We start from the raw sequence: 144,179 nt of genomic DNA, 5'->3' as shown, positions 1-144,179 counted from the left end.
CTTTAGTTCTTGTATGGTCAATTACCAAGGGGAAGATACAAGTCAGAAGGACAGATGTAATAGTAATGACAACGACATCAAGGGAGTCATTATCTGGTCAGCTCTTCTTCAGACTGTAACTTCTCTGCACAGAGAGTAGTTCTGAGGTTTCTAAACACATGGGCACAATTGCATCATGAAATAGGAACATAATTATATTATTTAAAGCAGAGTAATATTTAAAAAAAGTAATTCTAATTTATTTTTTAACCAGTTCGTGCATCTGTTTGCTTTCCTGTCTAATACCCCTGGAAATCCCCCTGCCTGCACAGGGCCTATGAATACACCTCACAGGACAGGATCACTCTCCTTGCAAATCCAAAAAATAAAAATAAAAAATAAAATAAAATAATAAAAAAAAAAAGTTTAACAGGTTTTTCCTACTTTCATTCTCTGAATCTTTTGGAGTGAGTCTGTTTCATCTTCTCTAGCTTTCAGTTTGTGTGCTCTTTTGGCAGGAACTGTTGGCCTGATTCTGATCTTATTTGAAGTGTGTAAATCAGAATGAAGCCCTGTGCCTTTGAGTGAGATATGGGAGCAAACAGCCTAGCACAGCGTGTGACGTCTTGTACTGCTAAGAATTCCATTTGGATTTGCAGCAAAAGGGAATTCTTAACCAGGCTCAGTTTCCACAAAGGGCAGTTTGCTACTACAAAGGGAGTAAAACAAATAAAATGACTTGATACTGAACAAAAGTGGAGGTAAGGATCACAATAGTGAGTTTTAAAGGTGTTTATTAGAAAGACTATAAAAAGAGGAGAAATCAAAAAAGAGGGTAAGAGTCAGTTCAGTACACAGATATGAACAGTCAGTATTGACTCATTTTTCTGGAACACAGAAGAAAAAATTGTGAATTTGGTAAGAGACATGATATTATGACTGAAATCTGATGTTTTTTCTTTCTCTGGCTATTATGACAATGCTTCAACTCTCAGAAAGGGATGGAGGGATGGTGGCATCAGACAGAATGGTGAGCAGCCATGGTAGTTAAAGTCAGCATGAGTAAAAGCATAATTTTAACAAATAGAGATTTCTATTCGAAGGTTCAGTGTTCTGGTCAGCAGTGATTTGGACAGGAATATAGAAGAAAACATACAGCATTTTAAATTGACTAGTGGTAACACCACAGTATTTAATTTTTAGTTTTAGACTGGCGCAGCTATGTTTCTCTTGATAACAGCTTTGCAATTTACCTTTGATCTTTACAGTGGGAGTTGTCTTTTAGGGGAAAAAAAATATCTCTACTTCCAAACTTCTTTCTTTGTCTTTTTGCAGTCAATGCTCATGTGCATGTATAGATTTACCAGCCAATCTGTAATATATTATGATAGCTAAATTGCTGTAAATCCTGGGTGACCTGGCCTGTTTTAGAATGTCTTCACATGGGGAATTACACCACTAAAAGTCTACTGGAAAAAACTTCACTGGGATAGTTCTGATGGTAAATTTGATTATGCAGAGAAATTCTCAGAGGATGCTAACATTTGCTATCTCAATATTTTCCCTGCTCTGGGAAGTTTAAAAACATCTTCAAGATCTGTTGCCACTGCAGTAATATAAATCAGCTAGCAGATTCATGCATCTTAGTCTCACTCACTTCCATGACAGTATTTAAGCAATATTACTAAAACTGGGAGAGCTTGGTTTGTTTTACTTCAAGTCAGTGAAGCACTTTTTCATAATTTATAATTCAACTACAGCACTCATCACAATAGAATTTTGTGGATACCAAAATAAATTCAAGGAAGTATTAAATCTGTGGCTGATTAAACACCACTGCGAGGTTGTAGACTCTAACTCAAGTCCCTAAACATCCACATGTTGGAAGCAAGGATGGTGGAGATAGATCGTGCATGCCTTGTTCTTCCTAGTGCTTAGAAACTTGCTACTGAATCACCAGCTTGACAAAGGGTTGCAGATCCTACACTCTTAATCCTTATCAGGTGCTTTCCAGAGGTGCACACTGAAAGGTTGAGAGGCAGTGGTCATAGGGTGCACCAAGGGAAATTCCAAACAGATATAAGGGGGAAAAATTATGGTAAGGGTGGTTAATCACTGGAACGGGTTACCAGACATGCTGTGAAATGTCTGTCCTTGGAGATGTTCAAAACTTAACTGGACAAGGCCCACAGCAACCTGATCTGACTTTGAAGTTAGTCCTTCTGTGAGAAGGGGTTTGAACTAGATGACCTCCAGAGTCCCTCCCAGTGTAAATTATTAAATAATTCTGTGATGATCAAATTGGTTGGAACTAAGTTCAAATCACTGCTATTGTAGGAAGTACCTCCCTTTCTGTCTCTTCAATCTCATTCACAATTTTATCTTCAAAATAGTTGTTCGGGCCAGGAGAAAAAAAAAAAAAAAAAAAAAAAAAAATGGGGAGCTTTCTACCTTCCGTTTCTGTGCACAGTTGATTTTCTCTTCTGGTTTAGGTCTAGTCTTTTGTTGTTGTTGTTCTAGTCTAGCAATTTAAATGGCAGTTACATCCTTGTGTTCATGTAGAACTAGGGACCAGATACTCTCAGTCTTGTGTTTTGATGTGCACAGCTGGGGATTCCCTGACTGAGGAGACCACTCTGTTCCCTCCAGTAACTTAAGAGTAATAACTGTTTATGACAGCATGTCTGCTAAGAGATTTTTAACTGATTTTTGTTTGTTTGTTTGTTTTTTGCCAAAATTAGACTTTAGTAAGCCTACCAGGAAGACATTAGGACCTTTTCCTTTGTTTCCTTGCTCCATCTCTTCGTAATATTGAAATTAAATTCCTTTTCCTTTCATTAGGCCTTCTCTTTCCAGACTACCAAGGTGAGGCTCCTGTCCTGCCTGCAAATCCCCTATCACGGCACTCATTCTTACCTCATTAGACAGCTGCTTGAACTCTGCTCTGCTTCAGTGATAGAGATGCCCTAAACTAGTCAAGATTCTGCAAAAGTGTAAACACAAAACCATGTATTTTTCCATGGGAAAAAAAAAAAAAAAAAAAAAAAGTCAAGAAAAGTGTTTTATTCTTAGTATTAAACCTATATGGTGGTTTATACCAGTTAGATTGTTATACTAGTGTTGTGTATATTTCATGCACTTTCAGTATTTCTCCATATGTTTCAAAACTAATTTATGCTTATTAGTTTCCTAAATATTGTTCACCCCTCAAATATTGTACTTTAAAAAAAATCACCATTATTCCAGCATGTGCAGTGTAGGCATATTATATAGGTATTCACCTGAAAGGAACATCTAATTTAAATACAATCTATATGTTAGAGATATTTTTCTTTTACCTGGCTCACCACCTTATTGTAGTTCACAAACTATAGAAATTAATTAGTAGTATCATAAAGATTTTAGTTCATAAAGCTTATGTTTTGAAAGTTTGTAGATATTGCAATCTGTGCTTCCTCGAGTCACAAGAACTATACTACCAGTCTTAGCTTTTTACATCTGCCTGATCCCCTTCTTGCTGATTTTCTTCCAGATGAACATGTGATCCTTTTTTCCTAGCCTCTCATTTCCCAGATGAACTTGTGATCCTTTTTTCCTAGTCTCTCATTTCCCAAATGAAATGAAGTGACCCTATTAACTTCCACCCTCCTTGCAGCCCAGCCTTGACAGCCATGGCTGCAGCACACAGCACCTCTCTGCTACAGCAATTTCCCAAAACCAGAATTTGTTTAATAACCAAGTTTGGCTGCAGGAGAGTACACAATAGGGCTCCCCTGCAGGTATGGAGCCACAATTTTTGTTGGGATTTTTGTTGTGTGTTTTTCTGTTGTTATTGTTTGTTTGTTTGTTTGTTTTTGTCAGTGTTCTACATATTTGGCTGTGTCAGCTATGTTTGCTCTACAGTACGGAAAGAGAAGCTGGTCAGAAAATAACATGGAGTTGAGCAGTTGCTGAACTGCAGCTTGTATCATTCTTTAACTGGGTTATCAGTTCACATTCAGAGAGCTGAAACATTGGTATTCTTGCATTAGAGGCACAAGAAGAGCTTTTGATTTGAAGTGTATGTTCTCCATATCGAATAATTTTTGTAATATTCATCTTGAGGTTTCAAGAGGAAGGTTAAATTGTTGGCTTATTTTATAGATGCTTTTATACTTGCTCTACTCACTCACCGTGTGGTGGGCCTTTCTTGTATCACTAGTTCTGAGCTTGTCCCCAGCCCAAAGTGTGGACTCCAGTTTTCACTGTTCTGATCTCATTGTCAGAGAGTACTGGAGATTCTTCCTTTGCCTCTTTCATGCGTAAAACTAGAAACGCCAAAGTAGAATCACAGAATCACAGAATTTTCTAGGTTGGAAGAGACCTCAAGATCATCAAGTCCAACCTCTGACCTAACACTAACAGTCCCCACTAAACCATATCCCTAAGCTCTACATCTAAACGTCTTTTAAAGACCTCCAGGGATGGTGACTCCACCACTTCCCTGGGCAGCCCGTTCCAGTGTCTAACAACCCTTTCGGTAAAGAAGTTCTTCCTAACATCCAACCTAAACCTCCCCTGGCGCAACTTTAGCCCATTCCCCCTCGTCCTGTCACCAGGCACGTGGGAGAACAGACCAACCCCCACCTCGCTACAGCCTCCCTTCAGGTACCTGTAGAGAGCAATAAGGTCACCCCTGAGCCTCCTTTTCTCCAGGCTGAACAGGCCCAGCTCCCTCAGCCGCTCCTCGTAAGACTTGTTCTCCAGGTCCCTCACCAGCTTCGTAGCCCTTCTCTGGACTCGCTCGAGCACCTCCATAGGTTGCTAGAGAAACTTGGGGACAACAGCATGAGCAAATACTGCTCTGAAAAATACCATCTTAAGGTTGTGTTCCCAGTGCTAAAGTTCATGTAAGTAGCTGTCAAGTGTATACAGAGCAGGAGATAAAGCTGCTTGTATGCAGTGTAAAATAGCAGGGGAGCCTTTTGATTTGCTGAGCGGCTTTGTCTAGATCCGTAGCTGCTTCTTTGCATGCTTAATATTATCTTTACAGTCCTAAGAACTGATAAGCTGTTCTGACCCTCAACAGGATCATCAGATAGACTTTCCTAAGAGCTATTACACAGATTATTTTTTAATAGAAAATGCACTCATAATTCTGCATTAATATTGGAATTATTTTCAACATACAAACACCCTCCAAACTCAGAAAAGCCATCAGAGTGGACAGAGATATTTTCCTTCTTTGTTAATCTTTATATAATCAGATATAATCTGCCAGTGAGTGTATCTGCTCTGACCGTCCTCTCAATATGAGTTATTATTCTCCCACAGTCACAGGCTGCCACTGGCTGGGTACACTGAAGGATCACTCATCTGAAGTTTTAAGGTTTTGTGGGTATCAAAGTTTTGCTGGATTGCTTTCAAGCTTGGTAAGTGTCCAGCAACAATAACTGGATGCTTTGTGGTTTTATGAAATCTTCTGTATGGTTAATACTTCAGTTAAGTGTGGATAATATATTTCCAAGTATGAATTTAGTAAGCTACTTGAGGAATCAAGCCACTTATAAATTACAGATCTAATTCTGGTCTGAGAAGTAACCACTATCTGATCACTAGCTAATATTTTCCATTTGTTACATGCAATTCTGGTGAATACCTGGATTCTGACCAATGTTACTGCTGTGATGCTGCTCACTGTTTCATCTTATGCATGTTATACCCAATTGAATCCACTATAGTATCTTCACCCTAATGCATTTCAGGCTCTTAACTGGCTCAGGCAACATTAATGATCTTTTCCATATAACTTTGGCACTTGTATAGACCTTCCTCCTGAATAAGATAGTAACAGCGTCAATTGAGATTATCTCATAGCACAGTTCTTCAATGCAGGCAATTGTTCCTTACCATTTAGCTCCATAACTGGCTTGCCTTTACTCTCCATCATGCTGTGTGGCATGATGAGCTCCTGCTCAATGTTTTCCTATCTGAAGCTGTTTGGAATAATATCTGGGCTTTGTTGGGACTCACAGATGTTATTGCAGTTGAGGAATAATATAGTAAATGTAGGTAGGACAAGATATCATTGTGGCAGGATGATCAATTTTGTATGGAGCTGTGCTAAAAGGGTGTATTAGGCCCTATTTATGCACAGAATGTTTTGTTTGTTTGTTTGTTTTCCCTGTGGTGAAAACAAGGCAGAATCAGAACTCTGTGAAACACTGCTGTCATTTCATATGGCTAAGACGTGGGAAAGCTTTGAAAATGAGAAGGGAATGAGGGTGACTTGACTGGAAGCAGATACTGGGAGGAATTAGCCCATGGGTCCCTTGATAAAGGGCCAAATTTGTAGCGTTCTATGATTTTTATTTTATTTTATTTTATTTTATTTTATTTTGAGTTCTGGGCTGTGTGCATGCGTGTGTTAAAGACAGAAAATTGTGAAGTGTCCTAGGAGGTGTCCTTGGAGTATTTGTTCACAATCTGGGACTAGCAAATCAGGGCACTTCCACTCCACTTTGTTTTGGAAGTTGGAAATTCTGAACTGAAATCTGGTTTTCCCTCTTCTTTGTGAAAGGAGACTGTAACTTATTTTTGCTGCAGGTCTATCTTCATTTAGCGATCACATTATAGTAAGAGCAAACATCTTCAAAAGAGATTCCAGCTTTAATGCCTGGTTTTTGCCTTTAGATATATCTGTACCATTTGAAAGGTATGGAAACTTTTGCTAAAGTGAATATTTTTCACAGTGCTTTTTCTGGCTCATTTTTCTTGGTATTTCTTAGGAATTTACACTGTCCTTAACTTTCATAGTGATATACACTGCTTACGCTGAAGTTTATATTGTAAACTTCCTATTGAGCAACTTTTCATCTAGTCGTATTCCCTAGTTTCAAAGGTGCAACTTCATAATTTAAAAATGCTAAATAGGGATCTGACTTTGACTCAAGCTTTTTCAAGAATTCTTAGAACAATTGTAAAAGCACTTTCTACGAGACCATTTAGGATACTCTGGACTCAATATAAAATCATCATCTTGTAAAACATTCATAAAAATCAAACTGTGGCACATTACCATATTCTTATAGCATATACAGATAATCAATGCAGACTTCAGATGTACGGTATATATATGTTGAGTACATTCATGTGTCAAACTTCAGATATTGATTCTTATTCTCCTCCTTTTAAATGTTTTTGTTCTTTTCCCCATTTTTAGTTTTTCATCTTTGGGGGTGTGCTCTGTGCGTTAGTTTCTATTTCTGTGGTTGTTTTTTATTTATTTATTTATTTATTTTTCTTCCCTAACTGGTTTTATTTCTTCATAGACTCTGGTCTTTCTGTGGTTTAACCTCTTTCAATGAGAGAGTTACTGAAATGACTGCAGCTCTATTATAGTCAGGAATGCTCCCCCTGAAAGAATTATGGTTATTATTTTCTTTGTGACATGTAAAAACAGAGTTAAAATCATTTCAATAGTATATAATCTGCTTCTAGTCACCATAGAGTTTTGTCTTCAGATTTTTATGGTAGTTTGAGGTGTCACGTTAGCCTTTTTCATACGGTCAACCCTATGTAGACTGTAATTGTCTCCTTTTGTAATATTGTGCGTAGTGCCTTCTGCAAACTTTTATTGCATTTTAAGTATTCTTCATAGGAATTTTCATTTTTGTCCTGTCCCAGCATGTTCTGATAAAATTGTGATAAATGTAGCATTCATTGTCTCATTTTCTTTCCACAACTGATAATCTGGTTTGGTTCCACTTTCAGTTTTGACAAATTCTCATCACTTTCTCCACGTTTAAATCAGGACTTCCTAAGAGTCTTTTCCTCAGTTTTATGGTCATACCTTCAACAAAATCTGGTCTCAAATTAAGGATTCTGAACATGTACCAAAATAACATACATAGTTATAACCTTTCACATTACTGGAAAAACGTTTTTTGGATTTTGATTGTTTGTGTATTTGTTTTTCCTTGTCAAGACTGTAATATTCTTGTATTTCTTTAGATTGCTTTGGCAATTGGTTTACTCACATGAGCTTACACTATTAATTCTAGTACCTCTGACCAGTAATGCTCAGAAAAATACAAGGAAAATACTTATATATATATATATATATATATATATTTTTCCCCTTCGTGGTGTCATTCACCTTCATTATGAAGCAAAGTTCTTACTTAACTGAAGAGGTTCATCTCTAACATACCTGTGCAATTCAGGCTGCTTTGGGATTTGTTGTTTCACTCTCTTCTTACCTCATTCTACCTCTATTTCCAATATTGTGAAATATTCATTGTTGGTCATTTAGAAGAGTCTTTAGTAATGTACCATGTAAACTAATATGCAAAGTAGGTATTTTTCACATTTCCAACTTCAGCTGACCCTAACAGTGACAGTTTTAACCAGAATGTTTCAGTCTCTTAAAAGTCCAGTAGTAACCAGTAATAATATAGTTCTGTATCCTTATTTCCTTTTGAAATACCGGGATTTCCTTGTGTGGTGGAAAAAGCATTAACCATAATTATCTGAAGATGAACTGTGTATTGGAGTGCAGTGCTTCATTTCCGAGACACTTTACTGTGGCATATTATTTGGATGTGACATTGCCTTTTAGGTTTGAGCACTCCATAGGCTGTTCTTGAAAGAACAAATCCAAGGAATGAATTAGGAACATTTGCAGTTGCACAAATTCTGGGTGTACTCATGGTTTTCGATGAGCCAGTTCTTTCATGTATATTTACCCTAAATATTAGCAGGAGTTAACAGATGCACAAGGAGCCATCTGTTTTTTGTCTTAGGGAATTTTGTTTGGATGACTTAACCTGACAATTGTTTTGGCTGGGATAGCATTTGCTGTTAATTTCTCAACCTAGTGATAACGGACAAAGCATTATTGCAATCCTTATATGTAAGCCAGTTTGTGTTTTAGATCTGTAATGCTATGGCAGCAATGCATGGTTTGTCCAGTTCAAAAATTTGCTCTCATGAAAATACAAACAGAAATGCCCCGATGATCTAAAATCTATCACCAGCAGGTACAGGAATATGGAATGTGAACATTGACTCTAGGTAAGCACCACTCTGAATTCTGTTGCCTGCTCGCCCTCCATCACTGGGCTCTGCTCTCGATCTGTGGAAACTTTGAACATGGGTAGGCTGGAAAAGGAGCTGTCTGTGTGTGTGTGCGCGTTGTATGTATATTTGTATGGAAGGGATGGATGAACGCTAAAATTGCCAAATTACAATTTGCTGGCTGCTGAAAGGATTTCTCTTTCTCACCCAACCTATGATGACATTTTCTGGCAAACTCACAAATTAAGCTCCTAAAGCTGTCAAAGCTCTGTGTATCTATGATTACCTGAAGACTTGACTGGTTCTTTGCACAAAAATATCTCAAAAGCCTCAGAACTTCCCTTTTCCCAAAATAGAGGTCAGGCTCTGAGCTGTGCTGCCTCAGCTCTCAGCAATCAGCTGGCATCACTTTCAGCTCCAATAGCCTTCCTGTTTGGTGGGCTACAGAAAGGGAAGGGGAAACATTCAAGTTCCGTGGCCAAATCCACAGCCTTTTGGAATGACTTTTGCTTCTTTTTTTCCCCTGATCTTGATCTGCAAGTCCAGATGCATCTGAGTGCGTATAAACTGGTTCATTGTCTGTTTATCCTGGAAGACCTTATAAGAATTTGAATATGCCAAAAATACAAGTTTCCTCAAGTCCTTTGCCAGTTCAAGTGAGGTCTCCTCCTTCCCTCCTGACTCCTACCTCTCAGCTGTGCTGTGGCCAGCTATGCCCTGTGCTGGCTGGTTCAAGCATATCGAGGGCTGGTCCTGAATCAGAATGATTCAGGTTTTGGAGGAGAAAAAAAATTGCAACATCGTTGGTGCTAGATCAGACTAGCTGACTTCTAAAAAATCTCCTGCCCTTTCTGACCATCTTCTGAGCCATTCATTTGAGCTTGACATTGAGCTGAACAACTGCCAGAGCTTGCACTTCAGTTTAGCAGGAATAGCAACTCGAAATTTCTGTGCTTATACTTCACATCTCTTTGCTAACACCACTAATCCCTTTTTGACCTAAGGGGCTCGCCAATTTTAGCTTGTTTCTGTTGGGAGGAGAACTTGACTATGGACTGAAGTATTTCTCTGGGACAAGTCTGTTTAGTTACAAAGAATACGCACAGGGGCCTGTTTGCCTGAGCACAGCTGGGATTAACAACAGGACTGAGATCCAGGCCCTCTTCCAGCCAGCCCTCCACTCTAAAACTCTTGCTCTTAGATCATGTCACAAACACCTCACTGTTCGCTTTGGGCTTCTTTTTACTGCCTTTATTTGGTCTTTAACTGCTTCTTTCACATGCTCAAAGATGCAATGCTAAAATTCAATGTAAAAACCTGTAATTGCGTTTCTTTCATTAAGCCCAGTTCAATTTCTGCCTGCAAGGATCAGCCCATTCCCAACTTTTTCCAGGTCTTTGCTTTCAGCTGTCACTAAATGAGAGGAAAACTAATGGAAATTTGCTCAGATTCAGTAGAATGATTTTTTTTTTGGCGCCAAGCAGAGTGTTTTGAAGCACAAATTCTCCACTGACGTTCACTAGAGTAAACAGCTAATGAAGGGAGTCACATTTCTCAGGATATATCCTGAATGTTGGCATGTGTCTGCAGAAACTTACCCATGTAGGAATTAACTGGGATTTTGGTCTTGTTGTGATGAAAGTTATAGGTGATTTTATAGAGGTGGAAATAGAATGAATGCGTCGCTTTAGTTCATCTGCCCAAAAAAAGACTTAGCTCTGAAATGCTCAGCTATGAAATGGAGTTGGAGTTGCTTATTCTTGACTGCATCTTCCTTGGATGTCTTTTCGCATTTGGAGAAGAAGGGAGAAGAGGATGTTCTTAACAGAAGATTTTGCATCAAAGATTATGTCCTGCTTTTTTCATCAGATGAATTGTGAGTACAAAGTGAGGGCGGGCATTTTATTTTCTACTGTAGTGTGTATTCTTTAAAAAAGAAAGGAGAATAAAGTCCTGTGATTGTTCAGCCTACAAAGTCTGATCATCCCCAGCAAAATTACAGGCTAATCAAGGTGCTTTAATAATCTGTCAGAAATTGCAGCATCAACAACACATTGTAGTATATTTTAACAGGTTATGCTTGGAAGGAAAGAATCTGTAGAGATACTATCAGGAAAGTCTCTGTACCACAATACAACTGATCTTTTAGGGGGTACGATTCCATTTCATTTGACTTCTCAATGAATAGTGCTTGCCTCTCCCTCAGTGTAGGGCACTTGATTATTTCTGTGGTCCAGAGCTGGGGCTGATAACTGACAGGTAACATCCTTGTGACTGACCAAGCATAGACTTTCCAATATTAAGTTTTTATTTCGGCAATTGTAACTTTGTCCATTATAAATGTCCCTAACAGGATGTTGTATCAAAGATTATATACTTATTTACAAACTGATAAGGATGCTAGAGCCCTACTCACTGCAGTTTGGAAGTGTTGAGGCACTTAGAATTAATTAATTTTGGAAAAAAAAAAAAATAGAATGTGTTTAGTGAGCAAAAGAGACAATTAAGCGCTTAGTTGGAGAGACAATTGGGAAATATATTTTGGTTCCTCAAATAAAATCACTGGAAGCTGGAAGGAGAAAGAATTCTCAGGCAAAATTCCATCTTTTCCAGTTTTGTGCAGACATTATTTTCTAGATTATTAACTTTTTGTATTGTAAAAAAAAATGTCCATAGCAAAGTTTGAGGTTTTTTGCTCCCTAAAAGAGGAAATTTGCACTAAAAAAGGTTGAATAACAAATTTCAGCCAGTCTCATTTAGTATTTTACATACATACCTCTGAACTAGGGTGGTCGTATGTTCAGAATACATGACACTTCTGATGCAGCCTGAGAGTTTTCAAGGATGCTAAGTTACTCATTAAATATATATATATATATATATATATATATATATATATGTATATATCTTTTTGTTCCCAGGTGTTTTTTTGCTACTGAAAAATCAAACTGATGAGCAGCACACACATTACTTGGGAAGGAGGAAATCATTCAAGCAGTTTAGGATTTGCAGCATGTTAGCTTGACATACCAAAGAGGTGCTATCTCTGAAGTGTTGTGAGTGAAGGAACAATTTTGATGGTGCCTGTGATTATTTATTTTTCCCCTGAACTCTTAGTACCATTTGTCATTCTGCACTACTTACCCTGGGCTCTTTACTCTGGGCAAATGTAAAGCCAGTTCTATTTTGGAGAGCAGTATGCTTCTTGCAATCATTTTGTACTAAAAAAATGTGTCACATTGATTGGAGAAAACCTTTATTTAAAATTAAAATCTGTGGGAGACCTACCAAAAACTTGGTCTGTTGTCCAGTAAGACCAGGACCCAGAACTTTAATCAAATGCTGCTTTGGAAGGACTTTGAATTAGAATACTCCAAATCATACTGGGGCTCATTGTTTTCCACCTTGTCAGTAAAGTGATCTGAATCTACATGGGTAAATACAAAACCACAAGGCAAATATGTTCAAGAACACAATCCTGTCATCTAGAATTCGCGTGACAACCAGACATCAGAGGTACCCGTCCCCCCTGCTCCTCCTGAGAGACAATTCTGACTTTATCACTATTTCAGACCTTTGTGAAAACAACCATAAATACATGCATTTGGGTGACGATCATAAATATGTGAAATGGATTGCATACTTTGAAGTCTGTAGAGTTCAGTCCCTGTGAAAAAAAAAAAAAAAGTAACACATAAAGAGCTTATAGAAATGTAGGAGGAAGGGAAGGAATTTGTGCTAAAAGAGAAATCCCCAACTCCGTAAATGTCTGACCATCTAAAACTAGGGGAATCACTGTAAGTGCTTCCTACTCCCTAACACGTCCATTCTCATTTTAGATGAACTCTGTAGCCCTTTGTACCCATTGTGGCAAATTGCCAGAAAAAAAAAAAAAAAGGGCGTACTTTAGCTGCTCCTCATTAAGAAAAACATCTGAGGAAAATTTCTGAGAACTAGACTTTCAGCTGTATTTCCTCTCCATTTTCATGTTCTTAAAAAGGAATTTTTACTGCCACCAAAGAATCTTCAGCACAAATATCTCCAGGCTTGAAAGTGAGAATGTAAACCATTGTTTACCAATAATTTGTAAAGTTTTGTGTGAATTTTAGAGCACGTTTTATGTATAAAGAATGTGCACATCTGCCAGCAGAATAAGGGCTCATGTCTGAACTGCCAACAGCAATAGACTGCGCATGTATCAGGAAGGGTTTGTCAACTGCTCCCTTCTTTTAATTTGCACGGTTAGTGCTGTGAGGTTTATGCAAGGCAGCTCTCAGGGGAGGGGACTGAAAGTTCTTTGAAGTCCTTTGTGGTGGCTGTCTAATCTGGAGAAGAGGATTACTTTCTTTCTGCCAGAAGCACATGACAGTTTGGTAATTAATGAGCATCATAAAGTTCTCTTTTTCTATTAGATACCCATTAGTAAACCTGGGATGGTTGTCATTTTGGACAAAACCATGCATATCCTCATTTTATCCCAACATCAAAGGGGATCTCCTACTGTCTGATGCTGAATGCTCTAATTGTGTTTGCGTTCGGTGGAGTTGGTGCAGAATGCATCTGAAACAAGTCTTGGCATAAACTGTAGGTCCTGTGATTGGACACACAGCCTGAGCCTTCCCAGAGCTAACAGCTTAAATGAGTGGTGGGTTTCTCTATTATTTTAAACATACTGCTCTCTTCCTCTCCTGTCTGTCTGTTTATGCTATTTGTTTTCCTTTGAGAATACAAGAATTAACATACTTTCCACATCCATATCGTGTTGAAAAAAAAGGAAAGCACTGTGTTGGGCTATTTCCCTTTCCCCTTTTGATATAGTATTACAAAAAGTCTTTCTTTAGGATTTAAGAGCATTTCAGGTATTAAAGCTCTCTTGGGTTGTCTTTTTCACATTATTCTGAAAGTACAGAATGGTTTCCTGCTCTTTATATTTGGCTCCTTTATACTGAAACAGTTGAAAAGTCCCAGTCTGTGGACTTTTTCTTTTTGAGAAAATGTCACCCTTTCTTCCAAAGGGTCCAGTTTCTGAATGCAGTGTAGTTTCTTCAACTGCATTTAATCTCCTTTAGAAATACGAAGAATGGCTAAGCAGCCTGTTTTATATATTCTGAATTTAAGATTTTTTTTTTGAAGGTCAGATGCTCATCCTAGACTTGAAATCTATGCTGAATATAGGGAAAGAACTCAAGGATATGCAGGCTCCTTTTCTCTAAGTCATGTTGGACCAGAAAGCTCCACTGTAATGAAATGTAATGGCTTCAGAGGGACTGTACAGTTTTAAAGCCAAAGGAGGAATAGACATACTTAAGATTCCTTTTGTTTTGCTTTTTCTTGTATTTTATATTTTTATAGGATTATGTCTATTATTTATAGTATCGGATTGGGACAGGGTTCTTGTTTGAGATTAGTCTGGATGCTGTGCATTGTGACTGTTATCTCAGTATTAGCAAACAAAGTATTATTGACTTTTGCATCTCATGTGGGGAAGAAGTCCTGGTATTCTAACAAAGTAACTGTAAACATCTTTAGTATAAAAATACATAAAACAAAGCCAACTGTTTTAGCTCGCCAAAATGTATAGCATAATCAGAGGCATACTGGAGTATTTAACATCATGGAAAGGAAACTGGCAAAAATAAGATGTCTTTCTTTATACTAAAACTGGAATATAGAGACTGAAATACTTCCAAAATCCTCATTTCCTCACTGAAATCACTGGGAAGGTGAACTTAATGAGGTAAATAAAGAGACAGATGAATCAGAATTAGAAAGTATTTCTTTTTTCAGATGATATCTTAAACCTTTAAAATGTGATAAAGTAATTGATATAATATTTGTTATATCTAGGGCCTGGATTTTCAATCATGATTTTCTGAGTCATCTTTGCCCTTAGGAGATGAAAGGGATGAGTAATGTCATTGAAGACACAAAACCCACTTGTAAATATAATCCCTGTATTCTCTCATGTTTCAAATTGGAGCTGGTCAGAAAATTTATGGTGGAACAGCTTTTCAGTGCCAAATGGCAATCCCTATAAATGTTTTGCTTTTGACAATTTTCTATCTATTAAAAATATTGGAGCAGGATATTTGAGTAGACTTGAAACAGAACTACTTTGTATTTTTGGAATGGAACATTTTGACATTATGAAGTTGCTTTTTTTTATCCCTTTATTTAAGAAATAAGATAAGCTGTGCTTTGTGATAGAAAAAGCTTAACAGTCAGAATGATCAGCTCCAATTCAAAAACAGCATTGAAAAAATATGAAAATCTCAAGTTTTTTTTTTGTTTGTTTGTTTTTTAATCTTTCAGAATAATTTTAAATATTTGTGGATTTTCCTACAAAGCAGAAAATTTATTTTCTGTATTGCTCTGATCCCCAACTGTAAGCTTAACAAAGCTTGGACCACCGCAGTAGTTTTAAGCTCTTGTACCTACCTGAAATATTTACTTGAAATGAAAGCTGAGGATCCTACCTGGATAATTTTTATTGCTAAAATGAAGGCTAGGATGGCTGTGATATTTTGTGGTTGCAAGTCAGTCTTTCCTGCCAGACCATACAGGAAAGACCCTTCCGCGTTCTGCTGAGACCAGTGAGAAAGTCTGAAGCAATGAAGTCTTACACTCAGTTTAGGGGGATCAGTTTAGGTAACATTTAAAAAACCTGGATGTACGCAAGTCCATGGGAGCCGGTGGGATGTGCTCACAGGGGAGCTGGCTGATGGCACTGCAAGGCCACTCTCAATTATGTTTGAAACATCATCGCTACTGGGGGAGGTTCCTGAGAACTGGAACAAAGCAAATATCACCTCTCTCTCTAAGGAAGGCAGAAAGGAGGATCTGAGAAATTACAGGCCAGTCAGCTCCACCTTGGTAACAAGGAGGGCGATAAGGCAAATAATCCTGGAAAACATTTCTGAACATACTAGGGACGGAAGGTGACTGGGAGTAGTCAGCGCGGATTTCTAAGGGGGGAAGACATCCCTGACCAACAGGGTAGTCTTCTACAGTGACAGGTGGATGCTGCAGGGGATATTGTTTGTCTTGCCGTTAGTAAGACTTTTGACACTGTGTCACATAATATCCTCACTGACAAACTGATCGAGTTCAGGCTAGATGACAGGACTGAGAACTGGTGGAACTGCTGGGCTCAAAGTGTTGTGAACAGCAGCATGAAGTCCTGCTGGAGGCCAGTCCCAGTGGTGAGCCCCGGAGACCAATGCAGGAGCCAAACACTGTTTAACATCTTCATTAAGGAGAAGGATGATCCTGTGTTATCTTTTAGGTAGTTAATCCTGTTTGACCTAGGGTTTAAAAATGAAATATTTGAACTCCTTATCATTTTGCTAGGGTGCCAAAATTTTGGGTGTACATTGCAACTGTCTAAAAGATAATCTCTAAATAATAAGAAAGTTTGTAGTGAAGAGAATATATAACTTGTAAACAAACAAACAAAAATCATTATCTATCTCATTGGTTTGTGCTACAGAAAATAATTTGTGCAGGACCATAGGGTATTCAACAGTAATCCAACAGGATGAGGAAGAGCTGAAGCACATTCTTTTTCTACAGAGATTTATGCTTATTTGTAACATTTTAAGTCCAGTTTCATTAATGACTTCCCACTCTCAGTAGGAATGCTCAAAACATATGAGGAAACCATCTTATGAAACAAGATTTTCTTTTAATAATTTGGATTTTATTGTACAGCTGCTAAAGAGAGTAATGTACCTCATGGGGGTCTCTTCAAATCAGTATGGAGTCCCAGACCAGTTCAGGGGCTTTGCTGAACTTGATGCAGGAATTTTCTTCTTCTCCAGTATGGTGACTATATGACTTGAGCTTCTTTAATTGGTCTCAAGTTCTAAAGGTCCACTTTATTTGTTTTGGTAGCTAGTTTACGAATGGCTATACAGGATACTGGTCTCTAGCAGTGACCAAAAGCAGATGCCTGGGGAAGAATATAATAAGGGTTAACATATTGTGATACTTCCAATCAATCATCTCAGTCTCTAACAAATAGTTATTCAGGGAATTCTTGAGTTTGAGATGGCTTCTATGCATTTAGAAACGATCAGTGAATTTCTCTTACTTCAGTTTGCCCAATCTTTCCTGAAGCCTATGTAAATGCCTATGGTGTTCCCAAGTTTAGTTGCTTAGGAATATCAGAGGAATAGAGGTAATGTAGCTCTTCTTTCTTGTATTTTGTCAGCTGGACATGGATGGGAATGGTTGACCTAGTCACTGGATGGTGCCATTCCTGTCTGTTTAAGAGGACTGCCTAAAGCAATATCAGACCCTAAGATCAGAGCAGTTAGAAAAGCTTTTATTGATATAGTGTTTTTTTATGCTGTTAAAATTTTCCATGGTGACATTGTTGCTCCTTCAAGAAAGAGAAAATACACCTTAAAAAGTTCAACAGCCACAAATGCACACATAAGAGTTGGCTTAACACATACGTAACTTAAATATTGACTGGCTTCTGTGTGATGACAAAGCTCTGATCTCTCAAGCTTATGCCCACCTTCTTCAGCTTAGCAGCAGTTTGTTCCCTTGGATCTCCTAGATATTTTGCAATGCATAGCATGCAGGAGTATTATTTTGGAGTAAAAAAAATAATAATAATAATAAAAAAAAAAAATGAGAGATCTCTCCCCTCAAGATCAGAAAGGACAGGAGCCTGGAGCCTTAAGTCTTGCACCACATACAGGGAGTGGAACTTATCCAGCTTTGACTGCCAGTAACATCTTCATTTCATCTAGTCACCCATTCTCCCTTAATAGTTGAGGAAGGGGAATAGCCATTTCATCCCATCTATTTTAAATGTCTATATTAAGATGAGACAAATCATGTCCTAATAGGTACTTTTAGAAAATGATTCATCTCAACGTAATACAGAGTTATGAAATAGGTCACGTGAACCATGTATTTCTCTCCATTGACTGTAGAGGGAGATGAATTCTACCTAGCTTGTTTTCCTACCTAGGAATTTATTTAGACTTTATTGAATCTAAATTTGGTTGCATAAATAAGAGTCTGGGCTATTATTACATGAAGGCAGTATTAACCTCACTGATACAGCCCATAGTCCTATAAATGCCTCAAAACACTGGAGGAGTCCCATAGGGAAAGATTCCCTCATAACATCGCAAGAAGCTCCCACAAGCCCAGGCAGCAAGCAAAGCTGTGAAGGTGTGCAGGGTGTGTGGTTAACACGCCAGAGGTCTTTCCCCTATCTGACCTTCTGCTGAGACAGAGCAGAGACAGCGAAAGCCCGCTACGATGCATCCTGCCCTTGCAGGATGCTGGCAGAAAGGCTGCCTTGTTTAGATGTGGTCTGGCACTAGTTCAAAACCACCATGGCAAAATTACTGAATGCCAGGAGAAGAAGCGGGGGCTTGTTAGTTTGATGCAAATCCCAGAATTCCCGTAGCTTCTGTCATGTATTTCATAATGCACAATGCAAAAGGACACGGAGTGTGGAGTAGAGCAGCAAAGTGGATCTCCATGGGTTATCTTCACTTCATTCAAACCAGTGCAGCCTGTCTGAATGCAATGATTATGTCATTAACACCATAAGAAAGTGCTGAAGAGGTAGAAGAGGCCAATACCCCACACCGATTAGATCAACGTGCAGTGTGCTGGATAGATGCACGGTCTTGCAGCACTAGGAGCTAGCGGTAAACAAAAAAATCAGAGAAGTAAAAATCAAATGTTCAAAGGCCTCTCTTGGTCGTCTCCTATCTATCCATCTGTCAGGACTTCAGAAGTTTCCTTTCAGGAGTGGTTTTTTCTTTTCAGCTCATTTAAGACAGAATCACAGAATCACAGAATTTCTAGGTTGGAAGAGACCTCAAGATCATCGAGTCCAACCTCTAACCTAACACTAACAGTCCCCACTAAACCATATCCCTAAGCTCTACATCTAAACGTCTTTTGAAGACTTCCAGGGATGGTGACTTCACCACCTCCCTGGGCAGCCTGTTCCAATGCCTCACAACCCTTTCAGTAAAGAAGCTCTTCCTAACATCTGACCTAAAACTCCCCTGGCGCAACTTTAGCCCATTCCCCCTCGTCCTGTCACCAGGCACGTGGGAGAACAGGCCAACCCCCACCTCTCTAAGCCTCCTTTAAGGTACCTGTAGAGAGCGATAAGGTCGCCCCTGAGCCTCCTCTTCTCCAGGCTGAACAAGCCCAGCTCCCTCAGCCGCTCCTCGTAGGACTTGTTCTCCAGGCCCCTCACCAGCTTCGTCGCCCTTCTTTGGACCCGCTCAAGCACCTCCATGTCCTTCTTGTAGCGAGGGGCCCAAAACTGAACACAGTACTCGAGGTACGGCCTCACCAGAGCCGAGTACAGGGGGACGATCACCTCCCTAGCCCTGCTGGTCACACTATTTCTGATACAAGCCAGGATGCCGTTGGCCTTCTTGGCCACCTGAGCACACTGCTGGCTCATATTCAGCCGACTGTCCACTATCACTCCCAGGTCCTTCTCCGCCTGGCAGCTCTCCAACCACTCATCTCCCAGCCTGTAGCTCTGCTTGGGATTATTACGCCCCAGGTGCAGGACCCGGCACTTGGCCTTGTTAAACTTCATGCAGTTGACCCCAGCCCATCGGTGCAGCCTATCCAGATCCTCCTGCAGAGCCTTCCTATCCTCGAGCAGATCGACACTCGCACCTAACTTGGTGTCATCTGCAAACTTACTGAGGGTGCACTCAGTGCCCTCGTCCAGATCATTGATGAAGATGTTAAAGAGGACCGGCCCCAGCACCGAGCCCTGGGGGACGCCACTAGTGACTGGCCTCCAACTGGATTTGACTCCATTTACCACAACTCTCTGGGCCCGGCTATCCAGCCAGTTTCTAACCCAACGAAGCGTGCGCCAGTCCAAGCCAAGAGCAGCCAGTTTCTTGAGGAGAATGCTGTGGGAGACGGTGTCAAAAGCCTTGCTGAAGTCAAGGTAGACCACATCCACAGCCTTTCCCTCGTCCACCCAGCGCGACACTTTGTCATAGAAGGAGATCAGGTTCGTCAAGCAGGACCTGCCTTCCATAAACCCATGCTGACTGGGCCTGATCGCCTGCTTGCCCTTCAAGTGCCGCATGATGACTCCCAAGAGGATCTGCTCCATGAGCTTCCCTGGTACTGAGGTCAAACTGACAGGCCTGTAGTTCCCCGGGTCAGCCCTCCGGCCCTTCTTGTAGATGGGCGTCACATTCGCTAGCCGCCAGTCAGCTGGGACCTCCCCCGATAGCCAGGAAAAGTGTCTTATCTGTATGCGCCTGTCTTACCATTCCATTTTTTGTTAGAAAAGACTAAGTGAATTTTGAAAACAAAAATTGATTTACACAGAAAAAAGTCTAGAGAACAGACTTCTCTCTCCTGCATGCCTCCACCTCTGTAGGTCCACGTCTGACATGAGACCACTGCCGAGTCAACCGCTGTGGCTGCTGCACCAGTGCTGAGCACTGAGCACAGACTGTGCTTTCTGTGCCCCTTGTACAAAGTTGCAGAGAACCCTGTAGTTGACAATTAGTCTCTTCTGTTTCCATCATGTGCAATTTACCACCCAGGATGTCCAAAAGCTACAGACAGCTAGAGTCTGCTCTGCGTTGGGCAAAGCAGAAGCTCACGTGCCCAGCTGGAGAAGGGCTGCTGTCCTCACCTCCGTCGGGCACTGGGGCTTGCTGCCTCGCAAGATTTGCATCAACACCATTCCTTCGTGTAAACAGAGTATCAGCGTGGAAAATCACTAGTAACCAAGGATTCAACATATAAGCAACTTTAAAATAGACCTCAAGGTTTATTTTGTTGTATTTTAATGTTCAGAAGGGGGTTTTCTTTCATATTTTAGAGTGACAAAATACTCGCATGTTACTGTTACCAGATTTGTATGGTGATGTGGAGGCCCAGGCATATTTTGCAGAGTAAATTATTCTTCCCCAGTATAATATGGCTATGAGTGAATTTGCCAAAACACTTTAGAGTTGTTATAATTCACACAGAGCTTAAAAGACAGCTTTACTAACATTTATCTGCTTTTCAGAAATTTATTTCTCTTAATACTTGTTACACTGATCTATTTATAAACACAGCACCAATCCTACTCAGTATAGCAACAGAACTTGAACAAACTTTATGCTTATTTAAAAAACAAGCAAAGCTATCACAGAAGTGGTGTGCTGAACCAATACACATTAAACCTAAACATTTCATGTTTCATGAAAGAGTTTTCCAAAGGCTATCATGTTGAAACTCAGGCCTGGGTGTCTGTGAAAACCTGCAGTGATAAATATGCTGGTTCCAGAGACGGAGCCTAAATATAAAGTATAGGTGCAGATCTTGATTCTTACATTCCCTTTCCAAAGTTCACAGCTGTGTCCACGTGTGACAGTATAAGGAAGCATATAAGACTTTACCAGGCCACGGCTGTAAATAACAGGACTCTGATCAAGCAACTTTTTCTTTCCTCCAGTCCTCTGTCACTGTAGCTTTGGGTTGTCACTTCCTCAGAAGTGACTATACACAAGCAGTGTCCACTGTCTGTGCGTAAGGTCTGACTAGCCCTATTTTGTTCCCGTGCCAGTTATTTTTCCAGACCCCTTTCTTGGAAAAGCAGCAGCAAGTTACAAGATGAAAACATGAAAGCAAAAATCCAGCTTCTTGGAGCTTAAAAAATCCCCAAGAACACTCAGCAAGCAGCAGTGGAGCGGAGGAGCTCAGCTGGCTTGTCTGACAGTAGCCATTTTCTCTAATGCAAGACATATTTCTTTTGTCCATGGGCAGAGTATCCTCCAGAATGGAGATGGAAAGTAATAGGGAATTGTATGATTTAATGGTGACCTTCCGTGCCATGCTTTGAACAGATCTATGTTGTCTGTGTTGTCAGCTGTCAGGAGTGGGGCTCTCTTCAGTCATCAAAGCATTTAGCAGAGTTTACAGTCTGCTGTTTACATTACTGGCCAGTACTTTCCTCCTGAATGCAGTTTAACTATTCCGCCACCCTGTGATGAGTATTCTTTTCATTTGGCGGCAGCAGCAGTCCTCACGAGAAAAGCCTTGGAACATTGTTTTTGGACACAAACATACACAAGTTATTAGAACACAAGATCAAAGGAGGTGTCCCACTGTCTTCCTTTCAATGCTCCCATTGTGTTTGTATGCTGAAGCCTGCTAGAGAGTTAGAACCAGAGAAGGGGGAGGAGGGGGGAAACCTTTGTACAAAGGTACTTGTCACTGAGAGAAGCCCATAAAAGATGATGTGAGAAAAGACACCAGGTGGAGTATAAACCACCCTTATTGTTAAGAAATGCAAATAAAAATCCTCTCCTATATTAAAACTTTCTCACTTGTCATTTCTTAGATGCTAGAGGAAAGGTTCTGATTATTGGAGTCATGGCACTACTTTTTACTTTGTTTCTTTTCTTTTTATGTGCAGCACACTGTACATGATGTCGGCTAAAGTTATTTTTCCACTTTCTCTGCATATTGTTATAGTTGTTAGCAAATTTCATTTCAGCAAAAATATCTACTGGAAAAAAATCCTCAGAAAAATCACACTTTAAAATAGCTCATCGATTGCTTTTTTTTTAAGGACACCCACAGGTTTTCAGATTTTGTTCATAAACTGCGAGTCCATTTTATTTGGGAAGGAACTGTGTTTTCCTTGGGGAAACTTGACAGAAAAATTCCTGGTAATTCCATACAATCCTTGAATACTTTCTGGTGACTCTGCAGTCAAATTCCAGGCAAAAGGGGTTTCTAGATCCAACATCCATTAAAATCTACTGAAAGAGCTTCCAAATTGTTGGGAAAGCCCCAGTCCAGCTTCATCAACATTAGAAAGAGACCTGATAACAAAAGAGCCTCACTTCTGTTCAGATCTCATCAATTTTTGTTTGTTGTTTTGTTTTGTTTTTTTTTTCCATCTTCCATTCTTCAAATGAGGTAAAGCCTGGATTATCGAATTAGCTGTGCAATGTCCTTTGAGAGAAGAGTTGCAGGTCAGAGCAGGTGATGATCAACAACAACAGGGCACTCCTAGCAGAAAGGTCTTCTATCTCCATCAGCACTCGGTAGCTGATGTGGTCTTTCAGAGTAACAGAGAGCGAGAAGAAAGATGGGCATGGCATGAGTCTATATCCCAGCGTCATGGTGGATCCTTCCATTTGAAGATTCAGTTCCATGACTACAATGCAAGGAGAAGTTATGGTATCTGAAAGGAGTATCTTCATGGAGGTAGTACAAAGGACATCTAGCTGTCTCATGGTTGTTGTGGTAAGCACCTCATCAGCTGAATCAGCACTCGGCACCCTGACCCATCATTCCCTAAACCCAACAGCTCTCACTAACTGGTGGGTTTTCTCAGCTTTGAAGAGAAGTGAAATTAAAAAAAAAAAAAAAAAAAAGTTGATGATGGAAACTATATACACTGGAGTACAGAGACATAGTGTTTTAACAGTTGGAGACTATGAAGTTTGCCAGGGATTTCTCCATCCCATCATCACAGGCTCTCAGAAGAAGCATAGAGACAATCTTGAAGAAAGCCTGGAAAATTTTCTCATGGTACCTGAGCATGTGCAATGATATCTGGCACTCTTACACACAATCCCTCCCTCTTTGGCAGGTGATGTAGTGAATGTGCTCATTTGTGATAGACATCTTTCTGCTGCATAGACACTGTTTGAACTTGCTGATCAGTCTTTCTTCCTCCCTAGGGTCAGGGCAGTTGCTGACATCCGGAAAAAAAAAAAAAAAAAAAAAAAAAAGAGAGAGAGAGAGAAAGAAAACCTGCGAAGCGAGTAGGTTTGGAGTTGAAAGGACGCCACAGTGCAGACTCATGCCAAAGCTTTGAGGCAATAAGCCAAGGCTGCAAAGTTGCTAAAGCTAGTAGGTGCTGACATGCCAGATTGCAAAAAAGCCTTAGGCAAAAGTGCTGAAAAAACTGCCAAGACCATAGGTACCAAAGACAAAGACCCCAGATCTGAAACTGTCTTCTGACAGGCCTCCCATTTGTGTGTCTTGGGAATGAGCAAACAAAGCACTCATATGGTCACCAAAACAAAACGTAGATGTTATTAAAAGGATCGGTTGTATCTGCAAGTCCAGGATTGTGACCCTAAGTGCATCAGCAGGTTAGTAAGTGAAGCAATTACTAAAGAGGTATCATTGCTGTGAGCAATGGAGGCTGTGTGGTTTGTGCCTCTCTTTGTTATTTTGAGAGCAACGGGTCAAAATTCTGTATCAGCTGGATCCCCAAATCTTCCAAACTTAGTTATACTTCATATTGCTGCAGACAATGGCACTGAAAGCACCAACAACACCTTTAGAAGCAAAATTTATGTTTCCTTTCACAACTAAGCAACCCTTTCTTAAAACATTTCTGCAAGATATAAAGGTAGATGAGTTAATGAAGAGGAGGAGCAGCACCATTTGAACATTACTGCCTCTGTGGGCAATTTTTTTTGGAGAATTACATACCTTTTTTCCACTTTAAAAAGCACAGTTCAACCCTTATTTCTGCTGGATGTCATGACCTGCATGCCACTTCTAGGTGGAAGAGAACAGCACACACCTCAGACCTGGGGAGGCTTCAGCTGGATGGGAACATGGCCGGAGAGGGGAAGAAATGGAAGGACACAAATGAAGAACTGGAAAGCACTATCCCAACTACTTACCCCATTACTCAGGCAAAGCAGCATGGTTCTATCATCTGCCTTGGGTATTTGCCCTCCTTCCTCTGCTCCTCCTTGTCAGCAGCAGCATGGTGGTGGAGGAGTGCATCACTGCCCTCCCACCCCAGGCACCATGCAGAGCCCCACTTGAGGCTGTTGGTGTGAGAGTCCTGTGTGATCTCTGACTGAATTTACCAGTCTAAGGCCAGGTATGTGGTTAGTGCATAGTGTAGTATCTCTACCCTGGCCTCTGAACAACTCTTGTTAGGACGCTTGCTTTCATGTAGCCTTATACCATGTTTAGTTGTCTTTAGGTGCATGTTCAGTCTGAACCTTTTCAATGCTGGCTTACTCTAATTACCATACATTAGGTCACGGTTTATTTTTGCCCTCTGTTCTGTAGCTAATACACGAATATAGAATCCAACTAGACGTGGTTTTGTCTGATATCGCCGTGTAGATGAGTACTCTAGATGAGTCCCCATTCTTTGTTGGGACATCAAAGCAAAATTCAGTGGTACACAGCTCCTCTTAATCTAACAAATTATAAAACTCTCACTATTGCAAGTATTGTCGTTAATTTCACTACACCCCTGATATCAAAAATTAATTCCCAGAGTGCTCTTATTCACTTGTTTCTTGGTAAGATACATTTGTTTCCTATCATCAACTAGATTGTATTATAACAAGGTTCAAAAAGGTTTTCCATCCTCTGAAAAAGTAGAGCATAGTCAGCACTAATGAAAGGGCAATGAATAATACTCTACATCATGGCTTTCAAACTTTAAAAATTCCACTGGGGTCACTGGGTTGAATTAGAGACCCTTTAATCATCAGTACAGTTTTATGAATGGTGTACTTTACTCTGATATTTTACTAGACGTCACTACTTAACACACTTCTGGCTCCATGGAAGGAAAAACAAAAGGCTTTGTGTGCCTCGAAGTCCCTGTAGTTTTGAGGATCATTATAATTATACTGAGCCAAATCCTGAGGTCTCTTTTTAGTTGTTATACCATGCTAACGCCTCCTGAAATCTACTGGCATTTGTCTGAGCAAAAACATGCTCAGAATCTCAAGATTTGGCCCTTTAAGTGTACCTGAAACTTTCCCATGGGGAGGAAAACTAGCCGCAGTTGTGATTTCTACTCAGTCTAATGTCTTTGTCTGTGTTACGCCTGTGCCCAAGCACCAGCACACTGGATGCCTGGACTGCTACCGAAATTTGGGATTTTTGGGTCGGATTTGCTCTCCCTTGAAAACCTCGTTTTTTCAGGATACATTACTGGTTGTAATTGAAAAGGGCTTGCTTTAAGTTCTAACAATGTTGCATATATGAAAGCAAGATGGCACAATAGTGACTGTGTTATAAACGCAAGTCCCTTAGTCTCCACGATGGTGACACAAGCGGACCTCTGTGCTCCTTTGTGAAGGCGACAGCTTCTTCCCCCAGTTGCTGGTTCAGACCTGAACTTGTGACATTTCTAAGGCCAACTTGCGTTTCCAACAGCTGGGTGATGGGGGCACCGTTTCACAAAAGACGTTAATAAATCATTACTGTTTGGGGGGCACTTCCACAAAGGTGTGCTCTGTTTCTTGTAAACACTGAAGATAAATGATATCGCAAATAAAACATTTGCTGATGAAGTTAAAAAAGGGTATTTAAAACTCTAGGCTGAGGGTATTACAATTCAAAAATGGATATTACAATTTCAAATGTCTTGTAATATCCATCAGAGAGTTTTTACAACTTTTCATAGTCTAGGTGAGGCTTATGCCCCAAGGAGTCTGCTTCATCTAAATCTCTTTCCCTCTTTCTCCTCCCCAAAATCTTCAAAGGAACAAATATGTCACTTTAAATACACAACATAAAAAAATGGGCCAAATAAATTATTAAAATAGATAAAAAAGAGATTCAAAAAGATGCATGTTATTAGCTATTTGACAAGCAATTGATGCTGTTGCAATGGCTGCATTTCACAACACAAGTGTTTTCTTTGCTAGACAGATAAATAGTTGAAATAATGTGAGAAATGACTTTGCAGTCATCCAAAGAACAATTTGGCATTGAATGGTTCATTTAATGGCTTTCCACTGGCTGCGCTGTGCAGTCATTTCATACCAGACCTTCACCACATCCATGTGCTTTGGAATTTCTTCTAAAAATGCGCTCCAAGCCTGACCCTCCTCTCCCCGTCCCAATTCCCTGCAGAAGTGTTACTACATATGCTTTGAATCTTTATTTCAGATGAGCTCCCAAGTCTAACTCCCTCTTCCTTGTGCTTGAAACGTATGGGTTTGAAAGCACAGATGTGGCCTTGAAGTTTTTGGACCAGGCCCATCTGGGTCAATCCCTACGCAGTTGGACTAGTAGTTTCTTGAGTAGAATTCTCAGAAGCCTGCATTTTTTTCTCCTTCTGAATCTACTACACACTCTCCTTGTTCCCTTTTATCTCTCCTAGTTCAACTACAAGGATCTCAAGAGAGATGTGATTTTCATAAAGAGAAAAATAATGACCAGCCAGAGGAAGGAAACAAATTTTTAATGACTGTGAGAATTCTCTTTATAAAACAGCAAGTTTCCTTTTAGTTTATTCTACATGTAAGAAATATATCATTCATAAACTGGAGAAGAAGGGGAGACTCTTTTTAAGTCTCATTTACTTGACTGAAAAAAAAAAAAAAAAAAAGAAAGAAAGAAAGAAAACCCAGTCTTTGTCATCGTGCTGCAAATATTTTGCACCACTGAGAAGGGGTTCCAGGTTGGCCCCTAAAACCTGTGTTCTGGCATTATCGGTGAATGGGTAGGATCCCTTCCGTGACCAAAGACGCCGGTGGAAGGCAGCACGCAGGACCAAGTCAGTAGAAGCCCCGTTCCTGCAGACACGCTGGCTTTCTTCGGAACCGAGGTGTTGCTAAGCTGGGTCGCGAAGGCTTCGGGGGTGCACCCGAGCACGGGGGGTGCCGCCCGGCGGCCGGAGCCCTTCGCACCCCGGGGGCCCGGAGCCGGGGCGCTGCGCGGGGAGCGGAGCGCCCCGTTCCTGGCTGCAAGTGAAACGCGCCCCGGCTGCTGCTGCTGCTGCTGCTGCTGCTCCTTTTTCTCTCTCTCTTTTTTTTTTTCTTTTTTTTTTCTTTTTTTTTTTGGAGCCTCCAAAAGGCTCGCTCACCCCTTTCATGTGCCGCCGCGGCCCAATGGGAAGGCGGAGGCTGCCTGCAAGTGGTCTAATCTCAATGAGGTGTCAATCATGTTCCCCGGTGGGTGAAGTAAGGTCTTTTGTAACCGCCTCTGTCTTTGGGAAAGAGAGGAGAGAGGAGGAAGAGCGGAACGGAGAGGGGACGTCGGACCGGGCTGCAGGAGGGGAGCTGAGATTCGCTCTTGCTTTAGCAGGGAGAAGTGGAGCGCATGGATTTTTAAGCACGCTGGGATTTTATACATCTACAAAAATAACAACAACAACAGAACCTGACCCTACTGAAAGCAGTCAAATGAATCGTAACTGCAGATCAATGCAGAGAAATGGGGAAACTTCACTCGAAACATGGTTAGTTCCTTTCACTTGCTACTTCCTCAGCCCTTTCCCCTTATTCGGATTTTACTTGTGTGTTGTTGCTATGATTTTATACTGGTGTCTAACGATCTTCCTTTATTATTTCCCCCACACACTTTCCTCTGGATCTGCCTAGCTGCCGTTTGTAAACCCAGAGAAAGTCCGGAAGGTAGGGACGGCTCCTTCCAGCCAGTAACTTTGAACGCCTTTGAATCCGCCGGGCCGAGCGGCTGCCCCCGGCCCCCTGCCCTCTCCCCTCAACTTTCCCCCGCTCCGGTCCCGCTCCGGTCCCCGCTGGCCGCGGGGCTGGCCGGGGGCCGGGCGGGCTGTGCGGGCGGCTCAGCGGCGGCATTGTCTCCTCTTTTCTAGGTGATAGTTTTGCGGTGAACGCCTCTCTGGCTCGCAAAGGGCTGGAGGACTGGATGGTGAAGCAGAAATACTCCGGGGGCAGCGGCAGCAGCAGCGGAGGCAGCAGCTCGGGACTCCAAGGCTGCCAGCACCGGGCTGTTTGCAGGCTCTCCGGCGGCAGGGTATGTCAGCTCCCTAGCTGCGCCCCCTCCTTTCTTCTTTCTGAAACAGGGGAAACCAAAAGCTCTTTCTCCATCCCTCTCTCCCTCCCTCCCCAGGGCCGGTTGTGCAAAGGAAGGGTTTTCTTTGCCCTAATGCTGCTCCAAGGGGCTGCCCGTGGGTGGTTTCCATCTGCCCTTTGGTGAAGTTGGGAGCTGCAGAGCAACTTGGTGCTGGCACAAAAGCAGAGTGAAGGAGGACCTGTCCTCTGGTGTCTGGGCAGCACAATTAGAACAAAACCTGGAAAGAGCCCAGCACCCTGCCAGTGTGTGCGGGCTTGTGAACCCTGATTGGTGCACAAGTTTGTCTCTGACATTTTGGTGGAGGAATTCAGGAAAGGAGAAGTCCCCAAAGAGCATGTTGTTATTTATTTGCTCTTTGCTGTTTTACTGTTAATGTGGGGCTGTCTTTCTCCATAAGAGTTACTGCACATGTCACTTGTTCTGGCTGTTACCACACACTGGTCATTTTCCACCCTTTCTCTTTCCTCCACTTCTTCCATGTAAAGCTGGGCTGGAAGAAATGTTTAAGTTGAGTTGTTGTTTTTCTTTTAAATGTTGTGTGTGTTTAAGCAAAATGGCATGGTGAGAGATAAACAAAGGCGTTTTTTCTCAGATACGTTCATCAAAGTGTTTTAGGGTATGATCCGGAGCTTATTGATCTTTACTGAAAGGCTCCCCTTGACTTTCATAAGCTTTCACGATCAAGCACTGAAAGCTGCATCAGTGGAAAAGTAACCTGAGAGATGGGGAGATTGGAATCTGTGCTTCTCATCATGGAATGTGTCTCTGAGAGCACAAGCAGAGCAGGGTCACCAAACCTCCACCAGGTTCTTCACTTTGTTAGCCACCAGCTTTATTGACAGAAGCATGAATTCCTTGCCTCTCAGGAAAAAAAAAAATTAACTTGCTAAGTGGAGAAGAGATGAGACATACTACATTTTAGGTGGGGTCTTGAATTGCATGGAAGATTGTGTAGAATGGAAAAAAGCTGATGGCGACTCTTTAGGTTCCATGAGTACTCTATGTAGAGGAGGTAAAATTATTTGTGAGTCACTGGAAAATAAGGTGAAGGGGCTAGGATGTTGACATAAGTGGTGGTAAATGATGAGCATAATCACTTTGCTACATGTTCACCGTACAGGTATCTTTGGTTTTAGTGATGTTATTGCATTTTACTTGGAGACAATGTGTCAAAGGACAGATGTTCACATTAATAATGGTATCTGTATGTGTATGGTACAGATGCAAAGAGTAAAAATGTGCTTTTAATTAGCTTTCATTATATTCATTTTTATAAGTTAAGCTTTTCAGTTGCGTGTTCTACTGTTTGTGTATATATTTTCCAGGAAAGAAAGTTCAACTCACCAAACTAAATGTAGAAGGTCAAAATCACTGACTTCAGCTTTATGAGATGTATTTTCTTCTACAAACTATGTTTACGGAAGAAAATACTTTACAAAACAAACAGAACTGTTATCAAGAATACTTTGCTATTCACAAAACTTAAGTTCCATGAGGTCTGCTCAGCTGGAATGTACAACAGAGTATTTCTCACCTTAATCAAGGTGTCCTCATGATAAGTCAGCAATTAGCAAGCCACTAACTAAAAATTAACTGATGCTTTTTACTACATTATAAAACTGTAAATAGGTTCAAGTATGTTTAAAAGTTCTGTTCCCATAAGGCTTTTTACTGTCATCCTGATAGAGCTGTTTCAGAAGGTTCGAAAATATGAGCAATTTATTGCTTAATATATTTGGTTGCATCTGCACACATATATGGCCTGCTAATTGATTTAGTTGAATTGTCATCCTGTCACAGGCACACTATGGCAGCTACATTAAAGTTCCTTTAAAATACAAACTTTTGGTAATATGGAAGGATGCATTTCTAATCCTACATTGGAAACAGATGTGCCATATGTACAGTCTTTGACAAGGATTATGGAGTCACAGCTATTGACTCCATAAATGAGACTACACAACTGTTTCTCTTCTAAGATCTCTTTGATCTCTTATATAATTATACCAAGGTTCAAAGTGGATTGTAGCCTAACCTCTTGGTTCTTCATTCACCTCAAGATGTAGAAAGGCTAGTCGCTTCTCTTAATGGCCAATGACATGGGATTGTGTGGGACAGTTGTGTGTTCCCCCAATAACCAACCAAGGGCTCTTCTTACTGCTTCAAAACTCTTAAAATGTTCAATTAGCTTACAAGGCATTGTGAAATGGTGCAGTTCTATTGTCACAATTGGGAAGTTTGGTTTCTCATATTTTATTTTTTTTCCGAAATAGGTCTCAATTGTTCCTTTTTGTGATTCACGGCAGAAAGAATTAAATCAGACATTGATAAAAATATTTGCATCCAGAGAAACATCAAGTTTAAACAAACAAAAGAAAAACTAGAAGTACTTTTCCTCTTAATCCTTAACCAGACTGCTGTTGATGGTACTTTCATTGGTATGTTTCACTTATTTGGTGAAATTCAGTGTGATGTCAAAGTACTTTTGATGGGAGAAGAAAACGCTCAGTTGCTTCAGTTGTCTGAAACTTTTCGATCATTCCGATCATTTGGATTGGAAGTTGAATGTGAGAGTGAAACTTGACATATGTTACTCTGTATAAGCTAAAAATTCTGTGTCGATTGGAGTTGAAAGGCTGTTTCTCTCAGGAAGAGACAATGAACTGTTTTGCTTAAATTAGATATCCGGGGGAGATGACACTGGAGTACAGGGGCATTAATGTAGCCTTCTACAAGAGGATTAAAGACAAACGTAGGAAAGCAATAAAATTTAATTTGTGTTCCTCTCTAGACTGACTAAATTTACATAGATGACTCCCATTAACAGCTGTGGAGGGCAAGTCTCTCTGTCAAGGAGCATGTGACACTAGCAGGGTTCCATCATACAGCACCCCTATTATCTTCTTGAACTGAAGTGTTGAGATTTCTTGGTTGAAGCAAACTTCTCTCAGCTGATGCATTTCTCCCCACCCCAATTAATTGGTAGAAAACGGATTAGTGTCCGGCTATTGCCAAATGCATCAGTCATCTGAGGAGGATCTCGTGGTAGTAAATCATTGGGTGAAGGCATCAAGCAAGGGAAGGGGCGTGTTTTTGAAATACACACTTCTGGTGTGTAAACAGCTTTCTGTTCTGGGCTAAGAGCTCCGATCTCATTAAACTATTGCCACCCGCCCAGCAGGGGCTGCTCTGCTCTAAATGTTTTAATTACTGAGGAGGCTGAGGGCTAGGCCGTACCCTTCCCCTTCTCCATCATGTAGAATTAAAGAAAAAAGGAATTCTGTTGCATCTATGAAAAGTATGAGGTCCAGAGTCATATTCTATTTTCAAAGCTAATTGAAACCACTGGGGTTGTAAATCTGTTAGAGCAAGTGAACACACTTCTGCTGCTGCTTTATGAATGAGTTAACTTGTACCCTGAGAACAGGGGAGGTTTCCTGACACTGTGGATTATTCTGTATAGTTCTGGAGTTGAAATTTATTCAGCATGTTTACTTTCGGAAACCATTTGTAGAGATCAACATTGTTTGGAAATATACATGTATTTATTTATTTAACTGAGAAGTAGTTCTGTGCTAAAGGGGGAATATTAAATATGACATTGCTTAGTTTAATTTACTTTTATCTTCAAAGACATAAGAAATTTTGCTAGTTTCTTGGTTGTGCGTCTTATTGAGATCAGTGTTTGGGACTGGAAAAAATCTAATTTTTAATTAAATTTCAATCCAGCTGATATTGAGCCAAGTTGGAAGTAATCATTTAGGGTGAGATAGGAAAACCTTTAGTTTACAACTTCAGTGGGAAGGGCTAGTGCTAGTGATCCTCATGTTCTAACCTAATTGATATTAGAGTTGAGTATCTGGTCTGGGATTAATACAGTAGGATACTCTGAGGGACATTGCTGCTTCTGATGTGGGGTTTGTTCTCCATTTGTTCTGTGCCTGTAACTGCCAGTGACATTAATGGACATTCCTTGCATGTCTGAGAGGGGACTACACCAGTGTCAACTTCACCGCTCCTCTTGCATGGTCTTTCATGAATTTAAAAAAAAAAAAAAAAAAAAAAAAAGCCCTTCCCAATTCCCCACTGCTAAATAGCATGTGTCTGTGTATGTAAAAATACATAGCCTTATGAGAGACACAGCTGGATAGGGTATTCATCCAAAGTGAAAATAATAAAGAGACTTCTTTAGTGGCCTGTGTGTGTGATTCCTTAAAGGCTATTGAAGTGGAAGGTTTAATTGTAGCACTACTTCGGGGTCATTTCATGGGTAGAATGACATTTGAAGGACTCTCTTCTTGCTGACAGAGTAACAAGATCAATTAAAAATTTTCTTGGGTGCTATCTTGTGTGACGGCTCGAAGTGGTCTTTTAAACTGAATTGATTTAAAGTACATTAATGTTTGTATTATAGGGATAACTATTTGTGTTGACTTGGAGGATTGAAAGAAACAAAAGACTCGGCTGTGTTGTGTATTCATCTTACTGAAAAAATATTTTGGTATATAAAATATTATATGTATGGTGTTTAAAATAAAATTGCCAAACTTGATGCTGGGAGGGAGAGAGGAAAAATCTTATTTTGTGTTGAAATTTGGTGCCAACAAAACCAGATAATTTAATTAGTAGTGCACGTAGTCTATCTTGACAGCTTTGGTTTGGAAAAATTATAATATGAATATTAACAATCAAAGAGTCTCTGAACGTATTAGTGCCATGGTGATGAGATTAGTGAATTGGCCAATACTGCAGCAGAAAGCTGGATTCCAAGGGAATTATCCTTGAATGATACCAGTTGGTGCAATTAAAAGCCACAATTCAGTTGCCATATGGAAAGTGTTAGGCATCCTTACATGGTTTCAAAGCTATGTGCCGGAGGTTAAATTGACATATGAAGAAAAGCATAAATTAAATATTTTGTGTTATGAAATTAAAAGTTGACTTTGCTTGAGCCATATGGAGGAGGTGGATGGAAGGCAGTCTGTATTTCATCAGGGCTTGCTTTATAGGTATTTCAAATTTAATGTGGCACACTTTAAATTTAGGATGTTGATTGGAAAGCTGAATGGCCCATGAAGTTTCTGCAGTCTCATTAAAACAACTTTTTTGATCTCTAACAACTCTTTCTCCCACCCTCTCTAAAATGTGTTACGTAGATTAGTGCTTGTAAGAAGGAAGCTTGTAAGAAGGAAGCTTCTGCCTAATAGCTGGGTGAAGTCCTCATTCAAGTGATAAGAAAAAGCTATGTCTATTGGGCTACTGAAAGTCCCTCCTGGCTTAGCAAAACCTTAAATCTTCTGGATGAGAAGGCCTTGGTTATGGAGGATGTTTTCTTCTGTAAATTAGGATGAAAAGTAACAACGGTATATTTTTAATGACTTAAATGTAAGTAATTTAGTCCAGACTTTACACTAAAACTTTGCTTATAACAAGAATGGGAAATTTGTAGCACGATTGTTGACATATGGGAATGTTCTTTATAGCAGCATTCATTAACAGAAGGTTTTTCTGTCAGTTTTGTGAGCTCTGTAATAAGACCCAGGAGGAGCTCAGTAAGTGGATATTGGTAGGCACCCTTCAGAAGGAGATCTTAGTTGACTTCTATGGTTTCTTTTGAATTTGGTTAGGAACAGAGGAAAGAGAAGTCTCTTGAGAGTTTTTTTTCTGAAGTTGGGGAACTAATTGTTTGGTGGTGATATTTAAATCAAAATGGAACACTGCTTCCTCTGATGCAGATGTTGGCCTTTATAGAAATTCTTGTGGATGGATTTTGCCTCATGAATGCCAGCATCAAAACAAGGTTGAAGCGTAAATGGTAGATGTTGACATGTACAAAATATTTGGAGTATTTCTTGGTAACTGAACCCCTTTTCTAGTTTGTTAAATATACTAGTTACTTTGAGTAGTCAGACAGGAGTTTTCAGACTGTGATACCTATAAATATCTTTTATGGAAAATGAGGTATAGTTTTAGTTCAAAAAAATTAATGTGAAGAAATGGTCAAATAGACTTTCCCTGTGAATTTATTTAGTCATATCTGCCAACGTTGGCAGCAAAACTAAGCTTGTATTTACTCCTGCAGAGTAAGTACAGCTATGGGAGATTGAGTTGGACTGTATTCCATTCAAGAATTATTAACCAAATGCAAAATCTTCATTGTGTCTGATTTCTGAGCCAGGAAAACATGTTTGTATTGGAATATCTCATGACATTTGTCTTGCAGTGGTGGAATGCCAGTGGTGTTAGCTGTGGTGAAAGGGCTGTGCTGGCATGGACACTTCTACTATGGCACAACTTAAGAGAGAGGGGAAATGACTTGTGAAGGTTCAACTCTAGCTGACTTGGTCTCTCTGCAAGGCGTATGGCCATACGATGTGTTTGCTGTTTGTAAACTTCTTGTTTTGTTTTTATCACAGCTGTATGGCATATACTTTGTCCCATAATTCACAGAATAGAAATTACGTTTCTGAATGTGTGAGATCCTCTTTCACATTCCTTCCTGTGTGATCCTTCACACAGTCCTGTATAGTTAGCATCCCTCAAGTAGACTGTCATGTAAGCACAAGTCCACTGATTAATAAGGACAGGTCCGTTGGCTTTTAAAAGGGCTTCACATTCAGATAGGCCTATATCTGCAGCTAAGTGTTTAGCCCTGATACCTACATGTGTGCTTCTTACGTGACCTGATGTGCCTGTCATATGTAAGAAATAACTGTTTTAGTCATACAGAATCTAATTGGGGAAGGGAATGATGCAGTGTCATCTTGGGAGGTCCTGTGACAGCTGTGAAGTTGAGTACCACTGATCTTGTTCATGTGGTGTGGCCTACTGTGTATTATAGGGCAATAAACCTATTGTTTTAGGCTATTAAATCCTTTTGCTCCTCTGAAGACCATGCTGTGGCTAGGGGTGACCGAAATGCTATCTGTGCCCAAGAGCTCCCCAGTGCTCAGTAAGAGGCTAGTAGAAATGCACCTAAAAGATCCTACCAGACTAGCCACTGGGCAGGGATAAGGGAACACCTCCTCTTCCCTGATTCAAAGGTCCCTTCCAAGTGAACATATAAAAAGAGTTGTTTCTGAAATCTGAAGCTCCTGATTAATAAAACATCTTAATTAAGACTCATCAGACAAGTAGCTTTTCTGCTTTTTCTCAGAGCTCTGATAGTTTGATATCCATCAATCTCTCTTCTCAGTCTGAAAATTCAGTGGAACTCTGAAACTCATCTGTCTGATAGCGAAAGGGTGTTCTGTTAATTCCTTCAAAAGTGCCATCTACCAGTCTCATTTTTGTTTGTAATGGAATTTGGATTTAATGTAGGCTCAGTGTCACTGGTCCCTTATATAATTTCCAGTGAGAATCCCCTGAGAATGTGAGATCCTCCCTTAAAATGTGGGAGGAGTTCAGTTATGTTTTAAGAAAAATTTGTAGTGGAAAGATCTAAATGTGCACAGATTTTTATTTTTTTTTTTTCAGCCATGTATCCATGGGCCTCAGACTAACAAAATCCAGTGATGTATGTTAACTTCAGCTCAGAGTTGGATTGGCATGTGGTCAGAACAGTCTGTGCACTGTCCATCCAAATAAATACTTTGTGTTTTGTGATTAGGGTGGAATTTAATGCATTTGGGGGCATTATTGTGGCAGCTTTAAAGGGATTAAGCATATTGAGGTTCATATTAAAGTATAACATTGTGATTCAAGATCTGTGAAAGAAAATCATGCGTGGGTGTTTGATCTTGGGGTGCAGCCACACATGCTGTGAGGCATAAAATAAGGGGATAGACTCAGTAGGGAAGTGACAGAACAAAGTACTGTCTTGCAGGAGAAATGGGATTTGGGAGCAGCCTCGAATCTTTTGATCCATACTCTGTTGCAAATGATGAGTGGTACAGAGGTGATAGATTTGTCTTGGGGGAGGAAGGAGAATGGTGGGTAGTGTGTCACATTGCCCTCAGAGATAGTTTTCTGTCTGATTCCCCAAAGATTTGATAGCGATAGATAAGGACTAAGCTGCTTCCTGTTGTCCTATCTTAAAAAAAATTATAATTCCAGGAAGGTTAGTTTCAAGAGAGGTAAAAAAAAAAAAAAAAAAAAAAGGTAGTAGCTGTAAAGCTAAGTCATATGTATTAAGTGGATATACAGAACAAATGCCTGTTTTGGGGAGCAGGAATTTTCTCTGAGCATAGAGTGCCCCAGCCTTGAGCTTGCAGAATAACAAGCAGTCTCTGTATTGCATAAGATGCTGTGGTTAAGCCTGTATCAGTGTTTCAGTAATAAACCACTCTCTTTTTGAAACAATAAATAATAATTTTGCTTGTGAACTTTCCAAGACTGTCTCTGTTCACATAGTGTACATGTGTATAAACTACAGACACTCATTCCCCTATAAAGAGAGAACATCATAGTCTAGCAAACAGAATATCTGTCATTCCAGCTGAGCAAGGTCTAAGGCAATAACCCAAAATATCCTGGAAGAAATTCTAAAAAGCATTGAAGAAATCAATCGTCTGATCCTAGAGGAAGGTCTTTGATGTAATCCTGGTAAGTTTATACTGGGAGCCTGCCTATTTCTTTATGGTCAGCCCTAGACTTTCTATATGAAAAGTGGATCAAATAATTTTATATGCTTCTGCTTTAAAGAAAGATGGTTGATAGTTTTCTAAAGCATACACACTGTTTAAATGTAGATTGTGGCTTTTAGCCGAAGCCCAGGTGGGGAGGAAAGGCTTTTCAAAACAAGTACTTACAGAAAAAATAAATAATACTTTGATATTTTCCCATGGAAAAACTGTGCCTCATTTATCCATCCTGAATATTTAATTTTATTTTGAGGATAAACTTCACAGGTTATCTCAGTTAAAGCAATTTTTATTTAGGCAAAGCTTGTGTGCAAGGTCTTGTTCCTGATGTGGATACATATGTAAAAGGAGTTTTTCAGAATACCATAAATAAATTACTTTTAAAGGTATATTTTAACTAACTCAGTGCAGTTGGGTAAGCCTGTTTAGATCATCTTGAAAACTTCTGCAATATTTCTTTAGGCACTTATTTTGATATGAAAACCCTGCTGTAACAGAGGGGAAATTTCTTATTGCTTTCAGTGGTTTCATATCGTGTTCTTTGCCACATCAATAGAAGAGCAGGGAAGGTTCAAGTGGTGAGACTGACAGTGTCTTTCTGTCGAAACTACATTGCTAGTGGAATGGCAGTGTGTTTTCCCCTGCAGATGCAGTTTAGCTGGTCATTTTATGATAGGTTCGCAAGTGGTTTTCACAATTGTATTGCCACTTACATTCTTATTTGTAATTAGCAATATAATTTTGCAGATAAGTTTAGAAAGCATGTCTTGAGAAAAGCAGTGCTGTGTAAATAGCCTAATACCCATTAAAATAGTACATTTTTATTGTATGATGGCATTCTTTATCTAATTAGGTTGGTTTGTTACAGTATTGCACCACAGTTTCATTCTTTTTTTTTTTTAAAAAAAAAAATGGAGGCTGTTTTTAACAATTTGTGACTGGTAGGAAGCACGTCAAATCCTTAATTCAGGACTAATGTATAGCAACGAGAGCTACCATACAGGGCTTTTCTTTGAAAGACAGTTGTTCTTGGATTAAAGCATGGTGACATGTAACAAGAGGGGAAGTGTGAAGAAAAAAAAAAAAAAAAAAAAAAACCACCGCAGTATTTGGGAAGGATATACTGTACTTGTTTATACTACATAGATTTCAGCTTAGTAATTGGCCTTAACGTGGCACTCTTTTCCAGATGTGCTGCTTTAACTGGTTGTTGTTGGTTGGGTTGTTGTTGTTTTGTTGTTGTAATTAGAAGAAAAAAAAAAAGCAATGAAATTGTTTTTTGAGAACTGTGTGAGGAAAGTCAAAAGTAAGGCAAGCTGAAGTTGCTCTGTGTCCTTGAATGTGTGCAAGAGGGGAGGACTAGAGGGACTAATCCAGGAGATACTGGAGATATTGCTGTTTGAAGGCAAAACATACCTCTGCTGAAACAACTTCTCCATAATCTGTGGCCACCTCTGATTTTCCTTGTTCTGGAAAAACAGGAATTGAAGGCCTTCACTGAGAAGCCCCGTAGATTTGCCAATAAATCGGTAACAGACAACAGGTAATGTCTTGTGGAAGTACCAAAAACACTGAGGTATTAGCCCTGCAGAGTAATCTACCTGTCCTCATGTGTGTTTCAGATGGCAATGCCAACCATCCTGGTCAGCAAGAAAAGAAATAAAATAAACACACAAAAAAGAGGAGAATTGTAGCACCACTGGGGAAAAAACAGGACAGCTCATCGTTAGACAAGAAAAATGCAAGTGTTGTGCATCTAGAGGTATGTTTTAAGTCAGGAAAGAGTCCTGCCCTGCTGGATGGTCAGAGCCTCTCCTAGTATCAGCAGGAGCCATATCCAAAGACAGGGCGAGGCTTCCTCCTTCCACGCTCCAAACAGATGTGATTTGGTCCTTTTGGTCCTTCAAAATGTGCTGTTATTGTGTATCGGCTTCAGTATCAAGTGGTGTTAGGAATGGTACAGAGGCCCTTTTGTGAGAGGCCTGCTGGTCCGAGAGGCGGGCTGGGCCTAGGATGCAGCCTTATGGTGCTTTGGCACCACTAGCTGAGGCCAGCGGGCTGACAGCACTGGGTGGGGGGAAGTGACTCCACTGAAAAAGCCATCTGCTGGTGTGTAGTCCCATTCCCCTGTAAATGAGGGGGAAATGAGGTGTGTGTTGCCAGGATTAGCCACCAGCAGCCAAGAACCTTTCTTCTCACAACAACCGTGGTGTGTTCTGTGCCATACCCTGCTGTGCGCTGAGCTGTCATGTAGGTTTGCATGGCATGAGTTTGGAGTGTCCTTTCTTGTGGGGTGATGCCTTCCTTCTCGACTAGTGCCTCTTTGTCCACATAAAGTACTGTTTCTTCTCTCCTTTCAATGGACCAAGTTCTGTTTACAGAGGGGTCACACAAACTTCACATGCCTTTAGGAACCGCCTGGCAGCGAGTCTGACAGCGGGTGAGTGGTACAGGTTTCGCCACGCAGCCGTTTGGCTCTGTGCAGTTGACAGGACTGATTTTTGGAGCGAGTGATCTTTGTGGAATATAAAGGGTTACGTTGTTGAAGTTACACAGGCGCCAATCCACTGGCACACCGCAGGTGATCTCGGAGCGAATGTTGTTTAAAGCGCCTGTCCCACGGTTTCACAAATGTGCTCTGACCAGAGGATGTTTTTCTAACTTCAAAGGGCTTCTCAGGCTGGCTCGGTGCCTCACAGGCTGAGTCCACAATTCCTCTCTGCTCGTGATGTGTTCTAACCATGTGTGATTTTTTGGGTATGTGATGTTTTCTTAAAGTGGCATTGACCTGTGTTCAAATGAAACTTGCTCTTAAGCTTGTAAACACAAACTTGTCGTGTGGGCAGTTTTCATCTTAACCTGACGTGTGGGTTTTTTTGTGTGTGTTTTTTAAAGAACAAGAATAGACATCAAAAGGGGAGTCATTTATAGGAAAAGAAAAAGCAAGAAATAAACTTGCAGCAGTCTTTTGAGTTGCACCATCCAGAGGCTTTTCTCTGAAGACTGTGTTGTGGGCCCTTTGCTGGCTGTAAGGAGAAGTGCTTGTTGCCACCTCGGCAGCGCCAGTGCTGGAGCAGGGTACGTGCTCTGAAACGTGCTTCTGAAGAAGGGGCATGCAAAGGGGGGGAAAACAAGGCATAATGGAGTAGAAGGTGGAAAGTACTAGTGACCTCTTGCGTGTTTTTTTTTTTTTTTTTTTTTTTTTTTTAGCAATGTTATATTAAAATAAATGTTTAGGAAAGTGTCTATGCTTTTAAATATTAAAGGTTTCTTTTTCTTCTGTAGTACTTTGTAGATGGTTTTCAAGGGGATTATTTTCAGGTTAATGAAAAAATATGCTTTTTTAATGTTGAGAAGTAGAAGTGACTGAGTTTTAACTGGCCAAATTATTTTACCAATGAAGTCCATTAACCCTGAGAGCAGGATTAGGCCCCAAAATATTTCCTGAGTTGAATTGTGCTGTGTTAGCTATGGTTGTGAAGTTCTTGTGTTCCACTAAGATCCATTGATGGACACTTCTTTTTTTTTTTTTGCAACGTTTTTGCATTCATTAAGGCAAGAAAAGTGGGCTAGTTGGAGGTTTTAAAGTCACCAATTTTTAAGTTTACTATTATTACCACTGTGAATGTTTGTGAGTTTAAAAAAATGAGCAAAAAATAAAAGAAAATACCTTACAAGTAAGACCATGATAATTCCTGCATGCTGAGTGATAGAAAAGGATCATCTGCCATGGGAATAAAACCTCATACTGTGAGTGGCATTCTGTGAGCAATATATCTCAGCTGTGCAATGAAGTTTCCTCCTGAGTAATGGTACCACAGCCTAGCACTTATTATTAATCCAGACTTCTGATGCAGCTTGATCCTAAAGTTGTCATCTAAACAAGATTCTGGAGAAGTCAGTGATCTCAAGGACCTAAAGCCACAACCTGTGCTGCCCTACCAATCCATGGCTATCAACAGGAACCATCCCACCACATTTATTTTGGCTAGTTTTAAAGCAGGTGGCCAGGATGAATTCCTAGTTTCAAAGTCACAGCTGCTGCTTTGAAATTGTGTAAGAAGGGCTTTGGTTTCTTAACACAAAATAACTGAGCTGCTGTTTGGTATTAGAGCATCATTATTCTGGGAAATGCACTCCTCATATTAAAAATATCTTCTGCATGGAAGTTGAAGGTTTATACCTCATGATTATAAGTGTAAAGAGCTGAAAAGGTTCCTTGTTTGACTGATGATTGTAAATATTTAATAGTTCCTCAGTGATTTGAGTCAACGGAATCTGACGGTAGTATTAAAAATTAATAGCAATATTAGAAACAGAGTTAATACAAGAATGACTTGTTGGTATTAAATCATTTCAGGGGGGATTTTTGGGGTAATTGTAACTTCAGATTTTTTCCCTTTTAAGTGGTTTTCTTTGTGGCAGTCAGCCTAAAAATATTGTCTTTATCATTAAATCAATTAAAATGACCAAATGGACTTTATGCAATCGTGCTAATAACACTGCGATTAAGTAGAAGGAAATGTTCCATTACAAATCTCTATTTCCTGTCCTTATAAAATTTCATTTTAAAGTGAGCTTTCTTGGGTGACTTTTTCAGTAGCATCAGCAACAGTGTCAGCAGAATGGTGAATTCTTGTTGCTGGAAGTATAAAGAGAATTCATGAAGGAGTTTGTGTTGAGCATAGTTCTTTTTTCTTTTTTTTTCCTTCTTTTAAAAATGATTTTATTCACTGTTTTTTTTTCTTTTGTATTCTTTCCCACCTTATGATATTATAATGCTTTTACCTACTTTCAAAATTCCATAGATATATATTTATAAAAAATGTCATGTAAGCCTTTTTCTAGTGTAAGAGAAAGTACCTTTTATGCAAGGCACACAGCATGGGGTTTTCTGTGCCTTCAATCTCATATGATCCTGTGTCACAATAAATATAACAAACAGGGATGAGCAAAGAGCAATCCTCTTGGGCTGGGTGAAAATATGCTCTTAAAAAAAGACAAGGGAGGGTTGAGTAGAGGAGATGTAAGACCTGTGTACCTGAAGAAAGCAAGCAGGCAGAGAATGGAATGTTTCTTCAGCTTTTGTATGCAGGTTTGTTAAAGGACACAAAGGGAAAAATTATGGTTCATTTGGTAATGGGATGTGGTCAAATAAATGAATCTAGAATTTGTATGCAGAAGATGTAACAGAATCTTTGACCTAGTTAGGGGAAGGGGTGAGAATGGGTATAAAGGGGTATCTGGGAATTTCTATCTGAAAAGGCCCTTAATCCTTTCTGCTTCCATCATAAAAAAACTATTAAAATACTATTTGTTTGTATAATGTGATAATAATTACTAGCAAGTCCCTTGTCCGTTAGAGGCTACGTGTTCTACTAGAGGATTTCTTTGATTTATCCATTAACAAGTGGTGTTGCCCCGTGTTGTGTATATGTAAGTATATATGGCAGAAATATCCCTACCAAGTTAAAGTTTTCAGCAGTCCAGACACAAGCTTACCGTGCAGTCCTTGTGTCTCTGATAACAGGGTGTGCTTTTGTTAACCAGGCTGACGAGTGTAGCCACTTGGGTCTCTTACTTGGTGGTTGGGATTTTCATGGATAGGATGTTGGCCCTGTTGTGTTTAAAGAGATGGGATAACAGGGTAAGTACAGCTTTCTTAAGCACTCTGAATCACAAAGCAGGTAGGCTTTGAAGTCATCTGAGATTAGAAGACTGGTCTGTGGGCCTGGATGTGAAGCTGGGAGGTGTTTGTGATGTGGGTGGTCAGAGATGGATAACCATTGCTCTGGTGCTACCTGGTGTCTCAAGTTCTGAATTATGGCTTTATAATGGGATACAGGAGCTGTGTATTCCCGTCTAGACCCTAACATTAGCTGTATATCCTTTCCCAAATCACTCAGATGTAAATCTTCTCAGAGACACAAGATAGCTAAGTGTGTACTGCTCATTTAGTCATTCGTCTTCTCTTTGAAACTACCCGTTCTACCCCCTTTCTCCCACCTCCCCACCAGGGAATTTGGGGTAGTTTTTATCCTTTTACCTAACTAGGTTGTTGAGGTAGGCAAAGAAACATTTCAAGCTCATGAAGAGCTTCAATGCCAGCTGTAATTGATCTTTTATGCTGTTCATCGCTATGCTGTTATGAATAAGCCAGGCATTTGCTGCATACTCTCCTGAGCAAAGTGTTCTTTGTATTTGAAAAAAAATATTAAATTTTCCTTTGGAGTTTATACAATTCCTCATTGTTGGGGGGGCGGGGCACTCAATTTTTCTTCTTTTGTTCTATGGTAATTTCCCTGACCTTATTCTGGCAAGGGGCCTTTCTGAACTGTCCAACTCTCAACAGAACCCAGTGGCCCAAGATACCGCATTTTACAAAGGCTGAATTAACCAAAGCAGTTTTAAAATATGGAGGAAAAAGATGGTCCTCTTCTCACTCATGTGAGTGAGGGCTTGGATAGGGTTAGAAGGTGGCGGAAGGGATGTGCCTTTAATGTATGAGCTGAATCTCCACTGCTTGTGGAGGCCCCCTGTCCAAGGACATCTGCATCCAAGAGGTGATGGCTGTAGACTATCTGCTTATTGCTGTACCTCACTTTTAGTAACGCATATAGATTCTGTGCGAGATCAGTTGGAATGTCAGGGTAGAGCATATGGCTAGCATGTGTATAAACCGTAACAGGTAAAAGTCTTGCTTTCCATATTATTTACTAATGTTACCAGATGAAACGGACTACATAGACATAACTGAAGGGAGAAGGAAAACGCATGTTAAAGATTTGACTGAAGGTCAGCTCAGATCGATCGTCAGTCCAGCTAGACTTGAGGCTTTGCAGGGAGATGAATTTTTTTCTTCTCTTGGTGTTCACTTGAATAATGAAATTACCCTCTCTTGAAAGTTATTCTTCGGAGCAGCAGAGTTTGTACTTGAGTGAAATGCATGTCAAAATGTTTACAATGAACTGAAGTGGAGTGGTGAGTCAAAGCAGTAGCCTTTTGTTTGCACTGGCTTTGTCATGGAGAGCCTTATAATGAGGGTGAACTATGCCTCCGATTCTGCTGGGCCTCTGTACTGTTTGGAGCGCGAAGTGGAGCAGGTTTACAGGTTAATTAACACCTCTTCCCTCCTCCTTGTGGTGCTGGCAGTGATCTATCACCCATGGTTATGTTTGGAAACAGTGGCCGGTGGTTTGTGCTGAATACTCCCAAGCCTTTTAGTTGCTGCCGCTGAAGAATCTGCTGAGAATGCCATTTGCTCTTGTGGACAAGGAAGCGCATGAGATGTAGGGTGTTGGTGTCCCATTGGCAGTGAGCACACCCCGCAGCCAGCTGGTGGCACGTCCATGCCCGCAGCTCCCCCTCCTTATCAACATGAAGAAGATCCAGATGAATTCTGCCCATCTAAAGGGGACTTAATGGCATCTTAGAACCCATTATTTTCTATCTAATGATGACTTTTTTTGACAATTGAGTTGTAAGATTTTTTCTTAATCTAGTGGTTCTGTGGTTTGGAGAGTTTGGCCAATCTGGATGGAGTCACTGTACGTTTGTTGGTGCATTAGATTTGAGCATTTGTTTTTTTCCTCATCCCTCTGGAGTCTTAGAGTTCTTTGCCACCTAATGCTGACAGATCACACGATCTCAGCAGTTTCCCTGTGGGTCTCTTTCCCTCCCAGTTCCTCAGGTCTCAACGCTGTGTGTGTTAGAGACTTTTCTTCTAACAGCTACTGCCATTGCCTTAGCTTGATTTAAATACTGTGTTGTTCAGAAACCAAACCCTTAGAGGAGAAACAAAGCCACTTGCTGGTCTGACTACCAGGGTGCACGTTTGGGACGTTGCTGGGACATCAGCAATCCTTTTGCCATCTTGCACTGGCTAGCACACCACGCCACAGCATTGGAGGGAAGTGTGCAGCATGCATACTGCCCAAACGTGCCGTACCTGTTCTCTGCCTTGATACCAAAAAATTTGCATAGCATATTTGTGTTGTTTTTTTTTTTTTTTTTTTTTTTTTGAGTTTAAGGAATTTCTCCTCAGATCTCCTACTTCCTTACTCCTTACTTGCCTATTTGTGATTAGAGATCCAATGGAGCATGGCCCATCTCCTTATGAAGGAGCAGAACCATTTTAAGGAGAGGACAGTACAGCAACAGTATTTGTTGCCTTCCTTGCAGCAGCAGGGAAATTGAAGGGAGCTGTGATTCAGTGAATCAAAGTCATCTCACCGGCAGCTCCGGGGCAGCGCAGCTCTCAGCTGCTGCCTCACTCACAGTGGAGAGTGGGGTCATAATACGGTGCAATATGCCCAGGCAGAAAAGCAGTAAATTCATCCTCAGGAGCTGCTTTATGTTGTCTAGAAATGGAGAATTCCCCTGTAAGGAGAATGTACTGCTTTATATCCAACTTCCCCATTCCAATGCTTCAGCAGCATATTTATCTTCAGCAGTTTCATGCTGTGAATAGAGGAAGGCCAAGAAACATGGATAAAGGACTTCCTTTGCAGCCAATGATACGTGCAGTATGGTATCCCATAAAGTTAACAGGGATTAAGGTGAATGGCCATCTGAGCAAAGGAGGCATCCCGCTAGGAAATATGTCGGTTCCTCTGTAACAACTAAAGCAATACTATCTGCAGACTTTGAATCAAAGGCTTGCGCAGCTAAACAAAGCTAATCCCAAAAGATGTACTATTAAACTCATTTCCTGTGCATGGAGCAAATATTGTAGGAGTTTTGAAATGCATTTTCTAGCCATTGCTAAGAGAAGAGTTGGGGTGTGAGCTATAGACTCTGATCTAGATGCAGACTTTCTCCATATTTGTGGTTTTGTTTTGAGTCTGTCTGTAGTTAGCAGGGATATAAATGTTAAAATTCACCCATGTGGCTTTAGGGCTGTGCTGTGTTCATAAGTCTTGCTTTTTCAATGCATCTCTATTTTAGAAAATATTTCTTTCTACTGGGGTCAGATCCTTTATTACTGGTCAAACCATGAGTACCCTGGCAGAGAAGGACAGCTTAACTAGCCTAGTACAGCTGCAAATGTCAAGTGCTAATTGTTTATGAAAAAGTAATGTTTGTCATAAATTATCTCAAAGTGAAAATGCAAAGCATTACGCTCTTAACGGGGAAGAAAGGAAGTAAATGCCCCATCATGTTCTCTCCTTAGGGAAGCATTTATTTGTTAGCTGATGCTTCAGTTTCAATTGCTTGATACATTTCATTGCTTGTGCAATTGAAGTTAATTCATGGGAAAAGGTTTAAACAGCGAATAGCCTTGGTTTTAGGAAGCTGAACTTTCTCACCTAAAGATGAACACTAAGAATTAAGTGTTGGACTGAGCTGAAGGGTGTGTTTTGTTTTTAACTTTGAGCCTAAATGCAATTGGAAAAACAACTCTCCTTTTGGGTAAGGGCTACCCTGTTCAGGTAGGTCTGACTGGGCTGTATGCGGGAGGCTAGGGCTCTAAATTTGAATTCTTGTCTCAAGGCATGATAACTTATGAATGGCAGTGAGAAATGATTGCCCAAATGTGAACAGAAGAAGTAAGCTAGGCAGTGAACAGGCTTTCTCCTGGGCCGTGACCCCTTGTATCTGCAGCATGGTGTGTAGCACTTAATGTACGTGCAGACTGGCTTCAGTCTGAGCAAAGGCTGATAACGTGAACGAACGTGTGTGATGGGCCTGAGATGCTGGCGAGCGAGCCCATCAGACTCTGCCTGGTGTCTGTTTTCAGACGGGATTTTAGTTCTGACTTCTTTAGAGTTAGACTCTGGCAGTCATAATTGTGTGGCAAAGAATATACTGAAATGGGTGTACAGGCGTGCTCACATGCTTGGCACTTTGTCATAAATTTAATCTATTTACATATTTCCTGTACCACTGTACAAACAAACCAGTGGGCAGAGTCCTGAAACCATTTTCTCAGGCAAAGTTCCAGTTGATACCAAAGAGGTCAGAATTTAAAATAATCGCTTATTTAGAAGAATTTGAATGTGACCTTTAGAGAAACACTTTCCATTTGCTGACTTTCTGAACCCCTTGTTAGGGCATTATTGAAACATCAGTAGGAAATTTCAGTAAGTTCAGGCTGTGACCCCAGCTGAGTTGTCACTTGCTGCTCCTTTTGCAGCATTGCAGGGGAAATCACTTCTCTAGAAACTTGGAGAAAGCTACAGTATTGTTCATCTTCCCTGTTTCTCATTCCTTGTTGACTTTGAAAGTGTTCCTTTGTTCAACCTGTTAAATCTGTGGGTAAAACCATGTGTGGTGAATGTGTGTGTTTCAGTGTAGATGCTGAGGCCAAACCAAGTGCGATTTTGTTTTCAGTGAACATAGAGATCTCATCATACAAGTGCTATGCAATGTACAGTTCTCTGCCACCAGAATATTCTTTTGTTCTCAGAGAAAGATACTGAAAAGATACTGGGCAAACTTGACAAAATTGATTGAGGAGCAAAGGACAATTGCATTAAGAAGGCTGAAAGAGCAAATTGTTTCCTTCTTGTGTACATACAGAAAATGAAAAGAAGAGCTCATGTTATAGAATCAAAGACTAGAAGTGCTTTTATTTATCAGCAGTTTGTACTTACTGACACCGGCATATATTGTGATGCAGAGCGTTTGTGCAGCAGCTGTTCTGGAATACCCATTCCAGTCCATTTCCATATGTAAGCATGCCAGCAGATAGTAATGAAGCAATGATCAAATGAGAATTTAGTCTGTATCATTTGAGGCTTAAAAAATATTATCTGGAATAAAGGAGTAGGATTAGGAATAGCAACAGGAAGAACATGATAAATAAATAAAGCTTGGATGTAAAGACCTGGCAAAGAAGGTCTGTTTGAGCATGGAATAATTCTTCTTGGAAATTGGTACAGATTTCATTTTCTCTAAGAATTGTCAAAACTGCACCATTTATATGTAACTTCTCAAGTATGTGATAGAAAATGGTCTTCAAGATTGCGTCCATTGAACTGTCATTCTTCTAATGAAAACAGAATAGTCAAGTGCATCTACATCAGCAAAAATAAGATTTGAGATTTTTTTTCTCCCCTTTGGCGAACGTCTTGTATGTGATACCAGTCAACATAGAAGTGCTGTTATATTAAGCATGGCTTTGGCAGATTTTGCTGACAGCAGTAACTCAGAGCTCTGCCCTTTATAAAGATTAATGATCTTTGAAATAATAAATACATTGGAAATGCCAAGCCCAGAAGTAATTTTCAATTAATAAATAGAATAGTTTGTGTAACAGCAGACATTTTCCCCCACTATTTCCTGTAACAGAGCAGAAATAAAATACCAGAGCAGAGGTGCTATTGGAGAGAAAAGATCACTTCATGAGGAATATGTGTTGGGAAGGGCAGGAAGAGGGTGATGACAAGACATTTTGCAATATCACATTTGGTTATGGGTTATAGGGGGTGTTGCAAAGAGCTTGTGGCTGTTAACACATCTGAGCATTGTTGACTTTTATTCTGGTTACCATCATTCGGTAGGCAGGAAAAACGTTCAGCAGACACAGGGGCCAGAAGCTAGCCTTTTGTGGGTGGACATTGTTTTGGGGCAGAACCAGTAACTTATTTTAAAATTTGTTACAGTATAGGCTTAGCAGTAAATTAATCATGACATTAAGAGGGAATGTATGTATAGACGTTACTTCAGAGTTGTCATAAATTCTGCACTTGCCATATTTTAATTTCCAAGACTTTTGACTCTCAGACAAGGTGCTATAGATGTAGTTATTAAATTCTGCAGCAATATTTTTATTGGGTAGGACATTGCTTGATGATGTAGCTGTGAAAGCCAAATTCAGAGACTAGCAAAAGGTTCTTTATCCATGCATTTAGGAGGAAAAATATTATTTTGTAACACTCACTTGTTACTGAAATACTTTTTTTTAAATTACCTTCTCTTTCCTGAATGAATGTACATATACCCACATATATATGCATATGTATATGTATATACAGACAAAAATAAGAATGAGATACATAGGCTTACTAGTTTGGTAAACTATATGACAGCTTTCTTGTAGTGTATTGCTGAACTTCATAGGACTGCTCGTTACAGGGCAAGAGGAATTGCCCCAATGACACAACTCTCTTTTGAGAGAGGCTGCATCGATAACGAGCAGGTGGAAACACTGCTTGGGGAATAGTGGAGTCTGATTGTCACTCCTGTGGCTCAGCAGACATGTTTTTGTAGAGCAACCTGAGGACATGCTGCCCTTTCTCAGCTTTGAGTACTTTTGAGAAAAGACACTGGATAAGACGTACACAAAACCCTCTTCACAAGTTTGCATAGCGTACTTCTTCCAGTGCATAAATTAACTCAGTCTAGTCTTAGCCTTTAATCTCACATAAATTAGATTAAATGTTGCTGAAAAAAAGTGTCTGGTTCCCTACTTTTCTAAGATGTTTCCTTTATATGCACTGCAAGGGGAAACCATGTGCTGTACCAAAATACGTGTTGCTAATTATTCGGTTTCTCTTGGGGACTGTTTTATTTGGGTGGGGGCTGCCTTTCCCTTTAAACATACAGGACAGTCAGATGCCAGAGGAACCTTAAAATAGGTTGTCTGCACTGAGAGTGTGGGAATATCAGGCAAAACATGTAATGGCAAAGTGCTGGCAGAGTTAAAAACCCACCTTGACTTCCCTCATCTGGGTAGCAAATCTGTGCCTGCTGAGAGTGGAGACGGCCAAGCATCAGGTACCTCGAAGGCTGGTTTGGGAGTTTGGTTACAGATCTTGGGTGTTTTCTGGGTAAGCGAAGGCTGCGACCACATCAACAAGTGGCTGCTCCATGGAGAACTGTATGCATTCCCTTATACCCCGTGGTAAATTCAAGGTAATGCGAAGCAGCTTATGCCTTTATTTACCCCAAGGGAGTGTTGACATGAGCTGTTACCATGGAATGCCTGCCAGGTAGCCACACTCTCAGATCTTGTAATGCTTAGAAACTAGCCCAAAGCACTTTGCTCAGGTTCATCCAGTAAAATTTCCTAGCTCTTAGTTGTTTGCTATATAAGCCATGATAGCAGAGCTATATCGGATGGCAGAGTCTTGCAGCTCCTTGCTCATAGCTTGGAACAAAGTCTGAGTTTTGTATCAAGTTTAATTTGACGTAATAATAACTTATATAGTATAAACATGCCAGATCTATATTCCATTGCTGGAATTAATCAGGAAAAAGTAATTTATGTAGAATTCTGCTCTTCATCTTTATTTTAAAAGCACACACCAAATCCTGGTTTGTGTTTAACAGCACTGGTAAGTGAAGTTCTTTGCCACAGAACAGGTGCAAGGCACCGTCCTGCCCTGCCAGCATGCCTTGGTCATGGCTCGCAGAGCCAGAGCTTGGCCTGTCTGATGGAACTGCCAGTTGTGTTGCAGACACCTACTTAACAGAAACTGGAAGTGAAATCACTATTTCATTTAACGTTGGCCACCTATTGGATAATAACTTTCAGTCACTGTAAGACTGGGCTGGATTTGAAACAGCAGCCCGGTGCATTGAAAGGCTCTGTTTCCCTCTCTGATCTGCTGAGCCAGCTGGTTCTCCAGAAGCATTTGGAAAAATGTGAGTGGAGGGTAAGAACATGAAATTTCCCTGTTTTTTTTAAACGTGTTTGTCTGCGTCTCATTCTCACATGCACCGTTTAAGTCAAGACATTTCAGTCCTCAGTTCTTTGATGCCATTTGGCTTCAATTTCCACATGAAGTGCTTGGAAACTAGAGATGACTCAGAAGGGGTTGAAACCCTTGTCCTGCAAGGCTCTTTGTGAAGCAGGCAAACAGTTTTCTTTGTATGAAGTAAATGCTTGCTCTGAGCCCCTGATCCAGCTTGGTTCCTCTCCCCTCTCTCGACACACAAGGCTTGGGACATTTCTGCCAAGAGCTGTACTTGCACTTAAGGTGCAAGTCCCTGAATTGTCCCTGATAAGAAGTAGCCATTATTGAAGTCTTGTGGCTTCGACTGTGAAGGCTTACAAGTTCTTGTGTGTGTGAAGACTGCCAATCCATTTATAGTTGTTGTTATATAAAAATGCGAGTGAGGGTTTATCTTTTCCTTTTAGATGTACGGCACTAGCTCTGGAATTGCTTCCAAGTTTACAAAATGAGTCTGTGGTTTAGACCTCTCTGATAAACATTTTTTTTGTTGCTGTTGCAAAGTTGGATCAGACTTTTGTTGTCATAATGGTTGGTGCACTTGGCAGCTTGCATTTTAAATAATTAGGAGATAAAATTGGGCTGTGTTTGAAATTCAGTATGTCTGGTATTTTCTTGCTTTACTTGGTTATGTTTTTAATCCCCTTTTAACTTTGAAGACTAATGTAAGACAGTTAAGAACTGAGGGCTGGTAAATTTTTTTTGTCATTTTTGAAACCTAGATCCAAGCCAGCTTCTCTTCAATATTTCAGCCTCACCCTCTCAGGACGCTTAGAGATAGATCAATGTCTTTATCAAAAGAAGTACGCCTTTTGTGATGGTAACACTGTAACATTAAATATTCATTCTAATCTGCAGCTGAGGCAATTATATTGTTCCTGATAAATTTTACTTTGGATTATGAAGTTTTAAAAATATGCCACTTGTTAAATTTCAATCTACTATAGCCAGTAAGGGAGCTTACGGCTCTGATGCATCAGAATTGAGATAGTTTTACACTTGAGGAAAATCTTCAGTATTCTTCACGTGGAGCAAAGTGATCATCTTAAAGGCAGGCATTAGTGGGTGTTTTTTCTTTTTTTCTTCTTGTTGCTGAACAGAATGCTGTAGGTATGGTGGGAGAGGAAGTGCAGCAAAACAACAGGCTCAACTGAGAAACATTCATCCCATTTAAGGAGCCTTTGCTGTGAGAAATGTATATGTTAAAAATACTATTTTTGAATTCAGTTACACTGAGGAAAAGTTCCTGATACATGGTATTGTTCTGCACCTATTGAGAGCAATTGGTTCCAGTCCTGGTCTAGAAGTGGATGAATTATAACAACAGAAGTAATTTCTGTATTATTAGAATCAAAGTCTAGAGAAAAAAAAAAAAAAGCAAACTGGCCTCGTTAACTATAATTTGGCAATATACTCTGAATTCACAGGATGGAAGCATGGGAACACAGAACCTTGCTCTCACGTGAGCTGAGTTTGGAGGATAAATTGACTACTCCATTTGCTTTCTTTTGAAGGGTCTACATTCACCTTATCATTACAGTTGATTCTACGTAGAGACTAGGCCTCCCAGTTTTTTCCTCTGGGCAGCTTGTGGTGGGAGACCAAGATGCACAGGCAACTGCGAAGGCAGATTTGTTCTGCTGGTGGCCCTAGTTGATGTGGGGGGAAGTAACTGGGAGTGTTGTGAGCCAACAGTTAGGGCTCTTGCCCAAATACGAGTAAGAAAACACACACTAACTGATCTTCTCAGAGCAAGTGTGCTCCCTCTTTTAGAAAAACTAGACTGTGGGAATTCATTGAGCTATGCACACAGACAGATAATTTTAAACTGTGAAAACAGAAGTTTAAATAAAACACAGAAATTTGAATGGTAAAAGTATATACATAAAATTCCACAAGCTGTTTCCTTGTGGAATGTGACTTAAGGGGTTGAACACCCAAGTTTTAAACTTCCTCCCTTCAGAATTTATGGAAGCCTCAAACTTTTTTCCTTTTTTTAATGTCAGGACCTGTTTCAGTATTTAACTTTTTTTAAAAAACAACACACATATAACCCCTGTACTTCTCACAACTTGATTTAATGCAGCTTCCATGTGTCTTGAATACAATGGTAACTTCTGAAACCAGTATTTCTTTAGAGAGCAGTTAAGTTGTTTCTTCGTGACACCAGTAAGTACTTTTCTTGCCAAGAAGTATATTGTAAGATTTATTGGACTCTCCATTGCCCTCCCCCAAGTAACCCAGATTTTAGCTTCAAGTAAAGCAAACATGTTCAAAAAATACTCTTTAACTTTAGGCTAGGCGGATACAAAATAAAATCCTCCAGGGGTACATTACAACTAAAAGATTCACAAGCCCTCCAGGGGGTTTAACTTTTTAAGTAGGCATTTCACAAGTATTTGTTGCATAAACCATTATATGCTCCAGGCTGGGGTTCTTGGAGATTTTTCTTTATATAAGACATGCAGCAGTAAATGTATTTTTGTGGAAAATAATATCTTGTCTTTGCTTAGACATGATGTTCTGTGCTTTAACATGTATTTTCTTGGTTTGATATTAACTATCACATTTATTGGACTGTCATTTTAGCCTGTTTGGTACCTCAGGGTGCTACTGCATGGAAATGGGATCATACACCCTAATTAGCTTTGTTCACTCATTTTTCTAAATGGAGTACTTGTGATATACTGTAACTCCATCACTGGCATTTGGAAAAACAGGTTTTGGAGACTGCAAAAGCAATGACAGTCATTTATACGTTGTTCTTATGTAATTAAATAGACCAGATAGGCACAAAGGCCCTAGAAAACAGCACATCAGAAAGAGGATCTAGATAACCCTTCAGATTTGGGAGACCTGGCCCGATTTTCTAGGTCTTCAGGAGACTACCTTGTAAGCTTGGATGACTTTTGTTTCCATGTTTTGTGTGTTCATCTTTCCCACAAAAGACAATTATATATATATATTTTTTTCCTTTTGCCTGTTTCTTTTAATTTTTAACTGCTGGGGCAGAGTCCCAGTATTCCAGTGTGCAAACTGTCTCCAGTTTCACTGGGACCTCCAAGTGCTACTGAAATGCAAATGATAAATAAGAATGAGACATGGAAAACAAGTAACGTAAGTCAGAAAAGGGTCCTTTTAAGACTGTAACAGGAGGCAATACAAGGAGCTTAATCCAACTGTAAGCCTTCCAGAAGTGACTGATGAGCTGTAATTCAAAGAGATCTTGGAAGAGAAGCCCTTGAGTATTACAGGCCACCAAGCGACAAGGAAACATAAGGAAAAGAGTTTTGATTGTCTTTCTAGATGACTTGTTAGTTGAAATGTTGCATTTAAATAAGAAAGATAATCAGTTTGAAATAGAAGGAGTAATAGAAAGCCTTACAAGTGCGGGAAATGATGGAACAGAACAGTGATATTTAAATAATCAGACAGGAAGGATACTGGTGAAATACTGAAAGCTTCAGAAAAACAGGAAGGGAATGTAAATTCCAGCAAATTCTTTCTTTCCAGGTCTGAATCACTTGCATAAAAAGAAGAGAGTCCTGATATCTGTAAGAATGTTGCCTTAAAAAAGAGCTGAAGCCAAAATACTGCCTGCATTAGAGCAGAGAGGCATGTAGTAGCAAGGCCTTTCTGTTCAACAGATGAACAGTTACTGATGGACAGTCATTCTGTGTCCACAGCTACTAGGATGCCTAAAATAAGGAGAACTGCTAGACCTTACTAAACTGAAATAGTATTTAACTTGATGCTTTAGTGTTGGAAAGGCTCTTGGTAACATGAGATCTAGAAGGGGCCACTCCCTGTGCCTCCATTTCCCAGAAGAGACTAGTTCTGCCTGTTTTTTTTTTTTTTTTTTTTCTTTTTTTATTTCCAGAAATGTCCTTATCTCCAACAGGAGCTCATCAAGCAAGACAACTATAAGCTTGTTTCTACCAACCCCTGTTTCAGAACTGTAATTCAGGGGCAAGCCTTGCTTTAAAGCCCTGATTTGGAGGAGAAAAGATGAAGCTCTACCTGCATTACGATGTAAATACTTCTACCCTGACTACATGAAGTTTAGCTGTGTATTGTTCTGACTGCCAAAGGACTCTGCTTACTTTTGCCTCACACAGAAATTTGAAAACTATTCATGAGAGAGCAGATTTTCTCAATTATTGACTCATTCCACACGCTGCATGCTTTGTAAGTCATATTTTGCATAAAAGCATGTGGTGTTAGGCTGGTGCAATCAAGGAGGCATCACTAGTTAATCTAGCTGGCATGGTAATCTGCTGGATTTGTGCACATCGTAAATATGATTGGCTTAGTGCCTGGAGAAGTATGAAATTGTTCCTGGTGTGGGCATGTGCTGGTGGGAGAAGAAAGAGGTGGCAGGCACTGGTTATCATTAATGAGAAAGTGGATTCCTTAAGCAGAAACATACTACTTGCGATAAATCTTTTTTTTTTTTTTTTTTTTAAAATCCCAGCTTCTGTATTCAATTTTACCTCTCCTGTACTGGAAGAGTTAATTATGTTAAAAGGCTTATACTCAAGTTATTTATCTTCAAGGATTTTTCTCTGTAACTTCTGAAAAGGTTTTGATGTCTATCACAGATCCTCTTTGAGGTTGGAGTGTTCTGGCTCTGTCACTTCCATTTGCACTCTTGCGTTCGGACCTGACAAATTGTACCCGTTTGTGCTGTGGTTACAGCTGATGCTGGTTTTCCATTTTATGGGCCAAATGCAGTCCTTGGATGCATGTGTGCAGTTCCCATTGCCTTCAATCATCTGTCTATTTTATTTATAGTCTTTTTCTTCCTGACACTCATCATTTCAGCGTAACAGTATTGCCCAAACAATGCCCTCTCCTCATCTCCTGGGCTCTAAATAAACTGAAAACGAGCCAAATCCTTTTCATGTTTACACCATCACAGTACCTGTCTTTGGCAGTGAATGTGTGAAAATTAGCTACTTGTTTCAGTATGCCTGAAGTTTTTACGTCTCATCCCTGTTCATACAACTTGTTCAACTTGTGCAAAGTCTAACTACGCTAATGGAAAAGCAAATCTGATTCTTCAGGAGCAGTGCTGTTAGTCACATAATCTGCAGGAGTGAGATGGTTGACGGTAATAACCGTATTGTTTCAACTCTTCCTCACTAAAAATTAGTAAACTGAAATGTAAATTACGTAAATAAAATTGCTAGAGGGGCTTTGAGGGCACTGTTGTTACATGGCAGTTCATTCATTGTTCATCTGGGACAGAAAGATGTACTTGAATTAGAGGGGCAACGTTACTCTGTAATTCAAGCTGCCATGCTTCACAGGAGGACGCGCAGTGTAGCCAACTTCCACTCAGCTATCACTAATACAGTTTTTCTGGCAGGTTTTGCAAGCTCTTCAAATGCACGTGGAGGTGCAAGAGGAAGGAGTGACTTGCTTCGGGGAGGGGTATGGGAGAGCCAGGCCAACCCTAAAGACGCCTGCAACCTCCTGGTCACAGCCGGAGGTCGGCACAGTAAGGCGCTCGGCTAGAAGAAGCCGTGCTTTCACTGCTTGTAATGAGCTATTCACCATCCTGGTTTAGTATTGCAGTTTTGTAATTTCCCTTGGCAGCTTTACAGTGCTTGAGAATAAGTGGGAAAGGAATCAGGGAGGAGAGGGAAGTGAGTTAGTTGCCCATCTAACTTTTCAGTGTAGTTGAAAGTGATGGGACCGAACCTCTCCATAGCAGCAAGCTCATCCACAGGGACTCGATACTAATGTTTGCAGTGTCTCTAGACGCTGCTAAATAAGCCTGTTACCTGCGGATTACCATTTCAGCTGGGATCCCTATTAATTGATAGGTACTTGGTAGCTTCTTAATGAAACAAGTTGTAATTTCTGTTCCAGTTTCTGCAAGAAAGTGCACTGGCATCTTTTGCCCCATGTCTGTGGCTTTCTACCCATTCTGAGTTGTTTAGATTTTTTTTCTGCTTGGAGTTGAAATCAGATATAGTGAATTGAAGGCTCAGATGTGCAGGCACAGACCCTCCAGAAGTAGTCCATAAAGCCCCAGCAGGCTGCAGACCACAGCTAGGACCCAACAGGATGATCAGGGCAGTTCCCACTATCCAGGGTGGCTGCAGTGAGAGCTCACACGCAGAAGACTGAAATCAACACTGTGGCAGTGAGATTTGTTATTATTCAGGTAGAGGAGGCGATCAGGAGGATTCAAAAACTGCCCCTAAAACCTTCACATTTCCTACAATCATTTTTAAAGAGTAACGTTCCAGTGAATTCTCAAGATTTCACAGTATCTAATTTTTAAAGCATTTTTGGAGTAAGATCTTGCTTGTATGACAACTGCTGTTTGACCTTCAATCACTGCGCTTGCTCTGGACTGACGCTAACCATGATGTAAGTGCATGAAATAGTTCCTGAGGTGTTAGGACAGCCCTCTGTGGGGAAACCCCTACTTGTTTAGAGGGTCATTAAGACACTAGAAATGAGAATCTCATAGTTCTTTAGCTTTTCTACTAGATGTTTACGAGAAATAAAATACAGTAATAAATTAACTTTGCATTTAGCCCGGAGAGTGTTGTTCATGACAGTCTGCAGAACAATTGTTTCTACAAACGAACTGGAGGTTCAGAGCACAAAACCAGATTTTTCCATCTGTGTGAAATCCATTGGAAATGGAATATGGAAAGAAGAAAAAAACTGTAAATACCTTTCTGGTAAACTTCTTCATTCTGTTTTAGAAAATACTTCACATAAACCAAGCTAGGATCAGTTTGTAGCCATAGGGGTGCTGGATGCTGCCCCAGCTTTGGCTGCTGATGGCTCATCAGCTCCTCTGTGGCAGTGTCCCCTTGGCTGGGACCAGTCCTATTACAGCATGGATGGAAAATCTGAACCAAGTTTAGATTGCATTCTCTCTTTTTTGGGGGCTAAAGCAGATTTGTGAGGGAGCAGGGGTGATGAATCTCGTGGGTTTTCTTTGATCTCTGCCTGCCTGTGTGATATGAAGCATTTCCTTAGGACTGCAGAGCAGCAGTCAGTCCTGTGGATGCAACTGAAACTCATTTCTGTGTAGCAGATCCTGCTAGGCAGATCTTCCCCCTTTCTACACTTACTTACAGGAGAAAGGGGGGAGATTAGCCTCATTTTGCTGCCCACATATTACCTCGAACATGATGGATTGAAATCTGAATAGTGTGCTGTTGAATTCTTGCTGGATGATTTCTGTGGAGAGCCTGCATGTCTCATTTTAATTTTTCTTCATTTTTGATATTTCTTTTCCCTCAATTCTTCCTTTTTTCAGTCATTTGAAATAGGGGATGTAACTTGAAACTGGAGGCAAAAAATTTGCTTTGAGAGATCAAGAGTCCTTTAAGCAGCTTACTGGATCAGCACTCGCAAAGTTATCAGGAGGCCTGAACTCTTTCTATGGGTTTAACAGGAGCAGCACAGTGCTGGAGCAAACATCACAACTCTGCATCCTCAAGGGAAGACTTAGTGCTTTACACATACAAGCAGAACTAAATACTGTACTTTGATGTACTCCTTTTTTTTCCCCTTTATTGTTATTACTTTCAACCTGTTGGGAGTAAATTTTTCTGTGCTCCTGGTTCAGATTTCCCTTGATGTTGTGTGGATCTCGTGTGCACTATATAAAACTGGAAAGAAGGGCGCTTCTTGGTGGTGGTAGCTACCCTACCAGCTATGAGCTACGGATTTGTGTCAGTGTGAGTTTTATGCATTTCCACGTGTAGAACAGTGCTCTTAATGGCACAGGATTATTGCACCAATATCTGCTGTTTGGCTGGTACTCTTTACTGCGGGAGGTAGAAGCAGAAGGAACGCCCAGCGGCCGTATAGCAGGGGCTGGCGCTGTGCGTGGTGTGTCGCAGTCAGTGCGCTCTGACCAGGTACAGTACCGGGGCTGCGATTTTCAGCCTGCGTGCAGCGGGCAGCTGCTACAGCACACTGTACTCTGCTGCGGGTCTGTGCGTTACCTGCGTGTGAGCAGGTAGGATACAGGGGGCTTCACTCCTGCTAATGTTTGTGTTTAAAATTCCGAGTGCTAAGTTGCATGGCTTTCTTAAGGTAAGAGCACAGCGAAGACAGGGTGCTCAAGCTTTACCAAAGGGTTGGCTATGGAAGGTCAGTAACAGCCGGGGGTAACTATCTGTCTTGCCACGTGTTTAAAAATAAAAGCCTTGTATTTTTACCTAGGATGTCTCATGTGCTTTGGAAAACATGAGGCAAAGGAGTGTAATGATCAACTGGGTTGTCCCCTGTGGTTACAAATAGCTATGCCATATAAGCATGTTTATAAACTGACGAAGATCCGTTAAAATAAAATAACCCAGTAAATCTCCAGTTTTTTTGAGTACTTGTTTGTTTTGGAGGTCAAGGGGAAGAGGAGATTACGCTCTTTTTCCTGTTGAAAAGGTGTTTCATAGCCTAACCTTTTGAAAGGTGTTTCATAGCCTAACCTTTGACGTCTAATTTCATACTAACTCATAGAAGCACACCTTTTTAGCAGTAAAAGCAAAGAAGGAAAACTAACGGCTAGTGCATGGAAGCAGCAGACTTCAGTCACTGAAGCACCATGGCTCTACAGGTCCAAATCCTGGCAGTGGTTGTGTTTGTTCCTCAGAGACAGATAAATTAGGCACCATGGATTTCACTGTCATGGAAGGTTAACTCTTCCTTTTGTGTTCTTTAAGATCATTGGACGTACTCTGTATTTAATACAATTTGTCCCGATGTCCCTGATCTTAATTCTTCTCTCTTCTGTTCCCTGATGTACAGTGCCCTAAACTGGTTTCAATTCATGAAACACCATGTTAGATACAGACATGCTAAAAACTTCCCTGCTACCATGCAGGTATGCTGTGGGAATTCAAATACAAACCCCGCCTCTACAAGCTGAAGGTACATGCATGTATGTGTGTTGACATAACAAAAAGCTATTTTGAACTGTTCCCAGGGTTTGTTGGAAGGCAAAAATATCCTGTAAAAATCCATATGGAACATTCGTGAGGTACTGCAGTAGCAGGAGTAGAGATTAATTTCCTGAAGTCCAGATTTAACTGAATTTCCTGCTGAAACTAGGAATCATGCTGAAATGCTAGCAGTAAAGAAAGTGGGGCAACACAAAGCTGATCTGGAATCCCACTGAGAATTTTACTTCCCGGACAATATGATTTGTCAAAATAGAAACACTGATAAAGTTTGATTTCAAAAACTGCCACATTTTACTTTTTTTTTTTCCTGCTCTACTAAAGTTGCTGGAATGTTTGTTTTTTACATTTTTGAAATGAATATTTCTTAGGTTTAAGCAACTTTTTGTTCAGGTATTTCATTTAAGCAAATAAGCAAGTAGAGGAGATTAAAACTGAAATAAATCTGTTTGCAAATAAAGGCTGTATGTGTCTGGATATTTTGGTTGGCCCTGGAAGAAGATAAAAAAATCACTTGTGACTAAAAAAAAAAATAAATAAAAGAAAGCCTTCCTTAAGACCTTTAGATATGTAAATTTTCTGATGTTTTGAAAATTATTTCTTGTCCACTTCTCTGAGGCTTTTGGCTCACATTATTGTATGGAAGTCTGTGTTTAAAATCTACTTTGATCTTGCTTTATATATAGAAATATATGCTATGAACACTTTATAGTTTGTTTGTTACCCAAAATAATTGGGACTTGCCATAATTGTACATCCAACCACATTACAGTGAAATAAGGCAGAATTTCCCATATGCGGCACAAATGTTGCCTCAGATCTGTCAATTCACGTGACAGCTTCAACAAGGTTTAGCTATACTTGGCTTTAAAGGGTGTCTTAGCTAATTAGTGTATTAGAGCTCATGGGCCACGGCTTGTGAGTTCAGAGCGTCTGCTAATTAAGTTTTGAATGTAATGTTAGTTAAACTATTAAAGCGTTGTCCCAGGGCTGTTCTCATTAAACAGAACTCCAGCTCTCCTGGATTTTCTTTGTTCAGAGCTCTCTCGCAAGTGCATGGAGGCACATCTGGTATTGGCTATGGCATCCACATGGGTCTAAAACTGCAGCAAAAGAAACAATGCAATGAAATTTATCTGGGAAAGCAGTGAGATCACAGCACAACATTTCCCTTGAGAAAACCATGAACCTTTTATATGATCTGGCTTAGTACTTAGTACAGAACACTTAACCATCAAATTTAAGGGTATATGAAATCCCAAAGGATGGAAGTGGAAATATTTTTTTGTTTAGTGAAAGCTAGAGAGCACCATGAGAGTGATTTCATCTCCTTCTCCAGAATTCATTTAGGGGCTGAGTGACATGTAGGTAGTTACTTCCATTGGATATAGGATCACATATGAACCACCTGTAACTTGGCTTACATTGAAACCTTGCAAATCTTTAACTGTTGTATTTGTGGTGCCATAATGTCATGTTGTTTACCAGCTTTGGGTTTTAAAATAAATTTTACAGGACTTTTGCCCATGATATGGATTAGGCCCTTTTTGTTACTACAGAAAAAATAATTGAACAAAATTCAGTTGTTTTCCTTCCTTGTGGTTGTGTAGCATATCTTATTCCTGATTCTTTTTTCTCCCTCCCTGCCTTTCACCAACTCTATTTTCCCTCTCGCCTCATTTTTCCTTTGTGTCATCTTTTCGCTTATGGAGAGAGAAGCTGCTGGGGTGGCCGTGCAAAGTGTGCACTGCTGTGCCAGGACCGCAGCTGCCGGTCACTCCACGGCGGGTCACCGCCTGGATGAGCTGGAGGCTGGCTACCAGCTGGGAAGTGGCGAGGGAAGCCAGGAATGCGTGGTTGGTTTGCCACACACGAACACTTTGCAGCAACCAGCACCCAGCACCTCCGCACGGCGATGCTGTCCTGTAGAGATGCTGACAGACCGTTACCTTTCCTGGGTATAGCTTTACGATGGTGTTTAGCTGCGTTTGTGTGTATGATGGAAGTGAGTTTTGCTTGAATGTTGAATTTGGCTTGGAGTTCCTGGGTTGGGCCAATCTGAAACTCCAAATGAACTTCAGAAGGTACTCCCTCAGCAAGCTGTAGCCACAGTTTTGGTTTATTCAAGCAGCAGGGACTTGCAGCACTCAGTGCTCAGAAAGCCTCTTGGTCATGTTCAAGGGCAGTATTTGCTCATAGCCCTGACTCCCAGACCTGTCGTCTTAACTTCTTACCCATATCCCATAGCACAGTGCTCCTGCTTCTTCCTGGAGTAACAGCACAGCTGAGCACCAACAGTGTTCCAGATTCCAGCTCTTTCTTAATGTTGTTTCTCTGGCAGCACTTGTCGAGCCTGTGGCATGTTTTACTCAAAAATCTGGTTTTCTTTTTACCAAGGAGAAACCACACCGTTCCCTCAGCTGGCTTGGCAAACTACTGCAGTGATTTAGCAGTCTGAGGCTCTGAGAGTCTCCTGTTGCTGCTCAGATTTTTAACCCTTTTCTGATGTGTAGGGGAAGAGTCGCTGCTTCTCAGACTGTAAGAAGGTAGCTTGACTCAAATGTGTTTTCCTGCCAGGCTGATGATTTTTCATGGCCTTTATTTCTTCTAAATTGACAGCACTGAAAAACAATTTTTGCAATTTTACCTTATATTAATTCCTCTTTTCACCCAAGTTAAAAGAGGATAATTGTTTATTGGTTTAGTTTGTCCTGTAATAAGTCTCTTCTTTACTTATGTCTTTGATATTAAATAGTTGTGGCTTTTTGTTTGGTTGTTTTTTTGGGGGGAGCAAGTTTTGAAGACCAATTGAACTTGGTAAATATGAGACCAAACACAAGGACACTGCTGGTCCTTCTACAAAGATCTTTGCGTAGTGTATTAGTGTATTTATTGGATGTTGCCTTGGGATGAGACCATAGCACTTGGAAACGTTGAAAACAATAAACCATTCAATTCTATTTCCTGTCAAAAAGTTTAAGATTGGTGGAAAAAGTGAATTCAGCAGCAGATCTATTTTTTAATGTAAAATCTGTTAATTATATTCATAACTTCCTCCACTAATTGTTCCTAAGTAGCGTGATGTCCATGTTGAAGTAGAAGCTCAAATTAATTTGGTGGTGAGATTATTACAAATAATAATAATTGCATATAAATAATATTTGGCATGATTGCCTGAAACTGTTAGTGGTGTGGATAATTAGAATACTGTTTAGCAAAGACAATAGTCTTTGAATGTCTGTAACTGTGGTCAGAATGAGGAAGCATATGCTCGTATGCCATTCTGACATTTCTAAGGTAATCCCTCCCTTTCCATGCAAAAAGTTTCAAGTAGAGCTGGACCTGTTTCCCCAGGTTTCCCATCCCTTCCCATCCTCTCCTTCCTTTCCCTCGCTATGGTAAAACAGCATATATAGTATGGCAGCAGGTCTCTATCGGCTTAGTTACTGTGAGATTTCTCATTACTGACTATGGTCAGTGCAGAGGTCTTTCTTACAACTCCTTTATCCGCATGTCATTGAAAAATGTGCCACAAAAATGAAAATACCTTGCTAAAGTTTAATTGGGAGCCTAGTATTAAGAAGAGAACTTCTCTCCTGAAATCATGGGCTAATACTTAGTTTATCTGTGTAAGGGCTTTGAAATTGTATTTCCCTTTCCTCTCTCTCCTTTTTCGAACTCAGCCTCTGTGAAATTCCTTTTCTCCTTCCTCTTCTACGTCTGCTCTTTCCCCTCTATGTTCATCTGTTTCCACATTTCTTCTCTCTGAGAAACAGCAGAATTTCTTGTGTCCTAGAGTGAAGTTTTACCAGGAGAGATCTCTGCTCCAGCACCACCACTGCTAGAGCTGAGTCTCCTTTTCTCTCTCTTCCTTGTTGGCATAAAATATCCAGTATAGAGACATGGGGAAGAATAAAAGTTTAACTTCTGTTTGAATAATGCTAAAACTGCGTGGCATGCATTCAAGAGGGATGACAAAGTAAATATACAGCACATTTTATCGTACTCCTGTAAACGTATGCCGCTTAGGGTTGTTATTCAGGAGGTGGGATAGGGAGGGACTTTCACATTATTTGGGGTCTTCTGTTGAACCGTTGTGTTTAGAGTCTGAATATTATTTCAATTTTTAGAAACTTCCAAAATACAATTGGTATTTTCAAAGTTTGCTTAGTTGTGTGTTCAGCTGCATTTCTATGATCATAAATTTCTGTTGCCTCAGTCCTAAAAGGTACTCCCAGATCTCTCTCATATTCTATTCATTTTAGAAGTAGAGTCCCTTTTGTATATATCAGATTTATTTAATGAAATTAACCGTCCTCCTTACCAGAATGATTTTGATGATTTAATCCTTATGGAATTTGATAGGAAATGTAATCTTGTTCTTGTATGTAGCACTTTAGTTATCTTCACAGCTGTGAACTAGGTTTCCCTTATGCCTGTCTTACTTCCCATGTCTCTTAATACAAATTTGGCCGAGTGTGGTTTATAGTTAGATTTCACGCTCATTACAGTGTGACATGAACTGATAGCCTGCTGAAATGGGCATTCAGAAGCTTAATAGAGGGGAAGGCTTGCTAGTGTGCTCAAAAAATAAACACCGTGAGGAAGTTTTTTCATTAGATGGGGCTGGGAACTGTAAACTCTGGGAATCTGAGAATTATCTCTGTACATATCTGAGTACTTAGAGCTAAACCAGGGAAGGTGTGAGATTTCAGCTTTGAGTCATACCTGTCAAGGGTTAATGGGAGTTGAAGCTGGACTGCTTCCTTTGCAGGGTATCCTTTTACATACATGCTTTAAAAAACTGCTAAACAAATACAATCTGGCCCTTGCTTAAAAACCCGTTCTCACTTTCCTAAGGTTTAACTAGGGTTGTCTGTCCAAATCTGCACACATACCATTTGATATCACATGGGAGAATCACAACTCCAATTAGAAAAGGCTGTAGACTTATCCGATGTGTAATGTCTACCAGGAGTCCATATCCTACCTGACACCTGAGCTGAGGTCTCAGGATTATATCTACTTGGAACAGCTCCTTTGCAACTTCAGTTTTCCTTAAATTTGATATTTGTCTACAAATGTGCCCAACTTCTTATAAACGTTAAAAAAAAATCTGTGTTTTCCAGAATTTGCCTTTATCATATATATTGCTGTGCTTATTATTTTTTGGTAAGGACATCTGATTGCTTCCATGATTGGCACAATGAAAGCAAACATCAAACAAAAATACAGAAAAACTCACAAGCTGATAGATCAGTGAATTAAAAATGAATTAATATTTATTTCTTTATTTTAAACGAATTTTAATTTAGGAAGATGTTTTACTGAATGGAGGGATAGATTTGTCTGTTACAGCCTTTTCCTATAACTAAATTTGCTGGAGGCAACTCTTCTCTTTAAATCAGATCCATGAAGAGTAAGTATCATGAGTGTTGAGAAGAGCTGTTGGCCAGAAGAAATTGACTTGTAAAACTAAGAGTTCTACAGGCTACCAGACGTGTGCGAGTTCACCCTAATTTTAAAGTTCTAGCTTTGACCACATTTTTTGTGTGACAGTTATAAAAGACCATCCAAATCAGAGTGAGGGATGTTATGTACAAATCACTCTTGGTTGGTTGTTTTTAGTTTCTATAGTGGGTGATGAATTAGGCTCTGAACTCTCTTACCATACTGTATGTGCCAGAAAACGTCGTGTCTGAGTGTGCATCTAACCAAAGAAGGGAGAGAGTTGGTTTGCCTTTTTTGTTTTAATTAAATATTTTTTTCCTAAATTATATAACAATTGTTGAGGCATCTTGCTAGTTCCAAAATATTGCTCAATGTTTGTAGAATGCTGAGAGAAAATTTGACTCCAGCCTTTAATTTAACCACAGCAGATGCTGCTAACTATATTCTGCTTTCCAGTGCAGTAATTTACCTTGAAGGTGAGGAGAGGAAACATACTGTTTATGTAGCTGACTTGACTGCTCTGAAATGAGGGTGACCAAAATGAGTTGAGGACCTGTACCTTAGGACTAGACTGTTAAACAAAGCTAAGCATAGAGTGATACCACTAAGAGCTCTCTGGGAGAATTACACCTCTTTGGACAGGCTTCATGGGGATCATAAGTGTTTTTGTTTTGTTTTTAAGCAAATAAACATACTGAGTTAAGCAATAATGAAAGTAATGTTGTGATTGGTAAGCCTGCAAAATTACTGTTATGAGGTGAGGAATGAACATAGGGAAACCAGCAGAGGACCAAAATCAAGGTACTGGAAGCATGAATATTTAACGCAGTGAATAATAAAGACAAATCTGCTGCATGTGATGTAATGATTCCAGGATCATTTTCTGTATTAATGACTTGAGCTACCAAGAATTTTGTGAACTATGTTGATAAAGTTTCAAAAGCTCAGCGTGCTAAAGGTGGGGTCAAAACCTGCCGTGCCTACTCAGATAAATTGCCATAGGTGTCTTTTTCTAAGGCTTCCAGCTTCTACAAATAGGAAGCACGTTACTAATTTGCCCTCGCCACAGCTGCTGAGGCACTGTGAGGGTTCTGTGCTCGTCAGGCCTTGAGCTCAGTTCACCTCAGCTAACTTTAGATGGCTACAAGGTAGATGTTGACATCTGTGCTGGTCATGTAGGCTCCCTTCATCACTGGAAAGAAGCAGGAACTGAAGTGAGGTCAGTTTTAGCGCCTGTGAGTGTTTCTGGTAAGCCATGTGGACAGGAATGACTGTTTTGCTGCTTGTGTCACCGTGGGGCCTGTCTCTGGGTGGTACCATTATATATAGACTGGGGGTGAGAATTTCCTTATAGCATTGAGAACGTTGTTATTTTTGAACGTATAGCAGGAGGTAAGTAAGGTTGGATTAGCTGCTCAGTGTCTAGCTGCTTTGAAATTTTACAGTTAGTTGTGCTATTTTAACCAGAGGAGATCTATCAGGTTTCTGTGGACAGACTCATGTCCACTGAATGTGCTGGAAGTCACCGCTGTGTCCAGAACTGCCACCCTCTCAGGGAAAACAAGCAAAAATGGTCAGTGGCTGAGAAAGTAGAAACTTATTAGAACAAACACTGAGGTAAAAATCTGAGAGGGAATATGTATAAAAGAGGAGCAGATGACAGAAAAAGAAGTGAGAGCTGCTGACTCTCCTTTACTCATTGCTGCTTTAAGGAAGGCCATTAAGCCGGAGAGCAAATTGGAATGTCAGCAGCGACACCAAGCACGAATCACGTGTATCTGAAAAGGTGTAGATTTAGGAACCTTTGACTGTGGAGCTTGGCCTCCATTGCACTCTCTTAAGTGTGTGTGTTTAACAGAGTGTGTTTCTGTGTGCATGTGTCAGGGAGAGAGAAAACAGAGGCCCAGGGTCTTATCTTTGCAGAACCACAACGTGACACCCACTATCAACAGTGGGTACATCTCCTTTACAGATGGAGGATTTCTGCCCATTGATCATCTTGTTTTGTATGGCTTCATTGTTTGCCTGTGTGTCACAGAACTGGGTAAGTATTCACAGCACTTCTCAGTGTTGTGCAGCACTTGTGACTTAGCCCGTATCTCCTTGTAGCTCTTTACATTGAACAGACTGAGAAAATTCTTGCTTTTTCCCCAGCAGCACAGGTCAAAGTAATGGTTTCATTACGTTAGTGGTAAGATGTTGCCAGTAGGAAGAAGTGCGTGGGGTGGGGAATTACATGAACAGCTTTAAATTTTTACATTTTTACACAAACACCCAGTGCAGCCCATACCGTCCTATCACCTACCACCACTGCATCCTACCACAACTAGTTGTCAAACTTATTTTACAAGTTCTGTTAATATCTGTAAAGCAGTTTGTACTTATTTTCAGATGTGGATTTCAATGTTTTCTTTATCTGCTCTGTGGCACAATAGTTAGGGACGAGATTTTGTATGCTGAATAACTTTCTCATGGGTCAGCCATACCAGTGCTAGATACTACTTTCTTGAGCAAAGGATGGTGTCACCTTCTTGCAGGAAGGAAGAAGACTTGCCTGTATATTAGTGGCATAGAGTGAAATATAATAATAATAATAACAAAAAATCCCCCTTTGAATATTTGTGCTTGTGTAGGAGCTCCTATCACTCTGGAGTTGCTTTATTGTAGCCTGGTCTTCCTCTTTGATGCCTTTTTTTTTTTCTTTAGAGACCTGTAGTTAATTATCTCACTTGATTAAAAGCAGAATGTCCAAACTCATGGGTCACCGCACTTGGGAAGTTTAGATGTCCTGTTTAAAAATAGGCATCAGCACCTGATACGCCTTTTAAAGACAGCGGGAACCGGTCCTGCATGAGTGGGCTAAATATAGAGGCAGCCCCAGTGCTTGCTGGAGAGAGAAATAAAGAGAAGAAATTCTATTTGGGCAGGTAGGGTGCAGCGGATCCAGAAGATCTCCCAGTTGTACTGCATGTTGTCGTAGGCTTTTAGTAAGAGGAAAGTTACTTTAATTTTTAGTTTTCAGTATAGTGGTATGGAGAAACTTGTTCTGTCAGATGTCAAGTTGTGAACAAGAGGGAGGACTCTAAATGCCTTTTGTTCAGTTGTTACTTGGGCAAAGGAGAGATACTTGAAAATTGCCTTTTTTTTTTTTTTCTACTTTGCAGCCGCTTGCAGCGATCAGCCCTGCACATAGCCTTCACTTAGTGAAATAACAAGAAACTGAAGGGATCCTAATTGCACAGTGCACCTTAACTCCATGTTTCAGCTGTCCTTCATTTCAATTTTATGTTTACTTCCATTCCACGTAGAAACAAGTTTTGGTCTCATTTGTCCCTTCTAGCCAAATTACTGGCATCAACTAAAAGAGTGAATTACTTAACCTGAAGTTTAATTCTGCAGTTTTACTTCTTGTGTTCCTCAGTTTAGGCATATGTCTTAAGTCTGTAAGATTTGGCAGGCTGGAAGGTTTTGATATATGTTGACTTCTGTATATAAACACAAGCCACCAACTATACAGAAAAGGAGAAGCTAATCCGGTGAAAAGGCTAAGATCTGAAATGAGAAATAGAAATGCTGAATAAGAGCGGAAAGGGGAGAACCTAGACAAATTAAAGACGCAAGAACATATTACGAAGGCTGCAAACTAGCTTTTGGAGTGCTTTTACTCCACACAGTTATGCTAACTATGTAATCCATCCCCCAAAATTAAACCTGAAAGGTTTTCCTTGCTTCAGATGAAAAGAAGCTTTCATGGAAGGTGGGGTAGGGTTGTAGCATTTTGGAATTTTTTATCCATTTGTTCAATATAAGATTGACTGAAAACTTAGGTTAACTTTCCATATTTGAACAGAGTACTGTTGAATGTAAAGTCTTAAAAATTTGTTGTCTTAAAAACTGCCTTGGTCGGCAGGCAACACCAGAGCTTCTTGTTGCTGCCATGGTGCTTTTAAGTGTCAGAAGTGTGAACAGTAATTGTGGTACAGTTTGAAACAGCATCAAAAGGTCTGCTTAAGAGAAATTTGGAAATCCTTCATATGTCACTAAAAATGTAAAATAAATGCCGTGTTGACCAGATTCTGACATGCAATGCAATATAACACTGTCATACTTCACATTCATTGTCCACTGTCATACTTCACGTACTTCACGTTCATCTGAGATCAATCAAACACAGCAAAAAAGAGATGGAAGGCCCTGAAAAACTGCCAGAGACAGAGCACCCCTGGCAGTCTCGCACCTCTAGCAACTGAGAAAGAGAGGGCTGGCTATTTACTGTGGTATCTCTGTACAGTGGTGCTTTCATTGCCTAAAATTAATTTTCAGTTCATGCTTTTTCCAAAAATCATAGGCACGACTGGAGTGACAGGGAGAGATGAACGGTTTGAAATGATCTGAAAAGGCTGGTGCTAGGGGAGGAGGGCATGGGGGATGGAGGCTGAAGATGGAGGTGCACCATGACCTGTAACAGCAAAATGAAGGCAGTGTAAAATCATGAAAGTGAGGCAAAACAGCAAGAGGTTTTGGGGAACAGGGCTGTTCCCCTCCACCCAGCACATTGTGTGGCTGTTTCCTAAATAAGTTATCTAAAATACTTGCATGCGGTTTTGGACCAGCTCTGTAGTAGGTCTTCATGTAGTTTGCCAAGTGTATTATTCAACAGTTATCAGTGGATTTGTGAATAATAGGATTGTGTGGTTTTCCCCTGTTAATCTTGGTGAAAAGAAACATCAGAAATATGTTGATATAGTGTCATTTGAGCTATAATTACATCCAGTGTATAGTGAACTAGAGAACAGCATGCAATTGTCATGTACTCCCTTTAAGGATAAAGCAGGTTCTTTGGGAAAGAGTTATCTCTGAAAAGGAACTTTTTAACCTTGATTGGTAGACTTAGCATTTGAAGTACTTGATATTTGTAAATTATTTCATCTCTCCTCCAAAAGTCTGATGCTTAGAAACACACCTTCTTACTGCTTGCAGATGTTCTGATCTGGGGACCCTCTTCAGGTAATAATTTGGCCTCTTTGAACATATGAGTGGGTTGTGTTGTTTTTTTTTTTTCCACAGACCAGTTGAAGCTGAAACAGATGCCTGACCAGGAGGGCATGCTGATGAACACCAGACTTTATAAATACTAGCAAAGAGGGAAACACCAGTGGTAGGAAAGAGTGGGGAAAACGTGCTGAAAAATTTTGTGGTCTCTGTATAGACGGTCAAAATATACTGCAAATCACTCAACCACAGATCACACAAAGGTGGCACTCCTCTCAGTGAGCTGTCCTGTATTTCCACACCTTCCAATAGATGTGTGATGCAGGCAGATTCAACCTCTCAGGTGAGGCTGAGAGCCAAAATTTCTTTGCTTTAAATTCTGAGCTCAGATTAATAAGTATCAGTGTCAGTTGCTGACAAGAAGTGTTTACCAATGTCGCCTTCTCCCTCCACGCAGAAGTGTTGTTGTTGATCTGATGCCTCTCTAGGGATTTAAAAATAAAATAGGTATGGAGCTCATATTGTTTTTATCAATGTTGTTGCTGAAGATCGGTGACTTTAGCAGTTGCCAGGAGAGGCTTAGGATCTGGATGAATACTGCAACGGAGTGGAGAGAGGCTGAGAGAAGTATTGTTTCCCTTGGGGACCCATCAAATAACTCACCCCTTCTTAAGAAGAAAGTCAAAAAATAAATGTTTTAATACTTGCTCTGCCCTGGATGTGGCTTGTCTCTAGAGAGCCTCATGTAGAGCTGCTCCGTCTGAGATAATCTGTTGCAGTTAGGCAGGGTGGTGCTGTGATTCCCAGGAGAATGCTTCCCAGCTGGGAAGACAAGGAGGCCTTTGCAGGACAGCCAGGAGTGTGGTCAGCGCTCACAGGCTCGTCATCAAAGTGGCAGTGCAGTGCTTGGTATGAGAGGGCTCCAGCTCATCACCAGGGCATGCAGGCACGGCTGTGATGAGAATCGTTGTTGTTACTGGCCTGTCGCATTTCAAGAATAAATAGGCATGGAAGCTGAAATACCATATTAAGTGAAGTTTGAAATAGAGACAGCAAGGAAGAGCTGTTCAGCCAGTACTACATGGGGGAGCACATAAAGGCCATTAATCTTTTGGGCTTTCAGGGGGTCTGCCTTTGTATGCCATGTTTGTACGGAAGTTAATAATCTCCATATAAAAATCTCCTTGCATTTGAACCTTCTGGATCCTTTTATTGAATGGTACTGTCAGGATGCTTGAATAGAGGAAAATGCCCTTTCTTTTCAGAGCGCATGCCAGCGACATCTTGTCGGGTACTCAGCTTCCTCGTTTTTTCTTTGTAGTTACATCCTTTCCCCTTTTGTGAAAGGGGGTTTTATACATATGTATATATAATTTATATATATATATAAATAAATCAGCCTCTGTATAAGGTGTGCTTCAGGGCAATTTCTAAATGTATCTTTCTCATGAGTTCATGATACGGAATCTATTAATTACATTGTTTAACAATTGTTTATTTCCTTGGAGCTTTCACCATCTTTTCCTTGGGTCCCAAAGAAGAATTTGAATTTGAATTTGCAGCATTCCCCTTGCTGACTGTGGAACAGATAGGTAAATCCTGATAGACCAAGACAAATTACTTGCACTTGCCTGTCTGTGAGAGACAGTAATAAACTGGAAAAATACTTCTCTGCCAGCACCTTTCCCACATTGATTCATCTCGTTCCAGCAGCTTAATTATGGCCATTTGAATGTGCCATTGCAGATATTAATTCAGTTTGACACATCCATTTTCCATACGCTGGGGAAATAAATCTCTTTCTACTGGTTCCGTACATTAAAACACAAAGCAAAATGTAAAAAAAAAAACAAAGGAACGTTATGTGATTGGTACCAGGACCAGTTGCTCTATTTGTTTGTAAGTTCTTGTTCTTTTTGAAATAAGCTTCAATGGCAAGAGGGGCTGTCAGATGATCTGGAGGGGATATAAAGAATGTGCTTTGTTTATACTGAGCAAAAATAACTGAGCTTTTCTGTTGCTGCCTGAAAGCCATGTCTCCTGTTTCTGGGACCTGTTTACTGTGTACTGTACAGAGCCTGCAGCCTTTCTGCGGCAGAGCGGGACTCCCCTAGCCTTTCTGCTGTTTCCTTTTTTATGGTTGGGCTTCTGAGCAGCACTGGTATGCCCCAAACACCTGCCAGATTTGCATATCATTCTTGCTTGGCTTGAGCATCCACTGCAAAGTTGGCACATGAACTGTGGAGAAGCAGGGCTAGTGTTTTGATTGTACGCCAGAGCCTGATACTGAAATAGGCAGTGGGAAGGAATCCAGTAATTGTTGGCCTCTGATCAATGAAAACTGTCGTTAGGCCAGTAAATCGTCGGTATGTGGGCTTAGTTCTATATATCATCTTTGGGCTGGTGTCACCCTGACTCCAGGACGAGAACATTATCAACATGTCATCAAGTCTGCCGGGAGCTTTTTATTACTTTTTCTCCCTTTGATTTATATCCATTCTCAAATTTCACACAGGTCAGTTTCGACAACACACTGGAGGGACGTTGAGGGGATTGTTTCTTTGGTGCAGAAATAGATTTGAAAGCCCTGTCTAGCAGGGAGTCTTCCCTCTCCCTCTCCCAGAGCAGACCTTCCCATTATCTCCGCTCGCTGGGCTTGCAGTGAGGTGATACTGATTAGCTTTGGCCTTGTCCACATTCAGAAGTAGCACAACTTTATTTTAAATAAATTCCTACTTTAATTTGAACCGAATGGTGAAGACTCTGTTGCGGGCATTAAGGATTCCTGTTTTGTTTGGCTTGAAGTGATTCTGAATTGATTAAGTTACATAAAAACAAACCACACAAAAATAAATGTCTACACAGCTTTTTGCACTCTAACTCAGGTTAACGCCAGGCTTCCAGTTTCAGTCCGGCAGAGCTTTGTTTTGCAGACAAGCCCATGCCACCTGTGGCACAGCAGGAGTAATGCCAGCACAGTCCCACTGAGCCGGTGGCAGATGCACCAGCTCTGGCAAAGCTCTCCATTGTTCCCACAGGGGCATTTAGGTCTCTTCTTGCTGCAAAAGCTGCAGCTTTTGTGGCTTTCCTCAAAGTTCTCTAAACAGGTAAATGGATGGTCATTGCAGTTTGTGGATGCACGATAACACAGCAGTAGCAGAATAATTCTAATGGGGACAAAGACCTAACCCTGCTTTAAAGGAAACCACAAATGTCTTCGTAGTGTAAATTACTGGCCTTCTCTTTGACCTGGGGATGCATCTCGATGGTATTTCTTCAGAATCTTTTCCCTTTCATACTGACAGTACCTGGTATTTTCAAGGCAAAGTAAGGTTATTTCTCAGCTACTGCTCCTGAGAATGAGCAGTGTTTAAAAGTATACAGTGTATGTAATTAAAGCCGACTGCAGCTAAAAGGTTCACATTCAATTCCTTTTGCATTCAAGTAACGTGATTAAAATCTGGAGAAGATCATAGCTGAAAAGAATTTGGCTAGAAAATACTGATGTTGCTTGTTGGATTACAAAAGGCAGCACGTTCAGAGCTGAGGCTGAGTGCACAAGTGGCTGCTGTGTACCAAGGGATTATCTGCTGCTGCCTTCTACGTACAGGCACAGCAAGTCTGGATATGGCTGAGAGTCCAGGCCCTGATTTTTCCCCACATTTACCTGAACTTGAAACGCTCTGTTTAAAATAACTCTGTGATTTCCTTCCTTATGCGTAGGATAGTTTTATTGAAAGGCACAGTTAGATAAGTTGCTGGTTAAGGTGAATGGCTAGCGTTTTACAGGCTCAGTGGCTTTTCTGGAGACTTTTTATTCCAACGTGCAAATTCTCATTAAGGGACACTGTTAAATCTGATCATGGCCCTATTTCAGCAAAGCACTTAGCGTGTGCTGAAGCATGCGGGAAGTCAGTGAGATTACTTGGATGCTTAAAGTTAAGCAAGCACAGTACTGACTTGGGATGCGCGTGAGAGCACAAGATTAGTTGCTGCACAAGTATAGACCTTATTACTCAAAGTTAAATATTTTGCATTCTTTTTTAATCTTCTTAATGGGAAAGTGAGTAGGCTGCCTTGAAACGCCTTTCTTGCCAAATTTCATTTCTTAAATCAAAGCTCACGGTTGCATTACATGACCACAAAAAACATTAGAAATTAATAAGCCTCTGGATTTGTTTACAGCTTTGTAAATTTAAAAACAGACAAACCAGTTTAAGATTTCTTTGTTCTTTTTTTGTTGTTGTTGCTTTTCTTTTTCTTGTAGTATTTACGGTCAGACTTGGGCCTTTGAACCAAGTTCTCTCCTTGTCTGCGTTATGCTCGTCCCTGGCTCGAGGGCTTGTGACACCTGCCTGTACCTAACAGCACAGCTAGCTGTGTTACCTCTGCGCGCAAACCCTCTTCAAAGGAGCTACTGTTTTTGGTTGGCATGGTATGATACGTCCAGTGATGTACCTACCTGACCCGTTCTGTTATCAGAGGGTTTAACGCAGCCCTGATCACAGAGGGCTGCACAACCGCTTCTAAAGCCTCAGCGTGCTGACTTTCTCTGGGGGTAATTAGGAAACTTGTGTTCGCTCCGCTTCCTGTCCTGCTTTGGTGAGAGGAGCGGAGTGCACGCTGTACGCAGAGAGCTAAGGCTCTGTCTATGTGCAGGAGCATAACAAAAATAAATACAATTATAATACACTAGGAGGAAAAAAAAAAAAAAAAAAAAAAGAAGGAGCAGAGGTCTCTAAACAAGCTTTTGTGTGTTATCTCCAGCAAGCTTAAAAGGGAATTCACAGCGTGAATTTGTGTATGTGTGTGATCATTGGCTTTGGCATGTAGGCTTTAAAGTCTGGTACAAATTGTATTTGTTAGTATTGCCTCTTGTCCTAAATTCTATCCAGAAAGTGAGATCTTGAAGCTAGGATAGTTTCCTGTTCCATTTATTTATTTATTTTAAAATCTTCTAAGTTTGTTACTCTTAAATGGAAAAGACACCAAAGCAGAACAGAAGGAACTCTGCCCATCAAAACAGGCCTATGAAAAGATCCCTAGCTAAAACAAACAGCTTGACTGGGCATATTTAAGATTCAGTCAGGATGCAGAAGAGTACCCAACCCATCACAAGCACAGCAGCCGCAAAGTTTGTTTTGCAGGCATTGTGTGAGCTTCACAAAATCAAGCTGTTAACAGCTGTAGCAGTGGGTAAATATCAGGTATGCATGGCTGTTTATTTGCCATAAAAGCTGAGAAAGTTGAAAAAATATCTGGAAATGCTACAGTGTGAGCAAATAAGAGACTACCTCATGGTCCCGTGCAAAATCCATGTACTGCAGGGCTACATGCAGCACCTTGGTCCATCCTAGGGCAGGGACTGCCAGGTTTTGAACTGCTGTGCTAAAACTATCACAGCCATTGAGTTTTATAATCTAAGCCAGGTTTCACCCAGGTTTCCTGAAGTCAGCAGCCTGTCACATAGTCACAGATGCTCTCCTGCTAGGCTTCCCAGTGTTTGAGTCTACATTGTGCCCCCCCGAGATGGGCCAGAAAGCTGCATACAGCTCCCTTTGTGTGTTGCAGGCTCCTCTGCACCTTGTTCGTAGAGTCTGCAGCAGGTGGCTTCCTGGGGACACTGTCCTCCATCTCAAGCTGCTGGGGCTTCTGCCTTGGCTCTGAAGACCCCAGAAGAACTATTCAAATGAGGTTTGCAGTCAAGGTTTGAGCATTATGCTTTTCCATAAACATGGTGCAACTTTCAGGGCCTTTACTTCCATCAGTGTGTTTTCCTAGCCTACCTCTATGTGCTCTCCCACTCCTCAGGTTTGTGCATATTGTTTGTGTTGTTGTTGTTTTTAACATCTCTGTATGGATTATTGCCTTTCAGGTATGTCCTTAGGGGCAGTTACCCCTGTCTGTCTCATGTAACACCTCTGAGGGGATGTCTGTACGATAGGCACTGCCGTAAGAGCAGCTCGTGTAGCAGCTTTGAAGATCACTTTACAGCATTCACTCGGGTGGCAGACAGTGCACCTCGGTGGCGGGATTAATCTACATCTCTTTGCACTGGTGTAGAGTTGTAGAAGGGCTTCAGTTACAGCCATCATCCACAAAGCTATGTTCTTTGTACCCAGTTTTCTTTTGAATTCTTGATTTATATTTTCTTATTTTTATCAAGGAAGTGATCTATCTCTATGTGTATGTTAGGTGTTGATACCTAACTTTGTCTTTACATGTGCATGATCTGAGGAAAGTTCATTTACATCTTAAAGCAAGTTTTCTCACTGGGGCAGCATTCTTACTGTTTTCTGAAGTGTCAGCTAGCAGCCTGGCTCATTTCTGTCAGGTAAGCAGCGGAATTTGCCCATGGTTTCTCAGAAATCCCCACTGGGTATCCGTCCCTGCATTGCACTGCATCCCATCACGCTCCCAGCAATTAATTCTTGCTTGGAGAAGGCTGCGGCTGTTGGAGCCGTGCTGGAAGAAAAATGCAGCGCTTCAAGGGCTGTGAGCAAAGGACTAAATCCTGCAGATGCATGTCGGTGTGTGCTCATTCAGATGAAGCAGCCTCTGCAACTCCAAACCAAGGCATGTCTTCAGGAGTTAGACCCAAGTCATTGAAATCCGTGGCAATGGCATGGCATTAGTCAGGTGTTAAATATTTGCAGGATGTGGCCCTAAATAGATAAAGGGTAAAGACCCGTGGATGTGTTTTTTCTCTACACCCATCCCGTTTTCTTTCCTGACGTAGTTCTTGCTTCATTGCCTTGTTTTTGTTTCAGCCTCCTCCATTCTCACTGCATATTCAAGTACATACCTTAGCCTGTTTTTTATCATTGCTTTTAAATCTTGCCTGTATTACCATTCAGATTTTTTTCCCACTTTGAAGTTTATTTTTAATGAGGTATAATTAACATTAGCATTAGTCAGATGCTGTATTTCACGTGCTGTTATTCAGTTACGGGTTCCTTACCTCTTTTTGAAATTGTTTTTAAGGATTCATATTAAATGTTTGATCCTGCAAACTGTGGAATTCGCGCATTTAAGCACTCTTGTCGGTTCCAAAAGATCTGTTCATTTGCGTCAGTTTTGGTGTATTTGTAAATGTTTCCATGACTGAGTGCCTTTAACTTCTCCTGTGTCTGTTTCCAGTCTTGTATCACTAGGCCTTGCTCATAATTTCGCCCAAACTCAATGTATTTTTGTATTTATAACCAAACAAGCAAAACCAGCAAAAGCTTTCCTGAGGTTTCTTGTCACCGTGCTGGTTGTGTGAAACCACTTTGCTCCTTCAGATGGTTGGTAGCTTCCCACAAGAGTGGTAAGGTAACTGTTAAAGCAAATAAGGCAGATTAGCAGCAGTTTGTTTGGGATGAAAGGCAATTGCACTCTAAAATGAGACCTGCAAGGCATGACATGTGGGCTGGGATGTTAATCTGCAGATGGCTTATGCTCTGCAATGGAAATAAGGATTCCTTCCATTAAAATCAATTGCAGCACTTCAATTTATTTAAATGGGAGAAGTAGTAAATCCACACTGTGTATGTTTTATAATTACACGCATCAGAGTAGACTGACTCAGACATTCAGACTTCTGGTTTGACTTTTGGAGGGAGGGAGGTACTTTGCACAGTAAAACGATTGAAATAGATAATGAGATAAGAAGTGTTTCAGGCAATCTAAGCTCCTTGAGTCCCTGTGGGGAAAATTGACCAGTCTTTGTTCTCCTTTTCCCATAAAACATTGAAGGTTATGCATTTGCAGTATTGAATTTATATTCTATGCCCATCTAAATCAAATCTGCATTTAGCCGAAAATGGCAGCGTATCTTTAATTGGAGTGCAGTAACCTTTCAGTAACCCTTGTTGGGATTTATGAATGAATTTCTATCTTCAGGCAATACTTTATTTAGCTGTTGTACATGGTAACAGCCCTGGGCCGGGGCACTACTAACACTAATGGCTGGGACAGCTGTAGTAAATCTTAATAGCATCAGTGAGAAAGATGGATCAAAGTTTCAGCTCATTTGCAGCCTTGAGCTTTCTTTTTGTGGATCAGGAATTTGTTACTCTCTGCCTTCTCTCTTTTTTGTTTGCAATGTTTTTCTTTATGGTCAAAGAGGAACTGTAGCCTCCCAAGAGGTAAAGAAAAAATGAGCAAACTTCAGTTTTTAGTGACTAGCATGAGGAGATGACTGTTTGGGTAATGAGGTTCATTAAATATGGTGCAAACAGTGGTGTAAATGCCTTCGTCAGTCAAGTGGCCCTTTTAGAAGACTTTGGAGCCAGGATATTTCCTTTCATCATCGGGGCTTTGCTGAGGTGCACTGTTGATTAGGAACACGAATGTCAGGCTGTCAGTGTGCTGAGTTGGGAAAGCGTGTCTGAACAGGCTCCCAGCAGGAACATCACTGAACTACGCTTAACAGGTGAAATAAGGTGGGAACTGAGAGAGAACCACTGTGAATAGAAGGCAGCTGACTGGGGAAGAATAGGATAGTGGCAAAATTCCTCATAATTATTATTATTTGTTTCATGATGGATGTCATCTTTTCTCGCTGCATAGTAAGCCTCTTCTGAGGAAAGCGCCCTGTAAACCCCAAGTTCACTTTTTCCACCTTTTAGTGACTCTGCACTAATCACTCTTGCAGGCAGTGGGATCCACTATGAAAGCCTTTTTGCAGGCTGTTTTTCTCCATTTCACATTCAGCAGGTAGAATTAATGACCTCACAATTAGTGCAGCGGTTTTCCACTCTCACTATCTGGCTACTCACTAAACTTACCATAAGGATAAGTCCTGAATAATACAAGGCAGTAGGACTTGAGAGTCTTTCAAGGTCAAGTCTGGTTATTTAAAAGCAAAATCTCTGTGTGACATTTGTGCTCTGTGCTGTGTGTCAAAAAAATATATCCACTAGCTGTAATTACTTCTTAAAACAAGTGTCATGATTTTCCCTAAAACAGGGTCATCAAAACGTAAACCTCAGTCCTGAGTCAGGATGGGGTGCCTGTTGTCAGAGCAATTGTTCCTGGCTCCATGATGGTGTACTTAAAGACTGTAGGGCTTATCTACCCGTGGCAGGCAGGGCAGAGACTCCCAATCTAATATTCACCTGTGCCACCATGTTCACGGGTCACTGTGTCATTTGGAGGTATTGGCTTAGCCCTAAAAGCATTTCTGTTCCGTGTCATGCAGTTAGAACCAAAATGTGTCCTTGCAATTGAGTTAGAAATATGAGCTATTCCAGACTAGACCATGGTCAAGTGTTGCTTACACTAAAATCCTTTTATGGTATCCTTAATACAGGTGTCTTAATCTCTGCTTGCTTTCTTCTGATTTTTTTTAGTTGCCTTGTCCCCTATGTGCACTTCTGGTGTTATCATTTATTAGATTACTGAATAACAAACTCTCAAGTGTGGACAGCGACTTGAACCACTGGGTCATGTACACGGCAAGATAATGGCTGTGTCCCACGGCAAGTGGCAATGGCTCTGTAATCTTCAGTAAGAAACACCAAGAACGGCTGAAAAATCCTCGTTTAGATCACCCTCAGCCACCTGTGGGCAGCGAGGTGCTTTGCAGTAGCCATCTGCACCTTCCCAGTGCGTGTCCCTGGTGTCTAAGCAGGCAGAGGCACATTTAGGGGGTGTGGAAGGCCTGGCTGCTCCAGTGCTCGCAGTGGCAGCACGCTGTGCCGCGACCACAGCCACGACGCGGTGACAGGCCATGGCCCTAACAGCTGCAGCAGGACCGGTAAGGCGGGCTGCTCCCGGGGATGACGGTCTGTGTGTCAGGTTGGTTTTGGAGCACCTCACGGAGTCGGCTTTGTGTGTGTTTAAATGGCACGGCTTCTTTAGATAGTTCCCGACCCTTGTTGTAGTGGTCTTTAAATAAAGGCTTTCGTGCATGTTGCATGTTAGTGGTTCTTCTGAGTGCATTTATTTGTAGAAATGGTTTTCCTTCTCATCTGCTTCCCCCTGCCTTTTTTGTTTGTTTGTTTCATTCGTGACTGAGACCTTTTTTTCCTTCCCAATTTGATTGATCCTTCTTCTTTCAATTCCACATTGGCTGGCTGCATGTGGAACCCCGCTTGGCTTTAGCTGAGACAAAATCGAGTGCACACAATTTCCCTCTGACAGCTTGTACAAGAGCAAACATTTCCGAAGAGCTGAAAGTCTAGAAATTCAATCAGCGGAAAACCTACTGTGTGGAACAGCTTTGCTAGTGCTACAGCTCCCTGCTGGGTAGAAAAGCAATCCAGTTACAATAAATCCTTAAGAGTGGAGTCATTTGGGTAAAAGGAAAAACAAAAGCTGGTTTATACAAACTGATTGAAGTCAGACGTTTTGACTTCCCATTGAAAAGGGAGTCAAGGCCCAGGCTTGCTTGGTAATTTAAAGGGGAGATTGGCTCCTTTCATCTTTCTCTAGGGCAGGGTTCTTAATATTTTGCTGGTGGAAGAAATGCAAAGGGTTTTCAACAAAAGTTAAAATATCTGCTTTGATATCGATATTGATGCTATAGCATGAACTGACCTGATCCTGAATGCTCCGGAGAGAGGTGAAGGCACAGTTCTGGTTCCAGCCACTCTGATTCTGTTCCAGTGCAGTTACAGAAATGTGAAACTAGGGTAAAACTGGGATCAAAATCAAGGCTTGCATCTCTTGCCAGGATGGCTTGGACAGCGGTGTTTGTACTGTGCTGCTGGTGTGTCCAAGCTTATGAACTTGTTGATGCAATCTGGGCTGCCCGACAGACTCTTCTGACTGAAGTTGAGTTGTGCCTAGCGAGGGAGATGATACCTGCTCTGTTTGTGTTAATTTGCTTTCATTCTTCAAACACAAGCAATTAAAAAACAGAGGCATTAAAGATCTTTGAGATTAAAATAACAATGGTAACCGAGATGCCGGTAATGAGTGAGTTCATATTTAAAAACCTAAATGAAGTAGCTAAGTATAATAAAGCCCCCTTGTCATTTTCCTTTATTTTAATTACTATTTGCACCAGTCCTCTTTGTGCACCTTTCATACTGGAGCACACTGAACGGACCAGCAGGCGTGAATGAGAAAATGAAGAAAACAATCTCCTGTGAAGTTAAGTGAGCAAAGTAAACTGACTGGAAATGCTGAGGTTTTCTTCTTTAATGCCTTTCAGGTGTTTGTGGAAGAGTAGGTAAAACTTTTCCAAGCAAACGTGAATTTTAAGATGCTGCTGTCCTTTTTCCTAGCTGCATGAAGCCACTCACTCCTGCTGCTCCGCATGTCATCTGCGTTCGGCTGGCATCTGTCCTCCCCTCTCCCAAATGGGTCGGGTCCTCATGGAAAACGTTAAAGGCTATATATATATTGTAAAGGATTTCAGCTGGTCTTTCTATTTAAGTAAGATGTTATAAATGATAGCAAACGAGTACAAAACCTTGCCACAAAGATGGAGTTAAGTTAGCTTAAAAGAAGAAAGTTGGGCAGGACGGTAACCTGGTAAGGCTCTTAAAACTCCAGGTTGTGTCACTTGCTAGTCGCTTCCCAAACTGGAACGTTTGGTGTGGTCCTTGATGATGGGACCTTGAGCTTCCCTTTCAGCTTTCTCACAGTCTTTGTGGAAGAGAAACACAGCTGTTGATGCCAAGTGATGCTGCTTTTGTTGAATTGGTTTGTGCTAGCTGTGGAGCTGTTTTCTGCTAGGGCAGACTGCAGAAGAGTAATAGATATGTCACGCTTGTTAAGGGAAATAGCAGAATAAGGGAAAAAAAGAGTGAGGGAGAGACAGTCCTACAAGTATTAGCTCCTGTAGTGCTTCAGAAACCTGGGGTTGGCTTTGTCTCTGCAAGGTGGTGTTTCAGGCTGAGGAACTGTGAGATTTCTGCATTTGTTTTTCCATCAGTGTTTCTTGAGAGGAAACTTCACTTTTAGTGACATCAGTCATTTTTTCTTTAAGATTCTGTTCTCCTTGCGATATAAAACCAAACACCTCCCCAAACTAGAAAACCCTGAAGTAATGAAAAATAGATGTAAAAGCTCTTCTAAGGTCTCTGTATGTCTCTGGGCACCACTCTGCCCAGTGCAGGAGACAAAACATACCAATGGCCCAAGACGTAGTGTGCTGCATGCCCAGAATGCGAGAGTTGCTTCAAAATGAGGACCTGCTGCATCATGGCAGGCTGAAGCTGGTTTTTTCCCCTCGCGGTAGCACAGTTGCTGTGTGTCAGCAGAAGTCCTCTTTGAGGAGGAAACACACATCTGAACGATTGCTGTCTAGACTTCTGGAGTTCACAGGGACACAGCTGAGGAAGCATTGATGGTATCTTTGGCAGTTAAAAAGAAGAAAAAAGTTGGGTGAAAAGCTGAAGAATGTTAATTGTTTTTGAATTATCTGCTTAAGATTGTAAAGGAATTCTGAGTTTCAGAGGGCGGTTAGTACTGCTGGGCACCTACTGCCGAGATGCACTGGAAAGGCCTTGTGCTCTGGTTGGCTACAGCTGAGGTTTTTTCTTTGATGAATTCCAGAAGAAGGTGGCTTAGGCTGTTGAATGTAGATTTTCAGTATGTATCAGCAGCAAGGAGAGTCTAGCAACATTATGGAAAAGCTGCATGTGTCATGTCCTCTGCAGGTAATGGTTGGGTATAGAAAGCAGAAGCATGGTGTAAAGAGTATTGTCAGGGTGCAGAATTCCAAGTTTTTATTCAAACACTTGGAACAGACAAAGCATCCACCAGCTTTAGGAGGAGCCTCACATTGTAGTCCTGTCATTTTTGAATGTGAAGGCTCAGCCGTGGTGCTGCTGCTGTTGTGCTTGGGGCCATGCTGGGGAAACTTCACCTCGTGCAGCCAGTAGCCGCCCTAAGTAAGAGTTACCAAGTTTTTGCTGTGGTGGGTTTGTTTGTTTGTTTGTCTTTTAAATACCATTTGTTACTTTCTTCTTCCTAAAGGACAAATGATTTTCCTGGGATAAAACAGTCAAAGTGGGGCTCAGCTGAATCTAGAAGGAGGCCACAGGGATTATTCTACATAACGGCTTTTGCAATTCTTTTTTTTTTTTTTTTTTTTTTTCCCTACACTGTTCTGGTGTATGTGAGACAGAAGGAACGTGTAATTAACCCACACTGGAATACGGTATTTGGAAGTTGTAGGAAACGTGGGCAAAACGTGCAGCCTCCTCAGAAGGCTCTGGTTCAGCCCCGTGCTGCACCGTGGCAGCTCGCAGTCTGCAGCTGGTCAACAGTCCTCCTAATCCAAAAGCATTGGGGCATTTGGGGGAAACTTGGAGCCCAGATCTCCTATCTGGAGAATTTATGGAATATTTGAGACTTCTGATTCCGTGCTTTTAGTAGTGTTTTCTACTTCTGTGTTGTTCTGTCTCTTCTGATTCTTCCCTCTGGCCTCACTCCAGCACTGTGGGGATCTCCAAGTTTGCAGAACAAATTGGAGTTACCTGAGCAGCTCTGCTGAAGCTTCCTGACACCCCAAAATGCAGTGGATGAACTCAGAGTTATGGTATTTTATTTGCAAAGCTACAAGGCTCGAGGATGCCTTCCTCGTTATTCTCCAGAGGAAATGAGCCATCCCCAAACAATGAGGCAGGAGATAATAAGAAGGCATTTTACCAAGAACCACATTTATCCCAAACAAATCTGACACAAGATTTTGCTTCTGGTTTTCCTGAGCTGTTTACCAGTGCATTTGGGGGGATAATTATTCTGGAGAGAATGTGCATGGGGATGGCAGCAGCTGGAGTGGGGAAGCTACTGAGCTGCTATCAGGAAACTTTTTATGCAGCTGAAAGTGGATGCAAAGTGTGGTGCTTGGAAATGAGCAGCAGTGAAGAACCACTAATGCTGCACGTAGTGCTGTGGTGTTATGGTTTGTATCTAAACAGTTCAGAAGAGAGACCTTGCGTTGCTGCTGCTGCACAAGTTGAGCTGACTGGCTCCGAGGCTTTCATATGTGGTTTCTCTCTGCCACCTAACCCTCTGAAAAATATAAGTAAACTCACCTACTTGTCTAAAACCCTTTTCATTTTGTCGATTGGATGAAAAATCCCCGCTCTTGCAGCTGCCCTTTTTTCCACTATAAAAATCCACTCCCATTGTTTCTTGTTTTGTGGGGAGCCTCCCATTCACTGGTAGGAACTTTATACAGACTTTCGTACGTTTACTGCAGTGGCAGATTTTTAGGAGCTTGTGTATGAGGGGAAGGAGGAATGTAGCACTGCTGTTGTGTTTTCGTTGGTTTTGATTTTACGTCCATCCCAACGGAGAGCAGGGCACCACTGAGAGGTGCTGCCAGGTGTGGCTTCCTACTGCTTTCTAATTCTGTGATCACAGAGCGCTCGATTCTGCAGTCCTTGCACAGACAGGTCTCCCACTGATTTCAGTGGGGAATTTGCCTGCATCAGGGATAAAAGAGCGGGCCCCAAGTTGTGTGCAGTGATGCAATCTGATCCTCCTGCTGTGGAAATTGATGTAATCGCATTCTCGCCCTCCCCCCTTTCGCAACCCTTCCCTCTACCAACCCTGGTGACTCCTGGGGGGGCTTCTCACCAAACGGGAAGGATGCAGCTGTGTGCCGAAGCAGCAGGGGAGGGGAGGAGACCTGCTCGAGAAATTTATGAAGGGTTGCCTCCCAGATGCAACCCTAGAAAATGGCTAAGAGCATGGACCTGCCCGCGCCAAAAAATCCCATCACCTGCTTTTGCTAAATGAGCAAACTGCTTCTGTGCAGTTGTGACATACGTGACGTGTCCCCGTGCGTGTTTTGTAAGGCCGAGCTCACGGTGCTGTGATTGCATGATCTCATCGCTGCCTGCGCTCATTCAGTGCGGAGGGACAGGGTGAGCTTTTTTTAGGGCTCTCTGTATTGTTGCTGCTGACAGTTTGTTTTCAGCAGTGCCTTTGTGCCCTGGCACAGCACAGGTTGCTTGGGAATACCGGACCTCGAGAATGCTGTGCTTTGTTGCTGGGCGAACCAGGCGACCTCTCGGCTGCTTCCCTCTGCTTTGCCATTTATGTGGGCTTTGGTTGTAGTTTTTTTTCCTTTGGGAATTCTAGGCTCAGCTGAATTTGTTCTGTGTTTTGCGGAAGAAAGAGCTTGTTAAAGAATTCCCTGATGACTTTGAAGTGAACTATTTATTTTCTCTCAAGGGTTATTCAGTGTAGCCATTTGCCCCCTCTTCTCTGTTTTTTCACCCCAGTGTTTCCTGAGCTACAAGCATTCTTGGAATATATTAGTTGTAATGAGTTATGTGGGCATCAAAAGTTTTCTTTGAAACTATATGGCATCAACATCTGTTAGCTCTTAGAGAACAGAGCCGCAGACAAAGGGGCTGGTGGGGGGAGGGAGGAAAAAGATATTAAATTCTGGAGTATGAAGTCTCCGTCTCAAAGACTCAGGGGGAGGGGAAAGGGAAATCTGCTAAACTCCGCGGCTTTGATGTGGTGCTCTGGCCATGGGATTCCTTTTAGGGGAATGCGCGTGGCAGCCGGTCCCGCACGGCCGCGGCCTGCCCAGGGCCCTGCCTGGCTGCCCCCGTGCTCCCAGCCTGCGGCGAAGCCCCCGGAGCTGCAGCACCATGTAACCACTGCAGCGGGCTCAGTTTTCAGCTGGTGGGCTGGGGAGTCAATATTCCAAAAAATAAAGGTACCTCGTAAGTTTAAAAGGGAAAAAAAAAAGTTTAGAAGGGAACTTTTTATTTGCTTGTAATCCTCCTGACCCAGTGGGTCAACATGCAACTGTTCATCTAAATCAGGTTTTCAAATGTTGTGTGTCTGTGGTTTTTTATTGCCTGTAATTAAAAAGCATGTGTCTGTTTCTGTGCGCGCAGCATCAATCAGCATTCAGGCATGGTCACCGATGCTGCACTGCTTACAGGAATGTGTGGGGATGGGTTCTGCTTTCTCTTTTATCTTTGTCTGCAGTCTCTCAGTTATTTGTCCTACGTGCCAGGGAGCAGAGGAGAAGAGTAAAAGGAACCTGTGTGTCTGTTTTCTGCTCTTTTTGGCTCTGTTTTTAGCCATAATGCTGGTGGCATTGTGCTACGCTGTGACTTCCTGGCCCATTAAAACCTTGACCTGTTATAAAATGATTAGTTGACATACGTGGGCTTTGGGGACAAAGAGGTGGTTTAAGAAGGAATGTGAACCATCTGTTTCGCCAGCACCTCCTGTTGACAGATTTATGGCTCAACATTAGCATATGTGTCCAGGGTCACACACCTGTGCTTCCTAACAAGGTAATATTATTTAGCAGGGTATGTTTTCATCCTGAGGATTCGGAGCTCTCTGCAAAGGTGGGCATCAAGAATTCCGTTTTACAGTTGAAAAATGAAGGCACAGAGAGATTTAAGTGACTTACCCTACACCACACAGTGAGTCTGTGGTGGAGCAGTTATTGAATCCAGCTTTCCTCCAGCTGCATAAATACACGTCATCCATTAGCAGGAAAGGACTTAAAGCCATAAACATAATAGAGGAGCATTGATTATCATTCTAGGGGAGCTTTAAGCCCTTGTGCTGTATGAAAACCTGTGCCATACAGGAAGATACAGGCTATCATCACCTGAAAGCTTCAAAATGCTGTATGTTAAGTCTAATGGTCACTGAAGTCAGTAGAAAGAGTCTCCTTGATTTCAGTGACCACATCTTAAATGAGCAAGTTATTTTGTAGTCGAGCTCTGTAGCCATGTTCTGCATGCTTGTTTCTCCACATATGCCTGGGTAAAATCACCTCGGTGCACTTAAGTCTGTTTGTTAAAGAGTTTCTTGGTAACCAAATCTATCATGAAAGGGAGTTGAACAGAAAACCAGATTTATTACATAGCTACACCCATCTGTCTGCCGTGGTGAAGAAGCCCAAAATAAGCAATTTGGAGGAGTTACTGTGCGTCCCAGGCTGCAAGTTAGATGAAGATTTATCTTTTCTCATTCATGTCCTTAGATTTGTTCATCAGTATAATCTATATTGAAGAAGAGATCTTGGGGGAAACGGGACAATTGATTTTGCAATCAGGAAATAGGTTAGAGGATCGCTATAAGAACAGAATAAAGTGAGTTAATTTTCCCTTCTGAAGTAGCTTCAACATGAACTTAAATTTTGCAGAAAGCAGACATTTCTTGTTTCAGTCCCGTTCATCTCAAAGGAAAGATCTTTCTTAGCTGGAGATGGTTGGACCCTTCATCTGGAAAGCAACTGCTGAATCCATAGGTCTATTCGTACAGTTGCTTTCATTTATATAACCTGTTATTTGACAGAAGTCCTTGAAAAACTGTCTCTTGCCCTATCACCTTGAAAAGAAGCCGTAATAGTTCTAGAATTCCTATAATCATGTTAATGGAAGAAGTCACTTTGCAACAGCTAGCAGGAGTCCCTAAAAAGCCATGAAATCCAGGGTTAAAACATCATAGGAACGATAATCTTCTGTCCTGAAACTGGAACAACCTAAACCAAACTGCCCCCTCAGTGGGTCTCCTCGCTAACTACAGGGTTTAATGCACACTGGATAATTTTATCTGTTGGCACTTTATTTTTTTGCCAGCTACAAGTAATATTAAATCCATGTTATTTTAAGATATTGTTGTTTTTTATTTCTCCTGTGGATTTTTTTTCCATCTAGTATTCAGGATATGTACTCACTAGCTCGTCTTCAACAGAGCACAGGAATCTTACAGTTCGCGTTAAATGGGCTGGTTGGTAGCTTTTGTTGAACACACATCACAGAGGCTGGCCGCTAAAAGAGGATGCCCACTTGCCACTGCGACAGAGACAGAAAAGCTACCTGCAAAGAGCATGCTTCAGCACTGCTGCTCCCTGATTTTCATAGGCTAGAAAGCAAATGTGTCAGAAGAAAGAAGAAAGGGTATGTTTTTTCCTGAGGGATAGCTGGTCCAGGCATTGGATTGGGACAAAAGAGATTCCCCCGGCATGTTGCAAACAGCCTGGAGCAAAGAGCACCACGTTTATATTTACTTTCTTCATCAGGTAGCCTTCATGAAGGCTCCTACATAAATGTCCTGCTGCTCTGTCCTTTTGCTTCCTCATCTGCCTCATATTCCTACAGATGGGGTATCCTTAAAAGTGTATGGTAACTACTGCTCGTACCCATCCGAGGGTCTGTAACACGATATAAAGATATTGGGGGCATTTTTCTGCCTCGTAAGCTTCTAATAGTCCATGTTCCTTTGTGACTGGAGATTAGAGGTTCTTTTGGTCATCCTGTTTTTATCTTCACAGTATTTTGCTAGTAACTGGAACTGCTCTACAGTTACCTTCTGTGAGGTGAGACTGTGGGGGCTCCAGTTCTGGCAAATTGGTGGGTTTAGATGCTGTGATTTCAAACGCTATTACTGTATTATTATGGTTGGGAGTTGCTGCTTTACTGCCGTAGTTTTTTGACTGGTGTCTTAGTGTGAGCTTTGTGCTAAGGTACCAAAAGGTGAATTTCAGTAGCTGACGTGCTGTACCCGTTGCATTCTGCCGTCTCTGCTAGGAAGACAGTAACTTGAGACATAGAGGCCATACTGGCAGATAAGGCACTAAGATCCTAAACCACAGCAGCTTAACATGCTCAAGATCATCTATCAGAGTTCTTAGAGGAGAAAACAGTTTTTCTAACAACTCTACCTGCTGTGATTGTATTATTATAATGAAATTTTATCCAAGAGAAGCCTCCATGCTTGGTGGAGGAAGAAAAATCCAGCTGTAATGGATCACAGAGCACCAGGTTCTTATTTCAGAGAAAGAAAGCATTGCAAAAGTTGAGCCTGCTGCTTTAAAAACCTGCATTATTGCAGTTTCTATGTGTATTTTAATGTTGGTCTAGGCTAAAGTCACCTTGACTCTCCGAGTGTGAGCTGCTTTACATTTTCTTTACAGGAATTTGAATCCTAGTGAATTGTCCTTACTATTAAATTATCTGGAATGGCAAATGGGAAAAAAATAGGAAAGAAAGCGGTTCACAGTTGCAAAGGTAAAGCAAAGGTAAAATTGGTCTTACGTGCAAAGGTAAAATATGTCTTAAGTTCAACATTGGACTTAAACCAAGGTATAAATGTGGCCTATTTATACTCTATTGTGTTTTCTATATGGTATGTGCTTTAATTCTGCATTGCATTTGCCTGGTTTTGATTTCCATTATAATCAGGCTTGGAATACGTGCTCTACCTGTGTAAGGCCCTATGTATATAGGTTACTTTATGAACAGGGAAGGAATCTCTCGTCTTACACAGCTTCCAACTCTAACACAGAAGCATATGGTGTTTTTGAAAAGGCTTAAGAGGGGGATCTTTAAACATTTTTGGAAGAGGATGGTAATATGAAGGCTTCAAATGGAAAGAGAGCCAAATGCATACGCAAAATGTATTCCTAAAACACTTTGTGTTTTGCCTGTGACTAGAGTTATTGCAGAAATTTATGTGTACAGACTTCCATTTTATGCATATTTGACTGCCTGAATTTGTGTGTGTGAAAGCTGCTTACCTAGGGACATGTCATCTCCAAGTATGTCTGACTATATTTAAAATTTATTACTATTAATTTTAGAGTTTTAAGGCTAAGTATGAAACTATATTTGGAACAAATGATGATCACCTTGGATATATGAATATCTGGTTTTTACTGATATTACTCTAAAACATACTTTCTTTTTTTTTAAGGTGTGAATAGGTTTTTAGTAGTGAATACTAGGCTTGAGCTGACCATAGTTATATATGGTTGTTTCTGGTCCATGGGAAATTTCACATACCCTGGAAGGGGGGGGGGGGGGGGGGGGGAGGAACTAGGTTCCTCCCATCCCTTGTTTCTCTAAAAATCTCTTACCTCTTTGTCTGGACAAGATTGAACAAACAAACACAAACCACAACACTTCTCTTGGGCTTGGGTGGGTTTCCCAAAGCATCCTTGAGCGAGTGGGTTTTCCAAATACGCTAAGGATTTGCTATATGAGAATCAGACTTCATTTTGGAAAACTGGCATTTCCCAAAGGTGAGACCGAAGTGCTCAGAATTGCCGCTTTACAGCTGACAGAGCCTTCAGTTGTTCGGGTGAAAGACCGAAGGGCATCCTCATTCTCTTGAACCTCTATTTTGTGGGATTGTTTTTAGTCTACATCAAGAATGGAAGTTTGTGTTACATGGCGTTCTTGCTGGCAGCTGCTTTAAAACCACTGTCAAATCTGCTCCCGCAAGAGTTACCACATGTCATATCCCTTGCAGTCCTGTTGTGAAACATGTTTCCTCAACTTTGCTCTCTCAAAAAGTACTGGAACTTTATTGCATCAGTATCAGAATAAAGAGAGAACAAAATACGTTTCCTTCAGAATGGCAGAAGTTGAGAGGGAAGTTTTCTTGGTTGACAATTTGTCATTTTACATGTGTTTTACTTGGGAAAAGTGGTGAATATGATACTTCGATAAGAATTTCACTAAAGCAGAAAATGTGTGTGTTCCTTGCCAAAAATGTTGAAAATTGAGTATCTTAAGGCTAAATCAAAGGATTTTAATGAGATGTTTGAAGAAGGAGAGGTAAAGTGACTTGTTTCTACTGGAGAAAAGCAACGCCTCCTTTTTGAAAAATGTTGATTAACTCAGTATTGGCTGTGCTGTAATAGAGGGAGTAGGGGCTTCCAAATTTAATAACGGGCTTGCTGTGATGATAACCTACCTAAATCAAAGGTTACCCTTAAATATATCGAATAAATCTATGGATGAAGCTGTCTCTACTTACAGTAAGAGCAAAACTGTGTTAAGCACCACATTAGACCAAACACGTCTGCTAAAATTCACGTTATTTTCACTCTGGCTTGGGCCTTTATAGGGGTGAGTATCATGGAGAGTGGCATGAAAAGGCAGAGCCAGGATGGACAGAAATTGTCCTGGTGGTGACAGAGTAAAAAAAAAAAAAAACAGTGGGCATGGGGGCTGGGAGATGTGAACACAAATACAACTGTGCAGAGCCTGGAAGGTGAAGACAAGGAGCTTGACCTCAGTGTGGAAGCAGAAGGGCAGCAAGGCAGTGAAGGGCTATAGAGAGCGATACCGGCACGTTGCTGGAACAACGGGTGAGGGTTGGGGTGGCAGGCGTTTCAGAGAGCTGCTGAAAAGCAAGTCAATAGCTGGAAGCCCCGGAGTGAGTCCTGGCCTCAAGTCCCAGAGACTTGTATCAATGAGAAAACTGTACAGGGCAGTCAGGGCTGAGGTTGGGGTTAAAAAAATAAAATTCCCAGTGAGTTAGAATTCATTGGAGTCTGATTGCACAGCAAAGGTGGGACGCGAGTGACGAGTGCCTGACTTGTAACCAGCTGAATAGAAGCCCTGGGGATTGGGAGCTTTTCAAGATTGTTTTTCTTCCTCGTGTACGTGTATGCTCAGCAGCATTTCTGAGGGAGTTGGGCTAATTAACTCTTCTCCCCACCCTCTTTGGTCCGAGCCGCGTACAGCGGCACCTATCCGAATGGGGCACGTGGGACACCAGGTCCGCTCCAGGCAGGCCGGGCAGCCAGCTGTTCGTAGTTTTGAAGCAGATGTTTGAGCCTGAATTTTAGACGTTTGGTGTGATTTGTGTTAGTGGCTGACACAGGCCAACTTATTTGTCTGGGAAACTTCTGGTGAGGTACAGACACCTACTCTCAATGGGTTCCAGTTTAGGAGCCTACAGAAGTGGCATGCTGGAATAATCCTTCTACATAAATGTTTCTTCTCTTTCTTCTTTTAAGTGCTCGCTGACCTCACTTATATAGTATTTCACACGGTACATCTGGTTTTGGTTGTTTCATGACTCAGTGTTCCAGTTTGAAAATGCAGTGTTGTGATTTAAAACATCGTGTCAGGACAGTGATATACAACTACCTATGACCTAAATGTTGTTGCTTTTGCTCTCCCCGGCACCACTCCTGCTGTGGGATGGGCTCCTGCAGCTGTGCGGCGTGCGGGGAGGCCCTTGCTGCGGAGCCACCGCCAATGTTTTTGTCCTCTAGAGCCTGTGTTTCCTTTGTGCCCAGACATTTCTCCCTAGGGTCAGCTACTCCCACCTGGCTGTAGCTCTCTCTTCCCGCTAGAATTTCTTGAGCTTCAGGTTATGCTTTACGCGCTTGCCCTGTGCTCTTGCTCCAGTCTGTTTTCTGAGTTGGACTAGCTGTTGGTAGGTGCGCTATTTTGTTCACATTAAGGCAGTTTTTACATGTGACTGGGAGAATATTCCTCCTGCAGTGCCAGCTGCAATCAGAATTGTTTTCTCTGATACTGGCTTAGCTTCTGTACTTTATTGTTGAGCATGAGCTTGCATAAACTACCCTGAGCCCTTTTCTCAAGCAGGTGCATTTTGGTAGTTATCCAGGTTGTGATGTGTCTTAGAAACTCTTTTGGGTCACTTTTTTTTTTTTTCCCTATAAAAGAAGAGTCATTGATAATATGATCAATGATACAGTTTCTCTCCTTTTTTTCCTTCCTGTAAAATCTTAAGAGGTGCTCACTCCTTTCTCAGGTACACATCTGTCTCTCAGAGACAGCAGCACATGTCACAATCTTACTCTTGTTGAACACATTTGAATGGGAGCTGCGGAATTCTGCTTAAATATGTCACCAAAATGTTCAAATGATACCCTCATCAGTTTCAGGATGGGTAGTCAATTTGTGCCACTTAACAGTAATATTACGGTACAACATCATAAAAACACTTTCTAGAATGTGGTGATTTATAATAAGATGGTTTAAGGGGAAAATACTTATTACAAATTTCCTTGCATTAAGTTACTACTTCACCTTAAATAACTAGGAGCTAGAAAAGGAGTGAAACTAGACTAGAATATAAAATATATTTACTTAAGAACCATGTAATGATTAACAATGAGAAAGTAATGAAGCTGATTTGCAGAATATCAATGCTTCGCTCTGCTGGTCTATGCTTCTCTCCATTGCGTTACACGATGGTGCATTTTACATCAAGAAATGTATGCTAAATTTTAAGTGACACCTCTTGAAAAATCATTAAAAAAAAATAATGACTTGTGGTTTTGGAGAGGCTGAGATTAATGGCTATTTCAAGGGGCAGCATTTGCTACCTGGACACACTGCTTGCTTTCTTAAAATATGAAGAGGTGAAGGCTACCAACTAGGTAGTATCCTCCTCAGAGGAACATCACAATGAAGCTCATACCTACTCATTGCATAGTCACTGGGCAGAAAATCAGAAATGATTTTCCAAGAGGGCAGAAAGGGGAAGAAAGAATTCCGATTTCAGTAAAAAGCAGCTATGGCATTGTGGGACAGAGTTGAAGGGCCGTATATGCCATGTAGTCACTTCTAGGTACCTCATTATCTGTGAGAGCAGCCAGGTATGCTCTCAGCTTCCTGGAAAATGATGACATGGGGGAATTTTATCAAATGAAAGTATACCAACTTTTGCAAGGCCCTGGAAAGGCCATCTTCCTGCAGAAATATGACAAGTTACGCCAAAAATTCATGGCTTCTTTTCGTTCACTATGTCCATTTCTTCTGTATATTAAAGTCAGTGTTTGATATTCGTTAGCACTTGTTCAAAGAAGGGCTTTTCTGCTGGAACAAGAAGTCAAAGAAACAAAGTTTTTGTGATTTGGAAAGCGAAATCCAGACTGACAGCTTTTATAGCAGCATTGTGCTATGCAATATCCCAGCATTTTGGATCAGGTTGACAGCATTTCTCAGTGCCTTTTGGCCCAGGAGTTCCAGCTTTATATCAGGGTATCGGCTCTTGAAGAGAACAATGTTCTCAGGGTCTCTGGGCTAGCTAACCAGTAGTATTTGTGGAATCTGATTTTTAAAATGCCGCTGCAGAAATTGATACTGAAGAATTCCTGAGATATGCTTTTGTGGCTTAGTTACTTTCTGATAACTAATCTCAAAGAATAACATTTAGGCATGTGGAAGTTAGAAAAGAACCTCTGTCAGCTTCTTCAGGAAAAAGAGATGAACTGTATTCATCATGATAAAAGTGCTTAAAAATAAAGCAAATGAGTACAACCAGATACTCATTTTCACAGGTTTTTCTCTTATTTTTACCTCAAGCAAAAATCATCCGTCTCCTCACAGCCCCAGGTTAATGCTGAGAATGCTGGCTTTGTATTCATGGTGTATTTTTGTAGGTGAAGTTAAAATGGCTATGAATGTAGCACTTCAACTTCTTAGGACCATATCCTTTTTTATTACCATAAATATTTATCAGTGTCAGTGTGTGTCTGTGGAAATCTAAGGAGCGTGACTATAATGTAAGGTTGGTGACGTTACGGTAATGCGTGGAGTTTTCGGAATTGATGGGAGAAGGCAAAATGCGAGGTTAGCTGTGATTGCTTATGGCTTAGCTGGGGCAGAGGGAAGGAGCTGGAAAGAACTGTTGCTAATAGGAGACTAAAAATGCTCTTCAGGCTCTTTATAAGTGGGATTAGCTCCAAATCGTACTGATGCCCTTTATTACTACTTCAGCACCATTAGAGAACTTTTTTTGGGGGCTGAGATAAGATCATCTGCATATCTATGGCCTCTGCTTCTGTGTTGCTCCAGACATACTGGGGCTGACAAAATTTCATTAATTTCAGGACTGAAGGATCAGGCAGCTCTTCAGAGTCTGGTATCTGCTTTTCTTGGGTGACCTCTGGCATATGAAAGTTTTGTTTGTTGGTGGAACCAAGTGATAACATTCCTCTGTGGGTAGTGAAGGGCTTATTTCTCCTTTATCGTTTCCGTTCACAGTTTTTTTATCTAGCTTGATTGACAGAATGTTGAAATGCTAAACATTATAATCTATTTTGTAAAAAGGATTTGAATGTGAACACTTTTTTCTGTTGCCCAGTACAATCTGTTCATCTCCATTAAATTTTTGTTCTAAACTATGTCCAGAGCATTCTAAAATAGCGTCAGATACATTAACTACCACTGATAAAGTGATGAACTTCTTTCCTCGAAAACAGCTTTTGTGCTCCTGTTAATGTTATTTAATCCTGATGAGATATATATATATATATATGTATATATCTTCTTAATGTCTTAATACTTCGTATATAGTATATTTGTCATTAACTTTTTCTCTCTCTCTCTCTTTTTAACAGGATTTATCTGGGGAAGGCTACAGAGACGCTATTGGTGATGAGCACTTTCATCTAGAAGGTATTTAAGGAACAAAATTTCTTGGTTAATGTTAAGGGATATTGGAATAAGTCAATGAGCAAATCAATGTAGGAATGTATACATGACAGTGCAGCTCTTGATATACTGATGTGTCATTTGCCTGGCAGAACTGATAAGATGGGATTAGGGTATTATTTCTGTATCTCCTATGACCGGGCTCCTAGAATCTAAAAGTCATCCCGTCGTATCACAGAACCCAAATGTATTCATTAAGGATGCTCAGACCTTTTGTCCAGCTACTTCCATTGGCAGTGGAAGCAGTGGTAAATAGTGCTGTCCCCAGTAGAAGCAGTAAATATAATCACCGGAAATGTTAACACTGGCTTTTGTGCTATGTCACACATCCTTCTGTGATACACGAGCCAGACTTGGAAAGTCCTGCATTAATTTCCAAAAGATGGGAGACTTCTACACCATATATTTCTCTTGAATATAAACAGAATCATCATTGCTTCATATAATTTCTTCTTTCCAAGGTTCATCTAATCTCTTCCTCTGTGCTAAGGCCTCTCTTGCAATGGAGATAGGATAACTGTTGTGGGCAGGGCCTTCTGGGACCTTCAATAAGGACCCCGTATTATGAGTGCCAGACGACATAGCCAAGGCCCCTTGAGCTTCAGCTGCGCATGTGGGGATTGATGAATGAATAAAACTAATTTGGGTACACTGACAGTCATTCTTTTCAACAAATAAGGAAATGAGTCTTCAGAAACTCTTTGGGAAACTCTCTAGCATAACAAGTAGTTGTGCAGGCTGCGAGCTAGATTTATGTTACAGGCTAGTGGAAACAATATGCCTGACTCATTCAGAGCAACAAACCATGTCAAGCGTTACTTGGAAAGTGCTGTATTTTTTATAATCCAGTCATTTGTTCCTGGTGGTAGAGACTAAAAGATGACAAGGGTTGTAATAAAGTTCACACCAACTTTATATTGGTTTTCTTTTTAAATTTTTTAGACCATAAATGCCTCAAGTAGAGCAGGACAGAGGTTGTGCTTGGAGAGGTCAGGAAGACTGTGTGCATATTTTTTGGCAGCAGCAGATTGTTCAGTGCTTGATTATTCAGTCCGCTGTACTGAGTATGCTTAAAAAGTTTGAGTGTTGGGTAGGGTTCTCTCCTTTTGTGTATTGGCAAAATCCAATTGTGAATTTAAGTTCAAATCATGGCAGTGATGTAGCTTTATCATTGATAACCTTGTACTCATTTGTTGCTTATATATGAGTGAAATTGTGTGCGTTTGTGGGAACGGGGTTACCACAAATGCTTTTCTAATGCCTAAAAATATGATGTCTGTAACTTTGACTTTATTTTTGTTATTTTACTATTTTTATTATATACTAACTAAGCTAAAAACACCTTCTCCATCTTTTCTTCTTTGAGTGGTCAGCCTGCGTCATTAGTTGCTTCTTGCTTTCTTCTAGTAAGTGTAAATGAGTATTTCTTGGAACATCTTTATCCATAGTATAATGGATTCTGCTATCAAATTCCATTCAAGGACTGCCAATTGATTTGTAGCACAGAAATCTCAAGCAATTGTTCTACCATTGCTGAATCTGTTACCAGTGATCAAAAAAGGCTGCAGAATAGCAGCACTTTTGATGTAATAGTGGTGTAATCTCATTCTCTGGGAGCTGCTGAGACTGAGCTGAAAAAGCCCAAAGAGCTGCTGGAAGAAAACTCATTTTAAGCATAAGCCATTGCAAAAATGACTTTTCACATTGAACAGAAAATGGGTTTCATTGAAGTGAGTGAACTGTGCCTGCATCACCTGCATTGCAGCCACAGTACTTAGCATCAGTAAGGGTTTGTATGCATGTGCTTAGAATATGTTGTGCACACCAGATGAAACCCATATGTGACTTCAGAATGTGAATTTTGAGGGGTAGGCAGGATGCTGGAATAGACTGTGAAGGACTCTTCATGTTAAGAATGTCTGTCTTCCAATTCCTCACCTGTAAAATATTCTAACAGACTATGTTTCTTGGAGCCCGTGTTTCTATCACATCTGCTTTACAAAGAAGGTTCCCTAGTACATGCCACTAACAAAGGGGTTCAATTTGAGCAGGTGCTTGTGGGCTAGTGTTAAAAACAACAACATGAAATAATTGCCACAATGGAGTCAGTTTGTTATAAGTATTTCAGTATTAACTTCACAGTTTTCCCTTCCCCTCGTAATAGGGTATAACTGTAGTAAAGAGTGGTTTTAAATTTTCAATATTATACTTAGCACAGGATATTAAATGCCAGTATGGTAAATAATTTCATTTGTCTGTGTCTCATTTCTTCCTTTTATTTGCTTCTAATTATTTCTTACTTTGTTGTGAAGAATTGTCTTGCATAGCAAACAGAATCTACAATACCTAATATTTTCTAACTATTCAGCAGCTGGGTTGTTTTTGTTAGACTTACTTTTAGGCTTTCCAGCTAAATGGCAAGGACAGTTTTACACTATTACTCCTGATCTGTCTTGTTTCTCATGAAGTAGCTGGGTAGTGAAGATGAGTTAGATATCAGCAGGAGGTCCTTTCTTTGCGTGCTGCCACTGGGGAAGAACTGTTTTGTAGCATCTGCCCAGCTGGGAGGCAGGTAACTGTTCCCACCCTGCGCTCAGGCAAACACTGCTTGGTCCTCATCCCTGCTGCTCTCCTATCTCCAGGCTGTGCTTTCCATGCCAGGCAGCCGTAGCCACTTCCCAGAATGACTTCTTGAATTGAAAAGCTGCTTCTGATTAGCAGGTGATACTGGAAGCCTGTGTTGAAGTAGGATGCTTTCACCCTTTTTGTGTGACTTTGTGCTTAGTACTGGTGTAATATTCTAGAATGATAGTGCTAGTATAAAATTGTGATATTGGCAAAAAGTTGCATCCTAGTGAATCTGCAACATGATTTGAGGCTTTTGTTAGTGTACAATTTAATTGTGTGGCTAAAATGCAAGATGACCACAGTCATAACTCTTTTCTTGATAGAAATGCTTAGTATGAAAATGCAGTTAATATTCTAGAAAGGATATTAATCTTTCCATCTAAAATTAGGAAGAACTTCTTTACTGAACGGATTGTTAGTCACTGGAATAGGCTGCCCAGGGAAGTGGTTGAGTCACCATCCCTGGAGGTCTTTAGAAGACGTTTAGATGTAGAGCTTAGGGATATGGTTTAGTGGAAGATTTGTTAGCGTTAGGTCAGAGGTTGGACTCAGTGATCTTGGAGGTCTCTTCCAACCTAGACTATTCTGTGATGCTGTAAAATAATTTTCTGGCTTTATTTTGTTATCTTGCAATCTTTACATAGGTATGGGTGTCACACATACTTGTTTCATGTGTATACACTTATGTATCATCCAGAAGCTTTGCTTACTGGTTTCAGAGATCAGGAGCTGTGACACACTGAGAACTGGTTAATTGGGCTGAGCTGACATAGGACATGAGTGACAATAAAGACTTGAACACACCTCTACCAAGTACCAGGCAAGCATCTAATTACTGGCCTACGTTCTACCTTTATGAATACACAGTACAGATGGAAAAAAATAGGGAAAAAACAAACTTGAAGTATTATATATAGCATTAAGTACTTGAAATATTTTAGGTCTTACCTTTCCTCAAAGCTGCCCATCTGTTTCCCAAGTACAAAATTGTTTTCCTCTTCTCTCATGGTACTTTGACCTACAATGCTTAGTTTAATGTTTTGTTTTTGTGTGTTTTTTTCTTTTTCTTTCTTTCTTTCCTTTTTTTTTTTTTTTTAAATCAGGAAAATGCTTGATGGAAAAAAAGAAACATTACTAAGATTTGGAAAGGAAAAAAAAGGAAAAGAAAAAAGCACAGCAGGTGCCACAGTTCTTTTGGGTTAGGGAAGAGTTATAGCCTTCACACTCAGAGACCTTATTGGAGAATAAATCTGAGCTCTTTAGAAGGCTCTCACTGAAAAGACAAAGTGGCAATAAGAGAAATAATTGAATTCCTTATTTTGTTTTACATAGCCAAGTTCATTACCTTTTTTTTTCCCTCCCCTTTTTTCATCTCTTAGCCGTCTGAGCAGTACAGATAAAAAGAACTCTCTTTGCTGGATTTAACTTCTGTGTTGTTATGTAAAGCTTGATCAAATCCTTTCGTCTTAACAGACTTAACTGGCCAACAGCAAAAGGCTCGGGATTCTGGGATTAAGATTGTATTTGGTAAGAGGACTGGTGCATTAGTGCATTCTTTTGAACTATAGAAAGAACAAAGTAAACATCAAAAGCATTAAGCCATGAGAGCGGATTGTTGACTCAATGTTGCTGCATGACAAGAGGTTAGAACTCAATAGTGGCGACTCTGTTTACTGAGTGCTGTGCAGAAAGAAACAGTTTGACCAGTATTGTCTATTATATTCAGCACCTGCCTTTGATTTTGCTGCTGGGCAAGTCACTGTAATTGGCAATTTTTAGATTTTTTTTTACATGGCTCGTGATTCTCCTTGATAGAAAAGACACCAATGGAAACCTTAGTCTCTTATTATTTTACAGTCTTACTTTGTTTCCCTTCTTTCTCTGTCACTAGTAATTCAAAACTAATTCAATCGGATATAATTCTAATGGTGGATTCATTTGCAGCTTTTATTCCAAGTTCAGCAGTGCTTTCCCTCTTTGTTTCAGAGACTTCCCCTTGCCAAACTTGGAGCACATGTGATGTGTAGTCTGCTGTGGCTGTGTACATACTTCTCATGCTCAAACATACAAATTTTCTTGTCCAGTAGTGTCTGCACAGGAAGCATGAACTTCATCACTCTTCGTATCCAGGATAAAAGAGTGTGAACTTTCCGTTCCTTGTGACTAGTTAGAATACTAGTTTGGCAGAACTGAATTGACTGGAGATGATTCTGGAAGTAGTCAAAAAAACTAGCACAGACATTGGAAGATGTTTTTCCATTTTATCTCAGCAGGGAAGCCAAAATGGCAGGGAGGAATTGAATGTGGCATCAAATAGCAAGTCGCTCTTCCGTCATGGAATTGCACAGGTGGCTCAGAAAGGTACCTGCTACTGGTGTGTTCAGCCACGCCATCCAAGTTGTCTCTCTTCTCTTCAAGGTACAAACAAGGTGTTTAATGAATCATTCAAGAGACCTGTTCTTGGTTTGTTTGTTTGTTTTAGAATGATTTTCACCTATTTTCCTCTTAATCTGGGGGGAATTGTCACAGCTAAAGTGTGTAGACCAGGAGAGTTTTCTTATTTGACCACTCCATGTCTTTATGAAGTGAACTGGGATTTCCTCTGTCTTTTTACTTGAACATTTAGAAACTTTTCAAGGCAGACTGATTTTACCTGCCTGTGACATCTAAACCTGTAGCAGGAAAGTCTTGCTCTGACACAGACTGGTTGCAGTAAAGAGGCAGTTTCCTACTTCTGGCAATACAAGCTCTCTAGAGTCCAATGGGAGATAGCTATCAGTCAACGTCAGCTGCCTCTTGGAGTTGAAGGGAAAGTCCTTAAGCTCACGAGACACCTAACTCATCACCCCAATTAGTTATGTGATAATATGATTCCTCATGTCACTGTTCTGAAAAGGATGACTTAAGTGTTTCTACTAACTAGAAATCTTGCACCTCTGTGAGATCAATCTAGTCCTTTACCTGTCAGACAAGCTGCCTCTTCTGCTGATAGCAATCTGTGCCCTGTTTCGTTTGTCAGTCTTGCGTGTGATGTCTTGATTATTATTCTCTTGACAGAAGACTGGAGATGATCCAAGCCTTCCCGGTGCCTTATGTGAACATGATATCCAAGGGTCCTGCTGAAAGCAGTGGCAGAACTTGACTTGAATCAATAAATCCATTTCTTGATATTTTTCCTAAACCAGACATCCAAACTACTGTCAGCCTTCCATGCCCTAGATAAAAAACATTCCCTTTTCTGGTACCAGAAAGGACAAAATTATTCAGGTCATCTTTTAGCCCATAAATATTAGAGAGCCCTCCAGCAGAGTTCAAAGCATATGTTGTTGCTGAAAAAAAATCTGTCTTGGATATCTGTAAAAGAGTTACTTGGAGCACTTTTCACACATTTACAAGACGTTATAGAATTTCCAAACCCTCAAGTGAGACATGCTGTATTTAGCAAAGCAGAATAATAATTAATTATATTCTTGGTATTACTAAGTGTTTCTCAAAATGTGTTACTAGTATGTCCAGTCAGTCTTTCATCTGCCTCTTCTCCCTCTGACTGGCACCTGGGGAATCTGTGGCCAAGCAGTTATGACCGACTGCTTCTAAAACTGGTAATGGGAAGGCTGCCTGTTGGGTTATCAACTCAGAGCAAGGGTGGAAAGGTATGGTACTTGGGCCCAAACTGTTTATAAGTTCGTCAGCAAAGGAAAACTTAATTTAACTAGTCTTAGCTAACTTTCTGAAATGTGTATCATGAAAATGCTATGTGCATGCAAGACACTTGTTACCGTGCTTTGTTGGTCTGTTAGTAATATCTTCATATTGCTACCCACTGAAATAGTCTGTTAGCAACACCTTCATGTAGCCTGCTAGGCTGGGGTCTGAATGTGTAACAAAAAGCGGTTTTGTCAAACTTCATGTACCTTGCTAGTTAATGTCTTCAGTTATAATGGTTATTTATGCTTTGAAAAATAAATGAAATAATTTCCTATATATTATTTGCATGAAACATCAAACACACAGATGACATCTTGCAAACAGGCAAAGTTGCTTTATCTGAGCACTTCTGTTATTACTTGCCTAGTACTATTGATACAGGCTTTCTCTTTTCTGTCGTTTCTTAAACCAAGCACCTATTCATCACTGATACTGCAAACAGGGCAAATATTCTACCTTAAAAGTGCTTTTGTGGTCCGCCTGTGGTGGCTCTATGTGAATTCTGCATTTTAATGACTTGTTGCTAATCCTTTGCACTTACCATAGCTTTGCTGTACATGAGTTATATGCTACGTGATCACCTCAGACTGGTGATCATCTGCTTGCTGGCTGTACTTTTTTCAGCTGCCAAGAGGTTTCTGCGGTACCCTTTCCTCAAAACAAAGTGAAACAACTCTAAGAAATACCTTCAGCTTGAGGCTGCCCAAATGGCATCAGCCACCAGTGTCTGGCACGCAACTTGTCCCTGCCTAGGCTGGAAGCTGATAAGCTGCTTACCGTGAGTTGGAAGGAGTACCAAGGAACATGGGGTGAGGGGGAAGGAGCAGTGGAAAGTGCCAAAAGAAAACTGCTTAGTTTGGCAGTTAGAACAAAAGTCACCAAAGAACATGAGACTGGTAGGATTAGCAGAAGTTTTCCTGTGGTCATACACAGATCCAGGAAATTATAAAAGCAGGTAGGCTGTTTGCCATGAGTGGGAGGAAAATCTTATGGCATAAGGCACTTTTTTTAAAAATTGTACAAGTGTTTCTTAACATTAGCTGTTCCAGTTGAATGGGGTTGGTATTTGGATCAGAAGCTTTTACTTCTAGAGTTGCCGTTTCAAGTGCAGCCAGGTCAGTAGTGATGAAAGACTGTTACCATCCAATGGATGTCTGTAGCCCGTGCACAATGAGTTAGTGGTCTCCAGGTGTTCCCAAATGGACCTTTACGGTGTGTCTCAGCTCCCATCCGTGCTGGCAAGCAGACCACAGATCGGCAGTGGAAGGTGTGCTGTTCTGCCCCCTCGGAGGGCCAGCCTTCCCCCTTGCAGCCAGCTGCTGCCACATGCAGGGCACGTGCTCTGCTGCCCGTGCTGGGCTTGTTCCCTGTGCGTAGGGAAACGCTCTCTTTAGGTGGCAGCCCACCAGCTCCTACTGGTGCTGCCTAATAGCTTTTGGTAGATGGTGCACTTTGTCTACAGACTGAGGATTTTGTTCTGGTTATTAATCCCCTGTGTTAGACTGGGAAGATCCCACCTGCTCTAAGTAATAGTTTCAAATTGGTCTCTATATTCAGATGATTCCCAGTGCTGGAAAGTTGTTATTCCTGAATGCATGCAAGGTCAAGGACACAGAGGAAGAGCTGAGAACAGAACCTGCATTTCCTGCATCTGTGCCTGTTCTTCTGTCCATAACGTTGTAAGGGAGAGAGGGTTTCATAGCATAGTACATAAAAACTCCTAGCTTACAAGTGGTCTCTGTTCTTTATGGTGGCTGAAGAAAGCCAAATGTTAATGTTAATTTTATGTAAAGTATAGAAAATATTTCAGTAGAAAACCAAGATAATGAAAAGGGAAGTAAACAAGTACCTCAGAAGCAAAAACTTGACATTAGTGAACACCTCACACATGGAAAGCATTTAGAACGTTATTATATGCATGTTAGAGTATATATAACAATATTAGTTTTCCATAGTTTTTCCTTCTACCTAAGACTAGCAATATTTTTCTGCTTTCATAGAGAAGCTAATGCTCTTTTTGAGTTGTCATTTAAAAAAAAAGGATCAATTAACAATAAGAGTATTCATTCCTTCTCAGCTCCAGGGCAGTCATGAACTAGTTTGCTAGGAGGCAAAATGTCTCCTGGGGGTGTAGCTGTTGAAAACCTAGGTCTAGATGTCTCTCGGGTTGCTTCTCTTCATGGTGCGTGTGAGAAGCAGGAGAATCAAAGGGTAAAGGAAACAGCTTAGGAGATCTCATCAAAGGGAGGAGTACTCTTCATGTGCCTTCCACAGCCCAAAGGTGAGCACAGCATCCCTGTCGAGGCAGAGCTTTGGCAGCAGGCTGGTTGCTTGCACCAGTGTGTGAAGCCTGAGGGAAGTTACCCTGTAGCAGGACTGAGGCAGGGGCAAGGGATGGGTGCCAGTGATGTGAGGCTCGTGCTCTTTGCATGAGACTTGAAAGTGCTGGGCCTGAGCAATCAGAACTTGCCAAATCAGTTTGGGCCATTGATGTTTCGCTCAGGCTGTCAGCCTCGTGATTCAGAGGAGGAGCACTGTGTAGGCTCCAAGTGAGCCGTTCGTTTCAGACAGGTTGGGTAGGGATGGTCCTGAGTGCACAGCAACGGGGGCTGGTGCACAGCTCTGCGCTGGCTGCCCCCTGCCTGGCTCAGTCTGGCAAACCCATGTCGCCACCCCAGGTGGGGGTTACAGCTAGCTGTGTCTGCGTGCCCTGCTCCCCTGCCTCTGCAGCAGTGACCTACCCGGGAGGCAGGCCTCAGGTGCCGAGGTTGCCATCAGATACACCTCGGCAATCCGATGGGCTCTGCAGCGACAGTGGGAGACAGCTGATGGGGTGTGCGTGGGGCAGAGGTAACGCTACGATACTGTACGTGTGCAGCAGTACAAAAATGTTCTTGAACTTTGCCCCGGGACATCTACCACCAAGAAGAATGAAATATGGGAACAAGTCAGTTAGGAGTTTGAAAACAATCTCTCTGGAAACATGATGAATACCAGTGGTTTCATTTATTCTACTTGAAGAACAAAGGTCCTTTTTTACTTTTAATTTCCCAGCAATGATTATTACCAGTTATTTTTTTCTTGTAGCTTTGACCACAGTTTGTGGAGGTTTTATTAAACATGTTTTTGAAAAGTGAGTCAAAATGCCATTCTTCTCTGACTCTCTCATGACTCTCTCTTTTTTTTACCCATGTGAAACTAGAGCACATTTCCAGGCAAAGATATGGGGCCAGATAATACTCTTATGCTGGTGTTCATGGAATTATTCCAGTTTTTGCTCTTGTAATTGAAATACATTTTAGCCTTTGCTATTTCAGAAGACAATATATTTGTTTCAAATCCATTGCCTTTACATGAAACATTAAATTCATTCACAATACTGTATTCAGTAGGCAATAAGTCCTGCTTTAACTCCCAAATATTCCTGAGGTTTCTCGTTCTCTTGTGTTTGCCTTGACCTTGACACAGCCAAGCAGCCCTGTTTGAGTGCTCCCTTTGCTGGGGTTTTGGTGCCTTTCTGCAATAGGCTTTTGTTTGGTTCCCGTGTGCGTGCTCCTGTAAGGCCCTCCTAACTGGAGGAGCTTCATATCTCAGTGTGTCTCGTGTGAGCACACAAGTTATGACAGGGCTAAATACTTCTTGCACTTCTGTCATGCATTGAGAAGCAGAAACCATCTAGCTGGCGTCAAATTCAGGAGCCGTCATTTTTTATAGCTGGCGATGTAGCTGCAAAGCTCGATAGCTGCCTGAACCTTCGGGCTGGGTAGTTGAGACACAACAACCTGTCATCCTGCCGAACCTTACAAACACACAAGCGTGTACATGCAGATGTATAGAGGCAATTTCAGTGAAAAGCATATTGCTTTTGCCAGTTGCTGTTCCAAATTCAAAGTGTGTATCAGTCAGGGTGCTTTTGTGTGCTTCAACTCCACTTCTGCTGCAGTAGCTACAGAAACCCAAAGTTTTACCTCACCAGGCAGAACAAGTGCCCTTTGTTACCTAGACAGATTACAGCTTTTTCTAAAGTCTGCTCTTCATAAAAGCCCAGCTTGAACAGTGGAAATTCTGACTTGCCTCAGATACTGAGGAGACTTTTATAGTTTCAAGTAGCTCCAGGGTTATATTTTAAAAGTTGAATTTCATCACATGTTTCAAGTTCGGTGGAAAAAAAAAGACATGATATTTTTAGCAGAAAAAGTCCCCCCCACACCTTTTTTCTCAACAGATGTTTCATCTCAATCATACCCAAACCTCAAAGCACAAGTAGCAGTCAACCTTATTCTCCTGTGGAGAAAAAGATAAAATGTCATTTGTTTGGAAGAGGGAATTTTTTTTTTTTTTTTTGTAACCACAACTAGTTTGTGAGTAAAAGCAAATAATAAGTGCAGCACTATGGGGCTGTGGAAATGAACCTGAAGCAACATTTCTGTTCTTGAAAGAGCTCAGAGTCCAGCTGCTCTTGTTAGATGAAAAGTCCCAACCCCCAGCCTACCAAGAAAATAAAAATACCAATAATCAGGATTTTCTTGCTTTTTAAATCTGATCCAGCCATCCCGGTCCTTTCACCAGTAAAACATGTCATATAAAATGCTCGAGTTTGTACTGAAAGGGGTTTAAAACTGTACGGGTAACAAAAAGAGAGAGAAAGAATACAAGTTGTAAAAGAAAGTATCCAGAAGTAGAAGAGCTCCTAGCCGAGGAGTATTCACAGGGCTCTGGAGGAGCCGGGGAGCTTTGCTGTGCCTTGCAGCCAGGGCTGGGCATGGGGCTCAGCACCGAGGGGAGCCCAGGCAGCCCTGAGCTGTGTGTGCAAAAGGTTTATTTAGGGGAAAGTTATATTCCCTCTAAAGGATTTGTGTGTGTGAAACTGGAGTGTGGTGCTGCAGGCCCTTTGGTCATTTCCATGAGCCTTTACAGAGGATGGGGCCATCCGCGTGTGGAATTTTATTTCTCTAGATGTTTTGCAGTATGTGATATATCACCTCAGTACCAGTCCTCACCCACATATGAATATGGTAAGTACAAGAGACCCGTGCTTGTGCATACACGTCTATTTGCTGGCCTGCTAGGCGCTGTGTCACTTTCTAGTTGTATGACGTGTTGTACATAAATCTCCGTTTTCCCCCATCTCTCACAGTGAGATGTCGGGCTCTGCGGATGGGAACACTGAACCTGCTGTGAACATCAGCTATGAGAGAGTTGTTGGAGGTGTAATTGATTCAGCACAGCCAAAATAATATTGCAGTATGGGACTTTGTGCAGTATAGGACTATTTTTTGCTCCCAAAGCTATTTTTGTGAGGGTCAGGATGGTGGTCTTCCTCACGGGAAGCTTTTTGGATGGAATGAATTGTACAGCTCAAATACCTTTCTAGGCCCTGTTACATAGCAAGGTGGTGGAAACGAGATTTTCCCATTGAATATCTAAGTTAGATGGGAATGAGTTGATATCAAAGCCTACATTATTAATAGCATTACCTATTCTGTCTTCATCTGAATAAAAGGTCTCAGAGTGTTACTTCTTTCTTCTTTTTCTTTCCCTGTGAATGTTGGGAGGGAAAATCTGAGGAGACAAAAAAATTAAGACAGAACATCCCATGTGAACACACACATCTGCAGCTTACACTGAGAAGGGATTTTCAAAAGCAAAATTGTTACCAAAGTCAGTGTAGAGCCATTTTTAGAGGAGAGAGGTCTGTCTTCCTTTGCTTTAAGTTAGAAATGATTGCTTGGTGTTCATCTGTCACTGCTCTGCAACAGAATCCAGCACTTTGCAGGCCCATTCAGAGCTCCAGGGACACACAACACCGTTAGAAGGCGGTAAGTGGTCCATATGACAGTGACAGCGCTCACTTAAGAAGCACTTACCCACGTTAAATGACACGGATCGTTATAGCAGATTGCGTTATGTTAATGTGGCTTTTGATATGCCCAGCGATCAAACACAAGTCTTGCTGCTACAGGTATCATCCTGAACTGTTCTGACCAAAGCTTATGGAGATTTCCCCCCCAGCCTCCCCTTTTTTAAGTAGGGGAGGGGAGGGAGAAATGATCTTCTTTGATCTTCGATGAGGAAGGGAAAAAAAGACTGTTCTGTTCGGGCTTTTGGCTAACACAACAAACAGTGTTTAAAATTTAACTTTGCTTAATTAATTAGTAATTCTGTTTAGTGCTGTCTGATCTTCATCCAAAAGGTATTTTGAAGCTTGAGAACTGAACATCAAAGTGTATTGGGTGAAGATGGTCAAGTAAGACATTTAATCTGGCAGTTGTTGTTGATGAAATACAGCCAGTTGGGGAACTAATTGGAAAAGGGAATCATAATCTGGCAAAACTCAGCAAACTCCCTCCCTTCAGCAAACTCACTCCAGAGAGAGTGCAAGAAATCTAGGTTTAGTGTTTAAGCATGTATGAGTTATACGCTAGTTAGAGAGAGAGACTGTGTTGTCCTTCGTGCGTGCATCCTTAGTACGTCCTTTAAAAAAAAAAAAAAGAAAAAAAAAAAAAGAAAAAAGAAAAAGAATCCTGCAGCCTGACAGCCAAAACAAGACACCAGACCCAACCACAACCATGCTGTGATTCTGCATCAGCATTTGGAAATACTTCCATTTATAAATATGGAACTATTGGGGTTGAGAATGAAAATTGACACTTTAGGGAGAGGTGGTAGCGCACAGACCTGTGAGTCTGAGTGTTACTTATTCAGGAGAGAAAATGCTGCATGGTAACATCCAAGTGAACTCCAGTGTAGCAATTCCCAAGGGTCCTGGTGGTGACTTGTCAGTTAGAATCATTATCTGATGCCTGAATGATTGAAACGTTTTGGGCTTTTCTTTATAAATATATATATATATTTTTAAGACATCACATGTTTTGGCTCACAACCCGTCTGTTCCATGCCTAACTATCCTCATGGTGGGCACTGGCAGCAGGTCTTATGACACTGGTTTTTTTTGTCTGTTTGTTTTGTTTTTTTCCCCCCCTCTCTGTGGTGTGTAATTGAACCCTTAATTTGTGCTGTGACCATCGACAGGAAACAGGGAAATAGAAGAAAATGACTTCTCTCCATATTTTCAGGTTAAAATATCTATCCCTGACTTGTACAAAGCACTACTGGTATACAGCCTTTGCTAAATTGGTTTTGATTTGTCCCACTGGACGTAAAATGGACAATTAATTTCCCTACAGTAAGTTTCAGAGAAGGCAGCTTGATCTTTGTTGTTTTGAAGGGTGTGTCTAATTCATCAGCTTCAGCTTTCAGCCAGAGAAAGTTGAATACATGCTTTTGGCACTGACCCAGCACGAGCCTGTTTTTCTATATGCTTGCTGTTCTGGTGGCTGTGAATCAGGAATGTTACTTCCTGGCCCTATTCTGCATGTGGGCATGAGCCACGGGAGAAGAGGACCTTCGCTCAAGCAAAGCTATCTCCATCAGGCATGTATTTCAACCAACTCCTGAATAAAACCAAAATGTGTGCTTAATGGTGGTGATGTTTCTTAATTCATGGCCTCCAGGAGAACTTTAAAGTCAAATCTGAATGAGAATGTAATTGTTAGTTACAGGACTTCTCAATAACTATCAGGCAGTTGTTATTGCTTGGGTGGTTGTGCAGTCAGCAAAGAATGTCAGTTATGTTTGTCAAACCTGATTTGCAATGAAAAAAATGTTGACAGAACCAGATAATTTAGACATCAGAGACTTCAGGAAAAACAACACAATTAATTATTTTCTTGTCCCTTTGGTCCTCATAGTATCTGACTTGAAGTTCTGCTGTGTCTGCCGGATCTGTAAATTGGAAGCAAGACCCTTGCCCTTTGACAACAATAGGAATTTTACTACTGAGTTCCCTCAGACCAGCTTTTTGACGTTCTATTCCACCAGTTAAATATTGCTACTGAAGTTCCATTTGAGCTCTTACAGAAGCACTTATGAGTTCATCTCCTTGCCTTGATATGTCTATTCACTTTTACATTTTCCTTTTTACCCTACTCCCCCACAAGTCTCGGATTCTAGTGTGCGGTTTATTGTTTTTCCCTGCGTACAGATAACTCCGACCCTTTGTTTCTGGTAGTAGTTTTAAAGAATTGCTGGGAATCCAGTCAATCCGACTTGAGGGGAAGGCTAATAATATTTCACTTCAAAGGATTTTGTTTCATGTATGCCAGATGCTGACTTTCATAGGTGGCATTTTTGTCAATTCTCCAGTTTTACCTTTGGCTCTGTTTTCTCTCAAGAATTACATAGTAATGACCCTGGCGGTAAGATAATAGTCACTGGTAACATCCAGTCATAATTTGTCACTGTGGAGTTGCATAGCTTCTCCCATAGCCCTTCGTTCTCAGTTAAGGCACTGTGATCTATCAAATACCTTTCTAAATGGCTGTCATCCCAAATAAGCTCTGAAGTAGTTCATCTTTAGCCTGAGTTCTCATAATTGCTGTGTAAATTCTGACTCGGTAGCTGGTAGCTTAGACGTGAGTGCTCATCAGTTGCATCTTTTTTTTTTTGCTTCTGGCCGTGAGATCCTCTTAATCCTTTTGGCTAAAATGCTTGGTACAGTTGAAAAACAGTGAAGCTGTCCTTTGACAAAGAAGATAATTTGCTAAAAATCATGGTACTTTGCTTGAACGAGGCTTTGAGGAATCTGCAATGACAAGCCACCTGAGTGAGGGTGGAACTTTAAACAGTCACTTTTTGACCTGACTGCAGCTCTGTTTGGGCTTTCCGTTCTTTTTAATTCCTTATTCTCAGATGTAAGGTGCAGGCCAGAGACAAATACTTTCACTGTCAGAAACCTAGTATTCTCACTCAGTATGCACAGCAATTAGTTCTACCTCATTTCTGGGATTTTTATTTTTATTTTTTTTTTGAGATTCCCAAGGAACAGTTGGAATTATTACCCACTCCTTTTCAGAAGAATGAATCAACCTTTGAGGGAAAAATGTTGATTCTTCAGGGATGAGCCTTAATATCTTCAAACTGGTGTTCATTCTGTCTCTCTTGCCCCCCCCCCCCCCCAATTATGAGCAATTGGGTGGTAGTAATTAACAGTCTTAGAGAGAAACATCTGCTAGTACACTTAAGCCAGTCAGTTTGTTTTTCATGAAAGAATGGTATTTCACAATTTTTCCAAGTTAATATTTTTCCTTTATTGTCTTTCCAATTTCAAATATTGTCCAGACGCATTTTTATAGTGTCTTAAGGTTATAGAAGCGAATACAAGACCATTAATAATGAACAAGAAAAGAGAACATCATAAAGAAAACATATGCAGCATTTCAATTCATGAAACATTCTGTTAGGGAACATTGTTTTTGAGAGCATATGGTTATTCCCACGGGAAGCAATAAATATACATTTTTTTCTCCAGTTGTGGATTCCCACAACAACAGGGTAGGTTTCTCAGTGTATTAATCTACGTGGAGCCTTCTCTCTGTCAGGACTTGTTATCTGAGTGGGGAGGTAAGTAAGTATTTTTGCACAGATTATATTTTGTACATGGGCCTATTTTTGATGGCCTAGACTTTGGAAACACCAGTCTATTAATTCTCCACACTGCTTTGAGATAGCAATCTTGTCTGGTCTCGTTTAATATCATTGGCAGAGCTGAAAGGAAGTTCACGTTGTGAATATAGCTGAACCTTGGCATGCGGCTCACTGGTGGATCTCTGTTTACAGGCTGCCAGTTTTAACTGTCCCAAGCAGACATTCTAATTTTATTTATAAGTAGGTTCAGCATGTGTTTGTATCCTTCATGAAACTGAGAGCATGTTACTAGTCAAAACTAAGTATAGAAACAAGACACCAAACACTTCTGCTGCTTGGACAAAACAGTTGTACTTCACGCTACGTATTTTCATATGCTCATTGGGTTTTGGAGAAGGCACATAAGGATATATGCACAGACACATTATTTGATCACTCATAAATATTACTTTAATACCTCCATATTCGCCTTTAAACTTTCCTCATTTAGACTTCATTTTTCTTTGCTGAATGAAACTTGACATCAGGATGAGATCACCAGATTTCCCCATTTCATCTGAGCTCCAGAATGAGTAACTGATTTCAAAGGATAATTCCCTGGAGCAGCGAGGCCAATGAGTTCTTCAGATCAAAGGTCAGCGAAGCTCAAAGAGGATAATTTCTGGCATACAGTACTTAAACTCTCTCAAGGAGTGTACTGCAAGATGTATCCCCTCCTTCCCCAATAGCTGAACTCTTGTTTTTTGAGAGGACTAATTTGTCAGAGCACCTTTTTCCTCTGTTACATAAATTATACATTAAAGTGAAAGCTTCCTATCTGAACACACATACTGTACATCCAGAAAGGTTATTAAACGTGCCAGTGGAAGGGCTGTTCCTGAAACCAGAAGGTAGGTCTGTGCCATTGGCATTGTTCCTCTCTGAAGCACCACATGGCCTCGAGAGCTCTGGTGCTCCTTGCACACACCAGTAGCTTTTAGTGCAGTGGAAAAGCAAGTGGAGTATGTCCTGCATTATGCTAAGGAAAAAAAAAAAAAAAAAAAAAGAGAGAGAGACATAGAGTTTTGGTGCAGGGAACAGTTACCTTTTGCAAGATCTGCTCCTCAGTGCCTGAGATCAATGTTTGGGATGCTGTCCCCTCATGGATAAAAGACCACTGTAAAAATCTTTTGAACATTATATACCTTTATACCTTTAAAAGCATTTGTGATAAGGTAGGTGTATTTTTTTTTTCAAATAGTTGTCTACTGTTCCAACAAAGCTAAGGGTCATACCAGCCCAACTTTCATTTATTTCACGGTCACTGGAGCCAGACTTTGAGGGATTGCAAAAGTCCCTCACACAAATATTTCTGTCAGCTTACTTAGATTTGTCAATGTGAGGAACTGGTCACTGGTACAAAGGAGCCACTCAAAGTCTAGAGCATGTTTAATAGTTATGAAGAACCACTGTTCATGTGACTAGTTGTTATGAAGGACTTTTTATTTCTTCTTGGTTTTGGAACGAAGCAACAGGGCTGACCTAAGGTGGATAACCAAATACTGTCTTTTTTGTGTTATGGTGGGTTGTGTGTGTGTGTGTGTGGCCTTAGCTTTGAATTTCCAGAAATGTGGAGTGGTATTTATGGTCAACGTGAATATAAAACGGATGGCCTTCAGATATACTTCAGAGTTCTGCATTGTAAGTAATATTTGTTATGTGTCTTCATTATGGTAAGCACTATACAAAACCAAACAATCTCTGCTCATCCAGTACTACTACACTAAATGGGCAAGGAAAGAAACTGCCATGAAGTGAGCTTTCTTTTTCTTCAGCTGGCCTTCCTGCTTTGCTCAGGTTTGGTATAGGGAATTCTGACACAGCCTGGAGTAGAGATCAAAGTCTATTATTACTGTGTGGGTATGGGTATGGTAGAGTCCATGTCTACTTGCATTTGTACAAGGCAAATTACATGTCCGTGTCTGGAAGCTGGCTTTAGTATAAACTCCGCAACTGCAGGTAAATATTGAAGTTAAGAAATTCCAAAGGTTCGTGTTTCTGCCTCATTCCCCCTTTTCCTTACTGGTTCTTTTATAGGATGCTACAGTTCTGAAGACCAAAACCAGTAATGCAAGTGTTAAATTTAAGCAAAGAAATGAGCCCAGAAAATGTGACACATTGCAATGTGGCAGTGTGACTGCTGTGGCAGAAACCTTAGCTTTTAGAATTTCTGAGAGTATAAAATTATGGGAAAGTGAGGAGTTTTTTGTTTGTTTGTAGCTAATTGTTCTATTTTTATCTGTGAAAAAATATTGAAAATTGTCTAATGTAAATGTCTTAATTTTTAGCATGTTAGTGCTTTGCTTTCCTGGGAGGGTGCTTGGGAGGTACCTCAGTAGTGCCACACATCAGCTGAACCACAGAGTAAACGGAGTTTGAAATGGCTTATCCTGACCTGGAGGGAATCATGTCTTTCTATTTTTAAGGAATTTCAGTTTACTGAACTGGCACTTATATGAGATCTTACTTACCAAGGCATCCCTAAGAAACATAGCATTAGAATAAAGCATTTGGGTAAATGCAGATGTTGCAGCACAAGAGAAAAATGCTGACTTTTAGGCCTAAATTCTTGTAATGCCTTTTATTTTGGGGGAAGAAGGCAGGATTACTGCTATGGCTAATGAAGTATGGGCATAGCATTGTTGGCAGAATCATAAGGATGCAAAAAAAAACATATCTGAAAAGTCTGAGAGTAGGGTTAAAAATCCGTGTGCATTTTCATACATCTGATGAAAATAATTCTATATTCATAGTTAGGATTTCATCATGTATGGTCCTGAGTGCCTCTGTAGGAGCCTAAGCTATTAAGTTCTTGGGCATTTTTCTGTTAATCTGCATAAGAAGTATATATGTCTTGCCGATATGTTGTTATATGATGTGCTGTGATCTATTTCTGATGTTAGTATTTTGATGTTCTTTATGAGTACTACTGATTTATGGAAGTATAAATGTTTTAACTTGAAATTTAGGTGAAATACACTTTTTCATGCATATAAAAAAAAAAAAAAAAAACCACAGTTTTAATCATTTTGGCAGGTTAGTGTTACCTTTTAGGAAGGTCATAAGGTTTGTGTGTATTTGAAGAGGGTAGCTGGAACAGAATGGGGACTTCATTTCAGCTTCATTATTCCCTGCTGGTGAATGCAATATGCTTTTGCAATATGTCACATACTTTCAATATTTTGCAAAATGATTCAACTTATTTACAGTAACAGTTCTGCTGACTTATATTTTCATAACAGTTTGTTTGAACCTCCTGTGACTCTAGTGATATTTGTAGAAGAGGCTGTGTACTAAAAGCTGTTGGTAGATTGTCTGCTGAAATTATCCCAGATGTGAAGTGAACACAAAAGCAAATCAAGTATAATGATCCTCTCATACAAGTTTGCTGAAATCAGTTTCACCCTATATATGAAGACAAATTTGCAAATATAAGACTGCTTTGACATTTCCTTATAAGTGTTTAATCTTAAATATATTTTTGCAGTGGCTTTGCCTCCAGAGAAGACAGATGGAGTTTGCAGTGGAGATGAAAAGAAAGCAGAAAAAGAAAATGACACACGCACAGGTTCCAAGAAGCAACTAAAATTTGAAGTAAGTCCTCTGTATTCTGAAGTTACACTGTGCTGACATAATTAAGGTAGAATAATAACTTGTGGATCAAATAGTGCCTTCTGATGCATGTTTATATCTTCTTCCAATTGTAATAGGTAAAGTATAAGTGGCACAAGTCAGTGTCTTACTATTGGTGGTGGTGTTCCTTTAGACTAGTTTTATTTCCAGGTTTGGAGCAGATCAGATTATGATGACTCCTTGGTAGGCTCTGAAATGTATAGTAAGAAGAGATGTTCATTGTAACCCTCTATCCTTTCAGAAATAATTTATTATGCTATCTATGAAGTTATCAAATCTTTAAATTGGCTTTTGTGGACTATTTCTTATGGTTGTATAGAAGATACTTGTGAAAGCTTCCTTAGCCATCAGATTTCTGTGCCTGGGCCTGCAAAGTGAAACATCCCTTGTATACTGCAGTGGAAATCCATCAGATGGCAGGAGAAAAAGGATCCTGGGGGGTAATAAGTTGGATGGTCTGTTCTCTTGCATACTTAAAGATAATAATAATAATAGTCATAAAACTGCCAGACATTGTGTGCAGTTGACAGGTTTTGTTTGTATAGAGAGTGATTTAATAAATATGAGTATTGAAACATGCTGTCATCCAGGTAGAGCGTTGTCTGTCTTGGTGAACAGAAAGATACTCTGGCACTGGCAAGAAACAGCACGAATTTTCATCTCTGCACTCCAGCAGATGTAGCAGGCTTCTACCTTTCAGCGCTGTCAGCCTGTCACAGTAATGAGCTTTGCGTTCCTCAATTGTTATTTAAAAGACCACGCAGCCACCTTGCAGCATGGCTTGCGTGTTCATTTCCTTCTCTAGAGCAGGCTTAGCAGTCTGGTGCAATTTATTTTTTTACTGTTTTAAGGCTGATTAAAAGGAGGTACTTTTCCCATAGGCAGTTCAGGCGTCACTAGGTGCTTGTGTGCCTTCTGGAGGGAGGTGACTTTCCCTGCCTTTTCTTGCACAGCAGTAACTCTTTTTCTAGGCACATTTTATATTCTCCCTTGAATAGCAGAGATTTGCAGACAGGAAAGGCATGATAAATTGCAATTAACAGTGCCTTGATATTAGAACGTTGGAGGACACCTGTCAACATGTTTCGTGCCCAGTGTAGCTGGAACTGCACCGCAGCGGCAGAGTCTGTGTTTGTTCCCAAGTAGTTCTTGGCATGCCATAAAGGTTAGCACTTGGTACCAGGCTCTATGACTAATGCAGGGAAGATTGCCATAGCTCTTAACTAAGCAGAGCACATCCTCACATAAAGATGTTATGTTAGGCGTTGTGGGACAGGGAAGGATTAATGTGTGGCAAGGAACCAAGTATTGATATTTTTTCCCCTTGTTCTACAACTGAAGGTTTTCCAACTATGGCAGGTAGGGGCTGAGAGATCGGTAAACGTTTAAAAGGTATAAAAGAATTAGAAAGGCGAGAGTCGAGACAGGAGTCTAAATGTGAGGTGAACGCCATCCGGCTTTTAAAGGTGCTGGGAATGTTTGTGTAATCCGAAGCGGTGTTTCCACAGTGGAGCGTGGGGCACTTGGCAGCTTTCAGCCGGGCTTGTTACAAGTGAGGGAAGACTGCCTTTGAACTCAGCAGGGGACAGGGGGGACCGGGAACTGCTGTAGGGAATTGGTTTCAAGTCAGAAGATCAACCAGGTATTTTGAGCTCTGTCATGCTGAAGCTATTTGGAGCTGTTTATTTTACTTGCATACAGTGGCTTTCATTTAATTGCACTGTAACTTTTCTGTTTCGCCTTGTTGTGGCTCAGGATTATTCTGACTGCACAGGTCTTGAGAAGAAGCAAACAATTTGCACCCAGGTGTCTGGAGTCAGTCGAAGTGCATCCTTTGTTCTTGACTGAAGGCTCGGTTTTGGTTTGGCGATTTTTTCCTGTAACAAATTGCTTCTTCCAGGCTTTCCCCAGCTCACACTCCCCAGCAGAAACCCAGTTAGAATCAGGACAAGGCTCCGCTCCCAGGTCGCTGCTCCCTGCCAGCTCCGTGGTGTCGGGCCACACCAAGCAGCAACCTGTGGTGTGGGCAGCCAGCATCTGCAGCCAGGACGGGTCTCGAGGGGGGATTTGTGCCGTGTGCCCATTTCGTGTTTGTGACTACTCCTGGTGCTGTGGTCTGCTGCCTCATGCTGTGAGCCTGTTTCTGTTATCTTTCTCTTCCTGAGTTGAGCTGAGTTTTCTTTCTCACTTTTTAGGGAGAAATCTTACTGTGTTCCAACAGCTTCAGGGAGTAGTTTTCTTGTACCTTTTTGTGTTTTCTACAATGCAGTAGAAAGCATCTCACAGATTGCCAGCAGCCTGGCCCAAAGGAGTTAGGATTATCATGTTATTATGATGAGACATCTTCAGTGGGGTGGACAGACGCCCCCCGGGACATATCCTGAAGCTTCCTCCCATGAGGGAGGGAGGAAGGAAGGAAAGAAGAAAGCAAGCAGCCTCCTTCTACAGTCTCCTCTGCAAACAGGCCTTTTGCTTTAGGTAATCAGCTGCTCTTTGCATGTTTCTTAGGAATTGCAATGTGATGTGTCTGTAGAGGAAGATAACAGGCAAGAATGGACCTTCACACTGTATGACTTTGATAACAACGGAAGAGTCACACGCGAGGTAAGCGAAGTGCAGCTGCCGCTTTGTGTGCAGCGTTTGCTAACAAGAGAAGTGTTTTATAACAGGAACATTTTTTCTTCTATGAAATAGAGGTGTCCTGCCAACTTAAACAGCAGTTTCCATGGACCCTTCCCTCCTAGAAACAATCCCACCAGTAGTTTACTGTTTTCAGATGAATTGTACCACTTTTAAGCCGGTTGTTGTTTAATATCTGGGATTAGCCTTTTAAAAAATAGTACTGGCTTTTGAGGGGGGAAATATCTGAAACAACTGAACAACTAAACACATTGTCAAAATAAACCCCGGGAAATGTATATTGTTCTGGCTTCTATCCTGCTTTTCAGAGTTAAGCTAACCAAATAGCAAAGTTGCTTTCTGAAATTCTTTCCATGTAGGACTAACTATACTGTTCTGTTGTTTTCAGGAATATTAGGCTGATCTCTGCTTTCTTTAGTCTTTACTCTTTAAGTATAAATAGTGTTGATGATACTTGCTGCAGGACCACAGTGAATGCCTGTCAAAGCACACCTGTGTGTGTTTTTATTTTAATTGGGATGTCTTCAAGTTGTATTTTCTGTCCAAATAAGAAGTGAAATAACAGGATGTATACATTAGCGTACAGTCCATTTTCACAACTATTTCTATCTGGACAGAATGCAAGTTCTAGAGGAGTGTCTCTTATTAAGATTTACCACAATATGCTGTCATTGATTTTTGGTGAAACGTTTACTGCCTTCCATGCCTTCAGCTAATCAGCCGAAAAATGACAGTTTCTGCCTTTGTGGGCTATTACACTCGTATCTATGGAAGTCACTAAGAACTGATGGGAAGGTGTAGGGTACATACTGAAAGTGTAGTGACATTAGACCACTAAATGAGGGCAGACATTTCTCCTAGAAGACTGAAGCAAATATCTTTCAACAATTCTGAACAAATTGCCAAATGGTGGTTCAAGGTTTTTAACATGTGTTTGAGCATCATTTCTAGGCTTCATACAAGGCAATAGGCAGATGAAAATTTACAGGCCAACCCCAGAGTTTCCAATGGGAACAGAAGCTGGAGAGAGAGGGGACAAGGAGGAGGGGAAAAAAAGCTCTGTGAACATAGGAGGAACTGACACCAGAAAAATTAAGTAACTTGCCTGAAGTCTCACAAGAACCCAGTGGCAGATTGAACCCAGATCTTTTGAGACCCAAGGCTAAGTCTTCATTACAAGATTATGTTGACTTTCAAGAATGGGGAGGGAGAAATGGATGGACAACAAAACACAACAGAACCCAAACCCACACACATGGGTGTCCTTTATATGCAGGCATGGAGTTCCCAGTAATGTTAGTGGGAGTTCTGTGTGGTGAACGTAACAAGAATATGCTTTTAAGTATGTATACAATAATTATTTGTGATTATGTGGTACACCAAAGGGCTTAATTTGACTGTACTTAGAGAACATGTTACAGCCAAATTCTACTTCTCCCTGGTACAAGAGCAGACTGCAGCTTAACTGAAACCCAATCTGTGCGGGGATTGAAAATTATACTACCCTGAGGTCTGGAGGTTGCTATGTTCAGGTTTGAACCTGTGCCAAAAAAAATTCTTTTAACCAAGGGACCAAATAAGTTGATAATTTTCAGCTCTTTACATGTGACCAAAGATAGTAATAATACTATACACCATTGCAGAGTTTTCCAGTTGTGTTACTTCTTTTGCAAGCTGTTCCAATGTCATTTGTATAAAACATCTTGTTGGTTTTCCTTTGTTGAATCCAGATGCAATTTGAGTTGTTTGTGCAAGAATAATGAATGATAGCTCATAGATGATGTTGGCCACAAAAGAGGATTTTCTGTCTCTTCATATGATGTAGAATTTCTCATTCCATTAGGCTCTGAGACACTGGCAGTCAACACAGTGGGCTTGGTCCTGTAGTCTGTTAAACAGTTCTGCTCCTGATCCAGCAAAGGGCTTAACAATGGCGATGTTAAAAATGTGAATAGTTTCAATTAAAATGAATGGGACACATGCTTTGAGTTAAGTGTGAGGCACATTGCTGGATCAGCGACAGAACGGACGTCTAAGAGGGCTGAATTGTACTAGTGCAACTAGGAGTTTACTAAAGTTTACTGAAGTAAACTGAAGTTTACTAAAAACATTCAGTAAACTGAAATGCTTTCAGAACTGGTCAGCTTTTCTAAACAAAGGTCCTGTATTCTGTTGAGAAAAGCTTAGTGTGGACCTTTTCCTCCTCCTTTGAAAATTTCACTTGACTGTTGTCGATTTACAGCTGGATGAAATGAGTGAGATGAATTTTCTTAAGTCAGTTTTCTATCTGTAGATTTTGTAGTGCTTTAAAAAGAGAAGTCAGCGTTATCATCCTTGTTTTTCACGTTGGAAAAGTGAGACGCTGGAAAAGGAAGTGACTTGCCCACTCACATCCATTTCATTTGATTCAAATTCATTGTTAGACTTCATGTTTAGAGAGTTTCTAAATGAATGCACAGTATAAAATCAAGTTTGTAAGGCATGTAGGTGGGGTGCAATTTTGCAAGTGGACTTAGTGCTTTATTCGTTAAAATGTTTGAAAATTGTAAATAAGATATGGATTTAGTTACTGGAAAAAATTCCCTTGGGTTTTACACAATGACAAATCACTGCAAGAGCATTCAAATTCCATCTTAGTGAAATTTCTTCTGGATCTTAACAACATCTTCAGAACTTAATACTGCTTTGATTTTCTCCTAGACTCTGTATGACTTACTCCCTAGTCCTTATAATTAGAAATTCAGATCTAGTCATGCTTCTTGAAGGGATACACCCATTATGAAAGCATAAGTATTGGGATAGCAAATTAGAAAATTAGCATTAGTGTCTTTTCTTAAAATACTGCTTTTTCTGTCATAGAAGATGACTGTTTTTCATTCCTTTTGGTGTAGTAGCAGATAACTTTTCCTGCTCTACTATGTATATTACAAAATTTGGCTAATAATGTTTCCCTTCGTTTCATAGGCCGTAAGAGGACAATTCATTATGTACTGCAGGCCTTTTTAGAACTGACAGCTGCACTGTAATTATCTTCATACGGATATTTGTAATCAGACTTGAAACTTGGATAATTTAACTAATGTGTTTTGATCCATGAGGTTTTATATTGAGCTCTCTGAATGTAATTATACTTCATAAACACCAGCCATTTTTGTGCAATCAGTTCTTTCTTGGAAAATTTAGTTTCTTTGGTGAGTGGCTGAATAGAAATAAGCACACACAAAGTTGTCAGGAGTATTAAAAAAATAATGGTGTGAGGGGATTTCTTCTATTCTGGTTGTTGAATAGATAGCAAGCAAAGCTGCTTTCAGTTTCCAAATAAGAATGATTCAAAAATTTACATGATCAAACAAAGCTGATGTTGCAGTAAAAACATCCTGCTGCATGTAAAAATCAGACTACAAAGGAAGTACAGATAAGACATTTGTACTTTTCTTTTTCTGAGGGAAAGGTAATGAACTGGTATTGATGTTTCTCTTCATGCATTTTTAATGCTAAAAATGTTCTTTGTATCTTACATTAAATGCACATTTTTTTCTTGTGTGTTTCCTATCTTTTTTTTTTTTGATAGTTTTGCTTGTATTTTCTTATGAGTGAAAAGGTATGAGGTTATTTCTGCATTCAGAACTCAGCACCAAATCTTTGATTTGGAGAAGGATACCAACTTCTCTGGGGCTAGCATTTATCAGCCTGACCCTTGACTTGAAAGTTTCTGTTTTTCATTTGGCACTATTGCATTAACTCATGATAAAGAAGCACCAACAGAACCAACAGAGCCATGGGTATCTGTATTGGAGGGACCGTCATAAAAGCCGTTAGATGTGGTGGGTTTGCATGAGAAAGAAATATTAAGACTTTACTTATTTTTTTGGTTTTGAGTTGAGTCAAAGGCATCTTTCCCAGACATGTTGTAAAGAAGCAAATTGATTTGTTCCTCTCAGTGTTATTAGAATCATTTGTATAGTTACCTTTTTCTCTTTTTTTTTTTTTTTTGTGTGTGTGTGTGTGTGTGTGTGTGTGTGCGTGCAAATACCCCATTCTGTTAAATGGAGCTGTAAGTTCAGCTGTAAAAGCCTCTTAGTTTCCTCTCCAGAATCTCTAGTTTGCTAACTAGTCCTATGATGATAAGCTACACTAATACTGGGGTAATATTCATTAGAAACAAAAAATAACTTCCTGCAATAGGGACTTTCTCAGCAACATGAGTTCTGTAAGGAATTATGAATGCTTAAATGTAAGGAATGTAAGTTACTTAAATGTAACTTGCGTTTGTTCTTTTTTGTGGACCCACTACTTTCTCTGAAGGTTCTAAATTCCTGCTGATCTCTTACTTGAGATCTGTAAAGAATTCTGCAGAGAAATGCGTGAGTGCAACATGCACGTGTGGCCTATACTGTACGTTTTTAAATATTTCTAATGCAAGAATTTCTGGCAATCTGTTAAAGTTGCTCCTTGTAATATGCTTTTTTTTTGTACTGACTGCTCGATAAAATAGGATGTGAAAAACATAAAGATTAACACTGTTAAATACTTCAGCCCTGGAAAAAACAACTGTAGCATTCAACAAGCAAGACACAATTAAATCTGGGTATGGCATTTGCTGGCTGGATACTACAGAACAAAAGCCTTTGTTTTTCTCTTTGTGGAAAAATATCATAGTTTCAGTTTTCTTACTTGATTAAAATAGCTATCCCACAGAAATTCTGTGCACTAGAAACCTTTCAGAACTCATTTGGATTCATATAGCTGAATTCCTCACTAAATATAATCAACTTGCTATAAAGGAGATAAACCTTTATTTTCTTGCTATTTTTTCTCTTTACCCATTCAGAATAGAATTTTAAAACTCCACAATGATTTTTAAATAGAAATGGTTTAAAAGTTCATTTAAGGGTAAAAGTCATATATTTGGGAAAATGGGAAGCACTAAGAAAAATCCCTTCTTTATTTTTCATGTAAAAAGGAGGGACATTTGAGAAGTGTGGGATGGAACTTTGTAGAGGAAGTGCCGAGCAGTCTTAAGCACAGTAGTTGTAGAATCACCCAACTAGAAATACATTGTGTGGACAAGTTGGATTCTTTCACAGGTGATCTCTGCGATGTGCTGGCTGGTGTACCACAGGAGAGGAAAATTGAACTGGTTTTTGTTCTTGATTCTTGACAATGAATTTCTTGAGGATGGTGAAATGCCTAAGCTGGTGGGTTTAAGCAGTCCTTTAAGGAATTTAAATACAGATAATGTTCAGTGGGACAGCTTTCAAGGGGAGCATAAATCACCCCAGTCTCCTGTCAGGCTACTGGAGGATGAAGATTCTTTGAGGTGTAAATATAGGCAGAGCTGTAAAATACAGTTTTTGTAACATTGTAATGGTCTAGTGCTACTAATTTGGCCAGAAGCCATTCCCATTGTTAGCTGCCAAAAAGGGCCGCGAGAAGGTAGTTTTAGTCACAGATTGAAACTCATTGGCAAAGACAGTTTCATTCCTACCCGATCAGTGCCTTAAGGAATTTGGATGTGAAGCAATAACTGGACAGCAACATGAGGTTCAAGCTGCCTTGCAGCCGGTGCCTACTCCACCAGGACTTTGATAGATGATAGAGAAGTGAATGGCCCAAGCAGACTTGTTTGACCAAACCAGAACCGTCAGTTCGCTAGGATTTCCAACCCCAAATTAGGACCACAAGTAAATGAATCCTATAATAAAAATGTTATTGTTGGTATTTAAAAGATCAACATAAGCATTAAGTGGTTACTTAAGGATATCCCTAACCTCGATCTTGGTATATATCCAGTCTGACGACCACGGTTATTCAGTGCCAAAATGCAAAGCAGCTCAGATTGTCATGGAAGAAGCTGGGTATTAAACATGTAACAAAATGTAGAGGCAGCAGGGCATAAGGACATAAGGGGTCTGAATACCTTTTGCAGCTCTGAAACTTCTTGGTGCCTGGACATTAATTTGGGTTAATTCAGGCCCATCTGGCTGAGAAGTGCAAGTTGTCCTGACGTGATGTGTGTGTACGCATATTTCTGACTTGCCAAGTATGTGTCATAAGCGCTGCTTCTGGCCTTCCCTGACAGCATTTGGGAGTACTTCTAAAACTGCTGAGTCAAGTGGCTTGAAAGACCCTCACAGAGCAAAAGGGACAGATTGTATGACAGGTAGCGAGTTAAACCTCATCACTAGAAAAACCTGACTTAAAAGGACAGTGGGAGTTATGACTGCACGTCTTTGCCAACTGAAGTAAACAAGTAGATGATCAGCTTGTGCAAACATCTGGCCTAGCTGAAAAAAGGGGAGGGGGAGAGGTTACTGTGAATGAAGGAGTTGATAATAACCTGTTGATAGTCATCTTGAAGAAAGATGCCCTGTTGGATAACCAACAGTTGTTAAGGAATGTATGGGAAAGGCTCCTTTCACTGAAGTGGTGAGTGTGTGAAGCCCTGTTAAAAATAAATGTGGTGCCTAAGTATTCTGCCAAAAGGGAAGGCTTGTTTTGTGGAGGTGTAGGATTATAGCACAGGCTTCTAGAACATTATTTATGGAGGGTATATAGAACAACACGTGTTTGTCTATGTTCTTGCTTGGTTGTTTTTTTTCTTACAGATGAAATAAAAATCCAGCCCTTCGAGCTGACTGTCAGATATGGCTGTGTCTATTTAGAGGTCTGGCTAGGTTTCAAATGAGGGTGGAAGTGTGAAAAGTGAGATGTGTTAAAGAGCTGTGACGTGACTACCAGATTGTCACTGAGCAGTCTTTTCCTCATTCAGCCTTTAGACAGTGGTTCTTGTCAAGGGGATGGGAAGTGGCTATTGGTGTGACAGTAACAGCCCATTTATAGAGACTCTTGTGGCAGTGGTAGAAAACGTACTTCAGATTGTGCTTTTTATGAATGTTACCTTCATTTCACATATCTGGAGAAATTTCGGAGTGCAGGGAAGTTAGAAAAGGGTACGTGTTAAGACAAAGTCTGGATCCTCTAAGATTTAGTTATTCATTCTGCCTATTGACCTGGAAGATCACTTACTGTAAAATCGTTTGTCCCGGCCATAACATCAGTATTTCCCTAAATTCTGTGTGAGCAGAAAGCTAGTTAGATACGAGGAATGTGTGATACATTGGCTACTGAAGTGGCATTTCTGCTGGGGCCCATTAGGGCAAACTGAACTTTGAACTGCCAGTGTTCTGGGAATGATCCCTAGCAAAGGAAGATCGTGGAGATTTTGTGTTTTTATAGACCTGACTCTTAATCCTCAGAACCAGCTATATTTAACAAAGAATGATTTAGAGATTTCCTCTGTGCTTTCAAACATGTGGAAAGTGCTTCACTATTACGACAGATCAAGGAATAGGAAGACCAGCATTGAGAGCTTCTTGATTGTACATTGAATGGGATCCTTACAGCCTTCAGTAACCAGAATGCCTTGTCCTTAAGCTGGTGCCCAGAATAAATTTAGGTGGAATTTGTCTGGGGAGGGGTACTGAGCCAAGAGATCTCCTGTTCATCGGGGCAGTTTAAGGTAGTACCCTGTTTGAGCCTGCCTGGAATAGATAAATGTGAGAGAGCTCAGCTGCTGAACAGGGAGAGCTGCAGTGTTTCTTCTGTTTGAAACAATCAGCTTATAAAAACTGGCTAGTGTTCTTCCTGATACAGTTAGACGTGTAAGCATTTCTTCATGCCCCATTGCCTTCAAAGACATTTGTGAAGAACGTTCTGAAATAGACCGGAATGAGTACTTTCTGCTGTTCAGAAATGTAAGTGTAGAATTGGTATGAATTTTGCAAAGTAAGCTAGACCAGGGTAAAGATTTGGTAGAGTGACATTTAGACTATTTCCAAACCTGAGGTTTACAGTTCTGTCACATCACTTACTAGTTTTCTTCTATTTAATCAACTAGTTAGTTATGCAAGGAAAAAAAAAAAAAGGTAGTAGTAAGGTTTCATTGGAGATGTAAAGTCCAATATTTTCCTTACTTTCCATATTTGACTTGGCCAAGTGAATCGCAGTGTGAATAATTATCCCTGGGTTCATTTTCACATTATTGTATATTTTTGTGTTTCAATCCAACTTTAGGATATTACCAGCTTGCTTCATACCATCTATGAGGTAGTTGATGCATCAGTAAACCATTCTCCTAGTTCCAGTAAAACCCTGCGAGTGAAACTTACTGTGGCACCAGATGGCAGCCAGAAGAAAAAGAGTATCTTGTTAAATCATACTGGTAAGGATGTGCACGCAACCGTTGGAAAAAAATGTGAAAAATTTTCAGGGGCTCTTAAAAATCCATCTTTGTATTTTGTCAAAACAAATAAATATATACTTCAGGCAAATACTTGTGTGGGTATTTTAAACCTCATGAATCTGTTTTAAGATCTCAGGTGCAAAGCTACCTACCCTTTCTTCTATGTATGTTAAACAAATTAGGGTTCCCTCTCCTGATTGACTTTTTCCTCTTGGCAGCAGCAAGAACCCATGCGTTGTGCAATTGCATTTGCATACCGTGAGGCAGATTTAAGGCCTTTCCTATTTGTACTACTTTAACTTTGATATTACAATGCTCAGCTTGTGTCAAAACAGGTATAGCAGTAAAAAAAAAATGCTTCTTGCAAGTGCATAGTTATTGCTAGTGCTGGATAAGAATAAACAATTAAGCATAACTGAACTATATGAGTCTGCGCATGAAAATCAAACATTTTTCTATACTGGAAGAGTTTGCCGTTATGAAATGGCTTATGATGTGATGGCTTATTCACTTTTTCACTCTAATAACAGCTATATCAGCATAATTGTTTCAGTAGGTTTAGTAGTACTAAATTCAATATTTACAGTATTTAATGTAGTACTTCAATAGAAAATATGGGCACCTTATCCAGAAGGAGAGCCCTGGCATCTCATTTTTAATATATACATCCACTCAGTCAAGTGCAGACATAAGCAAATTTTCACTGCTGGAAAGCTGTGTCATGCCTTAGTACCGCACTGAGCTCCACGCTACCGAGCCCTCCTGAGGGACGAGTATAGCAGTGTGAATGTGGCTCCGTTTAACCTACCACATGGCTTTGAGCCCAACCCTGATTAATGTTCTACAGCCAAGGTTATGTCTGCCTAAAATCTGCCCTGTGGACAAAAGCACTTTTAAGAAGGTTACATGAAAGGATACATTACATCTTGATCTATGGACAAGAAAAAATGTATTTGCCATGTAGCACATTAATTATACTGATTGGCAAGGACAGTGATGTGAGAATATGTACTTCTTGTTGGCAGATTTGCAGAGTGCCAGGCATAGAGCTGAAAGCAAAACCAATGAAGAATTAAGAAGCTCTGAAAAGAAGCAGCGGGCTTCTCTAAGGTAAGGGAAAAGAGCCCTGTCTCCTGAGAAGCACAGTGTAGCTTTGAGGAATCCCCAACTATTAATTAATTTTTATTTATTTAAAATTATGTTAAAAATGAGGACATTAGAAGATTTTTCTCCATGGAACAGGCAGCAGATTCCATAGCTGGATACTTCATATAAGAAAAAGCAGCAACAACCTTTTAATTGCATTCTAGGATTTTATTTATTTATTTTTTTTAAGAAAACTGTGGTCCATGTTAGGTTTTCTTCTGTTGGCTCTTCAGGGTACAGCATCTGTTTAGATAGAGTCTGCAAGTCCAATACTTATTAATGGAGTTTAAGCAATATAGCATAGCCTTTTGGCTAAAAGCACCCTAAAATCCTTTCATCTTCATAGCTGCCATCTCCTGTCTGTCTCTGTGCTCCTTCCATTCATGGGTCAACTCAGTTAGCTCCAACCTTTATTAACTCGTTGCTGTTCACCAGGCCGTAACTGCTTCTCCTACTGCCTTTCCTCCTAAAGGAAGCACTTTTGAGCTGGCACTGGGTACAGCACTGAACAGGAGGGAGAAAGGGGGCTTGGAATGAGGGACAGACAAAATCAGCTTTGCACAGTCTTCGGAGGGCATGTCCTGCAGAGGAAGCAGCAGCAAGAACTTCCAGTACACTGCTGGCTACATGTTCCTTTCTGCTGAGGTGGTTCTGGTTACAGCAGCTGTAGGGTGGCTCAATCCCACTTACAGAATGTGTTTGTGCAGTTGGTGGAAGTAAATTCACACGCTATCTCACAGTGACTTAGCGGTGTGGCTGACTCTGCTGACTCCCATCTGCCGTAAACCCTGCTTCCCCACTTCCACATCAGCTTTAGGACATCTTCTCCCTGACAGTATTAGGTATTAAGTAGCACCTATGTAGGAATTAGCCTGCTTGCCTAGAAACAGTGCATTTATTGCAGTCCTGAAGGAAAATTAGGATCTTTTATTTCTTTCATAAGATTCAGTATACATTTTACCACTTGAAAAAATGTCTGTTGTCTTTCAATGGAATCCAGCCCACGTAACTCAGAATGCACCTATTTCCAGTAAAGCACAAGCACAGTAATTTCTTTTCAGCTGCAGGTACACTTGAAGCCATCTAGAAATCAGATAAAAAAGGGTTTTTAGTTCTTCCCTAACAGAACATACAATATTATTTTGGATGCCAGTCCTGAACGGGCCTTTTTCGTCTGAAAATTTATAATCATGCCTTTTGCAAGGCTAGCAACAGTACATATTTACCGTGCTATCATGATTTTTTTTTCTAGGTAGATATTACCTGAACTGAACTTCAGAGTATGATAGTTATTTGCTATGTGTTTTTCAAGTATTAGAATTTGTTACAGCTAAGAAAAATGTTCCTCTCTTAGTTAAGCGTAGGTGTGTCGTTCCTTTTCTGAATTTAGTATTGTAATGGATAGAAAAACAAGACAAAACCAGGTAATTTTGATACATTAAAATGTATCAATGTTTTAATGTAGATCTGTTGCTCCAAACAGGTCATATCAGTGTATAGGTTCCATTTATTTTAGGATTTTCTATTTCATGCTAAGGCAGAGGGAAATGTTTACTGCAATGCTATAGTAAAGATATTGAATTAATAATTGCATTTGTTTATTCAGCTGCAAATTAAAAATAATAATAATCCAGTTTTGGCTTTCCATGGATTTAGGTATACTCATCGAAAATAAGAGTATTGAGTTTAATAAATTTTCCAGGAGGAAGAGCATTCAATTTTATTAGAAATTACAACAAAAATACGTCTCCCTTTTCTGGACAGAGTAAAAATATTAGTAAGTTATCCCATTGAGTGAATGCCAGTAAGATAAAATTTCAGATTAGAAAATGACTTATAACCTGTTAGCAACTCTGCACAAAATCTTTTTCAAAGTAAAGAGCGTTCAATGTAAACTAAATACTCCACGCTTTTGCCTGCTGGCCTAGATGTGGTGCTCAGGTTTCCTTTCCCAAAAGCAAGGGCTTGCCCTGTGTGAATTTAATGGACTGTTTCTGTTTGATAATCTATTGCAAAAATCCTCTCTTGGATTGAAGTCCCACGCTCATCCACCTTAAAATCCTGTTTTTGCACATGTAGTCATTTTAGGGATGGCAGCCATTTCCATTTATATCTGCAGGCACCAAGGCATCAAATATTGGGGTAGAATCTTGGCTCTGCTGCATTTGTCCTTCTTATCAGTTTTTTTTGGAGGCTTCCTAGACAGGACATAACCGTATCTTTTGCTGAGCAGATCAGCATCAACATCTGACAGTTTTTGTTGCATCTCATTAAATGTGGACAGGACAAACAATTGAGCCACTGTCTATGTTGCAGAGATGTTCATACACTCTGGCAAAATGGCTAACCAACAGGAAAGGTCCATGAACCACATCACCGTCTCATGATACTAGCAGAGAAACATGCCCTGGAGAATAGCAATGAGAACTTGTGAGAAGTGCACACATTTCACAAATTCAGTCACTTAGGAATTCAACCCAAGATGTGATTAATATTCAAGATAAAATGGATAGGAATGTTTTTATCCCGAAGGTGGGAGATAAATGGGTTAGATTTTTCATGTGCTGGAAGCTACAGGCAGGAGTTTTCACCTGTAGGGTTAATGCAAGCATCAAGATCAAGCAACTAGATTCATAGCTAGCTTGCCTGACATGAGTGGAAGAAAATGGTGGAGTAAGAGGACTGGCAGGCAACTTTGTGGATTAGATATCCTGCTGCAATTCTAGTTTGCTCAGTTTAGTGCAACAGGAAAAATATGATGTACACCAGACTCCAAAACATCTTCATTTTACCACCGATGCACATTGTCTCACTTCCTTTCCTACTTCAGTGAGTTCTCCCTGGCTGCCTTAAGCTCTAGGTTATCTGTGAGTGCAGCTTTCAGGACGTGTCCTTGCATTTTTCTGCTCAGCCCTCTGTCATCACTCTGTTCCCTTTACCCACTGTCTTGCTGTGTGCTTGCCATCAGAATGACATTCCGGTGTAGGAAGTTTAGAAAGGGCTTTCATACACTCCACAAGCACTTAAGCAGATGCCTTTCATATTTAAAAACAAAACAAAACAAAACCCAGTAACAACTACGTGTATTCTTACACCCTGTGCGTGATGCATACTTGATGCATGCCTGGGTATTCTTACATACATGCAGAAGAGCATTGTAGGGTTGGATGCCAGCTGCCTCCGTTCTCAGCAGTACTCCAGTTCTCTGACAGTGAAGCACATCGCTCATCAGGGTGTAATTGCTTTGCCATGTATATTTGCATTGCTGAACATCATCTTGCATGTAAGAAAGCTATTAGAATGCAGGGCTGTGGCCGTACTGGCATAGCTTCTCTTCAGTGTCTTGATGAGAGATGGAATTTATTACAAAAAAGAAAAAGGTTCCATGTTAACTTGGTTTTCAACAGAGAGTGCTGTATGCAGTGTTGTTTAATTGTGGTGGATCGAACCCAACAATGTTTTTTCTGGGTTAACTGCACTGTCTTTAGCACATATGTGCAAGTCCTGATGGTTTCTGTAGGCAACTCATGCCTGGCAACATCAGTTAGCTAGGTTCTAGCCCTAGAGATCTTTTAAGTTTACTTTATAAAGTGTAACGATTTATAAAGGTGTGTCTGAGCAGGTAAGGTACCAAGTTGACTGTGTATCCAAAAAAAAAATAAAAAAAAAAAAAAACAAAAAAACACAAATCTGGACATTCCCTCTTTTTTGACAGTACTGTATGTCACTTCCTGAATTTAAAGCTGGCTCGGTCTTTAAAGCTTAGCTGCTTTCCTTCAGACTCTCCTTCATTGAGGAGGCTCGACCTCTATCAAAGTAGAGTAAAAATGATCTTCCAGGTAGGCCAAATCCTATGACATCTATCAAAGAAACTGTAGACCTGTGTCTTACAGAGGCACTGGAAACTCAGTTCTGTAATGTCCTGAACAGTCTGAACCTAGACCTGGAAAGCAGTTTGCGCTAAGGCTCAGTGGGACTAGTAAGCTCTGGAAATCTGGAAATGTGTTAATAGACTCAAAACAAGAGTACTTGCCACCATACAGAATGGATCCTGTGTTTAGAAACTCATATGAGATACAAGGACAAATTCTGGTCTTAGGCTGACATCAGTGCCAATTGCAAGGAGCGTATGAGAGAGCAAAGCTGATCTTGTGGTCTTAGAGGCTGAAGTATCTGGTGGTTCTTATCCTGTTATATTGAAGATATATTGCTCATATCTGCAGAGATTCATGTAAATTGCTGAATTGTTGGGCATTATGGGCTACAATACTGTAAACCTCTAGCTGATTTTTTTCTGCCTCATAAATGAATGGTATTTCAGATATTCATTCACAGGAAATAGTTCTGCTATAAATAAAATTGCAAAGCTGAGCAGGAAAAGGAGTTGAAATTCTGAAGGCAGCAGCTGATTTGACCTTATTAATTGTATTTCAGAAAGCAACAGTTACCTCCAGGTACATACCAACACCTTCTCTTCTCAGCTTCTCCCTAGTTAGTACACCTGTGCTGTTGTCTGTCTTGCCGAAGCAGATACCCATGGATGTTTATCTGACACAAGGCTCACCCCAGCACTTCCCGACGGCGGTGGGAACAGTCATGAATCAAACAGCAGGTTTTCTTTGGCATGTCCAGATTAAGGAATCAGTAGAATGATTTGGCCCTAAGACAGACTATAATAAACCCTTGAAGCATTTTTATTTGTTTTTGCTTGTGTGATGCAATTTGAAAGCCTCCTTTGCTTTGCAACATCGGGGTCAATTTATAGGAGGGGAAAGAACAGTCAGTTCAGGCCTATCGACTTAGCAAATCCGGTCATCCAGAATTTCAAGCATTTGTTGTTTCTTTGTGAGCAACTCCTGTCACTTCAAAGGGCCAATTAGTTGTTGGTTTGCAGATGGTGATAACAACTCTAAAGAAGTTCTGCTGAATTGTAATTTTGCTTCCTGCTGACAGATATCACCAGAGTGAGACCAATCCAGAGCAAAGTGGGTGCTATCGTCATTGTGTTGATGAGAACATTGAAAGGAGAAACCACTATTTGGATCTTGCAGGAATAGAAAACTACACATCAAAGTTTGGGCCAGGTAATTCAGTAATTTATGTTGCAAGCTTTTGGTCTTTTCTTTCTTCAGGTGAATGTTCCACGAATTTTGAAACTGTGTGACTTGTTTGTAGTAACTTACTGGAAGAAATTGGATTGTACGTATGCTGCAAGGTAATTACTGGTGAAGGTGGAATCACAATGGAGTGGCTAATATACTGCAAGCGTGCTTTGAAGTACTTGTTTGTGTAGCTAAACTTGGAGGAGAGCCTAAGAGAACAATCTTTACATCCAAATTAGTAAGTTTAGTCTATGGGTGAGGTGAGGACTGAATTTTGGATAGCGGACGTCATTCCCAAGATGATACCAGCATCTATTGTCGCATTTTTTTGGTATTCATTATAGACCGAAAAATCAGAGAATGTGGGTTTATACCTGGAATTTTGCCTTCTGTCCCCCAAATTAAGGGGATTTGGATTTTCCTCCCTTTCTCTGCCCTCTGCCAACTTCTTACTGTTCCACTCACAGTTATTTTGTTGAATTTCAAACAGATGATGAGCAAGAGAATGAAATGTAAAGACATATATGTAAAGATATATACTTAAATATATTTTTATATATGTAGGTATGTGTGTGTATTATTTACTAATCAGAATGATTAAATGTAATTAAACTAGACAGCTATAATTGCATTCACTTCCTTAGGAAAAATTCACTCTGCTGATAATGCTATCCCTGCCAACTGCGTGCTACTAATTAAAACTTTGAAATACTAGATGACTAACTCAGCTTGTTATTTTCTAGGATCTCCTCCAGCAGCTCAAAAACATGACCCACCAAGCAGAGTTGTGAGTCAGACTAGATCCCGTTCTCATGAACCTGAAACCTTCCATGCTCACCATAGGAAATCTCAAGTGGTGGATCCGAGCCACATCAATCTAGCTGAGAGTTCATATGCCAAGATTGCAGAAATTCAACAGAGGCTCCGGAACCAGGAATCGAACAAGCACTTTGTGAGGTCTCCCAAGGCCCAGGGCAAAAATGTTGCTCCTGTGCATCCTGGAAGGGCAGTAAGAAACAAACCTTTTCAAGGAGGGCCCATGCCAATGGCTTCCCCAAGTGCACGGGTGGGACAGAATCTTCCTTACCTCCCCCTGCAGTCTCAACAGGTTCACAAGAAGCATAAGCAGAGGGCAAAGGAGAATCACCAGATGTGCAAAACCTTCCAGTCTCCAGGGACAGTCGTGGAAAAGGAACATGTGAGAGACCTGCCCACAGTCATTTTGTATGAAGGCCAAGTCGGACAAATGATACAGAGGCATGAACACCACCACCACCATGAGCATCACCACCACTACCATCATTTCTACCAGACATAAAACAGATCCCACCAACATCCTCCGGGAATCATCCCATATGAAGGAAGCACGTTCTTGTGACACCAGAACTAAGGCATTACCATGATTAATATTATTGTTACTCCATTAATATTCAGCTAGCATTTATTTTAGAGGTTATATGGAACTCTTGAAACTTACCCTATTTATATGTTGTGGAACTGCATAGCTTACTTAAACAACTTGTGGAATTTTTTTAAGTGGCTTGTAAAACAGCAAGCAGCCATAGATTTTGAGCTGTGATTTAATGCAGGTCGTCAACGCACTTCTTTACAAGTACTACTTCCATTGTAGAAGGAAAGATACTTCAAACACTATTGCAGACATCTAGCTTACCAGTCTGCTGTATGTCAGCTGATCGCACACAAAGCCTTTTATCAGGGGAGCAATGTTCGAAGGTTTGGACTCCAGAGATGCTCAGAATTACAGAAAATACAAACAGCTGCTACCTCTAGTATTATTCAGATTTTATTTTCTTTTTATTGATTGTAATGTGCTACAGGGGAAATTTTAATATACTGCATTCATGTAGCCTGTTTGTGTTCACATCCTTTCAAATTATCTTAATTGCAAAGAAACATTAGTTACACTTGTCAACAGAGCTACATTTGTATGACTTACACTTTATTTTCTTTGAGATTCTTCACTGACACAAGTACAGCCTGTTATATACTGGGTTATATTTAAATACACTTCCTTTATTTTAGTTTTTTTTTTTTTCTTCCTTTTTTTTTTCTCTTTACTCTCCGTTCTGTTTGGGGTAACCGTTTGAAAAGAGGAGGATGTGAAATGGTGTTTTCAAAACCATCAGTAGACTTTAGTGCTTGGGCCATAAGTATAATTCATGGGGGGTTGGGAAGGAGAGGGTTTGTTTGGGGGGGGTTGTTTTGTTTAAATCCACAGTTCTTTTTTTTGAGAAAGAATTGAGGAAAATATACTTTCTCACTTTAAATGTTGGCAAATATATATAAAATATAAATATAAATATATATATATAAATATGCACACTCTCAGGTACATTTTGTTGTGTTTTAGAAATCTGTGGTTTGAATATTAACATTATAATTTTTTTTTGCCATAACAGTGACATTTTGAAACACATGCCATGGCATTTTCTTAGTTGCCTCTGATTTAAATTTCCCCAGCACCTACCAGTTTGTGCTTCTCCCAGTTGAGAGACAATTCAACATGTGAAAAAATAATGTTCACAGTCATTCTGGCCTCTTCTACTTTTTTTCTATCAAAGGGCTTCCATTCCATGAAGGAGATTGAGACCATACTTACAAGACCTTACTGGCTGCTGAAAAATTTGAAGGTCAAAAGCAAATTGGAAAAGTGAAAAAAGGGTCAGTACATTCAAGTTTTACTTTCCATGGGGCCCAGATCTATAATCCATTCGGCTGGGTTTTGTACAGATCACTACTTTGCAGGTAGAAAGTGACTGAAAAATGCCTACGTTGCTTTTCGAACTCTGAAGTAGAGAACTCATCATAAAAATATAACTGTTCTATCAAACATATTTGCGTTTTGTTTTAATTATTTTAAATGTTGTGGTATTTTGCCTATAGTATATATTGTAAAATATAACTATCCCACATTGTTTTAAGACCTTTATAATAATTATTTTTTCTGACTAGAGTTTTCATCAGTCCAAAATGGAGTATTACCTTTCTGCTGACCAGTTTTAGAGGGATGTTGCCCTTTCTAAGAACATGGAGACACCAACTTTTAAAGAAAAAGTTGAAAGCCTTGCTTTCTTGTGAAATTGGAATAGAATCACTGCTTCTTGGTAATTAGGTCCATCTCTTGTCTCCCTGAATCAGCAGTTGTTTAGGCTTATTGTCCTCTTTAAAAAATCTGGTTTATTTTATTTTTTTTTTAGCTGTCAACAGTGTGTTCTGTTAAACCTAACAAAATGTTTTTAAAATGTGTTTGATCTGTGTGACAACTATACTGTTCTGTTTATTTTTTAAATTCCTAAAGTCCAAAAATATTTATATGCAGAACTCTCTGTATTGAAAATATGAAAAGGCCACAAATTTGGTTAGTTACCACTGAGTTGTTCTAGTCTAAGCCTTTTTTGCTGCTTGTGTATCATTCTTTTTCAATGTATATATAATTATGGACTGCAAAAAAAAAAAAAAAAGGCATTTATATGTCTAGTAGAAGGAATAAGCTTATTTATATTATAGTGTTAACAAAGTCTGATGTATTCAAGTGACTTACGTTATACCGCATGCAAACACACAAGTGTACATTCCATCTAAGAAGGGATGCCATGCTATTTGTTTTGAAAAAATATTTAAAGCTGTCCTCTTTTCAGTAGAACATATGCCAGAAAGACTGGGAGATGGGAATTATTTCCTAGTCCATTTTTCTAATGCAGAACGCTGCTGAAAACAAGAAAATGTTCTGGAAAGCTAGAGTGCTTTCAGAACTGTGGGGTTTTCTACAAAATGGCTGCAAAGGGGCATAAATGCTCTCTCACCCAAAGATATTTTTGCTAGAAAAGATAACAGCTCTAATAACAAAATCCCATCTGATTGAAAAGCGTGCAGTACTAGCCATGCAAGTGAGCTTTGAAATGCAACACAACTGACCATTGGATATAACCTTGAGTTGATTTGTTTGGTTTGGAGATTCAAAAGGCAAATTCAACCTTGTTTAGATCCTGTGAAATACAAACAAATTTTAATAACGTGGCATCCCCATACTAAAACTTTACACCCACCATGTATGAACATAACAGTATCTAAATACTGTGTTGCAGTTGTGTTATGTGCATTAAGTGTGAATAACATTAGCACAGTTTCTTTTCACAGAACCCTAAGTTTCCGTATCTTTTAAAAATGTTTGCTTTTCAGTATTTTGTATAGTAAATATAGATGGTTTTGACTAAATGCTTTATTTATTTAACAGCAAAAACTGTGCCAAGAGAACCCCCTGTTAATTAAAGTTTTACTAGTTCAGAAAGTATATTTCCTTCTTCTTCTTGTGGATTTCAGGGGCTTATTGCAATTGCTGTCAGTGCTTGTAGATCTCACTGATGAAAGAACTTGTATTAACGTTTTTGGGAATAGGATCAGGCCGTAAGTTATGGACTGGGTATGCTTTGGCTTTATAATTAAACTGTCAAGTTTAAAAGTTAAATTTCTTGTCCCTTATTATTAGAGCTGCATTGAGTAACTGATTTTTTCAGCTTATTAATTCTGAAGACCTTAGCAAATTATAATTTATTTTGGGTTACTCAAAACTGTGGCCAAATCTAAATTTAAAATAAATTAGTTTCTGGTCAAACAAAACATTTCATTTCCAAGGGGAAAAAATATATAAATATCGTCACTATTTAAAAATAAAATGGAATGGCACAAAGTCATTTCAAATAAAAACTCCAGCCTTTTCACCTACTTTTTCTGTTTTTACACAAAACAATTCAACAAAATGAAGCCAATCCCAAAATTTGCACTATTTGCTGAAGAAAATTTAAACTGAAAAATTTTGCTCAGCTCTACCAGCGACAATTTTGGGAGAGGCAGGTTTTTGAAAATATAGATTGCTAAGCTCTTCTCACAGCTTCGTGTCCACCTAATACCAAGTCAACAAAGCTAAGGATAGCAAAAATCTCTATCCCAGTGAAATCTGTAGTAAGACTTCCAGATTATCACTGGCTTCTGGGTGCCTATAGTTTCATTCTGGGAGAATGGGTTTGAAGTCTATGTAACGTGCAGGCAGTGGTTTCAGTATTATTTTAATGCATCTTACTGGTGGTAGTTTTGTAGTAGCTGGTGGTAAATGAAAGTTTATAAGAGATCAAGCTGGTGAATTAATTAATACTGATGTCATTGGAGGATCTGAAGGCACTTCCACATGTTTTTCAAACATTCACACATCATTTAGACACTACTAGGGATTAAGACCCAGTTCTGCCCATGGATGGTGAAGCACAGCCTCTCCTGGCATATTGGCAGACCAGCCCCTTAAGGCAAAACCAGCTTAAAAAGCCACATTATCTTTGACCTCTAGAGCTGCCTTCCTACCCTAGTCATCATGAGCACAGAACAGCTGGAGTATACTGTATAGCTGGAAAAATAACTTAAAGGAAAATTTATATATATATATGTGTGTGTGTGTCTGTGTTTGTATTAAAATGTGTTCTCTGCTGGCAGTTAGTGACTGCCACCAGATGGATTCTGACAGAGGCGATCTCTTATTAGTGGGTAACTACTGTGTATGCTCAACAGTCTACAGGTTGCCACATAAATGCATAGGTATGATGAATGCTTACTGTTCTCCACATGTCATTGTGTACCTCAATTATTGAGTGACAGATTTCATTTGTATTCCAATTAACAGAAAAGTTAGGCCCCTTGGGGCCTAGGTTACACTTGAGAAAATTCATCATGCTAGAAAATTTGCAAAAACATTCAACATAATTTTTGCCTGGAGTGTAGGCAAGAATGTTCATGTTTGGAAATGTGTCAGCTAATCAAGTCTCACCTTTAACTACCTTGATGCAATTCATCAAAATCTGAAAATACTTTTTCAAACATGACTTATGCTTTCAGTGGGAACCAAGTCATATTCAGCATCATGTTGTCAGACTTTTTTTTTTTTTTTTTTTTAATATACCAAGCAGAAACATGTTAGGAAATCTATGAAATAAAAATGGAACTTAATATGTTTTCTACACAGCTTCTGGAAGATTTCTTCTCTAATGTACTTAGCAGCAAAACCAGCCTCAATTTATCATATAATGACTTATTTTCTTCACATATTTGACAGCTGTTCAGTTGATTTGACTTGGAAGGGGGTGTTTGGGGTATTTTTTTTACTTGTACACATTTGAAATGGGCTAAAAATGGGCTAAAAGGAACGGATGTAGAAAAGCAAATAATTTTATATAGAAATTATTCAGTAGGCATTGAACTGCATCTTATTTACAGTTTGGATCACAGTTATTAAATAATGATGTTTTCAATGATGCTTTAATTTACTTTTCTATTTCTATATAATTCTAGACAATTCAATTCTACTGAGCTAAAATTATAGAAATTCTGTGGATGGTATCTTCTAATTTCTTTCTTTTAAAATATCAGGATTTAAGGACTATACAGATGGATTACTGTGAGGTTTAGAGCTGTGAAAAAAGACTGGCAAGAGAAAGATGGAAAGATTTGGGAAGTGTGGGGATAGTGAAGAACGGTCTACCAGTAGGGGGAAAAACAGCAAAGAGGTAGGAAGATGTTATATGGAGAAGAAACTATATTCATACTACTTTTTTTGAATCTCTTATGGTACATTTATCACTCACAAAACAGCAACAGTAGTTCATAGAATGCTTTTCATGGGGAAAGCTTGAAAGACTGTCTAGAAGAGGTCTATCTCCAGCGTGCAGCAAGAAGCACCAGCAAGGGAAGATGCGGATAATCACCACCAGGGCTGTGGCAGAATGAGAAACAATGTCTTGCGTTCCTGAGTCTCTGCCCAAGCTGAGGGATTTATTTTTTTTTTCAGAAGCTGGGGTGTTTCTACAGATGTTTTCAATATTATTCAGAATGTGCTTTGAATAATAGCATCAGTTCCTTTTCTTTTTGATTACAAACACACATAAGTTGGAAGCTTTGTGCAACACTTGACCGAGTCTATCCTGTTTTCTAAATGCTAAGCGCTAACTCTACCCGGGAAATCTACTGACACAAAGTCAAATTCTGATGTCATGTGAAATGGCAGATTGGACCATACTGATTGTCTCGTTAGCTTGGTATTTCATGGTCTGATAGTAGGAAGTTCTAGAAGTTTAATATGAATGTTGAAAACAACATTAAGGGGCTTTATAAAATTGGCAATGGGCAAACATTAACCTAACAATATCAGGCACACTGATAATGATGTGCACTGTGCTTTCTGTTCTCGTTGGTTGGTTGGTTGGTTTTGTTCTCTTTTGTTGTTGTTTTGTTTTTTTTTTTTTTCCAACACACTTACAAAATGGGGTTTGTGTCTTCCTTTGAGTGCCTAGTCCATGATGAGCCTGTACTTTGTGGATGGAGATGAGGAGTTCAGATACTTCTGGTGCTTATTCTTGCACTTAATCGTTCCCATTCTGTTCTGCTCGTGTGCAGCGCATTGAGGCTTTGTGAATTTTCTAATAAAACACCTCATCAACTGGGCCAAATTTGTCTCTAGCTTCACAAATGGAAGCCAGGAGAACCCCATGCCTGTCTTTGAATTTGGACCTTCAAATGCAGTTTTCTATATAAGTCGACATCTTTTCTTGTACTAATTTCAGATATTTGATAAGCTCTTTTTATGGTTTACAAGTTTAAAAAGACAAATAAAACTTTGTAGATTAAAATGTTGTTTTGGAGCTTGCGTTTTGTCTGTTCGCACTGGAGTTCTGTGAAAGGCCTTTTTCTGTGGGCTTTAGCTTAAACCTGCAAAGTGACTTTGGAGTGGGTGTTTATAGTTCTTTGCTTGCTTGTTCACAGGATAAGACTGTTGATAGATGAATAAAGTGCCACTTGAGGTTGTTAACAACCAGGACTGGTAACGCTAGTTCAGCTAAGATAAACAGTGAAATGCCATGGCAATTAGCATTAAGGTCTCACTTGGCCAGTGCTGATTTTTAAAGCCGCAGATACGGTGCTTTATGGATACCCGTGGCCATGGGGGCTGGAGCTATTTATTCCATCCTTGCTCTAAGCGCTGTATGGACTCCTGTGCAGTGCGTGCCCAGGGCATTCCTGTGCACTCAGTGTGCCAGTAGGAAGCAAGAGTATGAAAACTGTAATGTTTCAGTCTGCAGCAATTAGCCCCCTCACCCTGCAAGGAGTGGAGGGGAGGAAAAGCTCAATTAAAGAGACTTGGAGTTTCCAGTAAGTGCAAAAGTATGAAGGGAAGCAAAAGGCAGCACTGTGGGCCTCACATTCCTCCTGTCTCTTTACAGCCTTCTCAGGGAATATTTTTTACTTTTGATGTCTTTAATCACAACTTCTTGCTGTTTGGCTATGCCATCTGTTAAGGCCATATCCCTCAATGGCTCTGCACATGTGACTTCTATGAGTTTCAATGGAAACTTTGTGCGGCTTAACTGGATCAGCAGATGTAAACAGAGGTACTTCAATTTACACTTTCTTGGAATCAGGGCCCTGGGGCACTCACAGCTTGCACTGATCAGGGACAGGTTTTTATAAGAATTTTCCTGGTCCAATAAATGGATGCTAAAATCAATTAATTTAAAGATCACAAACTTGACAGCTTAGGAGTCTGAAATATGGAGTCATCTTAGCTAGAGACATTGAATTAAAGGAGTAAATCATGGTGTTTCCAGGAGTGTGGCAAGGCTTTCATTCCTTGTCCTGCCAAAAACCTGCAACCTGTCTCTTTATAATTGAATCATAAATTAGGTAGTATTCACAGGATACTACCTATGTGGCTAATGCTATCTAATGACATTTATTTTACTTAGAGCCTTTTCTCACATAGATGCTGATTTTAATGCCCACAAACAGAGGAAATCCTCTACACAGCAGAACTCACTTTGAGCTAAGCCTGCATCCTGCTTTTCCTGTTACCCAGGACGGAGTCACTCCAGAGAAAATGGTCAGAAATTTCTGCTTCCAGGCACACAAGAGGTACACTCACTATGCCTGTAACCAGAGCAGAGCAAAGTGAAGACCCAACGTGATTCTGAGGCAAGTAATTGTTCCTTTACCTCAAAAGAGACAGCATGTCTCGTTACTGCCTAACCACTCCCCTAAATGCCATTATGCTGGGTTTCTTCGGATGCTCTGGGACATGAGAGCAGTGAATGCTCATGCGCAGTAAGGCCTCAGATTCCATAATGCTCTTCCATACCTTTAGTTAGTAATAGGAAATGTTTGGAAAGATGTCATTGTGAAAAGAACTTGAATATGACGATTTCTTTTTTGCTGTTGACTCTCTGCTGTGCCCTTTCATGGGTTTAAAATCCACTTATCTGAAAGTGTGCAGTTACATTTTGTCCTTTTTCATCATTTAAATGCATCTTCTTGATCTGGAGAAATAAAAGCAATTTAAAAAATTAGAGATTTTGTTTTCATATGTGCTGCCAAGTCTGATGCTGCAAAGTAACTGCTGAATTGGCACAAGCAGTTTGAGAGAGCCAGCAGATTTAGGAAGGGAGAAGATAAACCTTATTATGTTTCTTGCCAAAGGAGAAAAGAAACGATATTGACTTAAATGTGGGAAATTTAAAAGGGGCCATATGTTCTCACTTTGTGCTTTGTTTCTAATAGATAGACAGAAATCTTTGAAGTGTGGATTGGCACAGTAGGGTGCATGCTTCTGTAGAGAAAAGATGCTAAATGGGGAGGATGTGAGGGGGCACATGAAACTCTATTAGCCATGCAACAGCAAAGAGAGAAAGGCAAATCCAATGATAATGTACATCTGTTTCAGGGAATTTATAAGCTTTGAACATTTTTTATGTGCAGATAAGTGGATCCTTTTCTTACCATAACTTAGAACTTCAAAGCAGATTGTGTGGATAATGCAAATTGCTGAAATATGAGATTTTCCTACAAAGAGGTTTCCAAAAAAGAAAAAAAGAAAAAAAAAAAATTAAGGCTAATTGATGCCACAGTCTTTTATGTGCAGTGTAAAAACTCTACAAAAATTGATTTTTATGAACTAAGAAATTGATGAAAAAATATCGAAGTCTGCTGTTTGCATTCAGGGACTGCAATTTGAAACCAAGGTTCTGTGAATTAAACATTTGTCTCCGATATCACTACAGCAATATTGTAACATAAATTAAGATATGTAGCTGAGCTGTAATTGTATCAAAGTCTGCCATGTCATAGGAATGTAAAACTCATGAGTGTGGCATGATATACAGCACCTGACGTTACCATCACTGTCAAGGTAGTAAAGCAGGAATTTCTAGAATATGAAAAAATATATATATTACAATAAGACAAAAACAAGGGGGGGGGGGGGGGGGGGGGGAGGCTATTTATGTGGTAAATTTTGGGGGTAGGGCACAGATGAATGTGTCACTTCTTAGCTGCTGAGAAAAATTAGTTGTTCTCTGAACTGGGGAGTTAATGCTGGACCTGGGGGTGCTGGCTGCACGCCAGTTGGGAGATTTGCATGTCCCACTTGAAAGTGCAAGGCTAAGAAACGACACAAGCAAAGGGATTTTGAAGAATCTCATTTATTGCATATACTTCAGAGGTGCATTCCCTTCCTCTCTTGTCAATGTCAGCCCATAAAGCCAGCTTTGTGTTTCTGATATGTAACCACAGTAGATCTGGGTATATAGGGTGCTAACGCTCACGTTGATGCTGAACACCTAGGCAGCCAGAAGTAGCAGCTCTCATGTCCTGTTGCTGAGACTTTGCTACTTCAGACTGAGCAAGCCATGGACCCCTCATGAGCTCAGTCCTGGATTTTTTCTCCCATGTTCCAAATCCTTGCACAATCTTGGTCACTGGCTCCTACAGACAGTCAGTAATAAATCATGGCAAGAGATTTTCTGGGGAAAGTGCCAGGCCTTGATACCTTGAAATAAGGTCTAGCATTGCTGCTCCAGATGAATGCCATGGATGCCTTTCAGGGGGAATGAATTTAAACAAAAGCAAGGATAATCTTTGCAGAACAAAGATTTAAGATGAGTCTTAAATCTATTACTGCTTGTTTTCCTTTCATACCTTCACAATGTGTTTCATATCCAGGCCTCACTCCTCCTCATTTAGATGCATCTTATTTTCATTTCCAGACCAGCAGCAGAACATTTTTCTTGCTCCACACGTCTCACAGGGTAGCACAAAACATGACCCCAGGAGTCTGTTAAGTGCATCAGCTTTTATACCCCACACTCAGTGGAAATCCTCAGCGCACTGATAATTCAGGCGGATTTTCCTCGCTCTGGAAGGGCCTGAGTGCCTTTCCAGAGGGAGGACATTCCAGAGGCATGCGGTCAGCCACTGTGCTGGCAGCAGGGATATCGGGAAGGCTTTTGATCCTTGCTCCAAATTGTGCTGACCTAAACCCACCCCAAGCTGAGGCACCTCTGTGGAACCTTCCGGAAGGCTCTATGAGGGCAGCTCTAGCGGGTTCCAGAAGGTTCCGTGTGGCCCTCAGGGGCCACTTCAGTGCAAATAAAAGTAATGGCTGCTGCCACCACAGCCTCTGGGATCATCTAGGGGAGCACCACCTCTGGCTCATCGCCACCATCACTGATGGGATGATAGCTGAGGAGAAACTACCATGGCTTGATGCCTCCCTTACCATGACAGGTACGGTTGCTGTCAGAACGATGATTTTTTGGCATTTTGGCTGAGTTTTGCTGCAGGGAAGGCCTGGTGACAGGATGAGGAGCGCCATGTGGCTCTGGGGTGTGGACCTGTGCAGTGGTGTTTTCCTGATGAGGATGAAAGCACACTGGGCCTCCTTTCCATAATTAAACAAACTAAAAAGAAATAAAAATCCTGTGAGATGATAGAACAATTTGCCTCATCAATTTAAAACCATGTTTTACCACTTTAAAACCACATGGGCTGAAACTGACTATTTTAGGCAACCACCAAGGGCCCTGC

General features: G+C 40.5%; 1 protein-coding gene across 2 annotated transcripts; it reads left to right on the top strand.

The window, feature by feature from the left end:
- Window positions 1-27,951: 27,951 nt before the first annotated feature.
- Window positions 27,952-139,966, top strand: NKD1 (NKD inhibitor of WNT signaling pathway 1). Of its 2 annotated transcripts, XM_035336568.1 has the most exons (10): window positions 27,954-28,255; window positions 28,398-28,430; window positions 28,631-28,791; window positions 95,546-95,603; window positions 114,988-115,094; window positions 117,642-117,737; window positions 125,850-125,997; window positions 127,044-127,128; window positions 132,118-132,248; window positions 133,010-139,966. In XM_035336568.1, exons 1-10 carry the CDS (start codon window positions 28,231-28,233, stop codon window positions 133,582-133,584), a joined length of 1,419 nt encoding a protein of 472 aa, XP_035192459.1. In that variant the 5' UTR covers window positions 27,954-28,230; the 3' UTR covers window positions 133,585-139,966. The 2 variants fall into 2 exon arrangements, with proteins under 2 accessions (XP_035192460.1, XP_035192459.1); XM_035336569.1 differs by lacking the exon at window positions 117,642-117,737 and having other exon boundaries at window positions 27,952-28,255.
- Window positions 139,967-144,179: the final 4,213 nt, after the last annotated feature.

The sequence above is a fragment of the Oxyura jamaicensis genome, chromosome 11 (assembly GCF_011077185.1).
Source record: "Oxyura jamaicensis isolate SHBP4307 breed ruddy duck chromosome 11, BPBGC_Ojam_1.0, whole genome shotgun sequence".
NCBI classification, from domain to species: domain Eukaryota; kingdom Metazoa; phylum Chordata; class Aves; order Anseriformes; family Anatidae; genus Oxyura; species Oxyura jamaicensis.
Note: the sequence above shows the minus strand (reverse complement) of the source record. Positions and strands in the feature narration are given on the sequence as shown.

What these genes read in the sequence shown, in the direction of transcription:
- NKD1 (XM_035336568.1), top strand. Translation starts at nt 28,231, where the DNA reads ATGGGGAAACTTCACTCGAAACATG. An exon ending in GCAGGCTCTCCGGCGGCAGG is followed by an intron (nt 28,792 to 95,545) that starts GTATGTCAGCTC and finishes TCTTTTTAACAG; the next exon opens with GATTTATCTGGGGAAGGCTA. An exon ending in CACATCAAAGTTTGGGCCAG is followed by an intron (nt 132,249 to 133,009) that starts GTAATTCAGTAA and finishes GTTATTTTCTAG; the next exon opens with GATCTCCTCCAGCAGCTCAA.